This window comes from Mytilus trossulus, chromosome 5 (genome assembly GCF_036588685.1).
Source record: "Mytilus trossulus isolate FHL-02 chromosome 5, PNRI_Mtr1.1.1.hap1, whole genome shotgun sequence".
Classification (NCBI taxonomy): Eukaryota; Metazoa; Mollusca; class Bivalvia; order Mytilida; family Mytilidae; genus Mytilus; species Mytilus trossulus.
In genome coordinates this window covers 36,777,681-36,921,859 of record NC_086377.1, presented here as the reverse complement: position 1 = coordinate 36,921,859, position 144,179 = coordinate 36,777,681, and the positions used below count along the sequence as shown (strand labels likewise).

At 31.8% G+C, this 144,179-nt stretch overlaps 5 protein-coding genes across 16 annotated transcripts in view; all 5 read left to right on the top strand.

The window, feature by feature from the left end:
- The first annotated feature begins 6,870 nt into the window (after positions 1–6,870).
- LOC134719621 (GTPase IMAP family member 4-like) lies at positions 6,871–15,938 on the top strand. The gene is made up of 2 exons (XM_063582611.1): positions 6,871–6,925; positions 14,529–15,938. Exon 2 carries the CDS (start codon positions 14,535–14,537, stop codon positions 15,750–15,752), a length of 1,218 nt encoding a protein of 405 aa, XP_063438681.1. The 5' UTR covers positions 6,871–6,925; positions 14,529–14,534; the 3' UTR covers positions 15,753–15,938.
- A 6,988-nt stretch (positions 15,939–22,926) lies between these two features.
- On the top strand, positions 22,927–23,934 carry LOC134719620 (GTPase IMAP family member 4-like). The gene has a single exon (XM_063582610.1). The coding sequence runs from the start codon at positions 22,930–22,932 to the stop codon at positions 23,878–23,880; it is 951 nt and encodes a 316-aa protein (XP_063438680.1). The 5' UTR covers positions 22,927–22,929; the 3' UTR covers positions 23,881–23,934.
- Positions 23,935–27,590: 3,656 nt separating this feature from the next.
- On the top strand, positions 27,591–27,953 carry LOC134717901 (uncharacterized). Its single transcript, XM_063580399.1, has one exon. It carries the CDS (start codon positions 27,591–27,593, stop codon positions 27,951–27,953), a length of 363 nt encoding a protein of 120 aa, XP_063436469.1.
- A 14,619-nt stretch (positions 27,954–42,572) lies between these two features.
- LOC134718815 (neogenin-like) lies at positions 42,573–129,233 on the top strand. Of its 12 annotated transcripts, none has more exons than XM_063581556.1 (27): positions 42,573–42,603; positions 64,871–65,192; positions 67,490–67,682; positions 80,169–80,305; positions 81,641–81,925; positions 85,438–85,603; positions 86,528–86,670; positions 87,507–87,782; positions 90,315–90,501; positions 97,540–97,685; positions 100,785–100,942; positions 102,453–102,632; positions 102,953–103,208; positions 103,656–103,853; positions 105,179–105,274; positions 108,701–109,018; positions 109,448–109,753; positions 110,047–110,142; positions 110,961–111,150; positions 111,694–111,911; positions 112,477–112,593; positions 113,373–113,525; positions 114,606–114,632; positions 115,696–115,779; positions 117,943–118,164; positions 119,868–120,016; positions 124,007–129,233. In XM_063581556.1, the coding sequence occupies exons 2-27, from the start codon at positions 65,117–65,119 to the stop codon at positions 124,106–124,108; spliced, it is 4,479 nt and encodes a 1,492-aa protein (XP_063437626.1). In that variant the 5' UTR covers positions 42,573–42,603; positions 64,871–65,116; the 3' UTR covers positions 124,109–129,233. The 12 variants fall into 12 exon arrangements, with proteins under 12 accessions (XP_063437626.1, XP_063437625.1, XP_063437627.1 ...); XM_063581555.1 differs by having other exon boundaries at positions 42,574–42,603; positions 90,261–90,501; positions 113,376–113,525; XM_063581552.1 differs by having other exon boundaries at positions 42,575–42,603; positions 90,261–90,501.
- Positions 129,234–141,393: 12,160 nt separating this feature from the next.
- The window catches only part of LOC134718814 (toll-like receptor 6), an 8,713-nt gene continuing 5,927 nt past the window's right edge, over positions 141,394–144,179 (top strand). Inside the window, exon 1 of the mRNA XM_063581551.1 lies at positions 141,394–141,656. The gene's annotated coding sequence lies outside the window, so the exon portion shown is untranslated. The remainder of the gene's footprint in view (positions 141,657–144,179) is intronic.

Sequence of the window (144,179 nt, the reverse complement as noted above, 5' to 3'; positions counted from 1 at the left end):
CGGGTCTCACATGTGAAGCAGGATCTGCTTACCCTTCCGGGGAATCCGATATAATCCCCAGTTTTTGGTGGGGTTCGTGTTGCTTAGTCTTTAGTTGTGTCTTCTGTACTTTTTTTGTCTGTTAGTCTTTTATTTTTAGCTATAGCCTTGTCAGTTTCTTTTTAATATATGAGTTTGACTGTCCCTCTGGTATTCCTCGGCCCTTTTGTGTGACAGTATCATAAAATTCCATCATATTGACAAAAATGTCTGTATGAACGAAACGTAAATTATAATTGTTAAAAATGTCAATAATAGGGGTACAGTAGTCAACATTTTGTTATTGTCTTAATCTATCTAAAAACAAAAAACGTGTCAACATACATTAACCATGGCAAATTAACACAGTTACATGATGTATACGTACACAACCAGGTCATATATAAGATAGAGCAATATAGGCAAAGCATAAACATTACACAAAATGAAAGACGGGAATTGAGAAATTATAATCGAACAATAACACAATGACGGAATGTATAAGTACAGAGCCACGTCATATATAAGGAAAAATACAAAAAGTCATTTAGACAAAGCATAATAGCAAAAATGAAAGAAAAGAATGCACAAATTGCCATAGAACAATATTATAATAACAGATGTATTATTATTGAGCCACGTCAAATTAATAACACATAAAAACTGACTAAACAGTAAAAGTATAATGCATAAGATAAAAAAAGGAATACTATAACACCTTATAAAGATGATAAACATCTTACTAAGTTGTCAACAATATAAAAACAAGGAACAGTCAACAGAATTGTTTTGGTAATCGAAATATGTACATATTATATGATTTTTTTCCAGATAATATTAAAACGTTTGATTTTCAAAGCAAATTTAAGCCCTTCGGGGACCTACTTATTTAACGGGTTTTATCCAAACATTCAGGCACTAATGGACAATTAAGTATTTCATATAACAATGATATTATTCGCAGTGAATTTCCAACTGATGATGTAGGCATTAAATGAAGCTTGAGATAAACCCGTTTGTAAAAGCTTTATAGACAAACATAAGACATATTAATTTGTAAGAATTAATATAAAACCACAAAATAAAATTAAAAAAAAATGATTATAAAACAGACAGTATATCGGTTGAAGTTGCATTTTATTGGTGCCTGTACAACTGTATTAAAAAAATGTGTTTATTCTGGTCAGCAACAGTGCAATATCTGATTCTCATTATACGATGTATAAAGTAACTGGTTTTTATTGTAATTGTTCCTTATTTTGTACCCGTCTGAATTTTATGCGTGGATCATTTTCATAAATACCTTAGTTGAGTGTGTTTAATTTGACACCTTCATCACTTGCATCTTACATGTGTTATTTGAAAAATAAGAGAACACTATATGTGACCTGCCGAATTATACTTATCACCAGTTTTATACATAAGAAGCATCATTGGTGCTGAATGTGGACTTTATTCCTCTTACCCTTCAGGAGCTATTGACATCATACCCGGTTTTTGGTGGTGTAATGTCGCTCAGTTAAAATAAGAAACCTGAAGTTTGAAAAAGTTAAACGATAAGAGAAACTATGTATATCAGGATAACTGAGGAACTCACAAAAATCAGGAACACCAGAACATTCAAAGCTCGATAACTCCGTGTTTCTCAGTCTTTGAATTTCTATGTTGTGTTTTGTGTACTGTTGTTTGTTTAAACATTGCGTTGTCAGTTTAGATTCGACTGATAAGTTTGAATGTCCCTTTGATATCTTTCTTCTTTCTTTTTTTATGACGTTAATAGAGTGGCAGCGTTTTTTAATTTCGACTCTGTCTCCTGCTGTGGTACTAAAATCTTTCTTGAGCAATGACAGCATCACTCATAAACACAGTTGTTGCAAATATTTGTTTTGTCTATAATGAATTTGAAATGTTTTTGTTCTTTTGTTCTTTATACATCTTTAAACGATGCATGGTCATCTTGAGTATAATTTTAAGTTACAGTTGTATGCTCTGTTGGCATGTCCTTAACAAATTAGAGTTTTTTGTATATGACTTTTTTCACTCAAAGTAACAGGGTTGTTTTTCGAACCGCTTAAATTCTCAAATGTATTTATTGCAAATTTTCAATTAATTCCGCATTTTGTGGGAAATATTATAAATTTCGACTACTGTTCACATGTTTGTCTCATTATTTAAGATTGTTTAACATCATATCACATCACATCACATATACTCATATGTCTGATTGGAAAATTAATTACTTGTGCATGACGTTTCAGCGAATGTATCTATAGTTTCTAAATGAAAATATCATTTTATTAAGGATGCTTGCTGGTACAAAAAAATCAGCAAAAAAATAAACATTTGTTTTTTCCTTACAAATTTTATTTATAACAACATTAGTTATAAGTTTATATTATGGTACACAAATCACCAATACAAATCGATTTGGTTTGGCCACAGAAGACTTTAAAAACGTTTATATCATTGAAAAAGCTCCAAATTATCTTCCTTTGGTGCAAAAAGTATTTTTTTTACGTTTAAATTGAAATGTCTTTTTTAATTCTTCGGTTATGGCATGGTATTGGTTGCAAAATTTCTATATTTTTCTTATAAATGAAATTTTTTATATTTAATTGGTATATTCCTTCTTTTGAATGCAATATTTTTTCATTTGAATGGTATAGTTTTTTATTTAAATGCAATACTTTTTTATTTAAATGGTATAATTTTCCCTTCAAATAGTATATTTTTTCATTCAAATGGTATCATTTTCAATTAAATGGTATAATTTTTATTTAAATGCAATATTTTTTATTCAATTGGTAAAAAAAACCATTTGCATGCAATGTTTTATATTCAATTGGTAGTATAGTTTTGTTTTTTTTTATCTATATGCAATAATTGCATTATGGGAAATTCTTTGACGTCTTAAGGTCAAATTTGCAACAATGTTTGTGATTGGTCAATAATTGTTTGGATTTCTCCCTTTTCTTTCTAAGCATGGGTGACCAATAATTAAAAAACGCTTCAGAATATAGCCCCTATAACTTTATCTAGCGTGCTTGCGAGTTCTACACTGGCTCCTTGAATCCCAACTTGTATTTCTTTTGCAAAATTTTTGATGGTCACAACGTTCGGTTTTTTTAAGGCGTGTAGCTACGTTTACGTCAAAACGCCCTGGCATACATTGCATTTTCTTTTAAAAAATATTTCAATCTCATTATACAGTATTAAAAACCATCTGGTTAAAAGGACATCATGATCAGTCTTTTTAATCTTTCTTCAATAGCAGTTATTTCCAGAAAAAAATGGGGGGGGGGGGGGATTTTTCGATCAAATGGTACCGCATTATTTATTCGTTCATTTTTTGTCAGTCAAAATCTGAATTTGTTTGGATTTCTTCTTACTTTCCTTTTCAGCTGAGATTCGGTATGTGCTTTGAATTTAAGCCGAGCCTAAATTTATGACACGAAAAACAAGAAAAAGCTATATATATTTTGATATAAGCTTTACTGATGAATCTTGTGTGGAAGACACGCGCGTCTGGCGTACAAAATTATAGTCCTGGTATCTTTGATATCTATATATATACAGAGAGAGAGACCCTAGATTTCATCAGAGGCATTAATATTTAGGTTAAATCTGTGGTAAAAGATTTTTCTAATATCAATTATTTTGTCAAACCTTCATGAAATTTTACGAAAGTTGGACAGAAGCTTGTTATTCTCAAAAATGTATCCAGACCATAATGGTGAAAAGTAAAATCACAAAAATACTAAACTCAGAGGAAAATCAATTTGGAAAGTCCATAATCACATGGAAAAATTAAAAAAAAAACGCATAAAAAACGAATGGACAAGAACTGTCATATTCCTTACTTGGTACAGACATTTTCAAATGTAGAAAATGGTGGATAAAACCTGGTTCTATAGCGCTAACCCTCTCACTTAAATAACAGTCTCATCAAATTCCGCTACATTTGCATGATGCGTTAAATAAACAGTCACAATTAATAAAATAGTCAAAATATGGGTACATCAGTCATCATCGTATAACAATTTTAAAAGGAACAATATAACAGGACACAAAAACATCTACTATCTACGAACACATGGATTGATTTGAGTGTCTGACATTTTTAATTTCCCCGTATATTACTGTAATCGGAATTTCTGTTTGCGGTTAACAAGTAGATACAGTCTGTGATTGAAGTTTGTTACACTTTAATTTCTTTTTCAACCCTCCATCGAATTTTATGGAAATTTTGGCAGAAGCTTTTATGTGATTCATGTCTGAAGTAAAATTTTGAAAATATAGTTTTTTTCATTTTCAATTGACATACGGACTTATCTATAGCAGTTAACAGATGCTCTGTGATTATCATTTTTTACATGATAATTTTGAAAACCTTCAGATATTGTCATTAGACTTGGGTAGAAGTTAATATTCCAGATAAAAAAAAATCGAAAGAAAATGTTTAATTATTCAAAATCCTGTAATGGACTGATAAAAAGAATCCATTTTCGAGAAAGCGGTAATCTAGCGAGAACCACGGTTCCATGGCACCCTTAACGAACTGTCATAATGCACCTTAACATCAATCCAAATTAATCAAATCATATCTAAAACCATTGATCATTAGATTTCAAATCAACACAATACATACATTAAACATAAAAGATATAAAAAAAGTTATCTATAAGGTATGTTTAACGTACAATTGATTAGTTTTTAATGACACCTCCCCCTCGAACCCACTACTAGAAGATGATATAACCCTTGCCGAAGTTGGGGCGTACACTTAAAAATAGCCTAGCTAAGCCACTGTTATTTGTGTGTGTCTCGTTTCGATCTTTTGAGTTAATCTAATAGCAACTGATTGTACAGGTTGCTATTTTACTGTACTGTTATACCACTGTCCCAGATTCGGGATGGATTGAGTGCTCACAAACATGTTGTTGTACTGTTACATCGCTGTCTCAGATTAGGGAGAGGATTTGGGATCCCGCTAACATGTTTAACCCCGCCACATTCTGTATGTGTGTGCTTGTCACAAGTCAGGAGCCTGTATTTCAGTGGTTGCCGTTTGTTGCTTTGTTATACATATTTGTGTTCGTTTTTTTTTTTTTTGTACATTAATTCGGCCGTTAGTTTTCTCGATTGAATTGTTTTACATTTGTGATTTCGGGGTCTATTATAACTGACTATGCGATGTTTGCTTAGCTTACTTTCGAAGGCCGTACGGTGACTTATAGTTGTTGATTTCTGTGTCATTTGGTCTCTTGTGGAGAGTTGTCTCATTTGCAATCATACCACATTTTCGTTTCTTTATCAACCCTGTCATATTCTTAATTTAACTGCCCATGGTCAGGAGCCTGTAGTTTAGTGCTTGTCGTTGGTTCATGCCTCGACTCATATTTAATATTTTGTAAATTGTTTTGTTGTGTATAATTAGGCTGTTAGTTTTTTCGATTGAATTGTTTACATTTTTATGTCAGGCCTTTTATAAACGACTTTACAGTATCAGGTTTTTGTCTTACGATTTTCTATAGTTGCTTACATTGATTTCATATTTGAACTCCGGTGGATAGTTGCCTTATTTGCAATCACATTCCATCTCTTCGTTTTTATATTATATACTAGTACCTGACTTCTAAACTCGTGTTTTCATTAACAAGCATGAAATATTTGTCACTGGGTGTTAAAATTAGCAACATACAATCAAGCAATTTAAACTTGTGTTGAATAAGAGCCATTTTATAATTATTTAATTGTTCGGATAGGGGACAGAAGGATTTCAACTATGAATATGGTTGCCTGGTAAGAGCTTAAAAATAGGCAAGATTAGCGTCAGATTGAAATGAATAATAATGCCTTCCCTTCCCTTCACTTCCCCATCCTTCATTTATAAATATAAACCACGGAATAGCCCAATAGTGTTGAAAGTGGCGTTAAACACTAATCAATCAAAAACCCTGCACTAGAATATCAAATAATTGTCCCTTAACAGGTATTTTCCGTGTAGTTCCTACGTTTATCCAGCTAATCGTCCTACTGTCATACCATTAAAAACGTTTATAGAACAGCTCACATTCTAATATATCTGCATTCATCAATTTATTAATTTCATTTAGACTAAACGACGCCATGTTTGTTATGTACCTCTGCTGTCTTGATAACCTATAAACAATCTTTCAAATGCCGAAAAATAGAAATAGACTTCTTCTGGCTCACTTCCGAAGAACAAAAAAAAATCGCGACCCATTGATATGTTTTTAAAAACGCCTTGCCCCTACCTTTTTTTCAAAAAAAAAACATGCCGCGGGCATTATCAAATATATAAACAAAACATAGATAAGGGGAGGGACCAAACCTAAGATAACATTATACGATGGTAGGGTAAATAGTATAAATCTGTTGTAATTACAATTCTATAGGTTTGAAAAAAAGGCATTCAGACATTTCATTTATGATTATCCTATGTTTTCAATATTATTTGTATTTGTTAGTCCTCACAAACAGCTCATCTGCAACCCTTGTTTAAGTCCAAAAAAAAATTCTAATACATAATAAGTCAAATACATGTGTATATTTTAAATTGATCGTTTTTCTTTTAGATAAACACAAAATTTTAACAGATACCATATTCCCTATTCGAACACATTATACTAAACTTGATAGCGATTTTGAAATTACCAGTTGTAAGTTTTGACATTTGACAGTGATTTAAAAGTTCTATTTTCAGACCCAGTAATCGTCGGTTGCAATGCAGACTAAAATAACACGACGCAAATATCAATTATTCTTAATAAATAAGGCGATGATATTTTGTAATATTTAACACGCATGTCTTTTACCTGATATCAAAGTTAATTGCAGTTTAAAGTCTAATTTTGAGTCGGGAGGTAGGTTAACTGACAACAAGGTATGATCATATTTTCTAATGTAGATTTAGTGAAAGAAATACACCATACATTAATACAATGTTTTGCGCAACTAGTATTGTTGAAATTACTTCTTTATTTTATTATCTTATTGACTAGTAAATTCATTTTTTTACACGTCAATTTATGAACTGTTTTGTTGTTTGTTGACGATATTATAAAAATACGGGACTTTTATCAACAACATAAATATTTTTGTACCCGTATGAAGCAGTATTCATTCGAACGGGACAATTTCACTTTCTTCATTAAGGATTTCCATTTTCCCCGCAGTAAGATATCCTCTGTCCCACGATATGGTGTTTACATATCTCACTTGATAAGTTATGCTCGTGTATGTTCAGACTATACGGACTGTGCTCCTTACGCAGAATTTGCTCAAACAGAGTTATGAGGAGGAAAGAATTAAAATGTTTATCCGTAAATTTAAGGACATTACCACGAATTGGTTGATGTATCCAATGTGCATGTGTATAAACAAACTAAAGAAATTTTTATCATGTCTTAGGTTATGGTTTACCATTTTCTTCGTCTGATCATATAAGTCACGATTGTGACCTATCCTGAATATGACTGATTGTCTGAGTGTAAATGTGTATTGCTTTTAGAAGTGTCTCGCTATTTGTACATACAAAATTCAGGTATTGTATTATACTGTTTCAGTTTTAATTCTAGTTGAGTGTTGTTTTATGTCTCATCGTTTGTGGTTTTATTTATAATTCATTTTCTATTTGTATTTAAAAAAAAGATATTAATTACCTGGTTATTTTAACTGATTTTTATGTAAAAGTAAACTCTTTGCACAGAGTTTTATTGTTTTTAAATAGTTTGATTTAGAAGAAATCCCGACAGAATGTAAATAATAACACCATTACTAACATACAATTCTTTATTCATATTATCGTAATGATTAGAAAAACACATCAAATAACACATTTGCAAATTTATCCCTAATTTCATATTCTATTTTTAGAAATTTACATGTAACGTTGATAGATTTGGGTGACGCCCAGTGTTCTGTCGTAAATTATTTTTTAAGTGTCCATGTTAAAAGTGGTTAACATGTTGAAATGTACAATTTTATTTTTTATTTATGTGTTTCTCTGTCCTGAAAGTACTTGTATTTATTTGTATTGTACTCCAGTCCTTTATTCTGTCATTAAAGGGGAAGTTTTAACATTGGTTTAAAAACGTGATGTTTAGCTAACAATCAAACCATGTTCAACCCATCATTTATTTCTTAAATTGTCCCGTACTTAGTCAGGAATGTGACTTAATGTGGATTCACTTATTTTCGTGGATACTAATTTTCGTTAACTAAAAAAAGTTGGAACGTTCGTGGATATTTAATTTTCTGGTTTTTCTAAAGTCTGCATACTTACCTATAGAACATTTGCCATTCGTTGGAGATCTTATTTCGTGGTTCACATGTACCCACGAAATCCACGAAAATTGGTATCCAACGAATATTCATGAATACACAATAGTTCTTATCACATAATCTGTTTCTATGTATATTGATGGTTTTTTTTTTATAACAGTTCAATATCTTTTGGTCGGTTTTGTTTCTTTTTATAGTTGATATGTTTTCCTCGTTTGGTTTGTGATCCGGATTTCTTTAAGTTTAATTGACATATGACTATTGAATAGCGAAATACTACTTTTAGCTTTATTTATACGATTTGAATACATAATGCTTGGATTTTGTAAACAAATGGTTTGACTAATCCCTATCCCTGACAGTTAAAGTAAATCTAAATTCATACTTCACATTTGAAATATTAGGAAAAAAAAGAAAAAAATACAAATTTGAATTATAATTAGCACTGACACTACTCATTTTTTTGTGTTTAATGATATTAGAAAATTTAGAGGTAGACAACGGAGTTTGACAAACTATTTCCAAATGTAATACGATTAAATATATATTATATTGATAGTGATGTATTATCAAATATATCAACTTTAGTGTTATAAACCTGAAATTTTAACCTTTAAATCTAATTTATATTGTTTTGTCTCTGTTTTTTGAATAATAAATTAAAAACAATAATTATAAGATTAATATTGTTGACAAACTTATTACAAATATCACTGATAGTGTTTGACAATTATTTTTTTTTCAAAAACATAAAAACGACAAATCACTAGATTTTCTGCACACATTATGAGTTTTGACAGTCAGGTTCAAGTGATAGTTTGCTATTAAAAAAAAACAAAAGTGTAAGCTGAATTTACATATCCCATTGATACGTTATAATAAATCATAAATGTTGAAGCTGGGATTTTTAAACGTCTAGTTTAAAAAGTGAAATCAAGCTGGGACAAAATTTCTGCACTAGATAATCAGATTTAGTAGCAATACATGCATGCTAAAAACAGATTTTGGTGATCACGACTGGTAGGAAGAGGGACATGACGTGTCCTTTGTTCCCCTGGTAAATCCGTCACTGGGCATTGTCAATGAGACAACTTTTCACAAGAGACCCAATGACTTAGAAGTTAACCGTACGACCTTTAACAATAACACAATTGTAATACTTTCAAAACTAGATTTAAGCAGGGTCATCTTTCCTTTTATTTTTTTCATTTCCAATATTCTGTCAGAGAGAGACCGGGAAAAAGTTTTCTTTTAAATCGCGGTTAAGGAGATTTCTAACAATAAGTAACTTCCGGTGTTATTGAAAGCTTATTTTAAAGCTGAGATTGTGGGTTTTGTTAAGCAACAGATAAATACTTATGTATAAATGGTTATCTTGTTTTATGGATTCTAAAGCAGCTTTTGTGTATACTGAATGTGTGTTTCAAATGTCTAATTTACAATATTTCCGAAAATTATGGGAAACTTTTACCACGACATCAGATTCAGTGTTTTTTAAGAAACTCTTTTCTTAAAAACAATGAGTTAAACCACATCAAATTTATTGACGCACAGTTTTTGAGGGCTTAATTTTAAAGAAACCACTTTCAGTCTTGCCATTTTTAAGAAGACATTAATGGTAGATATCTTTTAATACTAGAAACTTTTTTCATAATCGTGTATTATTTTGGGCGGGAACTGAAAAAATTATAAATTTCCTCACTGAAAATTAAAAGGAAAAAAGAAAATCCCATAAATACTGAACTGCGAGGAAAATTCAATCTGAAAACATCAATGGTAAACATTGAAAGGTTGTTTAGTCTTTCTTCAAATAATAATGAACATACAAACGATTATTACAAAATGTTATTTAAATGGAAGTCAATTCTTCTTTCACGATTGAAAATTGTTTTAAACCGACACACTTGGTGTTCCATGACGACGGGAAGGAAAAACAAATTTGTGTTCACAAAAATGCAAAAGACTATTTCAACATATCCTTTACAAATATACATTCATAAAAATGAAATATGCTTAACAAACAAAAGTAAACTTTTTTATGAAATGCTAAAACTGTTAATTTACCGTCAATTTCTTAGTAGAAACGTAGGTCTTTAGATCTATCCTGTATGTTCAGTTGACTGTAGTAGTAGTACATATATACATTTGTTTTCATAGTCATTCAATTTTTAATGTATTATTGTAAGAAAACCTGTGATGATATATCCTTAAAATTGATGTTAGGTGTAAGTTCAACTAATAAAAGAACTGGTCTGTATATCGATGGAAGGAAGCAAAAACTGATCCTGTTTTTTTGTTCTTTTTTCTTTTGTAAGATTTTTTTTAAATTTATATTTCAAATGTCAAAGCCAGGTTTTTGTTTTTTCTAAATAGACCGTGAATAAAATGCAAAGCTCAAATGATTTTTACAGGTGTTAAAATATGAAAAATCTTTAAATTAACATTTCAGTCACGGATGTTGGATTTTATTTGTTCGATGGAGGAAAATAGCGAAACTTGTATTGATAATAATATAACCCCAATCTCTGAACATTAAGCATTGTATCCTACTATGCACAATTTAAGTGCAAGTAAATAAAAACATATTTGTGTCGGTGTGTTTTTGGCAACGGCTTACCGATAAATCTATTTAAATAGTCCTATTAATAAATCTTTGTAATGTGTTTGCTTGTATATTGAATATTGAAAGCTAATAAAAGTTCGATCAGAAAGGAGTTCAAACTCTTTTTCAATTTGATCAAATAGATATTTCTGCTTTTAATTATTTCAAATTTACATAAAACAACTTTGCTTTCGTTGTCTGTCTAAAACAAAATAGATTAAATGTTTTTGTTGCATAAATATACGACTATCTACTCTTTTTTACATCAACTGTATATGAATATAGAGGTGTGTCATCAGTGTCAATGACACAACTCTCAATCCAAGTCAAAATTTATAAAAGTAAACCATTATATGTCAAAGAAAAGTCTTCAGCACGGGGCTTTGGTCCACATTGAACACTTATTCATTAATGTTAAGGTTTATGTACCCTTCTGTAGCCATTTTTGTACGAATTTTTCAAACATCAATTGTATCAAAACTACAGATATAATGAATAATAGTGACAGGCCATTTTGAACATTTACTAGGGGAAAACTTGATGCTAAGCATTATTATTTACTGTTACATTGCATTTAATAGAAAAAGAGTACTTTGTGGCAAATAAATCAAGATTTATATAGAAAATCCACAGCCTTTAAAACAGAGATTTTTGTTATAAAATTTGAAACATAGATTACTCACTTGCTTTTCTGTGATGTGCTAGTGTTTATTTTTTGCAAAAAGTTCTAAACAACCTGTGAATTTCAAAATACTTCGTGCTGAGTCACTAAAGTCGACTGCACCATAAAAGTGTACTTGATTTCATCAATATTTTTATTTGTTCTAACCAATAACTACATTAATAAACTTGTTTTAAGTAAATCAATGCTAGCACTGCATGCAATAATCCTATATCTATCGGTCATCAAATTGCCAAATATGATAGAACAAGGATAAAGGCTGTGGATTTTCTATAAAATTTCCATATGTTTAGCATTGAAGCAGCACAAGAGTACATAATCCTTAATATAAGTGTCTTCTCCGCAGAAGGATGATTTTACTTTCTTGAAACCACATTGCAAAATACAAGTTTCAAAGTGATAATATCAAAACGATTGATGGTTCAAATATAAATATATTCGTCATTCATTTAAGAGATGTGAATCCACTATTCCGTTTTGGTATTACATACATATATAATAAGCATATGACTTAAAGTTCCCTTATATAAAGACTATATGATTTTAAATCTGTGAAAAATCAATTTATGAATGGTGATTAGATGTATCGTTGAACGTTTTAAAGTATGCATATATAAGAAACGCTAACCATTTATGTTAATAAAAAATACTATCTTTTTGTCCCGAAAGTACCACTGTTGACAGATGTCAATTTCTACTGCACCAGAAAAGGATAAAAGATTTTTGAAGTTATTGAATATAAAACCGCGATATTCTAATTAACTAATACTTTCGAAGTTTTTCGTGGAAACTATTTCTATTTGTTGTGTCATATATATGAAATTAAATGTTAAGACCAGACGTGAATCAATTAGAAACAAAATAGCCTTTATCCCTAGACTATTTGATCATGGAGCACCAACGTTGTTGTTTGATCTTACGTGGACTACTATGTATCGTACTTATTTTTTTTTCATTCAAGCGTTGTTCTCATTTCATAATTTTCTTGTATATTTATAGTGTTTTCGGTTAGGACACCATCTATTTCAAATTTAGTAAAATGTGCCAGATAGATAATGATATAAATAGCAAACAAAACCCCCAGAAATCACTTTAAAAATGTAATACAATACAATAGTTACAAGGGGTAAATTGCATTGCACACTTGAATAAGCTATCTCTGGTAGGCAAGAACTACAATTTCTTGCAAATTATATAAAAAGAACAAGCATGTCTTTTACTATATTGTACTAAAAAGCTCAAAATTCGACACAAATGATCAATAGATATAGGAAGATGTGGTATGATTGCCAATGAGACAACTCTCCATCCTTATAACAATTTATAAAAGTTAACCATTATAGGACAAGGAACGGACTTAAACACGGGGCCTTGGCTCACACCAAACAGCAAGCTATAAAGGGTCCCAAAATTTAATGAGGTAAAACAATTCAAACGTGAGCTCCAACGGTCTAATCTATATATGATCATGTCAATCAACAGTGGTCAAATTATTTGAATTTATTTTAACCATGATAATATTGTGCTTGTTAATTAAGTCAAGAACACCTTGTGTAGGTTATACATTATAAGCATATGTGTGGCAAATATTTTTTTTCTTAAATTGCAACCTGTTAATATCATTTAGCTCATCTCACATTACAAAACTCATGGTCACTGAACCATTCTTTGAATACTTTTTCCCATTGCAGAGTGTCATCACATTTAACAGACGATCAACACGACATTTGCACAAGTATCGCACTAACTACTTATTTTTGACGGGACACATCCTTTATTCAACCTTAACTAACCTTACTTATTAAAAGCAGTGCCGAGGTTGAATAAGAATTAAGTTGACATGTAGTTGACTACTTTTTTAACTTACTTTAATAGCAATTATGTTTTCTTAAACTTCTTGGTTTTACTGATACATATATTAATGCTTTGTTATTGTTAACTTGAAAAAAAATATCAAATGGTATTTGTGTAAAAGATGAATACTAGTAACCTAGTACAATCAAAATCCTGGTAAGTATGGCAAACAAAAATTTTGGAAATACTTACTTTTGGATTGTCAAACATTTGTTAGAAATACTCGACAAATTGCATAGTCCCTTCAAAGTATTGTACCCTAGCCATTGTTAGTCTTGTTAAAAAAAATACTGAACTGCAAGGAAAATTCAATCGGAAAACATCAATGGTAAACATTAAAAGGCTGTTTGGTCTTAATACAAATAATAATGTACATACAAACGATTATTACAAAATGTTATTTAAATGGAAGGCAATTCTTCTTTCACGATTGACAATTTTTTTACCAAAGGTACTAGTGTATAGGTACTGGAAATTATTTTAAACCGACACACGTGGTGTGTTAAACAATTTTTAGTTCATTTAAATGATTTAGGGGCATGCTGATCCACGCTTTCTGACGCCGAATTTATTTGCTGCGTTGATGACCCAAATACAGCTTTGGGCTTTTTTTCTGATAGGATTGCTGTCTATTTTTTAGTATGTTTTGTATTCTTGTCTATCAATTTGATCATGTGTTTTCACTATATGCCATTTTGTGCTTCTTTGTTTGCGTATGACGTTATTAAGATTATAACAAACTGTTGACTGCTGTATCACTAAGTTTTGACATTTTTACCCATTATGACTCTTTGATTTGTTCACGCATCGTTGTCAATATATATTGGAATTTTTCTACTGTCATGCACGTTAGAGGTTTAGCTAGCTATAAAACCAGATTTAGTCCACCAATTTTCTACATACGAAAATGTTTGTTCCAAGTCAGGAAGATTCGTTTCATGTGTTTCAGCATATGATTTTGCCATTTGATTAAGGACTTTCCGTTTGAATATTAGTTGGAGGTCAGTATGTTTGTGATTTTACATTTTATTCATTTCTTTTGATTAATTGTGAAATGTTTTGCAGGTCATTATGTCAGACTATCCTGAACCAAAAGACCTAAAGATCTTAATAACAGGGAAAACAGGATCAGGTAAAACTTCAGTGGCAAACAATCTGCTCAAAGAACGTGTTTTTAAGGCTTGTTGCCAGGCAACCTCAGTTACAAAAGAATGTCAACGAAAATCCAAAATGATGCAAGACACTTGGTTAACAGTTGTTGATACACCTGGATTCTTTGATACAAACAATGATATCGACATCGACGCTGCAATGGCAAAATGCATTGAATTATCTATTCCAGGGCCTCATGTCATCCTTAACGTTGTGTGCATAGGCCGCTTTACGGAAGAAGATTATGATGCCATTACATTTTTTACTAATAAATTTGGAAATAATGTAAACAAACACTGTCTCCTAGTGTTAACGCGATTTGACGATTACAAAAGAGACAATATCACGACGAATTTTGACTTTGAAAGCTTTATAAGCGGTTTACCGCATAAATTTCAATCCTTGTTAAGAAAAACCTTTGAGGACAGGTACATTCCCTTTGATAATACACTCTCTGGAAGTAGTTCCGATGATCAGGTCGCACAGCTTATGCAAAAGGTGGACAACATCATTGCTAATAATAACGGTAAATGTTATACAAATGAGGAATTCAAAAAAGCTGAAATTGCCATGAAAAAACAAATAGAAGATGAACGCAAGAAAAAGGAGTGCGAGAAAGATGAAGAGATAAAACGAATGTGTAGTATAGAAATAGAAAATATCAGAAAAGGCATTCAACAGGAACAAGACAAAATGTTGAAACAGATAGACATGAAACATCAACAGGAGTTGCGTAAACAAAGAGAACAAAATGAAAAAGAGATTAAAAATCTTACTGAAAAAATAGAACTTATAAAAAATGAAACGCAAAACGAAGTCGAAAGGAGCAAAACTTCTTCGTCAAATTCGGAAATCTTCAATGGGATTGTGACGATGGCAAAGTTCGCCAATAATGCATATTCAGTTTATGAAACATTTAGAAATAATAGCAAAAGAACATTTAACGAACATCACCCGTCCTCAGATTCGCCCAAATCTGCGCAAATAGATTTAAAATCAGAGAATCTGCCTTCTGCCACAAGCAGCATTGAAGCCGGATCTAGTTTACGACCTTCTCTAAATTTTGAACTTGCAAATCGCGGCTTTTTTCCACAGTGGACGATAAAGCTAGATAAAGAACAACATTATAATATTTGACTGAAGTGTGCTAAATAACATATGATAAAGTCTGTATTTATATTTGAGAAGTCAACTTATCGTCCGTTTTTTGTGAGTTCTATTAAAGTTTTAGAATAGTTTTACTATGTACATTATGTTCTAGGTTAACAATACTTATACTAATTTGTTGAATAAAGTTGATATCTTGAATTCTTAAAATACAAAATACCCGTTTCTTATTTCACTGTATAAGATTATCTTTTTTATTAAAAGACATATTACCAAGTAGTGGTTTATTTAAGTTATTTTAGTTAAGTAATGTATTTTTTCACCCGTAAGTAACAGTTATAAGAATCAAAATGCAACAATGTATGGTGATTTTTATGAGAAAAATAGAGATTTAAAATAATTTATAGTACGATTGATCTTTGCTATTAAAATTTAATTTCATGTTTTATTCCTCTTAGTTTACATGCACACTCTTCTGTTCTTTAGTCTGTCCTATAGAAATTTGTGTTTATAGCAATCTCGTTCTCTTTAATTATTTTTAAACATAAAACACAATCTCCGATGCTCAAAACATCCATTGCATACGCACGTTTGCAATCTGAACCCTCACCCGAAACACTTTCCTAGCATTTAAAAAAAAATGCACCTGCACAAACGGATGGACGGAGCAATAATGGTTTTTTCCTATTTTTCCCGGTTGGCCTGGAAAATAGACACGCCATTTCAAATAAGTCTCTACAAAGTATAGCATGATGAGTTAAAGTAAGACTTTACTTATTCACTCAGGTGTTTTAAAGGAAGAAATTTTGATAAATTTTCAATGTATTTTAATTTTAAGGCATCTCTATATACATGATACGGGTAATTGAAATTGATGAACGAAAACTTTATAAACTTTTCATTGTATACAATACTTTTATATAGTTTTTTTTTAAATTTGATAACACCCTTTTGAAATCACATGCCAACTTATGCAGATCGGTATAATTCTCAGCTCAATAGAGCCACACGTTATACCATCTTTTATACTTTAATACAACACTTACTGACAGACCTTACGACTTTCTAAAAAAGTAACAAACAAGTAAGTTTTTTTCAATATATTTCACCAGTCATCGACCAGTTAAGTAAACTTAATATTAAATATTCCTCTACTTATTTATCAATGGATTGTTAAGGCTTTAAAACTCAAACCATTTATATTTATCACTTACCAAAACTAGTCCTTACAACACAAAAGACAGCTTGTTAAAGCCGACTGATCCGTTCAAACACATTTATATTTTTGTTATCAAAACAATAATTTTATAATCTCCTGTCTAATTTAAAGGAGGTCCATCTCATATTTGATACACTATAGTGTAGGTGGCGGTCCTGTTTTAGTACGACAACGTTTTCATTGTAAAAAAAAGGTCCATGTACTGTAAAAAAAAATCACAGTTTTCATGGCCATTATATAAAAGGAATGTCCCTTCAAAGTCGAAATTTCCCCCAAAGTTTGAATATCCCTTCTGATAAAATATTCGTCATCATTTCACTTAGAAATAATGTTGATGTCATATATCAAGTGATACCGGTATATAGCAATGTGCTTTCCAAATATAGAAACCTATAATTCTTTGGTTTTTAGTGATTGCTGTCTGTTATTCGTTAATTGATTTTGAAAAGATAAGGCTGTTGGCTATTCGTTTGTTTGATAGAAGTTTTATATCTTGATTTTCACTTATGAAATGACAATGAGGGTCGGTTGAGAACAACACTTTGTTACAAAAGAGATGATTTCAACTTCCCAAATGTGAATTTTTTATTTTATGTCGCAGCAGCGATATCTTCTCAGTTGATACGATATTCTAAATCGTGCATTCCCCCTCATGTATGAAGTCGGCATCATAAGAATAAAGGAACGAGTCGGCAAGAGACTGGCACAAATTGGTTTCATGGCAATGCCGATAGTGTGTTGTAAAACACGACATTCAAACGTAACAAATATGTTGTCAAGCAAGAAATCAAGTATGGTGATAATGTGAGTTTTAGAGATTTGTTTGTTTGAATCAGAGTGATTTTTTACAAACTAGAATTTACCTCTCTTTCAGATAAGATACGTGCATCTACGTCGGCCATTCTTTTTTATGAAAAGCAATACCATCTCTTTCAATGTTCATCGGCGTTTAGTTTCAATTTGTCTTCAGAAATGTGATACTTGTGTTAATGGTAGAAAAGTTTTATCCTTGTATCTGAGATGAGTTTATATAGATTGCATATACTCACAAAAATACTGAAGGAAAAAAATCAAAACGGAAAGTCCAAATCATAAGCTAACACACCAAAAGACTGGATAATAACTTCATATTCCTGACTTGGTACAGACATTTTCTTATGTAGCTTATAGAGGATTAAACATGGGTTTAAAGCTAGCTAAACATCTCACTTGTATTACGGTTGCATCAAATTCCATTGTATTGACAACGATGTGCCAACAAAACAAACAAACACATCTTTTTGAGTATCCACGTCTGAATCACGCCACCTCTAGAATATACAGTTTCACAATAACTAGTCATTGATGGTAAAATAGCCTTTATCCTGATCATATTCTTATCTCTTGCGTTCGTACATTGCCTATGTAAATTTTAAAATTGTTTGTATGCACATTGAACGACAAATTTATGTGACGTATATAATTTTTCTGACGTCGGACACTCAAGTAGATCCATGTGTTCGTGGATAGGTTTTTGTGTCCTGTTAAATTGTTCCTTTTAAAAGTTTTGGATTCTCATAAATTCTATGTATAACTTTTGGACTAGTTCGATTTCTGTAATTTATTCTTATATACTTTTGATTTTTTAACCCTGTCTGCGCTCATTGCCTATGTAAAATTTAAAATTGTTTATAATCCAGGTACTTTTGATAACTATTGTATGCACATTGAACGACAAATTTATGTGACGTATATAATTTTTCTGACGTCAGACACTCAAATCAATCCATGTGTTCGTAGATAGTAGATGTTGTTGTGTCCTGTTAAATTGTTATACGATGATGTCTGATGTTCCCATATTTTGACTAATTTATTGATTGTGACTGTTTATTTAACGCATCATGTAAATGTAACGGAATTTGATGAGACTGTTATTAAAGTGAGAGGGTTAGCGCTATAGAACCAGGTTTAATCCACCATTTTCTACATTTGAAAATGCCTGTACCAAGTCAGGAATATGACAGTTCTTGTCCATTCGTTTTTGATGCGTTTTGTTTTTTGATTTTGCCATGTGATTATGGACTTTCCAAATTGATTTTCCTCTGAGTTCAGTATTTTTGTGATTTTACTTTTTTCTCTTACCCATATATATTTTCAATTAAACATAACAAGCATTTCATTTACATAAATATTTGTTTTCGTTCATTGTGTTGTACATAAATCTGGCCGTTAATTTTCTTGATTTAAATGTTTTTTCATTTGTCATTGCGGGGTCTTTTATAACTGACTATGTAGTAGAAGTTTTCCTTATTGTCGAAGGTAGTACAGCGACTTTTAATTGTTATCTTCTATGTCAGATATAATTATAAGTACATCTGAGTCAGTAACAACCCGACAACAGATGTATCCATCGGATCGCCATCAATGATGGTGATACATGGCTGTGTACATAATGTATATACAACTCGTCTAAACATCAACCCAACAATGTTAGATCTCAGCATGATAACATATTTGAATACAGGCATATATATTTTGGTGATGGTCGTACCTTTTACACATATATATATATTGTTTAGAACCAAAACTCTAAACCATATACTAGTATATGTATTCGACTAAAAAGTGTACAAAACAGTACCAATATCAAATAAGAAAACATTGAATATTAGGATAAGATATCCAATGAACACGTTTGAAACATTAATTTCTTTTGTACGAGAATTCGGATGCATTTATTGGAATAAGTACAAAACTAAGAACTAAGGGATGCTCCGTGGTTGTGTTAACTTTTACCATTTATAAATGCGTAGTTTTTAAAGTGTATCTTTGAAATAAAGTTTCGTCAAAGTATAGCATGCGAAGCAGAACTATATGTGATGCATTAACGTAATGACTTATCATATTGTATAGTATTCGTTCATGTGTTTAAAAGAAGAAAGAAATAAATCGATAAAGTTCGATTCATTTTAATTTCAATACATCTTTATTTATTTGATATGCGAGTAATTAAAATTGATAATCGAAATCTTTTCAAACTCTAAAGATTTTAATTTTTGAAACCGCCATTTAAAATTGCATGTCAGTTAATACAGGTACATTAATTCCCAGCTTAATAGAGCAAAAGGTAATACAAAATTTGATGCAAAATTAACTTAAACAAACTTACTGAACGTAACATTAATAAATAAATGAATAAGTCATTTTTTTTTATTTATGTATAGTTCACAAGCATCCAAACAGTAAAAATGAAAAATAAATTATTCTTAAATTTCAAAACAAAAACGTGTTAAGCAACTTCATTTGAAACAATAAATAGCTGGCATTGGTAATTCGGTCCTGTTCGTATTTATATATGAATATGTTTAGGCTTCTCGCATCTTATAATATAAAATATACTCAATTGATTTCTGTTGACTGACTAGACCTTACAAGTCATGAAAACAGACTAATTCTCATATTTCAAGTCTGTTTGAAATATTTGGAGAATTTGACTATTTAGTGCAACCCCTAACATATCAAATGACTATGCAAGTTGTATTAATCTGTACTATTTTTTAATATCTTCGTGGTTTTTATGAGCCAACAGTTGTCCTACTGAAATAAAAGGAGCACCTTTAACATTAAAAAATAATAGACAATTAGAACCCTAATAGTATATATTATTTGTTAGGAAAATGAACGTATGCTAAATAATAACAATGACAAAATTGATGTTAAATATCAATATAGCAAATATAAGTCAATTGAAATATTATCTATTCACATAGTCAGTGGTAAATCATATTATTCCACTATTTATACATATTGATAGTTTAATCATTATCTGATTTAGACTACCCATAATGCCATTGAACATATCTTCATATTCTATTCTGAGGATCATATTCCCCTCTGAAATGTCGGGATTACATCGTGTGGCATTAAGCGTTTTGAACTTCTTATTCTTCCTAAAATATCGATAGCAATAATCATTATCGTGTTCCAATTTATTTCAGACGATAAAACAAAAAGACTTATAAATAAATGTTGATTCGTACTGTTTAAAAATGGGTATGTCGTGTTTAGTTTAACTTATAAAAACAAGCGGATAAGAAAACAAAATAATGTTTACTGTATTGATAGTAAGCAAAGCATAGGCAGTGGAATATTACATTCATTTCCCTTTGCTTCGGGAGATATGAAGATTTGCTCAGCCAAGAAAAAACATATTTCCCGCGGGCAGAGCCCTTGTAATATGTGAATATTCTTCGGTGAACAAATCTTTATATCTCCCTCACGTACTGGAAATAAATGTATAATATTCCTTTTTCTAAAAGGAAACTATGTCAGAAAATCCCTGATAAACATTAAAGCAAAATTTGCATGTTCTACATTATACTCACCATTCATGTTTGCTAACATTTTTCTTTTTTTCTTAAATGTATGAAAGCTTATCACATTTATTAATCTTCTGAAAGTGCAGGTAAAGTTTTTCCTATCAAAATAATATCAATACTTGTAGTATCCCGTTATAATTATTGCTGCTTTTCTATTATCCTTTCAGGCTTTTAAATGTGTGTAGGTTTGTCATGTTTGTAATGGTTCTATATTATTGCTCTATAATCCATTGTTGACCTGACAAGCGAAATGAGTGTTATTGTCTTCCATTCTTGTTGGCAATATCTCAAATTCCATCTGAGGAATCCTGATGTTGAGTTAGCTTTTTTTCACTACATTAGAAATATGGGCAATTCAGTTTTAGTTATCTGCATTTGCAGGTCCAAGTATAGACTATGTTGTAGAATGTGTATGTTTCAACTGTAGCATGTTTGGCTCTTTTTATGCTTAGGAATTTGGGTTTTTTGTCGTCATAAATTCAAGTTTATAGTTACAAACATAAAATTTTTGTTGACAAGAATTATATTACAATGCACTACTTTTATTTTTCCTTTACTAGAATAAGAAATGTCAATATATTCAAAACATATTGTGATGATAATACTCGCAAATTAAATGTATATTCTATGATTAACTGTACGTCGTTACATATGTAAACTATGGCAGGAATACGAGTACTTCCTCGTTCATGTTTTTCACCCCCAGTCTTTGGTGGGGTTTGTATTGCTCAGTCATTAGTTTTCTATTTTATTTCTTGTTTACTACTATTTGTCTGTTTGTCTTTTTCAGTTTTAGCTATGGCGTTGTCTGTTCATTTCGATTTTTGAGTTTGACTGTCCCTCTGGTAACTTTCGCTCCTCTTTGTTTTTACTTACCTCGAAAATTACGAAAGATTTTTTTTTTATTCTTATTCATCATACTACATATCTATATATACTATACAATCGGTATACATATCATATACACAATATTTTGTAGATAGTCCATGCAACACTACACAAATGCATACTCTTACACATGACATCTTTATCACTTAGATTTTTTTATTTTTTTATTTTTTAAAGCTGTATATTAATCACGTTTGATGACTTTAACTCCGCCATTATATTGGTTGCTAGGTAACAGAATAAACAAGTTAGACCCAAAATGCAATAATTTTCAGAAGGTCTATGGTATAGAGTTACATCTTGACAAATTAAATAAAATTTGGGAGTTGGGCCCTTCTGGCTCCCAGACCTTTCTTATCTTTTACTTTAAAGGAAATTTAATAAAAACTATCTGATAAAAAAAACTATCACTCATATTTATATTTCTCTCAGTCACAACGGTTGTTATAGCATTTAAAACGTTGAAGTAGCCAATATATATAAGGATATTTCAAAGTTCAGCAAAGGTGTTACTTTGAGAAAAAGGATCGATTTTATACTATTTGACACTCCAGAACGTGCACTGCATTGCCTTCTAAAGAGAAAAAAATTATGAAAACTTCAAACATCCCTTTGACATATTTATCATTTTGCAAAATGTTACGAAAATGTTTGTTACCCCGATTTTGTTTTTTGTCCATGGATTTATGAGTTTTGAACAGCGGTATACTACTGTTGCCTTTATTTTCTTTTTCAGGTTATAATGAACTCTCTACGACTTGTTCTTATCGGGAAAACTGGGGCAGGAAAGAGCAAAACCGGTAACACCATACTAAACGGAGGAAGGCATTTTCCATCATCTTCTCAAGGATCATCGTTAACTAATGTTTGCAAACTTCGCGATGCTATCGTTTTTGGTAAACCAATTTCTATTGTTGATACACCCGGTTTGTTGGACACCTCCAAAGAAGAGATAGAAGTTCTGAAGGAAATAACACGATGTATTTACGTGTCTGCACCGGGTCCACACGCGATCATTCTGGTAGTAGTTGTTGGAAGATTTACTGCTGAAGATGTGTACACGGTTGAAAGGTTTGTCAAACACTTCGGCGAAAATCTTTTCAAGTACATTATAGTAGCTTTTACTCGATTCGATGATTATAAACGTGACATGGAAGACAGTGGTATAATCGAGTTCGACATCAAGACATACGTTTCAACACTTCCTGGTCCAGTTAAAGAATTTATTAATGACAAATGCTATGCCAGGGTTATTGGAATAGATAATACATTAAAGGGGACTGAATCCGAAAAGCAAGTGCAACAACTTCTCACTTTAGTTGATGATATCAAAAGAGAAAATAGCAATACGTTTTATACGAATGACGATTATAAAAAAGCTGAAAAACAGGTCAAAGACGACATGAGAATAGAAGAGGAGCGCCTTAAAATAATATTAGAGGCAGAGAAGGAAAGAATACAGAAAGAGATAGAACAAGCCGCTGATGAAAAAGCGAAAAAACAAATCCAAGACAAAATGGATGCATTTGAACGCGAAATGATAATCAAATTGCAAGAATCAAATATACGTAAGGAAGTTCAACAAAACACAGGTGAAGGGTTTATCAAGTTTTCTCAGATTTCTTCCCTTCTAACAAGTCTCGCCTCGATCGGCCTCAAAGGTGTCAAGTATTATTCGAAATATAACAAATGATATGCTTCTTTTTATACAATATTAGTTTATACAAGAAGAAAAAACATTTAATTTGTAACAAGTGATTTCTTGTATTGGAACATTAAATAAAAACATATTCAGTCTTTGAAACTGTTTATTCCATTAAAGTGTTCGTAAATGATGTTGTGTCATATTTATTGCACCATGCCTTTTCTTCCATTTCATGCTTGTATGGAACCCTATTTGAATAACAACATTTAAAAAAAGGAAAATATACTAAAGGGACATTCAGACCCATAAGTCGAGAATAAACTGATAACGTGATCGCGAATAGAAAAGGACCAAATCAAAAACCACAGTACGCAAAACAATACATACAAAAACTAAAGACAAAGCAGCACGGTCCCTACCAATATTCGGGGGTTCGCATACAATAAGAATTGTAAACGACAGAACAATACCACAATGACGACATGTTTAACGTTAATATGAATAAAGTCAAGTGGATAGGCCTGCATATTCTTTTAGAACACGCTGCCTTGATGATAACAATTCGGTGTTACTCATGTTGTTATAGAGCAAATGATTATTTAAATTTACTAAAGATTGTTTAGGAAAACATGGCTGGTTTCGAGAAACAAACATAAAATAAAAAAAGGAAAGGAAAACCCATGCCTGTTTCCAAAAACTATGGATAATAACACTTTTGGTTGTTTTATTCAATGGTCGTTTACAAAAAAAATCTATTGCTTTATCATAAAGTATCTGTAAAAATGTTAACATTTCTCTTAAATTTATTTGTTTGGGACATACACTCTTTGGGGTAATTAGTTGCATTTTATCTAGATTGAAGTATTTTTTTTATCGCATATGTTGTCATTTGAATTCGTGCAGCTTCAGCGGGTAGTAATATATACAATTTAATAGAATAGACTACCAAAGAAGTTCTGATAAATGTCATCATTTGGCCCATAAAATTGTAATAAACATAAACTGAAAGAAACGAATCAAAATAACGTTAATTTGATCGATAAACGAAACGGTTAATTTAACCTGGTCACTTATGTGCTGAAATGTCACAAATGATGTCACTATGATATCATTATCATGACGAGGTCTTTTACCTGCAATGACAATTTCATGCATTGTTCTTTGTAAAAGTATATTTCTGTGACAGTTCTTATCAAATACATATTTTACAATATCTATCATCTTTGACGTTTTACGCTTTCTATAAGAAATTGACTGTTAGTCCCCGAGGGTATCACCAGCCTAGCAGCCAGTACTCCGGTACTGGCATGAAAATACGGATTTTTTTGTGTTCTTAAATTTGCTGTTTCAAAATGATAAAAAAAAACTATTATAAAGTATTAAAGGAATGTATCTCCCTCCTGCAAAGCTCTGATTCCTTTCACGGATTTGTCTATACTTTTTGGAACTTGTAGATTATAGCTCTTCATCTTTTATATAAGCTTTGGATTTTACATATTTTGGCCACGAGCATTACTGAAGAGACATGTATTGTCGAAATGCGCATTAAAGCCTTAATGTCAATTTGTCAGATGGAAACCTTAATCATGAATATTATTATCAGAAAGACTTATGTCTTATTCACATCTTAAAAAGTTATAATGTTCATGATACACATTAATTTTCCAGTTGAAGGTGTCCAAAACGTGTCGCTATCATGCAACTTCTTTTACAACACTGGTCAATTTGCAAGGATTTCAGATATTGCATATGAGGATTAGATAAAACTAGACAGGAATATATGTAGAAAGTTCGAAATAAAGGATATTTGTTCAGTCAATTCTTATTTTAAATATCTTTCAGATTCGACTTTTTTACACTCCGTTTTTATATGTATATAATTGTATATTAGTATTCGTTCATTTGCTCTTCTAAAGCTACTTGCCACATTTCATCAAAAGGTGGCCAAATATTGCGATACACTATTTTCATATTACAGACTTTTGACTCCGGCGTTTATATTTATTTCGACAGGCTACCTTCTATAGGGAAAACGGTACTATTACATTTTCCCAGCATTAGGTTGGCCTTTTGTGTACCCAAGACAGGTGAAGGAAGTCAACTTAGGAGGGCTGTGATTGGATGTTAGGGTACAATATATTTTTTTATTTATCTATGAATAACTGCAGTGTGTAAATTTACAATATCAATTTTAAAACCTATTGAAATAGTTTCTAGAGAATTATTCGAAAAGGCTTCCAAAATTTCATAAATTTGGTGTAAAATGACGGTGGGCATGGATAACATAAACAAGCTCCGTTGGAAATTGGTCATCATACTATTTGGCTTCAATTTTTAAAATAGAGTAATAAAGTACTAACACCACACATAACTGCTTTGTCCAGGTTTTTATTGTAAAAACTAGTAAATTTAGAATATGTTAGTATTGTCGCCTATGGCAGAATGAATAGTACCGTTTTCCCTATATGATTGGGGGATTGATAAAACAGTTACCTTTCCATTAATTTCAAATCAATCAGTGGTAGAGGCAAACCTTTTTTATTCTTTAATATTACCACTTCTTATCAGAATTTACATTATCTTTGAAAGAAGGGCAAGAATGAGTACCCCGGCAATAATTTGTTTTAAGTGAAAGTGTTGTACTAGGAATAACACACCCACTCAACCATTTATGTTTAAAAATACATCTCAAAAGAGCAAACTGATTTAAAAAGTCAAGGAAACTATTTAGTAACTATTTAAGTCTTGTAATGAGTAGTACGTGTCTGTTCATGCTATAATTTATAGTAATTTTGTTTCTGGGCAGCCAGTTTATTCATAAATCATGTTCAGAACATTGTTTTGTGTCAATGTTCTTTTTTAAACAATTTATTATTGCAAGAAGTAAATAAAGAAAAGCTATCACATTGAAAGATCTTGTTTTTGGCTATAAAATATCTGATAAATATTACTTTTGCTTTAACTATCTTATTACTATTATTGAGTTTTCAATTTATAAATCCTACTATGTATCTGATCAGAAAATGAAAAGACTTGGTGCATTTTGCATATTTCTTAGAGAATTTACCAAAATTATGTATTATTCAAAAAAATTAGGAGAAGTTAAGTTCTTATTTAATGTTTAGAAACATTAATTAGATTGATGTTTTAAATTATATTTCATTCTCAAAAGAAGCTTGGGCTTGTTGAAGACAAATGTAACAAGCAACTAATGGAAATAAAGAATAAAGAAATTTTAAAAAGAAAACAATGTTCAGAATAAAATGTGTGTTACATATTTTTTCCATCATATTTTTATTAATTTTTACAGAACAATGAGTAAACATCTACAAGCCTCAATGTCGTCCCAGAAGCCTTTACGATTTGTACTAATTGGCAAGACAGGTGCCGGTAAGAGTAAAACCGGAAACGTTATTTTAAACGGTAATAAAATACATTTCCTATGCGCCAGTCAAGGTTCTTCTCTAACACAATTCTGTAAATCGTCTGACGCTATTGTATCTGAAAAATGGGTTACCATCGTTGATACGCCTGGACTTTTTGATACTAAGACAAATAACCAAGAAGTTTTAAATGAAATAACAAAATGTATATGGATGACAGCACCGGGTCCTCATGCATTTCTCTTTGTCGTACGTATAGTTCGGTTTACCGATGAGGATATGCGTACTCTGGAATTGTTTGTGAAGCATTTTGGCGAAAATATGTTTAAGTTTATGGTTGTCATCTTCACGCATTATGATGATTGGAAGCGCGATATGGAAAGTGGCCGTCCCGACATTAATGATTTTGTCAAAACGCTTTCATCCCAACTACAAATCATTATAAAAAACAAGTGTAAAGATAGGATAGTCGCATTTGATAATACACTAAAAGGGTCTGAATCGCAATCACAAGTGGCTGAGCTGATGTCTATTATCGATGACATGAATAAATCTAACATGAAAGATAGAAGTGAGTACTACTCAAATGACGAGTATAATAAGGCGATGGTTGTCATACAGAAAGAGGTGTTGATGGAGAAACATAATCTTGAACTGCAGCGTCTAACAGAGGAGGACAAAATTAAAAGGCAGATAGAAGAAGCAACCGATGAAAAAGTTGAAAAAACCTTTGGTTGAGAAACAAGATCAGTTTAGAATAAAGATGGAATTGCGATTGAACGAAACAAACATACAAAGAAACGTACAGAGGCAGCCAGTTAGAATAGTTGTTTTAAAAAACATACTAGAAATTGGCTCGGCCGGTCTTGGAATATTAGGTGATTTCGTACCTGGTCCAGCTGGACTCAGCTTGAAAATCGCTGGCACTGTTGCTGGTATTTTTTCCAACACTTTTAATGCAATATATAACTGACAATGAAAATTGTGTTTTTTTCGATAAAAAAAAAAGTGTGGATTTTGTACAAATGCAAAACAGCGATATCGAGAGTAGGTCATCAAATTCGAAACTAAAAATATGTTTATGTGGTTATGTCTTAGCAATTTTGGGCACTGTGACCGCTAGTCTCGGCCAGACCCATTTTGGTTGTTTGAAATAAATGAAATATTCTATTGTGCAATCATATATAATTATCTTTTCTGTTTTTTGTACAATTGAGTGAAGGGAACAAAATATACATCCGTTTTTTTTTCTGGCTCATCTCCATTTAATTTCTACATGAAGTAACCAAAAATACTAAAAAAAAAGTGCCATTTATTGTTCAATTAGTCTTTGGAGTGATCTTATTTGGATTTTTAAAAAATAAACTTGAGTGTTAATTTAGTCTAACAAATACTTAAACATAGCTATAAAACCTACAAAAAATACTAATGATGTCTTCAATTCACACGAAATGTAAAGGTCGAGTTACACATATTATATCTTGCTAAAACTGTGTGTGGTCGGATCGTCTAGCAGATACTGTTCAACTTAATATGGAACCCGTCTTATTATTTAATGACACGTCACGTTCTATACTGTAACAAATAATGATTGAGAATCTCCAAATCATTTTATTTTGAACAGAGGTAAATTGTTCGTATGTTTCGGAAAATGTACCCATATATATTAATTGGAAAATAAACTATTTGAATAACTTCTTTTATCATACAAAAGATTAAGTAAAATAGACGATACGATTTCATCTGAATTTTATTTTAATCCATTTTAGTATGATATGATGAATAAAGAGTAAGATTGACCAATTTCTTATTATTTTTAGTAGTTTTCTTACAAACAGTTTAAAAATTGTCTTATATTTCTACCAGAGGATCGACGGAAGCAGCTTTTTCGGGAAGGCGTCTGTATTGTTGTGTCATTGCGAGAAGGAGCCTTTATTTTCGCAGAAATTTTAGATTATCACATATCGGCACTCGCAAATTAATGATTAATAGTTCGGGATCCGGTTAAGAATATTTTAGTTTTAGGGAGTTTGGATGATACCCCTTCTTACCATCCCTTTTCATAGATTGATCAGAAATAATCAAAATTACATATGAAAGAAACACCATCTCGAGCGCATTTAGAAATATGTCGGTTATGCCTAAAGACAAATCTAGACTGAGAATGTAATGCACAAGTATATGTTGCAGGATTAAATGATTAAATAAAAGATTTTGTATTTTTTCCACGGTTTAAATTAAAAATATGAACTAGTTAAAAAAAAATCCGCTACAAACGCACCAATACAAATTCAATGTGATCTGATCAACAGTAAAGCAAATTTAGGTAAGGTTATTTAACATATGTTCCTTCATTAGTCTTTTTGTTTGGCTTACACACGATTTTTGTAATTGATCGATGACCTAACACTGTTATATACCGTAGTCTTTTCAATTATACAACACTGCTTAATCTAATATTAGAATGGAGGTTTTTGAGCTAGAAGTTAAAATCTACGTCATTATTGTAGGAAAAATCTGTCCGTCTCCAATAGTCCTCATCTTCGTACTTCATTTGTCTTCCAGTATTTAAATTTTATTCGAGCGTCACTGATGAGTCCATTGTAGATGAAAATAGTCGTCGTAGAAAATTTAAAGATTGACAATTCTGGTACTAGTAATTTTATTCAACAATGCTGATAGTACATTCTCCTTTACTTTCTATTTTATCGACTTCATTACTGGAAGGGTGATAATCTACTATTTTTAATTGTGAAGTAAGAATGATCACGGTCGTCTCCCTTTCATGACCTACGGAATTAGACTATTTACCGGATTTGTTATCACATAAGCAACACAACGGGTGCCACATGTGGAAAAGGATCTGATTACCCTTCCGGAGCACCTGATACCACCCCTAGTTTTTGTGGGGTTCAGTATGCTTATTCTTTAGTTTTCTATGTTGTGTCATGTGTACTATTGTTTTTGCTGTTTGTCTTTTTTCATTTTAAGCCATGACGTTATCAGTTTATTTTCGATTTATGAGTTTGACTGTCACTGACTCTGGTATCTTTTGTCCTTCTAGGCTTAATTATTTTCTTACGTTTCAACGATAATAGCATCTTAAATTAATCTAAATTCTCATAAAACAGAGAGTTGGATATGCTTTCTTTTTACTTGTAACTTTTCTCCAGTTAATCAGATTGAATAAATTCTTCCAAACTGCAACTAAAAAAGGCCCTACCGTATAGTAAAATAGTTATCTCTTTCTGATTAGAACATTTCAATATCGGGTGAAGGGGTGGAGGCGGGAAACTTCCCATATACAATGTGATATGATGTGTTGCAGAAATAGTCACATTTTCATGCAGCTTGCAAATATGAGAGTAGGTGAAGTAATAGAATTATGTGAGCAACACAATTTACAAAAGCCATGTTGAAAACTAAACAAACAATTATGTATTCCGTATCTTGTTTATTCAAACATGTCCATAACTGATTGTTTAGCTCACCTGGCCAAGAGGGCCAAGTGATCTTTTCTCATCACTTGGCGGCCGTCGTCCGTCTAGTTTTTAAAATGTGTCCGGTGACCCGGCTAACCAACAAAGATGGCCGCCATGGCTAAAAATAGAACATAGGGTACAATTTAGATTTTGGCTTATATCTCTGAAACAAAAGCATTTACAGCAAATCTGACATGGGGGTAAAATTGTTTATCAGGTCAAGATCTATCTGCATTGCAATTTTCAGATGAATCGGACACTTTAAGGAAATTTTTCCGTTTTGGGTTATTATCTTGAATATTATTATAGATAAACTGACAAGAATGGTCAGTTGACCCCTTAAGGAGTTATTGCGTTTATAGTCAATTATTCGTAAATGTTTGTTATCATGTACAAAAATCTTCTCCTATGAAACTACTATGACAAATTTAACCAAACTAGTCCACAATTATCATTAAGATATTTAGTTTTAAAAATGTGTCCGATGACCCTGCCTTCCAACAAAGATGGTTGACATGGCTAAAAATAGTACATAGGGTACAATGCAGTTTTTGGCTTATATCCCAGAAACCAAATCATTTAAAGCAAACCTGACGATGATAAATTTGTTCGTAAGGTCAATGTCTATCAGCCCTGAAATTTTCAGACAGGTTGCTGCCCTGGAATTTGTAATTTTTAGAAAATTTTGCAGCTTTTGGTTATTATCTTGAATATTATTATAGATAAAGATAAACTGTTACCAGAAATAATGTACAGCAAAGTAAGACCTACAAATAAGTCAACATGATCAAAATGGTCAATTAACCCTTTAAGGAGTCATTGCCCTTTATAGACAATTTTGAACAATTTTCATAAATTTTGTAAATTTTGTAAATTTTTATTCGTTTATGATATGCACAATGACATAGACCAAAGTGAGAGATACAGGCTCTTTAGAGCCTCTAGTTTTGTGTTTATATTGAATCTGATAGAATCTGCATTCCCCCGATTATTTTATTTTTCTGTTAACCACTTACTAATATCATAAGATATATTCTTCTCTTTTAAAAGTAGCATGTTGTTCTTCAAGTTACATGCTGACAAAATTCCTACATTTCATTTTTTCATAGGTGTAAAATGGTAAGAGTTGTCGCTCTTTACGTGTACATAAATATTGATGACTAAAATTTGCAAACGAAAATTTGTTTTGGTTACCTCGGTCACAATTTAGGTTATTGAAAGTCAAAACTTCTGATATGTTCAATATATTTGTTATCATAGACATATAATACAAGCCATGTTATCTATCTATCAATATTCAAAAAACATTCTGCATAACAAGTCACCCACTTACAAAAGCTTTATAACATCGCGAAGCGTCTAAATATATGTGGAATTAATAGTGCTGTACTTATAATGTCTTATTGGACCTCTTGTCTATGATATATTATATATGTAAAAAACGTTTTGAACAAGATAAACAGGCGAGATAGCGTACAGAGGGTAAATGGTGGATGACGAATAAACCCATTCCCAGTGTGTCTATCACAAGCCAGGAGCCACCAGTTCAGTGTTTGATGTGGATTCATGTGTCGTAGTAGTTTCTAATAAATTGTTTTGTAATAAATTAGGCTGTTGGTTTTCTAGTATGAATTATTTAACATTTTTCACGTCGAGGGCCTTTTCTTAGACGACTACTAGTATATAGTATTGGGATTTTCTCTCAATATTCAGCCTTCATTGCCACATGCGATTCAGCTTGATTGGAATATTTAATCAATCCATCGAAATATAACAGAATTAACTGTGGCGGGCCCAGAACTTTATGTAAAGGGATGGGGGACACTGACTGACCTAAAAGATGGGCGCTTTAGTCATGCTAAAGTGATTCCCTATATGATGTTCCATTTTTTTCCCTCAAACATCAAGATGGAAATGATAGTGGCAATTCAATTCACGTCTTTTATGATAAAGCTGGCTAGATTGTCCCTTTGGATATTACACCTGCTTCCCCTCGGCACACCTTTATTGAGTACAGATTTTCATATATTGTTAAAGCCAAAAGAGGGGCGGAAGATAAAGGCAACAGTAGTATACCGTTGTTCAAAACTCATAAATCCATGGACAAAAAACTAAATCGGGGTAACAAACTAAAACCGAAAGATACCAGAGGAACGATCAAACTCTTAAATCGAAAATATATTGGCGATGTATATCCATCTTTTATCTTTCGGTCAGTTCACTTGTCAAAGCTTGCTAGATTGTCTCATGGTATATCAAACCTGTTTACCCTCAGCATACATTTATTTAGTACATATTTTCAAATTTTGTTATAAAACCAAAGATATAACACTCAATAATGATAGTCATTTCACAACGGTAATTATCAAATAAACTAAAACTGCATCTTCGTAGCAGGTTTACAGAACGATGATTCACATCATTATCACTATCCTGAGATTGAAATTGAAATCAAAACTAATTTTATTCTGCTTACTGGAGTCGATCAGCCTGGAGATAACGCTATGATGAGAGAACGGCACGCGCATTAGCACGTTCGAGTAAAAGGTTATCAATATATTCGGCTCATTTGACACGCAGTATTACTTGATTATACGTTAGCTATGTCAACAATTCATCTCGTTAACTGTTTAATGAAATATAACCAATCAGACACACCATCTTAACGATATGTTTAGTAGACTTGATGTCTTTAAGCTTTAATTTGAATGCAATAAAGATACGTGCACGGGGGATGCATTGGGTATTGTGTTTTCCAACGGGGATTTGCAAATATTCTAATATAAAGATACGTGCATGCATGGGTGATGCATGGTGTTTTGCGTTTTTCAATATTCTAATCAATATTTTGAAACTGCAAGCAAGCAAGACTCGTATTATTATTTAGGATGCACACATTTAAGGACATGTGGTATTGTTGCCAATAAGTGGTGTAAGTAATTGTAGCAGCCGTAAGGCCTTCAACAATGAGTTAAACACATATACCGTATAGTCGATTTTGAAAGGCCCTGACATGAAAAATATCAAACAATTCAAACGAGAAAACTAACAGGCTTATGTATAAAAAAATTGGCGAAAAACAAATATGACGGACAAGAATCAACAACAACTACTGAACTTGACTCCCGACTTCAAGCATGCACATTTAGAATGCATCGAGGTTTAACATGTTTTATAGCGCCATCCCTCTCCAAACCTGGAACAGTGGTGTTGCAAAAGCGAACAACATAAAACTATATGCAATTCAGTAAAAGGGCTTTACTCATCCAATCGATACAAACAACCTAATACACAGATCAGGCGTGGGTATGGTATTAACATAAAACACAAACAAAGAATAAACATACATAATAGTACAAAATTATGTGTCACGTGTCGCATGTTCCTAGCCTGCATGCAGTGTCAAAATTAATTTTCTTTGAACAAAATGCAAAATTGTATTCTTTAACTTTTACAGTGATTACTGCTCTCGCTGTCGCACCTCTCTGATACAATCCATCTCTTGGCAATCATTTTCTTTCGTAAACTTATTTTGGAAATAACTATAATAGCGTATATTCCTTTCGCACTTGGTTGGTACTTATATATGTAAGGTTGTCCATCAGTTAATACAGCCGCGACGTTTTTTTGGTGAAATCTTTGATTCATAGTTTTACGTCATGCTGGCTAACAAATTGGACCTCGTTATTTTAGTAGTATAGATATTTCAGAAATAGCTGTTATATCTTATCTTCCTTGTGCAGAGTTTGATACTTATGTAAGTTTGTCCATCAGACAACTAAGCTCTGATGTTTTTGATGATTAGCATTCATATATACTTTATTTGTTTACCTTTACTAAGGTTATAGGAAATCGAACCATGTTTGATAACACTGATGTACGAGATGTCTACATCCCGTTCTGATACAGACACAATGCACTATAGGTTGAAAATTGGAAAACACTGGTATTCAATAATGTACTATATATATGGGTATAGTTGTTGTTTGAAAACGCCAACCCTATCTAAACCTTGGGACGGTTGTGCATATATATAAGAACAAACTATGCAATCCAGCATAAATTACTTACCTCATAAAATCGATACAAAGCAGAAATATTTTTTTTAACAAAATCACCCACCAGACGTGGTAGGGTATTGACAAAAGAAAACCACAAACAAAGAATAAGCATGTTAGTAGTTCAAAATTCCATGCACGTGCCGTATGTTCCTACCAGCATGCATTGTTGCAATTACTAATTCTTTTCATTAAATGCAAAATTATAAAATTATCTTTTACAATGATTACTACTCTCGCTGCTCTCTTATACATTCCTTGTTTAGTATAGTTGCATATTGTTGACGTGGTTCGTATACATGCATGTTTCTCGTTTTTTTCATGAAGATTAGACCGTTGGTTTTCCCGTTGAATGGTATCCTCCTACATTATTCGCGTGTTTCTGACCTATATGTTCTCCGAATCATTTTTATTGTAGTCTTGTCATGAACTAATGTTGTGATTTTAATGTTATATTTAACATTGCCATTAAAGCGGGGGGGGGGGGGGGGGGGGGGGGTTGGCTGTCCATAAAACCAAGTTCAACCCACCATTTTCTTAAAATGTCCTGTACCAAGTCAGGAACAAGCATGGCCATTGTTATATTAAAGTTCATTTCTGTGTGTGTTGAATTTAAGTGTTGTATTTCTGTTGTGCCGTAGTTCTCCTATATTTGATTTGTTTCCCACAGTTTTAGTTTGTAACCCGGATTCGTTTTTTCTCAATCGATTTATGAATTTCGGACAGCAGTATATACTACTGTTGCCTTTATTTTCACTAAGTCATTGTTGGGGCTGTTCGGTGTGACCCAAGGATCCGTGTTGAAGACCGTATACTTTGACATATAATGGTTCACTTTTATAAATTCTGACTTGGATGGAGAGCTGTCTCATTCTCATTGGCACTCAAACCACACCTTCTTCATATACTAACCTTATTACGGATATAACCATATCCTTTTGCACTTGGTTGATACTTATAAAAGCTTGTCCATCAGCCAACACGGCTTCAATGTTTTTGGTGGTACCCGCGACATCGTAGTCAGATTTAAAGTATCCATGTCCTAAACCATATATATATATAGTACGCCGCTAGATTAAAACTGACGTGGAAAGGTAACATATGGCCACTGAAAGCTCTTTTTTTTTGAGAGCCCAGGTGGTCGTGTGGTCTAGCGGGACGGCTCCACAAATTTGCGTATATATATACAACTCGTCTAAACATCAACCCAACAATGTTAGATATGTAAATTTCGCAAATTTGTGGTTCTTCCCTCGCCGGGATACGAACCCATGCTACTGTGATATCGTGACACCAAATCGCCTGCACTGCAGCCGTCCCGCTAGACCACACGACCACCTGGGCTCTACAATAATAGAGCTTTCGCTGGCCGTATGTTACCTTTCCTCGTCAGTTTTAATCTAGCGGCGTAGTACAGTACATGATAGTTAAGGCATGAAGATGTTATTGTTACAGATCAGCTAAGTTATCTATAGTAAAGGATCCTACAAATTAATGTAAGATACAGTCACAGAACATAATTATATTCATAAGTACGTCTGAGTCCGGCAGTGACAACTCTACAACAGATGTATCCATCTGTGTACATAATGTATATACAACTCGTCTAGAAACATCAACCCAACAATGTTAGATCTGTAAATTTGCTTTCGCAAATTTTTGGTTCTTCCCTCGCCGGGATTCGAACCCATGCTACTGTGATATCGTGACACCAAATCGGCAGCACTGCAGCCGTCCCGCTAGACCACACGACGTAGTTATATATACAGTTGAAATCTTTGATTCATCGTTTTACGTCATACTGGCTAACAAATTGGACCTCGTTATTTTAGTAGTATAGATATTTCAGAAATAGCTATTATATCTTATCTTCCTTGTGCAGAGGTTGATACTTACGTAAGCTTGTCCATCAGACAACTAAGCTCTGATGTTTTTGATGATTAGTATTTGCTTAATTTGTTTACTTTTACTAAAGGTTATAGGAAATCGAAACATGTTTGACAACACTGATGTACGAGATGTCTACATCCCCATCTTATACAGACAAAAATGCACTATAGGTTAAAAATTGGAAAATACTGTTATTCAATAATGTACTATATATGGGTAGTTGTTGTTTGAAAACGCCAACCCTTTCTAAAACTTAGGACGCAGTGGTGTAGCAGTACAACATCATGAAGAACAAACTACTAGTATATGAACCATGCAGTTAAAGGGGCTTAGCTCATCAAATCGATACAAAGCAGGAAAAAACATTTAACAAAAACACAGACCAGACGTGGCAGCTTATTAACACAAAAAAAAACGAAGAATAAGCATGTAAGAAATTCAAAATCTCATGTAACGTGTCGTATGTTCCTATACCTGCATGTAGTGTTGAAATTACTAATTATTTCCATGAAATGCAACTTTGTAACAATTATCTCTTACAATGATTACTGCTCTGGCTATCTCAGCTCTCTGATACATTCCATGTTCGGTATAGTTGTCGTTTATTGATGTGTTTCATAAGTGTTCCTCGTTTTTTATATAGATTAGACCGTTCGTTTGAATGGTTTTACACTAGTCATCTGTGGGGCCCTTTACCGCTTGCTGTTTAATGTGAGCCAAGGCTCCGTGGTGTTGAAATATTGTGCATTACATAAGGATATATATGGTGACATTGGTGGTTGTGTATCGTCCAGTAGAAAGTTAAATGCATATTTAGATTAACGAGAACATGATTGTGTGTGATATGAATATAAACCTGCTTTTCGCTAGACATAAATGCTGAATCGGAAACTAGCGTGCTAGTTTCAGTGACATAAATAAGGTACAATGTAACTGCATGTAATCTATACGAAGGACGACATCTCACTCTATTATGACTCGGATAAGTCGACTCCTAAATCCTTAGTCCTAAATGTGTGTGCTTTAATAGCAGAGAAATAGCAAATACCAGTTTTTTTTTAAAGTCTTTTGTCTGACACGGTTGTCTTCCGACTTTTTTCCGTAATAGTTGATAAAATATGTTTAAGTATGGCGTTCTTTTCACTGAACTAGTATATTTTTGTTTAGGAGCCAGCTAAAGGACGCCCCCGTGTGCGCGAATTTCTCGTTGATTGAGGACCTGTTGGTGACCTTCTGTTGTTGTTTTTTTCTATGGTCGGGTTTTTGTGTCTTTGATACATTCCCCATTTCCATTCTCAATTTTATTAATTTTACCCTTTTTATGGACTTCGGTCCCCTTTCATTTTTGTCTTGGAGTTTAAATACTTTTTTTATACGCCTTTATCTGTATCCTTTATTACCATCTTAGGACAAACAGAGGCTCGGGCAATAAATGTACAAGCTTTAAAAGAGATTGTCAGCCAATCAAAATATCGTAATTTCATTGATTTTTTTTCTATCTTTTCAAGTTTCTCAAAGATCACAAAAAAAATCACAAATTTATTCGTTATATTTTGCACCCATAATTCTCTTCTATAGGGGGCGGGACTTGTTTTTTTTTAAAACCCTATTCCACATTCTATTCATTCATTTGTTTGACCTTTATATTAACCCATTCAGACCCTCGTTAATATTATGAAGGAATTGTATACTTAAAGTCTTTTCACTATAGACCACTATAAATCATGAGACTAATCAAATCTTTGATATTATGGTATTTATACATTCATAAACAGAGAAGAATTGATCATATCAACACTCATACTCACAGATACTCACAGATCCTCTTCTGACTGTAGGATTCCTGAGGAATTCTCTTCTGTCAGCTCCTTGTCTAAACTTTTTTTACTTAGGTCTTGTCCGGTCGTGTGTATTTTTTCACTATAATTATATTTTTGTGTTTGATTTTCCCAGTAACGGTCTAATCTGGCTTCAAAACATGGTATTGTTGGTGCTGATACTACTTTTTCTGGTAGACTGTTCCAAATTTCTACTGCTCTTTGTGTAAATGTATATTTTCTTACATCTAGTCTAGATCTTGTTTTATACAATTTGAGATGGTGTCCTCGAGTGTTGGAGTCAGATCACGGTGATATAAAGTCTGATACATCATCATCATATTTTCCTGATAGTATTTTGTACATTTCTATCATGTCACCTCGAGATCTTCTGTAGGCTAATGTTGGAAGTTTGAGTTTTCTAAGTCGTTCTTCATATGTTAATGTTGATAGTCCAGGTATTTGTTTAGTTGCTCTTCTTTGGACATTTTCAATGGCTTCAATTTGTTTCTTCAAATGTGGACACCATACCTGGTTGGCATATTCAAGATGTGGTCGTACTAAAGCTGTGTATAATAATTTAAATTTATCATATACTTAGCATTAAGGGGACGACCATTTGATATTCTGGGGGGGGGGGGGGGGGGGGGCAGGAGGATTTTGAAAATAAATAACTCAGCCTTGATTATCACAAAAATAAATGGTTTGTTCTGTGGTTGTTTGAAAATAAATTACCTGACTTGCAATGTATTGAAAATAAATAACTCAGCAGGGTTATGGCTTATTGGGCCTTCAGCGGTTCCAAAACCCTTCAAAAAAAATTTTGCCTCGCTCCGCTCGGCTAAATATGTTTGAAAATACTTTTGAAAGAGGCTAGGAAAAAACATACTAAATTAACTTCAATACTATGTATGTATGCATTATGTGTATATTGCTTGGGAATATAAATGATTCATTTCGTTAGGAAAATTATTAAATACTTAATCTAATTATACCAATTGTCTTTTATAATATACTTATTACTATGTATTTTGTCCTGTCTCGCTATGTATTATCTTAAAATGTTTGTATATACTGTCCTCTTGTACACAAGTATGTGTCTGACTGAGGTTATGAATGACATCTTGAATCTTAATATTTCTGAAGGGGATAATGATCTACTAGTATTCTGATTAAATGGTACACAATAACTTGACTATACATGTATTAATGGTTTATCTTTTTTCTAAATGGTTATTTGGACGGAGAGTTGTCTCATTGGCACTCACACCACATCTTCCTATATCTAATTATTCAAAATTAACAAATATTTAAAAAAAAAATGGATGTTTTCGAATATCATAAATATAGTGGTAAAAAATGAATAATCAGTCCCTTGCTTTAATGAAAATGAAAAATCTTGCTTCAATAGTACAGAAAATGAATAAACTGTCCTCTCAGTTTACAAAAATAAATAACCGATCAAAAACAAATCCTCCTGCCCCCCCCCCCCCCCCCCCCAGAATATCAAATGGTCGTCCCCTAATATGATAGCTTTTGCATATGTGTAACGAACGGAAGTACACAAGCTATAATTTCCCACCCAGGCTGATAACCCATATCAGCCCGGTCTGATAACCCATATCAGGGGCGTCTCGTGCAAAAACCCATAACAGTGCTTCTCGTGCATGTTACTTCCGGTGTTTCCGGTATCGGTTGTTTATTTTCCCATTGTGACGTCAGATATTGATGACGACGTCAAAATTTACGGGAACTTTTGTGGGGATAGTTTAGACTAGTACTTGCTAACAAATACCATTGGCAATTATGAATCATTTAATAGTACAACAAACATGGAGTAATAATTATCATGAAACTCTTCCAAATATTCAATGTTTCAAAATGCCTCTTTAGGAAATGTTACCATACAATGTACATATATATGGAGGTAGTGATGCTGTTGGTTGACAATTATAGTATATTGGATTTATAACTTAACTTCTTTATAAAGTTTTTGACTGTTTTAGTTGTTGCATTTGTTTGGTTTTTTTTTTTTTGCCTTACATAAAACTATTGTCGGAAGTATATGATAAAGCGATTAATACATGGCCTTTTCCGTCTCGGGCTGATATGGGGGTCTCGGGATGATACCCAGGCTGATATGGAAAAGGCGATGTATTAATCTCTACCCAGATAGCAAACATGTGTTGGGCCCACGTTGGCATTCTGTTGGCAACATTGTTGGGCCAACGTTGGAAAACTATGTTGGGCCAACGTCATTTTGCTCATCGGCCCTTCATTGGCCCAACATTTTGGGTCTTTGTTGGGCCAACATCAGTATGCCAATAAAGTAACTATTTGCCAACTATCTGCCAACAATGTTAACTGTTTGCCAACAGTCTCCCAACGTAGTCTAGTTTTGAAATTATGTTGGTCCATTGTTGGTCGTACAACAGTTTGCCAACGTCCATTAACAGTGTCTTAAAAACTTTCCTTATTATTATTTATTAGTAATCAGTATATTCTGGTCTATCCTGTTATGTATGCAGATTAAATACAATCACCTGTGAATTGGAGAGGGAGATACTAATCCACTCGTACCAAATCGGCAGAAGTAAATTAATTTCAATATATGGAAGTGTTTAACGACCTTGACTGGCTTTTCAGCCCTCGCACGGTCGGCTCGGTGCCCGAAGGCGTTTGGTGAGCTTTAAATGATTTGATGCCATGGGTCAGGAACAAGTAGTGGAGGTCACAATATGGAGGCCGCCATCTTGGTTTTGGTGAGTAGATTTTGGTTTTTTACTATTTTGGTCTTTATTCTTCACAACGGCTGCTTTCAGGGCCAGTTTGGTCAGCTTGGCAGCCCGCTAGCCTCGATGATGGAGTACTGGTAGATGAATCGTGGACGTAGTTCTAAAGATGACAGGAAGCGTTATCAGGACCAAAGCCCTGAGGCAGTGAAATGTAGGTCGTATCACCCAACAGCCTAGGATACAGCCCTCGGACGTTAATCGGCATGACACTCCCCATAATATACAATGGTTTTGGAGGCATGTTAACGCGGGTACGCCAACTACTACGTCTCTCTGTACGGCATGGATTGGTTTCTGTCATCTTAGTAGTATGTCGTTGACCATCTAGCAATAAACCCTCATCGAAGATAGCGGGTAAAGGAGAGCTGACCCAGCACGTCCGTTCAGCTGTAAGGACTGAGACGTGACTGATGATGAATGGATTGTTATGATGGATTTATTAATTTCAATTTTTTCCAAATGAAACTATATTCCAATTTTATTTATTTTTTGGGGCTGGTTTTAAATATTTATTGTTTGCACAAAAAAATATTCAAACATTAAGATAAATACATTTAGATGACTACACAGATTTGAAAATATTAGATAAAGAGAATGAATAGCACATCTTTTTGTTTGCACTTTGGAATAATATTTTTTTTAAACTTAAAAATCTGTGGTATAAAACGGGGAGATAAGTACTTAATACGTTGGCATATTGTTGGCACAATGTTGGCTTATATTTCAATATTGACATGAAATATATCATAAGAATGAGCATTCAAATAAAGTTTGTTTAAAATTGGTTCAGTGGGTTCAGTCAGAAGATCTTACACTGAACCAATGGACGACATAAGTCGAATATCATTGGACCAACTACTTAAATAACAGTTGGTAAGAAAATGTTGGGCCAACATTTGGCCAACCATACAAAAATGACAGTTGGTGCCAAGTTGTTTGGCCAACGAGGGGCCAACAGTGTCAAAATAACTGTTGGCTGGGTTTTGTTGGGCCAACGTTGGTATCTTCTTGTCCTGCCAACGCCAACTGTTTACCAACTGTGCCAACTAATCACCAATGTTGGCCCAACAAAGTATTGTTATCTGGGTATGTATTCATATCCATGTATTCCAATAATTCCAATAATAATAATTATTTATAATTATGCATTTAAAATAAATAAAATCCAAATGATCGAAGGATTGCATAAAGTTGAATTGCAATAAATAACATAGAAGTGTTCTTTCTAAGTTTTTAAACAGGTGCGCGAAAAAGCGACATCTGTATATGCAAATTAGTTCCTTATATGGCAGACTTCACCTTTCACCCAATCGTTTCATTGTGAAAGAAACCAACATGGCGTACGGGTAAAGAAAGGCTTCTCATTGGAATTTTAACTGTTTTTAGTTCATTAAGAGTTGTAAATTGGAGTTTTATTGTGTATAAGAATCATATTTCATAACTTTATCGCAAAACAAACAAAGGATTTTTGCTACAAGTTTGGATACGCTGTGTGATTAGGTTAAACTTTTTGTTATTGTGTTGTCGAACTTCAGAAAGATATTTACAAAGGTTTGTTTTAAAATTTATATTATGAATTCTTAAAAAAAACACACTTAACTTTAAATTTAATAGAATAATGACAATTTCAAACGTGCCAGATAGAAAATAATAGTTACTATAAGGAGATGTCAAATTATAATTTGGAAAAGAAGTTTGAAAGTCTTGAAAAACTAATTTCAAACTTGATGACGGTAAGGTAGTGTTATAAATCACCCGTAAATTGCTACTTTAAAAGGCAAACAAATCATTTTATTTTAGTAGACATCCAGGTGTACAATGTTTAATAGTTGATAAAATGTGACAGCTAAAATCTCTCTAAAAAAGAGGTCCATGTGCATTTTGTAAGCGTGGGAAACCCAGGTGGGAAATACAGATTTATAAATACAGTAACTTGTCCTTTTCCTAGTCTAAATAATTATAACGTCTTGGAAAGCTATTTTAATTTTTGCTTTGCTTTGATGCTTTCCTGGGATGTAAGGCTTCAAAGATAAAAAAAAAATATCGCCCAAGTTATTATCTTGATACCCCCATATCATCTTGGGTATCATCCTGTCTACCTTATGTACAATGTACATGTAGGCCCAAGTGGAAGCAGGACAAATCGCCCTACTGTACACCAAATCGTCCCACTTGTGAAAAATTATGAATCCATGACAAATCACCCCACTGGCAAATGGTCCCACTTTTTCAACAACTCACTCCACTTTTAAAATAATCATCCACTCTTGTTTACCATGTTTACCAATGCAACTCACCACACTTTTGAAGAGCCTCTTTTTCAAGAGGGATCAAATCCCGCTGAAATAATTATAAGGTAAGCCAACTTGTCTCACTCATGAAAAATACATATAAACCACAATGAAAATAGATGCATATATCAGTCTGCACGCTGAACTGCTAAATCTACAGGCCCGCAGCTCAATTTTTGAATTTTTTTAGTTAGATTCTGTTGGCCTGTAGGTCTGATTTTTACAGGCCCGAGAGCTATTTTACCAGCCTGGGCTGCCACTCGGCGTGAAGACATATGTTCCTATCCCATTGAAGGCAGCCCAGGCTGGTAAAATAGCGGCATTCAACAGTGGCGTCACATCTGGCTAGTTTATTTCTTTTTGTTATACATGTACTAATGCCAAAACTTTCATTGTCCTCCTAAAATATTTGCCACTGTATGTTAAGTAACCTAACAATCAACCAATCAATGTAGTAGTCATTTCTAACATAAAATAGATTGAAGTACATGTACTATGTAATGCACGACAAAAACGAACCAGGGAACATTTTCTCCCACTGTTTTAAAGCAGCATCATGGGAATGAAAGTACGCAAGAAATTTCAAAGGCAAGTCCAGCGACTCTCCATTATTGGCCATGGCAATTTCATCAGTGAGACAATGAAATTTAAGAGTTACATAATTTATTATTTTAGGAGTAGTAACCATGATAAAATAGCTATACATGTACATTGTATATAGAGCAAGGATGATATAAGTTTTAGTTATTGATAAACTTTTGTTTAAAAAATGTTGATAAATGTGCTTTTCAATTCTGATGTACATTTAAAAAAAAAGAGTCAGACAGATCATCCAGAGTCCAGAATTCATGGACTTGTCTTAGTATAGAATTCTGAGTACATGTAAACAAAATGTATGTGAAGCATTATTTTCTTGATTTTAAATTATGTACATGTACATGTACAAATGTAGCATTAAGTTTTAAAGAACATGTTAAAACATGTATATACATCTATTCAAATAGCACCATACCACTACCATGCTGCTTCCTGTTTGAAGCTCTAGTTGTGTGTGCAAATTTAAATGTGAATCAGGCATTGCATTGATATGATAGTTATTATTCCAGACCCCCCTTACTGACAAGTCGAAGGGGACTTAAGGTTTACACTGTCTGTATGTCAGTCTGTTTTCAAATCAGTTTTCTGGACTTTCTCTATGCTTAAAGATATTGATTTGAAATTTGGTGTATTGTTTTTATCAGGACAAGTTACATCTTAAGTTCAATTTTTGATGAAATTATAACTCATTAAAATTACTAGTTTATATACATGTAGTACAATGTATATATATTGTATTTGTATACATGTATGTAATAACTTCAAATCTGAGCCTCTAAAATAAACACAAAATCCTCCCAAATGAGAACCTCTTATATTAGATCTGTTGAATGTAATTTAGTATACAAGAAAAACGTATTTAACATTCTCTCAAGAGACATGATTATTTTGTACTTCAATGCAAGCTAGTCTTATTGGAAAGAATGTCATTTTAACATGCCTTAATAGTAAGGAGATTTTACAGCGTAATTCCATGTTTGTGCAATATGAATAATTGATAGAAAATCAAGCTTTCATAAAAGACGATTTTGCAGTTGGTGCCTAAGAGACTAATCAAATTTGAATTGATTGAGTTTTATAAGAAGTACATCTTGTATTTCTCACATAAAGATTATTGTAAATAAAGTGGTACAAATATAGTTAAAAGTATAAGATGGTTTTATTGAAAGAAAACAGCAAAAGTTTAGTAACCAGTGGTGGGGCAGATAAAGTTTTTAACCTTAAATTAAAACAGTAACATGTTTTAGGAAGCCAGAGAGAAATATGAGCAATCATTGGAATCACTTCCATTTACTGTGTTTCCAAAAAATTGAAATTGGGGGAAAAAAAGATTTTAAAGTGAATTAGAATTGAATTTTATGCACCACATGCAGAATGAGCTTTGCCCATTGTTGAAGTTGTTCGGAAACCCACATGTTATATATATTGCAATTGGCCATCATCTGTCTGGCGAAGAGTTGTACTACATGTACCTGTACCTAATCTAGCTTGATTTATGCTTTGTGTTTCCATAACATTTGTAAATGTACTTAATGTGGCTGTTCACTGGTCATGCTGGTGTTTCATTGTTTAATGATATAAAGTAATGTAAATTCAGAAATTATTGCATGCATTTATTAATTCGATTTTTCCATATTGAACTAAAATGCAATATGAATTTTTACTGTTTGGAGAAAAATGCTGTTTAATTCATATAATATATCAAAATGCAAGATTGAATTACAGTGTTTCAAACTCTGTCGCATTTTTCACAACATTGATAAAAAACTCGCATTCAAATTTCTGAATTAAGGGTGCTGTGGACTGTAAGTTTGTAGACTGATTTGAAGATCTCTTTTAATTTTGAAAAATTGACCATTAAAGATTTTCTGGCTCGGAAAAAAATCTATAACCCCCTTTGAGTTAAATGGTTGCTCCTTTATCTGCATGTCAAATTCATTTGCAAAAGAACAACCGAACCTGAAGCTTTAAAAATTCCTGAAATTGACAACAGGAAGTAAAAATATGTTTAAAACCGGACCACAATCAATTTTCAAATAAATTGCACTTGATACTGGTCTACCTTTCCACAGACCAATAAATTATAGAATTATTGTATAATAAGTAGGGAGAAATGTCAATATTTAGAAATACAAGTCAATTGTCTTGTGTCAATATTTACATGATAAGGGATATAAAACCCATTGATCTTTAGATTGGGTTTATAGTGATTCCCTGCAAGTTTCTCCTATAGGGTGTTTATCATTACTGCAATTACACTAATTGGTTTATGGTAATGATCTGACTGTGTCAATCCAGGCATTAAATGTGATGTAATATATAGTTTGAGAGACCTTTAATTATTATTAGATTGAAGAAATAGATGGGGTGCTAGAAATTTAAGACTGTTTGGTGCCATAATACAAATAGATTAGGTGCTAGAAATTTAAGACTGTTCGGTGCTGTAATACTGATACACATGTTGTCTACCGGCATGAACTCTTTGTTCTTCAGTCTAGAATGTTTTATCAAGCCTGGTAAAATCAACTGTCATCTTAAAAATTCATTTCTTAAATTTGTATTAAATTATTAAGTTATTATTAATTTAGTTTAAAGGTGTTTTCAAAGACAGTTTCAGGTGAAAATTAAAGAAACAATAGCTAGGTATACGTAGCTAGCTGGATTGTAAGGTTTGAAATATTGTAAAGATTTCTTTTATTTTTACTATTGATGCAGAACTCTAGCTTTTAGATAGCTTGTTGCCATTCAGACTTTAAATGATATTCTGTCTGATCAATATTCTGTTGTTCTTTTCATTTTTTGTTGCAATTCTTACAGTACCTTTTGATCTTTATTCCATTTAGCACTTTGATCTTTTAAATGTTTTAATTAACAACATACAAGACAGTGCAATCAAACAGCTTATTGATAGAGATCAATGATGCAGATTTTGTGTCTATTTTCAGGATTTTTGGGCATATTGCAATTACCCTTGTCTGTTTTAGTAATTTACATGGAGTAATTATATTTATTGGGATGTTTTACAACTTAGTTCAGGTAGTACAACAGAAGTGAACCTGTTAATGTTTCAGATTGGTGTCTATACAAACAGGCTTGTGGTTAATACACGAGACTGCATTTGGCAGCGTATAGAGTTCAGTGAATTATCTCTGTGTGTATTACATTGTACATTTACAGGGCCTCCTAAAATGTATTAAATTGTACAATGACAGGGCCTCCTAAAATTCCTGTTGGTATAGTTCTCCATATCTCAGTGTATATATGTTTCTCTCCGTTAAATTGTCGTTTGATTAAACAGTATTACCAGAGGCAGAGTTAGAGGGAGTCCAGCATAATGCCATCCAATTCTATGTATCTGATAAACACACAGTGTATCTACATGTACATGTATATCAGTTTGAAATTTTGCAAATGAAAAAGGCAAGGGGTATTTTTTTCTGTTGATTCAAATTCACATTGTCACAGTTGTGTTACTCTTGTGTGCATTGTTATCTTTGAAATTTATTTTGTTAATTCTAATAAAACATATAAATGTACAAAATGTACATGTATAATGGTTTATGGAAAATGTTGAATTAAAAAGCCAAAAATAAGAATCCTTGAAGCAAATTATACCAGTGATGTATCCTGACATGAATTCACCATTCGAATTAGAATGTCAATTTCTTTAACAAATTTACATGTATCAATTACATGCAGTGATATGTTAGATGACTTAATGATTTTTGGTATGACTGGAATATAATATAAAAATGTCTTATCAAATACTAAGGTGAAACAAAGATGTTGTTCTGCATATTAAAGTAAGGTGTTGAGCCGAACAAGTTCAATATTAAAGAAATAGCTTATTTATTGGACCATTTACATGTAAATCTGTTCAATTAGTCAGTGAAAGAATGTTACAAAGTGTAAACAGATTATTAAATTTGTATATTACACATTTTATTGCCTGAAGGCATTTTCAGCTTAATTTCGAATTTGTTGGTCTTATAAAAAATTCATAATTGAATGACTAACCTTATGTGTTTTTGTGAGTCAGTGGTAACGTAATGCATTATGAAAAATATAAAAAGCAACCTATAAAAATTATTTTTCACTTATAAATGGGATCAGAAACATGAACAACCCATGTGGCATGCATCAATAGACGGGGTCAATTTGGCAGGTGATTTTTTTTTAATTTTCAAATTCCATTCGATTCTCTTTTGATAGATCTACATGTAGATAATTGTGGGCCTATATATATATACATTGTATATAGCTAGTTGTGTATACATCTTCTTTTTTTTTACATTAATGCCCTCATGGTAAAAATAATATTTCAAACTTTTCCAAAAGCAAGCCGGAAATAAAGAGTGGGGGCAGGACCTTTTTCAGGACGTCAGAATCAGGTGTTTTCAAGCTCAGGATTTTCAGATTGATATATCCTTATGGGATCTGAGAAGTCTATTTTGAATTTCTGATGTCATTGGTTTAAATTTCATGAATTTCTTTAAATTCGGGACATCAGGATTTTATGTTTTTAGGACCTGAAGATCCTTAAGAGGAGTATGATACATATACTGGTGTCCATGTATATGAATGCATAAAACATCAGAAAGCAAAATCTTGAAATATACATGACATAGCAGCAAATTAAATAAAGACTGATTGAAAATAACCCATTTAAAACATAAAATGAATCAGATAGATCCAAAATAACTAGAGGCCTTAATGACCTGATCATAGGGAATTAAACGTAAACATGTAAAATAGAAAATTAAATGCAAGTTTAAACAAAATCCAATAAAGGAGAAATTGTTACATTAATTCTGTGTAAACAATACACTAGAATGGCAATGACAGTTTTGGATTGATTATTTCAGAACTCTTTGTAATAAAATATATCTTCTCTGCAGGATGCTATATAATCTAGTTATAAAAGCGGTGGTTGTGGTTTATAAGTGTGCTGTTTTACCCTGAAGGTTTTGGACTAATTTTTGTAGGAGCGAGTCTTTTAAAAATTCTTTTACTGCAAAATAAAGGATTGATAAGTAATTATATGTAGACTGCATTCTGACATGTTTGTTAAGGATTTGTGGTTTTAAACTAAATTATGAAATTTTGTATTGGAAATGAAATTGTGTATATTAAATGTACTGAGATGGTGGAAGTTTTAAAGACTGGATTTGACCACAATTTTCTTGTTTTTAAGTAAAATTAACTTTTGTTATGCAGTGAAATTAAATTATCTATCATAATCTTCAAATGGCACACCTCTACTCCAAATTAATTTTAAACCTTATTAGATTTATAAAAATAATGAAAATTTGTCATCCAAATTCAATTATCATGTACACTTATACGATTATGAAAGTACATGTAAAATTAAATGGAAGAAAATTCATCCAGCTCAACATAAATGTGATGAAAAACAACTTAATTAGATAAAAGTAGAGTTATATAACTTATTTTTCAAAAGGAATACACATCCCCCGCTTATCTCCCCTTTCTGATCAGTTGTTTTATCATGGGGAGGAACACATCAAAGTAATAAAAGTCAAATTTATTTACTAATTATCAGTAAGTACTCTGAGTTCAAAGACCAGGATCGTTTAGAATACGCCAGGCTTTGTTTATCTTAGAAGTGTGCTGGTATTCATCTTCCACAAGTAGGTGATATTTACTTGGTCTGCTCCTCTGAAGTGGTGAGAATTTTATTTATTGCTATAAAAGCTGGCTTTCTTCAAAAATTGTTATGAATTCATTTACTGTTACACAAATATTCAGAATTATTTTGGAGGATTGCTTATTTGTGTTTTTGAACAACATACATGTTTGTGAGGATAATTAGTTTATCATAACTATCGTGATTTTTAAGTCTACTGCATACAACTTAAATGCTTTTCTAAAAATTATAACTACAAAATTGTAGCTTAAAATGTAAAATTTGACTTTTATTACAGTTTGTTGTGTTTTATATTTATTGAAAAATAACAAACTTTAAATCTTTTGAAGCTGTAATAAGATTTTAGTCTGGACTGTACATATTTGAGACAATTATACTAATAAATATTAAAGGGATAGTAGCTACGATTTTGACAAAATTATGAACAAGTTTTTAAGCTGCAAAAATCAAAGATATGTACTAAAAATAAGCAATGAGATCGCTAGAATGTTTTCATAAATTGCAGAAGTGTTAATAATTGATAATTCATATCGTGTTGCGTGCCTATTCATCTCATTAATTATGCATCGGGTTTACTTCCCGAACTTTGCCGACACAGCGAGTGAGCTAACCAAGATATAAATAGATATGAACACGTGCTTTTTGTTTTCTTACGTATTTGATAATTATACTTTATATTAAACATACATATTTGATGCCATTTATCAAATTATGTGAATAAAAGATATAACAAAAAACGGCATATTATTCCAACCCGAGATTCTCCAACAATGGCGATATTATACACTTGTTATTACATTTATATGACCAAACCATGCCCATAACTTTACACGTGTTTGTGTGTTGAATAGGGGCCCTCCATGAAGGATACACGTGAAGAGTAATACTAAATTGTAGCTGCTGATTTCCAATTTCTTCTGAGGTGGGAGATTCCTGCCCATAAATCTATTAACTTATTTTTGACAATAATGAACACGCTGCGATTTAAATTCATATGATCTGGAATTTTTAAGTAATGTAAACAAGTTACGCAAACCGTCGACTACTTCTGTTTGACTTACCCTGCGTCGCAGATGTTTTGAGTGATTTTAATTATCGATCTCATCGCAGTTTTTAATTTATATTTTACAATAATTTGTCTGCACCTCTTTTTTGTTTCTTTTCTCGAAGAAACTGTTAATTCACGTACCATTTCCGCGATAACATTCCCCCTGTTCGACAAGATTCCCTTCGAGGCACAATGTGCGATTGCGCATTGGGAACTGAAGAGTTCAAATCAACATAGGTCATATGAATAAGGGTTGGGCTTATCATCGAATTATTATCTATAGACAAGAAATAAATTTAGGTATTAAACGTTAAAAAGCTTCTAAATTATGAATGGAACGTAACCAGTTGTTGTTTTAATCATATTTATTAAACTTTTTGTACAAAATCCGGCAAATAGATTAAAAAGGTAATTTTGATGAAAATCGTAGCTACTATCCGTTTAATAGTCCCAGTACATATAGAGCTGCCTTCTGCAAAATTCGTAGTTTCAAAATACTTATATTTTTCCTAGTAACTTAGTTTGTACCAGAAAATGTCTAAACCCTTGACGTTTGATTATAATAATTCAACCCAGAAAATCATGTTCCTGAAAATATTGCATGATTGGCAATTATAACGACATACATTGTCTTCCTTTCATAATAAACAATTAGAAAATGCTCACAGATCAGCAGTAAAAAAAGATGATTAAAAAGCGAACCTCTACATAAAACTGTAAGCATAAGATATAAAAGTAATTTCTCAAAAGTTTTTCCAGGTGAGAATTTACCTGCCTGAACACCTGTGTTTTATTTGGTTCGTTGACATCTTTATTAAGGATGTATTATATATTTTATACAAATAAACAACCTTCTTACGAGGTAATTTATATAAACTTTCCAACATACAGGTCTATAACAAACCAATTAGATATTGTTTTCTAATCTTGAACTGTATACTTTCTAATCCTGAACTGTATACATGTACATGCATTTCAATCTGATGATGGCAGAAATAAATGTTTGGAGTTATCAAACGGGCCAAAGTTATAGCTTTCACTTTGCAACGGATATTAGCATTGATTTAAATACATTTGTAACTGTAATTGTGTTGACATTTTAAACTGAGTTTGTAGTTTTACATGTTGGAATTTGTATTTTGAATTGCTCAATGATTAAACAGATTGGGGTGCGTTTGTACATCAACAAAGACATCTGTCAGGGTTTTAAAGTAACACACTGTGGAGATTCGTTCAAACTCTCCTGATACAAATACTGAGACTTTGTCAGTATATGGTACATGTTAAAGCATTAATTTTATTACTCAGCAATTTTATTTTTTTTAACTGGCCATCAGAGTTGGGGTAATTGTAATTGTAATCGTTAATCAGTTGTAATTGATTACAATTCTTCAAGTAATCATTGTAATCATTAATCAGCCAAAAATCTGATTACATGTAATTTAATTTAATCAATTACTTTTCAAAATACCCTGTAATCCTGATTACTTTATGATTACATTCTGATTACAATGAAAAAAATCTTAAAACTGTGTTTATGGTCAATAAAGGAAACTTTTTGTTATTCTTATTCAATTTATATTGAACATGTTAAGATACTTTGGTTTACTTTATTTTTTATAAAACATGACAATTGGTTTGTATACTTCAGTAAACAATAAACTGTTACAGTATTGAAAAGTCATCAATAGCATAAGAAGAGACATATAATACAATTATATGTTTCTGGCCTTAGTAAAAGATATTGTACATATATTCACAATTTAAAGATGTACATATATATATATTTGATATCATAATAACTGTTATATTCAAGTAATACTTTTCATTAACCCTTAATTATAATCTTTTGTTAATGTTGTGATTTTTGTCATCTTTGAATTGACAGGTAGGAAACCAATTAAGGTTTGTTTTTATTGCAATTGCCAACTGAGTATAGCTGTAGGACAATATATATGGTAAAAGATAAATCAGACATGTGATCATTTATCCAATTAGCACAAAATTAATTAAAAGTTGGACAAATATCTTTTTTAAAATAAGCAAATTTTTTGCATGTATTTGGACTGGACATGTAAAATGCAATGATTTTTAGCACTTTTATTTTGTTTACAATTTGTTTAAACTGGTACAATTTTATCCATATTTAAACTCCCATAAACTGTACCTTGAAACAAATATAAATTAAAGTCTAGAATATGTCAGAAGACAAACAGCAAATGCTTTTTATAAAGCTATATTCAATTGAAGTCAAAATAATTCAGAGATTAATGATGATAAAGTGCAATGGGTTGTAACCAGTGACACAATGTTCATGTATGTATGTAGTGAACTTTTGAGGTTTATTAAATAGATGAAGTTTGAAGTTATCATTTTATAATATAGCAAACACAATACTTTCTAAAAAAGCTATAATTAATATATATTAAACGTTTATTCATTCACATCATGCAAAATGTGTTTTTTTTAATTCATTGTAATCAGATGTAATCATGATTACTTTGCCAATGTAATCATTAATTTAATCAGACACTTTCAGAAATGATGTAATCATTAATTTAATTTAATTGTACAAATGACAAAGTAATTGTAATTTAATCAATTACATTGAAAGTAATCAGACTCTGCTGGCCATACGGAATATATATAAAACCACCACATAAAAAATCTTGAAATAGTCTCAAATCATGAGAATGAATGAATCCTCAGTATAAAACACAAGTTTTCTTGAAATTTGTCTTGGTTCAAGAAAACTTGATCCAAACTTATGACTGACCACATATTTTATTTGCTTACGATTGGGGTTTCAAAAACCAAGCCATGACTCCTATTATTTAGACACAAAATGGAGAGGAAGGTGTGAAATTTTTTAGCTCTGACCACATTTTTTTAATTCCAAATTTATTTCTTTGAGACTATAGAAATTCTGTATTCTCAACAAAATGTAATGAAATGCATTGCTAGAGTTCTTTCTGTGTCTCTCCTTTCATGAAAATCAATTTCACATTTCCAAATGGCTATAGAAATAATTAAAACCAGTCACAATTCGAGAGCCGTACAATATAATATTCCAAATATCTTCTCTTCTTACTGGAGAAATTATTTAAACATCTTGTCAGTGTGGCAGAAATAAAAAGTGGAATTTTTATGTTTCTCAAAAAGAAAAATGGGAAATGCCACGTAAATGTCATTCTGTGTGAATTATTATTTTTTTATCGGTGGAACTGAATGATTTATTGTATATTGTAAACATAAGATCCTGACATTGAAATAATAAAAGAAAGGAGAAAGATACTGAAGGAAATTCAAAATAATGAGGGGAAAATAACTTGACAACTCTGGATCTCTAAATGGAAAAAGAAAAGACAAAAACCAAAAACTACAGTGTAATTTCTTCTGAGGCTTGGACAATATATTGACATGTAAAATGTAAGGGTTGGTTTGGGGTATATATGTAATTAGGATGAGAAAATTGGTAAAGAGAGTTTTTAACGACCTTGACTGTCTTTACAGCCTACGCATCGTTTGTAAAGTGTCTTCATCCATGATTGCTAACAAAGATTTGACATTGTTCTCTTCAAATTTCTATCTGACAATTGCAAAGATAAATGTACAGTAGCTTAGGATCCTTGCTAGGACAAGGTTGGCAAGGATCCTCCCCTTTACAAAATTTAAAAAAGACCCTGACTTAAATATTTACTATTGTACATGTTGCATTGTATGCAGGGCAGTAAATAATCCATACAAACCATTTGGTTTATCATTTATTCCATCCGAAAATGTGAAGAAACTAAAAAGATATTCAATCTGAGAATTAATAAGTTGAGTGATTGATTAATATATTGTGCGCCTTAAATTTACTGGAAAGGAGTAGGGGCGGGGCATTAAGGCCTAGTTTTGGCCCAAGAAAATAAAATGTTTGATAACCATTTCAAATTGGCACATACTGTTTAGAAATGCATAGGTTAAAGAAATATAAATAAAAAACATTAAGATTTTTATCTGATGACGTCACAATTACGTCATAATATGTACTGTTTCCACAAAAACGATGAAAAATACAGAATTTATGCAGTTTTCTATCTTTATTTCCATTGTAAAAACATCCTGCGCAGCCAAGAAACAACAAAATAATTTAACAGAAGCTTTATTATACCTATTGGCATAATCTCACCAAATATACAGTTGTTTCTTGGGTGCGCATATACTTTTTCAATCCAAAATATACTTAAAATTTGATGAAAAAACATGGAAAATCACGAAATTTTACAAATTATGCAAATTAAGTCATGATTTGTTTTCATGGTAACTTATTCGATGTCAAATTTGTTGTGTTTTTCCTGGTACCTTATACCTCAGCCAAGTTTTCAGTTATTTAAAAATATGTATGATAACTTTTAAATTTGCAGTAAATTTTGGGCCAAATAAGGGCCTTATTGCCCCTACTCCTTTGTACTTGATTAAGAATATATCCTAGAATTTAACCTTTTATGGGCTGTGAAAGTTATTTACTGGCAGTCTTTTCAACTTGATGTATGAATATGGATATCTTGTTATTTATCTTTGACTTTTTAGCCCTCACTATTAGAATTCCCTGGACAGCACTACTATTAACACTGTTCACAAGTGTGTGGTATAAAACTTACTTAGTTGTAAAAAAATGTGTTTAAGGTCAAAGAAAAAAGTTTTTATGATGAACACATGTTTGCAGGTTTATGGCAGTCCCTGAGAAATTTTTTTTTCCAAAGACCTAACAGGGGGTAGCCAGGGTGGTTTGGACACCCTCAGAGTCTTATTTAATTCCTTTAGAGGGGCCTATCGACTCCAGTCCCCAGAGATCTAACAAGTTGTGACAGACACCTGTCAATTGTTGAGGAACACCCCAAGAGAAAACGAAAACGGGATCGATCGGGATCCCAATGCAATCCCGGTGAAATTGTCGGGATAAGCCAGGATAAGCATCTGGAAGCGGGATAACATTCGGGATAAATATCTGAAACTGGGATCCCATTCGGGATAAATGTCTGAAGCCGGGATTCCAGTATAGATGAAACGGGATAAATATCAGACACTGGGATCCCAATAGGAACTGTTTAAAGCCGGGATCCCAATCGGGAAAATTTTCTGATGCTTGGATCCCAGTCTAGTTAAAACGGGAAATTGTATGAACCATAATTAATTTATGTTGTTGAAAATATGCAAGTGTTTTGTTTGTGTATCCATATGTCTCTAATATTAAACATCAAGAATAGGTTATTGGTGTTAAATAACAATGTGTAGGACACCAAAGCTGTCAGGTGAAGCCAATCACATTTAAGTGTCACATAATATCCAGTTTGACAGATATTTATAATTCAGAAAAATGCCGAGATTTTCGCGATATAATGACAAGTCGTCCGAGGAAATGTCAACGGGTGTTTTGCCAGACAAGCTTCGGCGTTTCTAATGTTCCCCAAGTTCTCATAAGTGCGTTTCTATTAGTTGTCGTCCGGTATCAATGATAAGATAATGACTGACGTCGTAAAACGTTGGTTTCTTAACTTATGTAAAAAGTTAAAAAAAAAAATGATGACCACGTGCTTTGTTTTCAATGGTACTGAACAGTTCGACCCAAGAAATTACTGTCCTAAATAATGGAGCCTCTATCTTATCCGCATGCACCAGATGCCGATTACTTAAGTATTCCTTTCTTATATTTAGTAAAAACTGGCCAGTAATTAATACTTTTATGCGATAACTTTAATTTATTTATAATACCGTTACGGAGACAGATCAACTTGGCCGATATAATTTGGGGCGAGATTGTCACGTCGACGTTTGTGTATTGGTAAAAACGTCATCAAAATTTGTTTACGCTGAATTATGGACATTGAGGACGAAGATGATGTTTTCAGATAAGTGCATTAATAATTTAATTAAACATGTGTATATGTGCATATAATGAATATAAATATAAATAATTGAGGAACTATGATTTGTATGGTTTTTATCTGAGCAAATCAACATCAGAAAGTCTTGAAAGCATAAACTGAAAATATATTCTGACTCGTACGTATTTATTTTTAACATATATACAATGAATAAACTTGTTAACTTGTCACATAACAGGCATAAATAGTAGGTATGTCAAAATTTAATTCAGTTGTGTTTATGTTTATTTGGTGAAAATAATAAGTCGCTATATATAGTTATTTATCGTCAGGGGATGAAAAAAGGGGGAAGGTAATTAATTTGAAAAAGATTAAAATAACCTTCCGAGACTTCATAATTATTTGGACTAGCTTCCAATCTACTGTATTCTATAAACATTAACATGCAATAATATTTCTATTGAATTTGTTGCTTCAAAACGTATTGAACAAATGATTCTTTGTGGATTTTTTTCATACTTTTAGGGGATATACTGATCTTTTTAAATGGAGCTGCCAACGAAACAGATTGCATGCAGATATTCCAGTTACCATAATTTACTCAGCAACTTTAGTTTGACGTACAGACAGCAAATTAATTAACAGAAAGGAAAACATGACATGTATCCTTTTGCATGAATAACCCAGGAATCCCAGTGGCAGTGCAAATTGAATTGGTGCATGTATACCGCTGGTATTTATTTTTCGGATCCCGCTTTTTTTTTCGGGAATCCCAGTATATTTCCACTGGGATTAACATCGGGATCCCGCTTCTTTAACGGGAATCCCGAAATTTTATCCCAGTACATTACATCGGGATCCCGCTTATTTAGCTGGAATCCCGAAATTTTATCCCAGTGGGATCCCAATTGAATTCCCACAATATCCCAGTGGGATCCCAGTATATTTCAACCGGGATTTACATCGGAAATCCTGGACTTTTGGCGGGATTCCCGAAATTTTATCCCGGTGGAATTAGGTGGGATCCCACTTGGAATCCCATCAAAATTACAGCTGGGATTCCAGTGGAATTCCAGATTTATTTTCTCTTGGGACTGCACATGTTAATCACCTCTTTTTGGTGTTTTTTGTTTTTGTCTTTGGGTTGTTTTCTTTTGACATTACTCCAAATTATCAGGAACAAACAAAATTCAGATCAGACTGAAACATACAGTACATTTGAGCTTTAAACCAATTTAAAATGTTTAGTCCAAACAAAAGTCTTTGTGAATGATAAAAATCTCTATCATTCATTAGACTTTTTGTATTAAGTTGGTCATTTAATAATCTTTATAAAAAAAATTAAAGAAAGTATGCCTATAATCTTACATAAGTTATTGAGATTTCTAATTTTCTTAAAACCTTATATTTAAGCTAGAATGGCTTTCATTTGAGATAGCAAGTCTCAGCTGAGCCAGTTTATCAAACATCAGGTTATCCTCAGTCTGAGTAATAATATTGTTATAAGAAAGGAATCTAGATATAGAGCTAATCATTTTTGTTTTTCTATGATTATGTAGACCTGAGCTGCTAATCTGATTATAAGTTAGGCAATATCAAATAAAGAAGCCATAAGATTGGTAATAGTTTTAGTCCCCAGAGATTTCTGGGAATGTGTTTGAGCCTGATTTATTAAAAAGTGTTGAAAATTATGTCTCATGATCATCTGTTGCTACAAAAATAATGTTTGTTCAACGTTTGCAGTGTTGAAATATAAAATTTGCTGATCTAGAATTTCAAAATTAGAAAACTGGTACCCATGAAAACAAAACAATCCATGCAGTATATGATAAAATGTACATGTACATGACCAGTCCTATTTATATTAGACATTTAACAAGAATTTAATGTTATTTAAATGAGATGTGCATATATTTCTATATTTAGAAGTGGTCATTGTGACATCTTGTGGGATTAAATAACCAGTCACTTAATTCATTATTCATGCAGACTAGTGGTGTTGTTGTTTCTGGACTAATCTTGTGATGACTAAGTGGTAATTGTTTAGTGACAGTGTATGTTGATTTCAATCTCATAGTTTATTTATCAATTATCTTTGGAATCTATTGACCATGGTACTGTATATCCTTTTATCATCTACAATCTTATTGACCAGGTAATTTATCCTTTTATCCCTTCATCTTTATTGGTCAGGGCAACATGTTTTATTGGTTAGGTTTTCTTTGAAGTTTGTTGTTTGTTTGTTTATTAGAATATCATAATTTGCTATCATTGTCTATTGTTTATTTGTTTGCTGGAATATCATATTTTACTAGCATTGTCTCTGATTTCTGTAGCTTGCATGTTGAAAATAGAAAATCTCTAACTTTTTGTTTAAGCTGAAGAGAGGAGAAATATATATTTTAACCGACTTGCAACATGTGTTAATAGTGTTATGCATTAAGCATTTGTCACCTGCAATTTTCCGCTATATATCATTTATATATTTTATATAGTTTATATTAATATCAAAGCAGCATGTTTTTTTTTCACTTAATTATTGTGACATAATTTCTATTTAGATTTTATTTGACTTCATACCAATTGAAGCAGAATTTTCACAGATTCTGCTTAATATTATTTCAACCAAATTGATTTTTATATTTTCACATCCTTAAAATTCGTTCAATTGTTAAAAAGGGCAAATTGTTTGATCCATATTTTACAGTATGCCCTAAAATCAAAAAAGATATCATGTAGTGATTATGAAATTCAACATGATACAGCTGTTGATTAGAGGGCTATATATATACAGCTAATTAGAAGGAGACCTGACAAGCCAAAAATAAATTCAAATAATTAAAAACAAGCACATGTTATTGTTATTGTGATGTCAATTTCATAAATTTATGACACTTATCATCTTGGGATTTAATTATCCTTTCTGTGGTTTTAAACTTTATCTGTGTATATGTCAGTCTTATCTTTGTAACTGGAGGATTACAAACTGAAAATACAAAGTGAGAATTAGTTAGATACTTAATTTATGGAGATTTCGTAAAAATGAAACATGTGTGATAATATTTTGAATAATTGTTGAATCATTTAAAAATGATATTGCAGTGAGTTTACATATACATTTATATTGGAAATAAGTTTATTGAGGATAGAACATTTGTAACTTTATTATTTGTATCATGTAGTTTTAAAATATTTATTGGATAAATCAAATACATATACATGTCCTTAAGGTAAGAAAATTAAAAAATAACATAAATTAAAGTGAATTATTAGCTATATATTTGTAGACGTCAGATGTTTTTGAAAATTGTTACTTTTAAGTTTCTTTGATGTCTGTATCGATCCACGTTGAAAAATTATGTTTAATGTACTTAAAAGACAAATGTATTTAATTTCTTTGAAAAGTAGTTTTTATTATTTTTTGCTTAAGGTTAGGTATTATGGACACTGAAAAAATTGACAAAACTCCTATGACATAACATTTACAAATTCTTGTACTGTTTTAAGAAAAATGTTGTACTGTTTTAAGAAAAAATTATGTCACAACATAGATAAATTCAGCCGTATAAGAAAAGCAAAATGAGAATGTTAAATTAATGTATGCCTTTTTGTGCTTCTTTGAATGTTACATTTGTTGTTTATGTAGAAATATTAAGATGATAACACAATATTGACTGTTGTACCCCTATTTTTGACATTTTTACTCTTTGAGTATGTTTGTTTTGTTCATGCATCGTTGACAATTTAATGGAATTTGATGCGACTGTCATATAAGCGAGAGGTTTAGCTAGCTATAAAACCAGGTTCAATCCACCATTTTCTACATTAGAAAATGCCTGTACCAAGTCAGGAATATGACAGTTGTTACCCATTCGTTTGATGTGTTTGGACTTTTGATTTTGCCTTTTGATTTTTGAATTTTCCTCGGAGTTCGGTATTTTTGTGTTTTTACTTTTTAATGGTAAAAAAAATCATTCAATATCTAATTGAGAAGAAAAGTTCAGGATTCAATTGGGGGAAAAGTGTATGAAAATAACACCTTAAATTATTTCGGGAGTTCTTTCTTGAGATAAGGAAGGTAACTTGGTCTTTTCACACAAATAGTAATAAATATTCTTAAATGCTGGTTTTCTTGAAGGTTGTATAGTTGTTAACTTTATATGTAAAGTTTTGAACTTGACTCAAGTTACTGTTTCATCAACAGTCATTTAGGTTAACTGGTGACCTTTAGAATTCTGTAATTTGGGCTCCTTGTAAGCTAAACTATCTTTTAATTTTCCACGATTCAAGAGTTATAAAATTTGTATATTATCTGGATTTTTACTTAGGAAAGCAATCATAACTAAAACCCAATGAAAAGCATTTTACAAGCTTTTGAGATAACAAAAAGTACAATTAAACACTGTTCTATAGAGGGGGTGTGAATGGGGGTTTACAGAATAGATAATAACAGACAAAAAAAATGAATAGAAGAGAAAAATGGGGTGCTAGAACACAATAGATAACTGCAAAATTGAGTAAAAATATACTGAATTACAAAAAAGAACGATGTCCAGAAATCAGTGGTCAAGTACTTACAGAATGGCCATTATTTTGAAAGCCAGAAAGGTATAGAATAATGAGTGAACAAAAGTTAAGAAATTAGAGATGATTCTTAGGACCCCCATCCCTACCCTCTTCTATAGAGTTTATTGTTAATGGATTGTCTGATAGCTAATTTGTAAAGAACCCATTCAAACTCAGATAAATGTGTAAAATTTGAATTCATTTAGGTACAGTCCTGTTGTAAAATTGTAAGAAAACTTGTTAACTGCTAATAAAAGTAAATAAGCGTGCAATTACATGGCTGATGGGGCTTGGAGTAGAGAATGTAATTAACAGGTATATCACAATCTCAGGTGTTATACAGGTGGTAATTAGGTTGTATGTCATTCGTAAGTAGGAGAAAGTTTGACGATTTTCTTAATTCTCAGACAAGTTCGGAATTAATGTAGAATGTTGATTCGTTACGGTTACATGGAGAAAAGCAACTGCAGGTTGGTCTGAACCTTGATAAGATGTTTAATTCTTGCAATATGGGCAGGTAAAGTCAGGTAATTTCTAGACTAAATATTTTGCCATTTATTAACCCAGATTCTATACAATAGACTGGGATTTTTTTGATATGGCCAAAAATATAAAAAAAAAAACACTTGTGTTTTATTGTTTGGTTTAGTCCTCTCAGATGGAAATATTAATCTGTATTCAGTCCTTCCAGTGCTTGACCATTGCACTTGCAAGTTGTCTGAATTTTTCAGTTAAGTACAGTTTATATATATATATAAACGAGTCTAAATTGAAAACTACGTTCAAACCTATGATTGCGTTGGATAAAAACCGCAATTTTTATATGTGTGCATGTCAAACAAATTTCGTTGTAGAAGGGTCTAAAAACAGCACAAACAACATTTTCCAAAAGACCAAAAAAGTGAAAAAGTATATTTAAACAAAACGCATTTGACTAACAGCTCGAACAACTGATGTTCTTTGACCCTGCTGACTGCCATTGGCGATTGCCAAATAAAATTGATCACAAGATGTAACAAAATGGATTTTAATATAAATTTAATACATCACAGAAAAATATATATATATAGTTGTTAATGGTTTGTGAGCATTTTTCTAAATCCTGGAGTCATTATTCTGAAGGTCAGCTACAAAGCATCAATGTTGTCCATATGTTAATGGTGAGGTGTATAAATTAGTTGCTGAAAAGTTATCAAAATTTTTGCTTGGTATGTAATTAGTGAGTACTATAGTGTCAGCGTGACACTGTAATCTTCAAAGAAAAGATTAGAAGTGGAAGAAAAGGCACTAAACAAGAAAAATGTAATTATCCCAGGGGGTGATGAATATTTTGCAATCTTTGCAAGGTCTAATTGGCTTCAGATGTTTGGCTAAGTGAAACTTTGTTGTGTAGGTGCATACTTGAAATAAAACTTACTATATAATTATGAAATTCAAATTTTGCTCTCATTTATTAAATGAAATAGCAGCAGTTTGTAATAGTTTAATGTACTGTTAAGTGCAACAGAATATGCGTTTTATAATAACAGTTGCAGATATGCTGTGTTTCAAAATACCATTGAAATCTATTATTAGATTTATTTCACACATCTGATCATGTTAGGCTTCTTTTTTTTTTTGCAGAATCGAGATACTCTAAATTAAAAAAATTCATTGAAAATCTATGATTGGATATATTTAGATCTGACACAGCATGTTAGCCAAGTATCTTAATTTTCCAATTGTATCGATATAGAATTTAAAAATCAAAATAAGACAGAATCACAATAGTGATGGACAAAGAAAAGTCTGTTAATATGTATAGAGTTGATATTCTTTTGTTGTATCTTTTCTGGCATTTATGATAAACGAGGACATCGAACAGGTCAGCAATCTTGAACTCAATCAATGAAGGATAAAAAATCTCTGCATTTATTTTCTCATTATTTCACCAAGTCTGTATTGTAAATGAATAGACCACCATTCACTAACAGTATATTGATGCAGAGGGTAGATATGATAAATGGATGTTCTGCAGTTCACTGATCTTGAACTTCATACAAGAGAAAGGGGAGACAACCTACCAATTATCTCCCCTTTATGGGATATTGATGAAATTTTAATGAGTAGAATTATGTTCCCTAGATGATGGATGAAGAAAATATTAATCAAAATAACCTAAGCTTATTTTTTCAAGATGTTCATGTTCTTAATTGCATGTGTATGATGAATTACAGGTATAAACATGCCATTTGTTATGGCTTAGATTCTATTGTTGTTTAAAATTGTCCTCAGTTTGACTGTGGAAGTTGGCAATACCATCAGTCTGCCCCAAAAACTTTTTCAACTACTAGTCCGAAGACCAATATATATATATTAAGACATTTTTCTTATTTGTCCAAACAATGTTTTGCAAAAAACTCACTAGTCCCAAAGCAATTTTACTAGTCTGGGGCATCTGACTAGTGGCTAACCGTGCAGACTGCACCATAGCAAACATTGAAAACATAACTAGATTGCAGTTTATTTTCAAGTAAACATATTAGACCATTGGTTTTCCTGTTTGAATGGTTTTACACTAGTCAATTTTGGGGCCCTATATAGCTTGCTGTTCGGTTTGAGTCAAGACTCTGTGTTGAAGACTGTACTTTGACCTGTAATGGTTTACTTTTACAAATTGTGACTTGGATGGAGAGTTGTCTCATTGGCACTCATACCACATTGTATATCTATTAAACTAACAAGGATAAAGATATTTTCATGCTCTTTTATAAATAGATATTTAGCTGAAGAATTGATTGTTATATAATTAAGACTAACATAATAAAATATGTAATTTTCTACAAAACATCTATTTTAATAGAAGTGACACCTTCTAACTGTGTGATTGAATGTCTAAACTTACAGGGAATTTCCCCCTCATTTTAACTAACATTTATCAAATCAATTAAGGATGTTGCAAAATGTATGAACATGGTAACCTTAGCTGGTAATATGTAAGCACAAACTTTGAATGGTATTGGAAATTTTAGTAACAAAATCTAGCTACGTTAGCTCAGTAAGATCATCATAATGAGTCTGTACTTCCTATAACAGTTTAAGTATAAAGTGGCTAATATCTTGTCATTTGATTATATTGGTAAGGAATGTACACTTGATATATGGTCTGTGAAACCTCGACTTATGCAAAAAAACATAAATAAAATTGTTAGTTAATTATTATACAGTTTTCAAAGTAAAGGAGCGTTATTAATTTAGTTTGAGTGATAGCTGCAGTTTTACCAAGGCCTGAAGGGGTTTATTAAAATGATAAAACTAAATTGGATAAGGCTTACATTTGATATCTGAAAAATCTTTTTTGGCCAGTGCAAGTTTTTGGAAATATTTTGACACATGCTGTATGTGTTTAGTAGCTGCATGTGTGAATTGTTTTGAAAATGGAATGTGAAAACAAAAACAAAATTTAGAAATAGTGTAACAAGCAATGTGAAACATTCAGACTCAATTGTAGACAGTTTCAAAAGTATATATATCTTTATTATATTGGCATGATTTGTAGGAGATCTCATAAATGTTTTACATTTTCTTTTTCAGCAAGAACATCAAAAGCATGTAATTAACACAGTCAACCAACAAGACCATTCAATATGGATTATAAAGTTTACCATGTGAAATATAAGATTGGATAAAAAGGATTCAAGTAACCATGTAGATTTATATATAAATATAGTTAATTAGTGTTTTTATTCAAATTGACAAAGGGAGATAATTAATTTGTGAGAGAAAGGGGAAATAACTCCTTAAAGGAAATAATTTTGGATTTATGTTTGTTTTTCTGTGATGCTCAAAATGAGAGAAACATTTTATGTGACGTTTTCACTGTTTGTGATTTTGGATGTTTTACAGCAGTTGTATGGTAAGTATTGCAGTATATATATATAATTAAATGTGAATGCTTTTTAATAATTTAATTATGAAAGAAAGAAAACAGTTTGAATGTTCAGTACCCTCACTCAAGGGTTTAAAAAAAATATTATTAGACAGACAATTGACAAATAAATTTATACATATAAAAAAGAAGATGTGGTATGATTGCCAATGAGACAACTCTCCACAAGAGACCAAAATGACACAGAAATTGAAAACAACTATTATGGGTCATCGTATGGCCTTCAACAAGCAGCAAAGCCCATACCGCATAGTCAGCTATAAAAGGCCCTGGAATGACAGTGTAAATCAATTCAAACGAGAAAACTAACAGCCTTTTATATAAAAAATGAACAAAAGACAAATATGTAACACATACACAAATGACAATCACTGAATTACAGGTTCTTGTTTTCCTACATAGAATGATAAACAAATTAACATAAGTTTATCATACATCAATTTATAAACTTTTACTTTTATAATGTATTTGTAAATGTTCAGTCATTGTTAAACTATATTTTATTGCCCCTGTGATTCATAAAACAAATGACATTTATACACTTTTAAAAATTCAAGGACAGTTCAGAAATTTGATATTTATTGTTTCTCTGGCAATCACAGAGTAAAAATTGAAATCTTGCATTCTATTATACCCTTTAAATTTGTACATAAATTTCACATTTGACATGTTTCATATACCAGCTTTGTCTAACACAATATACATTTGTATATCCACTACCATTATAAAAAAAAGAAGACTTGGTATGATTACCAATGAGACAACGACCTTCACAAGAGACCAAATGACACAGAAATGAACAATTATAGGTCACAATTATAGGTCACTGTACAGCCTTCGACAATGACCAAGACAACAATGTTTACCTGTATGTGAAGAGTCTGAGAGGCAGGTCTTCTTTGTGTAGATTCTGTAAAATATAAGCCATAAGCAGTCAATTTTTGAAAGTTAATGTTTCAGTCCATAGGCCTCTGGCACAGAAATGAGTTGATTTTTCAATAGATTGGAATCTTAGGACTGACAAATTTTCTTATTGTCAGTCCAAATGTGAAGTAAGACTCATAAATGTCAAGACAAATGTCAGTCTTTAATAAAATGTGCCACTCAACAATAACTAAACAAAAAATATATTCTGCCTCAGGCTACATGCAACGGATAAAAGACTATTGAAGATTCCACCCCTTGCTGATTGTCTTGTCAGAATTTATAAAGCATATAACACAGGTTGATGGGCTTCAAATAGAAAACTTGCCCGAACTAAATATTGGAAATTGGAAAGGATTAAAAAAAAATCCATCATTACTCATTGAAATTATCCAAAGCTTCTATAATTTTCTCTTCTAGAAGTTTGATAAACATGATAAACCAAAAACCACAACACTGAAATAACTGCTTATTTGTATTTTTTCAAGACAAAGATAAGTGCGAAATTCTTAAACAAAAATAAGAATAGATAAGTATGAACATAACATAAATTTTTAGACTGCTATTAAAACCCTGAATCAACATTATAGAACTCATCTTGTTGATAGAACATATTTTTGTATGTTTATATCGAAAAATCAGATCTTTGGCTTGACATATCTGATCGTGAATTCACTGGTAATTGGGAAAAACTGTATTTACATAGACAAATCTCTCCCTAAGGATTTTAAACTTTTTGAGCTACGTACATTTCCCCGTTGTGGAAACTGACTATCCTGGTTAATCAGAAACTTACACGATTATGAGCAATCAAAACATTGCCGATGAAATTTGTTTTTTCACAGAGGCATGACAGATTCCATATGTTTTCTTGTCTAATGTTCCAGAGAAATAGATTCGACTGAGGAGTTTGTGGGATGCTGAGATTGATGCAAATATTTGTTTCTGATGGCTATTTGCCTTGAAAAATAATTTTAAAAGTTCATCCATGTAAAATCAAAACAACTTGTTTTGTACATGGTTTGTACTTTCCATATGTTAATTCTTTTCGGTAAATATCACAGATATTGACAGCAATCTGACAACAACACAATATAACTAAAGATAGCTGCATTTAAATCAGAGGTCACAGTTTAGTCAATTGTTTAAAAAAATCTAATTATAAGTCCTCACACATGCACTCAATCAAAACAGTTGGATTGCCCCACTTAAATTTCAAGGTTGGCAACCTTTACCAACAGCCAATCCAAGTGCCTTTAAAAAGGACAGGCCATTTCATTTCTTTAAAAGTGTTTAATTATAATTATTTTAACATTAACATTGTATTTTAATATTTTCAGCTGTTGATGTGCCAAAATTTACGGATTTTTATTTCTCTGTGGAACCAACGAATGTGATAGCTATCAGGGACCAATCAGCACAGTTTGATTGTGCTGTCTTTGTAGGGGACTTAACTGCTAATGGGGAGATAACTCCTACAATAGAGTGGATTAAAGATGGCCAAAAATTAAATATACAAGATGATAATAGAAGGTTTGTACCACTTCCAAAATGATTAATTTGATACACATTGTTTTGCCTAAAAATCTTAAGACCACAAAAATCCCCCAAGATCAGTTGTCCTTTCTTATTCCTGAAACATTAAAATGAAAATCACACTGAAACGCAAAATACAAAATTTGATAAGCTAAATTGAAATTTTACTATCAATATTATTCAATATTTTTATGGCGATTGAAAAAAAAATCCTTCTTTTCTATCATGATAGATGGATAATTGAATTGGTTCACATTTTTTGTTAGAAATGATTAATATTCAGCGTAGCTTTAATTAGTTAACAGAATTGAACAATTTTAATGAATTGCATTAATATTTGTTGACAATATGGGCATTTGTTAGCATGCAATTTTGTCATTAAACTGATTAATTCCAATGACAAAATTTCCTTGCCTTAGATAAAAAAACATTTTGTGACAGAAGTTGAAATTGATTTAAGAGGCCGGCACAACAATCTTAGTTCATAGAGAATTGTAGGGGTTGTTATCTAATGGTTAAATAAATTATTACTCAAGAATAGACTTTATATGGAAAAAAGAAAGATTTATAGCTTAGATTTCTGTAATTACATGGGTATTTGTTTATTCAGTCAAATTGATTTCTTCTTTGTTTGCAATTACAAGAAATCATTTCTACAAAATGGGGATTTTATTCACAGAAAAGAAAGTTTTTGCAAAAATGTTAAATTTTTTTTGGTAATAAATATTTTAATGTTGCCATGCAATACCCATGTGAATGATGATCAGATTTCTATAATTTACTAAATCTGACATGTGCAAAACAAATTTTCTTGCAATTTTTGGTTTGAATGTAAATTTCATTCAGAAATTAAGCTGAGATGGAATCAAAATTCTAGTTCATCAAGTAAAGAAAGTAAAAAACCTATGGGAAAAAAATGAAATGTGAAATAACCCTAAATATTAAAGACAAAGTGAGGAAAGTATATGAACATGCAAAAGAATATGAACACATTTACGGACTACAGCTACATGTATGTCTCTCAATGCTTGTAGTTAGACCAACTCCACTTAATAATCAACTAGAGGCCATCTCACATTTAGTTTGAGAGTTTGTGCTCTAGATATAGGAAGATGTGGTGTGAGTGCCAATGAGACAACTCTCCATCCAAATAACAATTTAAAAACTAAACCATTATAGGTTAATGTACGGCCTTCAACATGGAGCCTTGGCTCACACCGAACAACAAGCTATAAAGGGCCCCAAAATTACTAGTGTAAAACCATTCAAACGGGAAAACCAACGGTCTAATCTATATAAACAAAACGAGAAACGAGAAACATGTATATATTACATAAACAAACAACAACTACTGTACATCAGATTCCTGACTTAGGACAGGTGCAAACATTTGCAGCGGTGCTCTACATGTATGTTGAAGGCATACCAATGAACTTGAGATGAAGAACAGCCCTTTACTGTTTGATACATGTGTTCAGTGATTTTGATTTAAAAAATTGATAAGCCATATTCTTTCTTTTCTGGGATAATGTATGAAATTAAATGCATTTTAATTTTAGTTTAATATTTATAGAGATACAATGTTCAAAGATTTTCAATTATAGATAATTAATGAAATGTAGATGATGAACATGTAAAATTAAGCAATATATTAATAATATTATTGAAAAAGATGTCAAGTTTACTAAAAATGAGAAGAAGAAAAAATCATTTAAATATGGAAAATTGTTTTCTGAATACCAAGTTTAGCTTGCAAATTTATTGAATATTATTAACTTAAAAAGGAATAATTAATAATACAACTTGTAAAATAGGCCATTAAATAAAGAAGATTTAGATAAAAATTATGTCAAGCCTACTGAAAGTGAGAAAAATTATTCATTTATAAAAAATGTTTTTAGAACAGCAATTAAGACTTGTTATTTTATTGAAAACCAATAAAAATGTTTATTTACCAGAGAGAAAAAAACAATAAATGATTGAAATAAAGATAGAACTGGGATTTATTATTTGTTTCTCTTTTTGTCAGCTTTCATTCTTTGTTTAAATGAAAAGGGACTTTGTAACGTTCTTAATATCTGTTTTCCTGTTATGAAATCATTATCAATATTAATAATGTTAGGTATTATGGTTGATTGCAAAAAATAGAAATGAGATTTTGTAAGGCACTAAAGAGTTAGTTGACAATCTTGATAAAAAGTGAATCATCTTAGTACATGACAAAAGAAGGGAAAAAAAATGATTGTAATGGGTTCGTAATTATTATAATTAAAAATGCCAATATGTCTGTCTCATGAATACATCTTGGCGCATATAGCTTTGAATAACTTTAAGGTACAAGTAAGGGGGGAAATGTGTTAAATTTTGTGTTGAAACTTTGAAATAAAATTTAAAAATATATTATAAGTCATTTAGAAGTAATGTATTTTTCTGATTATTTATTGGGAATAAGACAAAAAATCAATAGTCTTCAAAGATTTTACAATAAAAATTATTATTTTACCCTAAAAGGGCCCCTATTTGGCAACATTGATGATATTGGGTCATACTAGGCGATGTGTAACATGCAAAATGCAGAAAAGAATAATTATTTTATTTAATTGTCTACCAAACTTAATCTGGTGCTCTTGCATGATATGATCAGCAATGGAGTTTTTTTCGTCTTTTCAAATTAGTCTGTCTTTCAAATTCGTTCATCCAGCTTTGTGACGTATCGGTTCTTTTGAAACAGGATTTGAATGTGTTAAGAAGATTGACTTCTTCCAACACAAAGAGGATTCATATTTTTAGTTGATTTAACTTTTTAAATAAGATTGTATAATTTCACAGCTTTGCCTCCAGATATAATAGCATTGAGCTATTGTTTTATGATATTATAATAAAGTTATTTAGAATTTATCTGACGATTGTTGAAAGTAATTTAACAAAGTAATCTTAAAACTGATTTTAATAACGGTATATTGGAAAGTAAATCAAGAACATACTCTAATATTAATAAATATTGCTACAAAAGCCTTAGCCACTTTACAATTGTAAATCAAACTGGATTAAAAAATCAATTCTTATCTGTAGATCCAAACAGGAATCAAAAATAAGAAATTAATTTCTTTCTTTGTCTGAAGAGAAAAAAATCGTGGAATTCAGTGACGTGTAAAAATCGTCATTCGTCCATGATGTGTTTTAGTCTAGCAGATGGCAAAGGTCTCTCTTTAATACATTTGTCAAGTTTAAATAATTGGTTTTACAAGCATTATGGTTTATGTGATAGATTTGTCTTTTATTTTTATGGAAGTGCCTGTATAAATTTGGTAATATTGGCAGCCTGTTTGATAGTTTTTGTAATTTTTGGTCTTGTTGACAAAGGAGATATTACATTGCTTAAGAACTCATTAAGCTTAGACAGATGTGAGACTTAGAAGAAGAAGCTTAATTTCATTTTCATGACTTTTTCCAAGAAACTTTGTTCAGCAGAAATAAGAGGAAGTGTTGTCAATGAAGCTGTATTACAATATATTTAATTCTTTATTTCATTTTTATGACTTTTTCCAAGAATTTTTTGTCAAGCAGGATTAAAAGATATTGTCAATGAGACAGAATCCCCCGATCTACACAAAACATTTTATTGAGTTTTATAAGTCAGTCAGAGATCTCCCCTGTTTGGGCCCCTGTCTTACTAAATTAAAGACAACTTCAAGTGTGAACACTATGTATGAGTTTTGTTGCACAATAAAGCATCTTTATGCAGTAGTTAAGAGACAAATGCATCTTTAATCTGTTGAGTTAGTTTTGATATGTTTAGATTTATTGAAATGTGCTAAAGACATAACCATGCCTGTGCATCTGTTCTATGGATTGTTTGTGTTATATTGTTCTCTGATTTGTCATTCAGCTATAGACAACTAAGTTGATTGATTGTTTATTTCTTAATGCCTCTTTTGCACACAATGGCTATATTATGGAATTGTGAACTTGAAAAATAACATGAGTAACGCTTGGAAACCTAATTTGCCTGTTTGTTTGAGACATGGGCAGAAAGAAGTCTTCATAATAATATAAGTGCATATCATATTTTTTTTCATAAATAAGGTTCATGATTGTTTAAAAGTTGTCATGTTTGGGCCTTATCTTTTGTAGCTAGAACTATGCACAAATGTTGTTTGCCCATTGTTGAAGGTTGTAATGCAACTTAATGTGGCTAACATCTCCACCCTTAGAACTCTGGTGGATAGTTGACTGTAGTCCTATTGGCTATTATACATACATTTCCTTATTTGATATGATACTAAATAAGCCTTCCCAGGTATAAAGAATTGGTGCATCAGAGTACCTGATAAGATTTATCTTCAGCAGAAACACTTGTAAGCAAATAAAGGCAACAGTAGTATACTGCTGTTCAAAACTTGTAAATCTATGTACAAAAAACAAAATTGGGGTAACAAACTAAAACTGAGGGAAAGGCATTAAATATAAGAGGAGAACAACAACACAACATTAAAATGTAACACACCCAGAAATGGACTAAGCACCATACAAAACCTGACGAGAACAACAAATATAACATCAAAACCAAATACATGTATTTGGGATAGAAAAGTTTCGTGACACGTCTTATAGTAACAATTGAATGCTATGGATGAAGAATAAAAATGCCTGAATTATCTCTGAAAGAATTAGTTGTTTTGGAAAGATACAAAAGCAGAATTGTTCATAGACATTTGTTCATGTGCTTGTACATATTATGACATGTGGATAAAAGTGAAATGTAATCTTTATTTATGGTTGTGACAAGATGTCAGCCCTGAAGGTCAACTTGAATGACATCCACAAAAACTTTGAATAATTTCTAGATTTACACAGGGATTTAAAACTTCAAAATCTATTCACTTACAAGAAATTAATTTGATGTTTAAACATTTAATCGGAACACGAAAATTATTTGTAATCTTTTATGCTGAATGCTCTAGTTATTTAAATTGACAGTCAATTTTTTTTATCCAATATTTTTCAGATAAAAGCTAAAATGTATGTCGTTAATGGCCAATTATTAGATTCAATACATGTAAAATCCATTTTCTGATAAGTTTCATACATAAAATATATTACATTTTCAGTTGTAATAATTGAAAAAAGCCTCTAGGGGCTTTTATTTGTGGACTGTATGGAAATTTGTTTGAAATATCAGTCTTTTGTGTACATTTTCTTTGCTGAAATCTATTCACAGTCTCATCTCCATGCTAATTTTAATTAAAATAACAAATAATAAGAGTTGAGAAGAAGATAGAAATCCCTTGTCTATGACATAATTTTAAAGCCCTGTTTTTTCAACACAAAATGATCATCCATATATAATTCTAAAAATACATTCACATGGGAGAGAAAATTTAAATTATTTTGAATTACTGTTATTGGTTTAACAGCCAATAGCAATCTGCTGTCTATGGCAAAGTTTGAAAGCACTGTGTTTTTATCAAATTTATCACCCATAACACTAAAAATGTATTCACATGTGAGAGAAAATCGAAATTATTATAACTGTCATTGGTGCATTTGTTGATGAATTATTAAACTATTCAGGTGTATGAAAGATCTATAAATGATCCCAATTTCAATATTAAACTTTGATGTAAAAATGCACTGTGCCATTGTGTTAAATGCAAAATGTAGTCTCTTGGTGTGTTTGTCTGTTTGTCATCTGCATACCTGCCAACTTTTCAAAATGCCCATGGGGGTTTTGCATGCAAGATGGCTGTCATAGTCAAAAAAACAACTCCAAGGGGGCCTTCAAATACATTTTAATGTTGTTTTTTGGCTTCCTTATGCTTTTCTAAGCCTAGAGTCAGTGTAGAGTTAACTGTTTTATTTAAAGTTGTGGACAAAATTGCTCTTTCAAAATTTCAATTTGGGAGCCTCCATGGGGGAAATCCCCAGCAAATAGTGACAGTTGGCAGGTATGCATATGTAACGCTTGTGCAGCTCTGTTAGCCCAACAATTTTTGGAATAAACTGAATACATTATTGAGTTCTTTTAGTGTGGTGGGAGTGCCACATGAAACTCTTACCGGAAATACTACATACATTGTACAAACAATGCTATATAAATAAAAAATGCTGCTTTTCATTTTAACTAAACATAATTGAAGCCTGCCTCTGACATGGGGGTGTAGTATTTTCACACTGTGTTGTAGACTCATTCAGGTGGTCTTGTGCTGTTTTCTGTTCTTTGGTCATGTTGACACACTCCCTCAATATGTATGATTTCCGCTATATTTGCAACAATAAATAGAGTACATTGTAATAATTGCTGAATTTACAGTTTTCAACAAATATCATCATCCAGTAATATATAAAAAGAAGATGTGGTATGATTGCCAATGAGACAACTATCCACAAAAGATTAAAATGACACAAACATTAACAACTAAAGGTCACCGTGCGGCTTTCAACAATGAGCAAAGCCAATACCGCATAGTCAGCTATAAAAGGCCCTGATAAGACAATGTAAAACAATTCAAACGAGAAAACTAATGACCTGTTTATGTATTAAAAGAGGTCAATTAAGGTTTAAGATGGGGGGAAATAAACTGTTTTTTCCCAGTTACTACCAGACATTGTTGTTTGTAATAAATACTAATCTCTAACCCCAGAACCCCCTACAATACTAATCTCTAACCCCAGAACCCCCTACAAAGTTTGTTTATCAAATCTTTAATTGAATATAAGTTGTGTAATAAATAAATCATTATACTGATAAAGGTAATTACCATTTGATTATAATTTATGTGTTTAAAATTCACAGAGCTTATCATAAACTTTATCTTGGGTGGTAATTGACTTTAAAAGAGTTAAGAATGAAGGCGCATTTATTAGAAGGGGGAAACTGTCCTCCATACAGAGAGTAAAATATTTAAAAAGGGAAGCTCACATGACAATGCATTGTTTTTGTTGTAGTATTAATTTGAAGTTTTCTCTTTGAATTGTTTCAAATATTCATTAATCTTAGTCCTTTGGCTTACTTTATGGTATGACATTTCCCTCATTGTTGAAGGCCAGTTGTTGACCTCATTTGGTGAGATGGATTATAAATTATCTTTTGCTGCCCTGTAGAAAGTTAAAATAGTTAACAGAGGGAGCTAGTGTCGATGAATTGTTTTTTGTTGTACATGTATAAATTAGATCATGTTAATGTTTTCTCTTTTGAATTATTTCATGCTTGTTATCTCTGGACTTTTATAGCTTACAATATGGTGTGCATAATGCTCATTGTTTAAGGCCAAGTTGTAACCAGTATTGAAGGGGTTCACATCTTTGTCATTTGGTTTCATCGACAGTCGTTTCTATTTTAACTAGCTATATATATAGTAGAGAAGGGAGCTAAGACTCGGATAAATACTTCATTTCAGATTATTTTTGGAAAACAATTTGTTCGGGGTTTGGACAGTTATATCTTTGCTGTGTTCATGTAAGAAACATTTTGCTAGCCAAATGTCTACCACCAAAATTAAACATGTACACAAATTTAGAAATACAGTAGTTTGCTTAATTAGGCCTCTGTTTTTGGTTAACTGGATTTGAATGACCCCTGTTTGCATTTTCTTTCACAATAGAAAGCACTTTCCTAATGTGATGTTATGACAATAATAATGAGGTTACCCATGGGATTATTTTACCCATAAATCATCAGTATCATAATGGCTTCCTCATGACATATCCCATCATGCATGATAATGGCAATAAAATGTGAGGAAAGGTCGTAAAGGTCATCATTTTAACTCATAGTATAACTGTTCTGAAGTATTGGAAATGGATGTCAATACATCCTGATAAATTCTGGTCTGTTTTATGATGCAGAAAAAGATTGTGGGAAATTGTCTGAGGTTTTTAGGGTTTTCATATGATTCAATAACAAAGGAAAAAAATTTATATTAAATATACTGTGTATTGTATGTGTGACAAGATCATGCACAATTGTAGAAAATATATATTGGATTTGGTTTTCTAACTAAAAGTCTGATGTTCACCATAAAAAAATGTCTCAATTTGTAACAAAGTTAAATAACTGTTCAATTTAACTCTCTTGAATACTAGTGAATTATCTATGGTCTTGTTCTAATAACTGGATTTTTTAAATTCCCTTAGTTCATTATATTGATAGCTTGATATTCAACAGAAAAAGTTGTGTTAGCGTTTAAAAAGTTAGATACATTATGTATCAAGTCAATTTAACTCTCTTGAATATAGGTAGTGAATTGTTGAGTCTTGATTTATTTGCTGAAGAACTTGGTGTACTAACTGATATATAACATACAAAATTATGTTAACTTGTAATGGGTAATTTAACTCCTATAAATAAAAGAAAATTGTCTAGTCTTGTTCTATTGACTGAAATGTATCGAATTTGATTAACTAACTTATATAAATTAAAGCTTGATATTCAAAATACAATTTTAGTAAATTTTTAATAAAGTTAGATATTGGGTCAAATTAACTCTCTTAATTTAGTTGTGAAATATCTAGTTTTGTACTATCCAATTAATACACTTCTAACAACATCCTTTCTATATATTGAGATCCTTTCATTGACAAAATTACAGTTGACAAGATAAGTTGATGATTTTTGCAAAAGCCAATGTATTTTTGTAATTGAAATTATCTACTCCAGACAAAATCGACATCTGTCTACAGTGCACTGTTTAATCTTGTAAAAACATAGATGTTTGTGATCTTTATTCAATGGATGTCTGTCTCATTTAATGGTTTAATAGAGTGGTCTCTTGTCTTAATATCTTTTGATAAGGGTGTCAGAGTGTGTTTGAAAAGGCAACTGTTTGGCGGCAATAGTTCGGTGGAGGCCTTTGACAAGTTAAGCTTCTACTAGTCTTGAAATAAATACCAGTAGAATTATGTAGGCGTGGTGTTTTTACTGACTGTGGATGTTTCAATAAGTGCTGGTCTCTGCAACTGTTTAAAAGGGAACTAGCTTGGTGGGCCTTGATGAGTTCACAGTTTGAGGGCCTAGTGTTGAACTTAATTCCTGTAGAATGATATAGGTGTGGTGTTCAGTGTTAAGGTTGGTGTAGGTCTCCGCAAAATTTAAACTTGACAACATATTTTATTCCAGAAATGAATTTTTAACTAGATAAGAGGGTTGCGTTTAAAATTGTTATAGTTTGGTGGGCTGTTATGAGTTACGCTAGGCATGTTTATTTAAATACACGTAGAATAACACAGACAGGGTGGGGTTTTCAGTGTTTCAGTTGATGCGCCAGGTCTCTGCAAAATTTAAACTTGCCAACATATTTTATTCCAGAAATGAATTTTAACTAAATAAGAGGGTTGCGTTTTAAATTGTTATAGTTTGGTGGGCTGTTATGAGTTACGCTAGGCATGTTTATTTAAATACACGTAGAATAACACAGACAGGGTGGGGTTTTCAGTGTTTCAGTTGATGCGCCAGGTCTCTGCAAAATTTAAACTTGCCAACATATTTTATTCCAGAAATGAATTTTAACTAAACAAGAGGGTTGCGTTTAAAATTGTTATAGTTTGGTGGGCTATTATGAGTTACGCTAGGCATGTATAATTAAATACATGTAGAATAACACAGACAGGGTGGGGTTTTCAGTGTTTCAGTTGATGCGCCAGGTCTCTGCAAAATTTAAACTTGCACTAGATAATCATCTAGATTACATGTACATGTACAGGGTCCTTAATTATGCCATAAAATTAAGAACCAGAATTCACTGCTTGTAGAAATTGATAATAATCTGAATTCAAATAGATTAAAAAAAAATCCCAGTAATGAAATAGACATTAAATGAACTGTGTTTGGTTATTTACATTCTCTTAGATATATTTATACCTATATGTTTTCATCACTAAGACATGAAACTTGTTAAAAGATCCATTTACACCACAAATTAATCTTACCCTGTCAAAAAAATGATCAAAAAGGGGGAGGTTACAAAGATATAATTATATTCATTATGGAGTTTACGTTTTCTCTGATATTCTCTTAATTGCATGGAATTAATTGTTCCTGCCATTCAAACTTCACTTCATCTACAATCTTGTGGTTAAACATGCTTACAATGACAGCTGACATGCCTCTCCCTTGTCAAAAATATGGCAAAAATAATCGAAATTATTTGTCGAACCTTATGTTTTTTTTTATCCATATCTTCCATCTTGTGTAATAACAGGCTTTCGATGACAGCAGACCTGCATCATCGATGTAAAAATTACCGAAAAAATGCAATTTGATGAAATGATTACCGTAGCTATATTACTGTTAGACATGCAATATTGACGGAGGACATATTGGCTGAGGATTGATAGTATCTAATAATGTTGATGAGCTGTTGTATTTAAGAAGTCAAGCTGTTCCACCATATTAAGTATGCTTGATTCCACCTTATTACTTGAGAGGTTGAACATGTTTAAAAAAATAATTTAAGCAAATCTTGAATTTTGTATTTTTTGCTCTTTTTTTTTATATATACTTAATGATACAGTGTTTTAATACAGCGTTGTCAGAATTTGTTTGAAATAACAGTGAAGTTGTTAAGAAAGTTGTTGAAAAAGTAGAATAAGCTTTGTCAGAAAGAAATTATAATGTAGTTTGAAAATCAAAATTATTTTCCTTGCCAGCAAATGCAATACAGTGTTTACAATGTAGCTCAGAAATCCCATAATTTTATTGTGATCTAGCTTGCTCAAAAAGTAATAACCCTATGATTTTGATAGCGGCAGAATAAAAACATCTGATTATTGAATTTAAATTATGAAGTTATAATTAATTTTTCTACCAGTTAAACAGATTAAAGATTATCAGTAAATCTGATCATATCTACAAGTACATCTGAACTGGAACCTTTCTTATTGATGTTAAAAAACTTATGGTTACTTTATTAAAAGAGCAGAGAGTGCATTGTGTTCTCTCCAGAGAGAGGAAGCTGCTAATGTTTGGTTCAAAGATTCAAATGAGTGAACTTTGCTTTAGTTACAGAAGTTTTGTACTAGGAATGTCTACATAATGCGATTGGATATTTGGTTTTCAAAGCATCAATGCTTGACGTTAAGATTCTGGAATACTTTTGAACTTCAAATATCATATGCTGACTTGACCTAATTATTAATATTTATAAAATGCTTTGAAAGAATATTATATATGTTGACTCGACCTAATTATAAATATTTTCAAAGTGCTTTGACAAATTACATGAATTATAATGGATGTTGACTTGACCTAATTAAAAACATTTTCGACATGCTTTGAAGATTTTTGATAGTAGGTCAAACAATTCTACATGCCTTTTTTTAAATTTGCATTTTTACATTTTAAAAATGTATGTTATTATGTTTGTACTGGCTATAGATTTAGTTCTGAATAAAAAAAACAATTTTCATTTATGCAATTTAATTAAACCAATGAAACATGTTTGAATTATAATTATTTATGAGATTTTTCAGTGATAAATATTATTTTATGGCTGATATCATGTGAAAAATGAAACCCTTAGATAGATAAATTGTCTGGAAATATTTTTACTTCAGGAAACAGTTTCCTGGATAGTTGTCATTGTTGGGGAGATGAAATTATTTATTCTCTCCATAAACTTCCTGTATATGGATATATTGATTTCAAATCATCGGCTGGACATAAATATTCCGTGTTTTATGTTGCACTATAAAAAGCTTGACCACCTCAGTAACCATTGACATATTGGACGGAGGGTCTTTTTGGGGAATGCCAACCATTTTGCCCATCATAAAGCATCGCATTTTTATATTGCACATTTTGTATGAAAGTTATCAGTACAATGTATATATATGCAAGATAAATGTAAAAATGCATTTTCTTCAAATTGATATGAATGCAGATATCTCTGGTTTCTGGAGAAAAAAAGATTACTGTTTGAAATCGTATTTCCTGTTGTAACCTTTAATTTTCATCAGTGAGAAATTTATCTGAGAATTTTATCTCTGAATTGTAAAATATGGTTAATTGCTAAATCATTATTGTCCAGTCATAACTCATAATGTTTATACATGTATTAATGACTCATAACTATCAGAGTTCAAAAGTGTTTTAAAAGTGCTAGCAATTCTAGTAATTTATGTGTAGTAACAAATTTATTTTAAACAAAAGAGATTGAAATATTCTTGTAGCTTATAACTGTTACCCCGTTATATACAGACATTGAAATAGAAATGTGATTTGGTCACGTTAAAAAATATTTATGTAATTAAGGGTTCTTGGTGGCCTGCAGGCTTTCTGTTGGGTTTTTGACCTCAGTTTCTTCTGAACTTTCTAACCTTAAAACAATCCATTAGAGAAGTATAAAAAAACCAAATGTAGGTTACAATTTGTAAATACAACATTATTCTTCTCTTTGACATTTCAGGTAATCTAAGAGAATGGCTTACATACATGTAAAAATGTCTGAATGCTGATTATTAACTTGAGTTTTATTCTATTTTCAGGTTAATACAAAAGAATGGCTCATTACTTATTTCACCAGTTCATTCAGGGGGGACAGATATGGGGTTTTATCAGTGTAAAGCCACAGTGCCTGAGCTTGGAACGCTAGTTAGCAGAAAAGCCTATCTTCATATAGCTCGTAAGTATCAAATATTCTCTCTTTTTAGATATCAAATTTATCATTAGATGATAATGATGATGAATGTTGAATGGAGGCTTAAAGAAAAGCCTTTACTTATATCTCAATTGTATCACCAGCAGTCATTATGATTTGAAACAGGCCCATCATCCCAAACTTGTAAAATTTGAATCAATCATAAAATTGAGAATGAAAATGGGGAATGTGTCAAAAAGACAACAACCCAACCAATGAGCAGACAACAGCCGAAGGCCACCAACGGGTCTTCAATTCAGCAAGAAACTCCCACATCCAGAGGCGTCCTTCAGCTGGCCCCTTAACAAATATGTATACTAGTTCAGTGATAATGGACGTCATACTCAACTCCAAAACATGTTTGAATTTCAACTACAGGGCAATAGAGTCCAAACAAAATTGTCTCTTCTCAGAAAAATAAGTAGGCCTTGTTGCAGCATAAATGGAGGTGAAATGTCTTTAGGACAGAACTAAAAAGCAGATTTCAAAAACATGAATTACATTTGAATCATAAACTTCAAAGGTTTGTTTGTACTTTGTGATGTGAATGAAGCCGTTCTTCAAATATAATTGAGATCAAATAGAATAATCTTGACTTTAAACGTTTTAATGTACTTTTATGAAATGAAAAGAGAAGATAATCTTTTAGGAAGCTGATGAAAGAAATCCAGATGCATTGTGGGAAACAAAACAACAACTTGTTTCTCATGCACGGCTGTAATTAAAATAAATGCAAAATTGACATAAATGAGAAAACCATACTTTATGAGTTTAATTATTAAGGCCTGTAAATTTTTTGAATAATTTAATGTATAGCTGATTAATTTATAGTATGTAAATATGTTTTGCACATTAGTGATAAAAGCTAAATGTTTTGTTTTGTTCTTTTGTGTTTTGTACAAGGGCAAAGATCAAATATTAAATAAGAAGATGTGGTATGATTGCCAATGAGACAACTCTACACCAGATGATAAAGAAGTTAACAAAAATAGGTCACCATGCGGCCTTCAGCATTGACACAAGCTCACTAAAGAATATTTTCCTATAATTTCTAGCTTAGCCTTAATTGCCTTTTAACTGTAACCAATGACTGGAAATTAAAATGGAAATGGGGAAGGTGTAAAAAAAAACAAGAATCAAGCCAAAAATGGGGAATATGTCAAAGAAACAAGAACCTGCCAAAAAAGGGGAATGTGTCAAAAAGACAACAACTCCATTAAAGAGACAACAACCAGACCAAAAAACATTTCTGGTTTCTTGTAGTTGTTCTAGTGCATTAGTATTTACACTTCATTCATAAAAAAATCACTCTACTTTCAGATTTATCAAAAACATTTCGTACAGAACCACAAGATTTATCAGTTTACCTCTACGATGCCGCCATGTTTGGTTGTGTCATAGATGGCGTGCCAAAACCAAACATTTTCTGGTATAAAGACAGAATACCGCTGCAAGAGAAGAAAAATGTGCGAGTCCATCTGGACGGAGTGTTGGAAATATACCCTGTACAGTTTAATGACTTTGGTTCCTACCATTGTTTGGCTGAGAATGTTGATAAAAAGATGAGCAGTCGAATGGCAAAGTTAGAACAAAATGCCAATGTTGGTTAGTAGTTGAATTTCATTAATTTGAATTTTGACATGTACCGTAACACTTAAATAACAAGAACATAGAAAACAATATTTAAGGTATAAAACAAATGAGGCTAAGACAGCAACACTTTAACAACTAAAATAAGCTCCTCTTGCAAACTTGCATCAAATTGAAACCTAGAAATGAGAATGTGTCAGTGACAAGTTGACAACAACTCCATGAAAGAGCAAAAAAAATGTGAGGCCACCTATGGGTCTTACACACAGCCAGAAAATACGGACTAGAGGCCAGCTTTAAATGAAATGTGTTCATATATGTGACACTATTAAAACTTCTAAACATATAAATAAACCAGAATTAGAAAAACATACAAGACTAACAAAGGGCCACAGTCTCTTGAGTTTGGACTGGTACATAAATGTGGAGGTGTTAAAAATGTTTTGTTAGGTCTCAAATCGCTTTATTCGTGCAGTGCATTTTGGCTCTAACAGGGCAAAGTAGATGCATCAAGTAGCTATTTTGATATTTTAATCATTTAAAGAATGTAACATGCAGAATGAATTGAGTTTAATGAAACATGCACAGTGGATAAAAGGGGATATATGTACAGGATAAATATCAAACTAAAGCAGCATTATAAACTCATTAAGTAAATTGTAGAATAATTTTTACTACATCCTCCCCACTTTTAGATAATTAGTTTTGAGTGATCAGTCAGTGTGGGAGGGAAAGTGTTTGGAAATCGTTAGCAAATAACTTCCTCTTTAAGAATGGAGATTTGTTCAAGTTTCAAGGTTTAGAACAGTAAGAGCAAAATAACGTGAAATTGTGAGATTTAGGAGAAATTGTTTTTTTAGACAGAAAGTTGAAAATGTGAACAAGAAAAATACATTTGTAGGTAATCTTAAGGTCACCACTAAGACTATTTAAAGAAATGGGTTCATACCAAATGTCAATTTCTTAATTATTTTCATGGTATGAATGAAAATGACAGAATATCAGCAGTTAAAACACAATTAAATAAAATAGACAAAATCATGAAGAAATAATCATAAACCATGTATGAAGTTCATTTTGTAACACCCATTTTGATATGGAGTCAAAATCTATAAAATTTGGAATTTGTAATTTTATTTTCTTCTAGGCCACACTTAAAAAAATATTTTGGTTTGCCCAAACCCTACCCAAAGGTTGAGATAGTGGGTAGGTAGGTAGGCATTTTCGTTTCTTTTTTTTTCAAAAAAAGAAATTGAAGTATCAGATGTTTATTAGTCTTTATGCCTATTTGATTATAAAAAAAATTCTTCAAATCAGGACAATAAAAGAATTTGAGTAGGCAGCTTTTTTCTGGGAAGGTAGCATTTGGGCAAACAAACCTATTATTATTTATTATGACCCTATAGAAAATATTGTAAACACTGATAATTATGAACACTCTGTAAATTTGGTTATAATAAAGAAATATCAGTCTGGTAAATAACAGATTTTATTTTATGGGTTTAATGAACTTTTTGTGGTTTCCCATAAAACTTTTTTTGTTTTTTGTTTTGGTTTTGCACAGGTCTATCATAAGCCAATGACTTTACTTTTGTCAGACAACAACTGACTAAACAAGACTGACTTTGTCCTAACAAACGTGATTTTATGTTTTATGGTTGACCGATTTAAGATAACAACAATATTTATGTAACATCATGCTGAACATGTCACAATAGATATGATATAATGTATTAATTAAGTTAATACATGCATCTCTTCTTAAGTTTTGAGTTTTGAGTTTTGTAATATTGCTTTTCATGTTTACTTTGTTTTGTAAGAAGCTTACTAAGGCCAAACTATATATATTTGTTTCTTGCCTCCTGTCAGAAAAAAACAGGATGCATGGGTAGGTTTGCCTCGACTAAACATTATGAATCTTATACACAATGTTTATTACTACAATAATAAGATGATGTAGTATGATTGCAAATTAGACAACTATCCACCATAGTTCAATTGAAGTGGATGTAAGCCATTTTTGGCCACCAGACATATATAAAATAAAATGTTGGCCTTGTAAAAGATATGAATTTTGTCACTTGTCAAAAGTCTCTCTTCCATACATTGGCTATACTCCATTTGGAAATGTTAAAGTTAAAAAACATCCAATTTGTTTGAATAACAACAATGTAAAGCAAAAATAATGGTTCTGGTTCAGACAATATAATAGTTAAATTCTATTTCATATCTTATTTATGGCCGACAAGTCATGTCACAGTGACATGTAAATTGAAACGACATTAAATATGTCTTTTGATGTAGGTGGCAAATGGTAGGTAAATTTGAATAATTCATATTAATTTTCTTTAGTATTGATCGTAATGCATTGAACAGACACTTTTCTCTGTTTGTCGAAGAAAGCGAGAATAGTTTGAAATTTCTACACAGAAATTAAATGATTGATGTTTCTAGCCCTTCTGTGAAGTTATGTAATTCTTTTACAGAACTATACAATTTCACAACTTGGCTTTTGTTTGCTGGCTTCAAATATAAGTAAATTTTGCACATCAAAGATCTTATTTTCTCTGTTAAATGGCCACAATTTTTGAATACTTTTGTTGTATCTTTTTGAATCTTGTGTTTGCAATTGTTCACCATTATAGGTTAATTATTTTATTGTCTACAAAGAAATTAATTCAACTTTTTTTTTTCTATTACATGTAAACTAAATATTATAATTTGACTCTTTTGACATCTACAACAATGGGTGTTGTCAAAGCTGTGTCAATAATTTTTCATCAGAACGAATTGAGATGCATAAAATAGAAAAAAAGTCCTTTTATTATCGTCTTCATGGTTGATGAGATAAAAAAAAAATTAGATATAAAAACATTATCAACCTAATTTTGGTAGATGATAAAACAAAGTACTCTGGATTCATTCATATTCACTGAATACCAATTTTCGTGGGTTCAGGGAACACAAAAGTAAATGTTCAATAAATACTGTAAATTCAGGAATTATTGCGTGCACTTATTATTGCGATTTTGTCATTTTAAACTCAAATGCGATTTAAATCTTTGCGATATTCAGAAAAATCCTTTTTTATTCATATAGAATATTTCAAAATGTGAGTTTAAATTATTGCGATTATAACTCTGTCGCATTTTTTGCAATAATTTCTGAATTAACAGTATTAAATATTCATGTACATGCAAGTTTTCTGTAATCCACAACAAATAAGTACACACAAAATAAATGAATACACAGTAAGTCATTTCCCAAAATATTAATGTACGATACCCCTAATATATCTAGGCCCATAGTCAGGAATTCCCAAAGGGGGTTATTTGGACTCCTGAACTTGACTTTAATTAAGAGTCACAATTTGAACAGGATGTTGACTTTAACAGTGCTTATTTGGTTTCAAGGGGGGGGGGGGGGTTTGAACCCCCGGAACCCCCCTGGCTAAGGGTATGATATCATGCTAAACAACCCTAATTTTATTCAGTATTACTGTATAATATCTTTGTTATTTATTACAGAGGTGATACTGAATGGATTACCACCCAGTTTTGTATACACGCCTGAGAACACACATGCTGAGGCTGGATCAACTGTAACGTTGTTTTGTGGTGCTAATGGTCGGGACACACAACAGAAAGAACCATCAATAACATGGCTTAAAGACGGCAATGCCATAGACTTCAAGTAAGTTTATCATAGAACTCAAGTTAGTCTTTTTTTGGGTGACATTTATAACTTACTAAATATGGTTTTGCAATAAATTATTATTTTTCTTCATGGGAAAATGCCATATTGTGATTGGTTGATAAGAGGTAGATAAATTACTATAGCACCCTTCACTAAGACACTTGATCAATTGTACTTCTTATCAAATATGAAAGATTCTTCTGTTGAAATCTTTATATAGTTTATTACTTTGAATTTGAAATTTGATAGACAGTAATAACTGAACATTTCATATAATAAATTAAGTAAAACCTAGCTCAGAGGGTGATAAACCAGATTGCTACCCCTAAAAAAAAATGTCGTCAACATTCACTTCTCTCTGGCATGTATAGAGATTTAGCTGTCAGAAAACATTATAAATCTTGTTTTTTTAAACTAACATTTTAATTTCATAGGAATCACTAATTATAGATTTGTAGTACCGTAGTTTTATCATGAAGGAACTTTGCAGAGCTTTGAAAAGTTATTGAATGAAAATTTCCGTCCAAAAATTTACCATTTTACAATTTGGAAGCACTAATTATGTAGGATTTGTATCTTAATTAAGAAAATGAAATTATTCCTTTCATTAAAATTTTGGCATGTGTTTTTATGTACCACCTACAATAGTAGAGGGCCAGTTAGTTTTCTTATCTGTGCGTCCGTCTGCCCCGCTTCATGTTAAAAGTTTTTGGTTGAGAGTTTTTGATGAAATTAAAGTTCAATCAACTTAAAACTCAGTACACATGTTCCTTATGATATGATCTTTCTAATTCGAATGCCAAATAAGAGTTTTTATCCCAATTTGACGGTCCACTGAACATAGAAAATGATAGTGTGAGTTGGGCATCCATGTACTTAGGACACATTCTTGTTATTTTCACATTTATCGTTTTTTTGCAGACAAGCTCAGGGTAGATTAGAGATAGTAGGTAGAGGAAGTCTGAAGATCTACAGTGCTAATGAGGCTGATTCTGGTACTTACACGTGTAGAGCTGAAAATCTCCTCGACTCAGATGATTCGGATGCTAGGCTTATTGTGCTTGGTAGGTGTACAGATATGCAATTCTGTCATATTTTAAAACAAAAATGATCTGAAAAACAACATTAGGTGTTACATTAAAACATACATTGGACCCAAGGAATGCACTTCACATTTGCAGCTATTAGTGCCTGTTCGAATATTATCTTCTTCATGAATATGTTTGAAATGCTGCCACTTGATGTTAAGCAAAGAACAGTCATTTAGATTAGATTAACATTTACATGCTGTTAAAAGTCATGAAAATATGGAGGTTTGACTCTTTTGTCTGTTTTCGGTTCTTCAAAGGGTGATTCCGGTATGTTTAGAGGCAAATGAAGAATCTGCTATCAAATATTAAAAATTTAATAGTTAATACTTATCAATCTTTATGCCTCGTTCACACAGACATTTAATTCGAATTGAATTCGCTAATAGCGTTCACACACTCTTCTTTTTTAATTCGAATTGATTCGAATTAGACAATTCGCATTAGAAATACGTTTTTGTTAATACGAATTAAAAGTTAACGTCGTTTAGACAGTAAAGGGAAAATGACGCAAATTTCAATTCGAATTAAAATTGACGTTAGGCTGTAAAATATTTGGAATGCAAATTAAACTAATTTGAATTAGTTAATGTGAATCGAATTCGAATTACGTGTGAACTCAGCATAAGACTTTTACTAAAAACCACTTGCTCCAAAAAATTATGCAAAAAGTACAGGTTGCGTGTATATATTCAAAATAAATACTTGGAAAAATACTGAACACAAGTATTTTTTTATATTTTTGCCTCAACATATTTCCTTCAACTTGAATTATGATAAAGTAACAAAATGAATTGTTTTTTTCTTTACAGTACCTCCAAAATTCCATCAACAACCTTTGAACCGGATTGCACACAAGAATTCTGACATTGAATTTAAATGTGACATCATCGGGAGTCCCCAGCCTGAAGTGGTGTGGATGAAAGATGGACAGTTGTTAAAACCATCCGATTATTTCCATATCATTGAAAAGAAACATCTAAGGATACTTGGCTTGATGGAGAGTGATGCAGGGATGTATCAGTGTTTTGGGAATAACTCAGTTGGAAATGTACAGGCCAGTGTACAATTAATGGTTGTCAATCAGAGTGAGTAATCTCCCCTTTGTATATGAGGGTATTCAATTTGTGAGTTATCTCCCTTTGAAAAAGGTTCTTTTAATTGTGAAAAAAAAAAAATCTCTTTAATTTAATATATAATGTTATATGGTAAATTCAATTTAAAAAAAAATGTAACATATTTTCCGAGAAAATGATTAAAATAGATAATATAGTTAAGCCATTTCAGCTTTTGTAACTTTTTAATGAATTAAGTAAATGTATCATTTAAAAAAAAAAAAAAGTAATATTATAGGGTTACTCTTTGTGTTAAAACATGCCTTGAGAATGACAAGCCTTTTTTGAATCATTGAGGAATATGATTTGTAATATTTTAGTGTGTTATCATGTTACCTTTGATTTAAAATGATAGTTTGAAGTTTTAAATTTATTAAAACATTAACCTTCATGGAAATGCTATCTCTCTTGCAATTGGTTAATACTGTTTTGAATTTCAATGTAGACTTTTGTAAGTTTTAACTGAGTCCTAAGCTAGACATCATTATTGCTGCATCTGTGCATTTGAGAAATGACAATTGACCTTTTCAGACAGCTCTTGATAGAAGTAATCATTATTTACCACTTGCCAAAAAATTGTTTACTACTCATTGTTTTTACTTAAAAGATAATTATTGTTGTTTGTATTGTTAGAAATGTTAGTTCTACCCTTTCATCCTTTGCATGTTGTGTATTTTGTTACATCAGGTTTATTTTTAGTATCTTGGTGTTTTTCGCAACATGCACAGTCCATCTTTAATACTTATTTTAAAAAATTGATAATTCCAGAAAATTGGCGCAAGTTTTGTTCAATTGACATTGGTTTTATATATAGCCTTATTGGTCAATCAATTTTTCCCAAATTAAGTTAAGAGGGGGATAGGGGTTCAATGAAAAAACTATATGAATTAATTTTTTTATCCTACATTGAACTTTTGATGTTGTCCCTTTATAATATGTTTTTAGTTATTTTGCAATCCAAAACAATATACAATGTATGGTTATATACTTAATTTTGGCTAATAAAACCTGCAGTCTTATATTTACTCACTCAATTTAGGGATCTGTGATAATTTTGACCAAAAGGAATATTTAAATAATTAACTATTTGACAATTCAGTTGGTAATAGTCTTCACAGTTTTTATCATAGAAAATGTCTCAATCATTCCAGAGAGCTGTTAGTTAATGATTTATGTAGATCTAGTAGGAGAGAAAATCAACTAAAAATTCTTTAAATCTTGTGTATTTCAGATTTATCCACTTGCTTACATTTTATGTTTAAATAAGATGTTTTATAACCTTCTTTTGTTTACATATTCAAGTCTTTAAAGAATTTGTTTATTTAGTAAGTCAAGCTGAATGTTATTTTTAAAGCCTAACTTTAAAAAGTTATAAATCTTTGAATGAAATATGATTGAACAGGTCACTTTAGATTTATTGTTATAACTCAGATGTTTCCTAAGTATTTATAGCATACCAGCCCCGTTGATTATCTCTTGTTTATATATATTCAACATTTTTCACATTCATTTTGATTCTATTTTTCAAAACTGAGTTGAAATTTAGATTTTTAGCAAGCGTAGACAATATAAAAGGAAGCTGTGGTCTCCTGTAGAGACCAAATGACACAGAAATTAACAACTATAGGTCACCATACAACCTTTAACAATGAGCAAAGCCCATACTGCATACCAGCCATCTTTCCCCCTTTATAGTTGATATCTCCAATGAGAGATGCTGATCTGACCCTTATAAAACTCAATGATTTAGACTATATATTCTTAAAAAGACATTCAGACAAGTAAAAAATACTTTTAAACACATACGTGTTCATTCAAAACCATAGATGTACTAATTAAGTACCCCTATGACATGTAAAGGTATAAACTCTTGGTGTATATTTATTTAATTTATGGTGTGGTTTACTATTTATTATCTTCAGTTATTTTCTTTAGATTTTTTTAAAATCATTAATTGAATGTGTTTGAATTTTCCATCTAATTAGCCAGTGCTCAAACTAGCAAAGTTAAGAAAATATTTATTGATACTAGGTATATGCAATTTCAGAAAATAAAACTGATTTATTTGAATTGGTAAAATAAAGAGAGACATTTGAGAATATTTTTACAGTATTACTGTATTGTTTCGACCTGGTTGGGCAGCATAATATAAATGCTACATAATTTTGTTAACTATTGTCAAAGGAAGAGCAACTGTGTCCTATATTTTCAATAAACATTGCCGTTCAAATGTATACCAAATGTTCACAGATTCCGTTTCTCAAACTAAGAATGTACCTCAGAGTTAGTGGAAAACATGGTGAAATAACTTAGTTTAACAATTTTAGCACTTTATAGAAAAAGCAAGAAGAATTAAAATGGTTTGAGCACTGGGCATCTGTTATTGCATGTTGTTTTATTTTTTGTTTTGCTTATGTTGTTTTTCCTTCTTCTTTTCACCCCTCCCTTTAGATGTACCCCTACCTCCAACAACAACCCGAAACTACAGACTTCCCACTTATCTAGGTGGTAACATTGGTAACGAGATCAACCTACCAAGTGAACCAAAGGACCTCCAAGCTGTCATCGTCTCAAAAGATTTCGTCACACTGAAATGGAACGACCCAGAGAAGAGTGGTTTAGAGAAGACTGGTCCATTAAATGAAGGGAGTCTAGTATACTCTGTCTTCTGGAAGGATAAAGATTCTGAGAGGTGAGAAAATATTATTGTATAAGAGAAAAACATTTATTGTGAGTTCATTATTGTTTGTTAGATACCAATTTTTGGGGATTTCATGGGCATAGATGCCAACCATTACGATTTTTGCGTAGTTTTTCCGATTTTGCGATAAAAACTACGCTATTACGGTCAAAGTCGAATAGTTACGGATTACCAATCATCGCCGTTCAATTTTGTAAAACACGGATTTTTATCATTACTTTTCAGTCCTGGTCCGGTATTTAGAAAACGCCAATGTAATGCTTCCGGTTTCTCGGGAGTTATCAACCTATTGTTGAGTAACTAACTGACTTCCGAAGAGGCAAACTTGCATTTATGAAGTAGCTTTCCCCCTTTCTCTACTTCTCCTTGACAAAACAAAAATGTAGGAGTCGAGAACATCTGAACAATAAATGAATGGAATACATACTACAGACAACATGTTAAACGACAAATTTCGTGCACATCACTTTGCAACCACTTGTCAGTAATTTTTATTGGTAAATGCACGTTTATGAATGATTACTGAAAACTTTTCAAAAATACGGAAAATTTGATAGTTTGTAACTGATTGTGTCAAAAGGGGGTTGGCATCTATGCATGGGTGGGAGTTGAAAATATCTGAGTTAACAACTAATTAACATGTTCAACGAATTACACATTTTCCTCAGGGAGATACAAGGGGAGAGCCTGACTCCCTCCTTTTGTGGGAAAAATTTTGTTGATTATTTAAGGAATAACTTAAGCAGGCCCTACCTTAGGTCAGTCAGTAGGCCCTTTCAAAAAGTTCTGGATTTACCACTGTTCTATATGCTTGTAAACAAACTTTGGGAAAACAAAAACCAATTATCCACATAATTACACCTTATGTAAGAATCCTGGGTTTTGATTGGTTGTTAGCCAGTGTATTTTTCATCAAATTCACTGTTATCAAATGATTACGTTCATTTTTTAACGCCGCTGGGGTATTTGCCAAAAGGATATGCATTTTTTACCCTCTCTGCCGTGGTATTTGCAAAAAAAAACCTCTATCGGACTGGACGCTTGTAACGTCATGATCATCAATGCGTTTTTGAACATTAACATTCGGTGTAATTAAACAGATATACCATGTTCTTGAGGGGTATTTGCGAAAAATACCAGTCTTGAGTATGAATTTCCCTCGCCTTACGGCTTTTCAAATTTAACATTCTCTTTACTGGTATTTTTCGCAAATACCCCTCCTTAACATGATATATCTGTTTAATACTACAATTTTTCCTGAGTCTACATAAATTGGTATCCACATAAAAAAAATGAATTCACAAAGAAAGCACTAATTGAACATTTACATATCTACCAATAGCAAGAAAGAAAATGAGTTGCCATGTGCACTCAAATGGCAAGAAAGAAAATGAGTTGCCATGTGCACTCAAATGGCAAGAAAGAAAATGAGTTGCCATGTGCACTCAAATGGCAAGAAAATACTATCAAATATTTAAACATGTTAAATCCTAGACAATGTCTTATTTGTGAGACTAACAATTGCATTGAGAAAAATTTAGATAGAATTCTTTACACTAGAGTCAATTTACAAAGGATAAGAAATGGAGAAATCTTAGAAATCAATTTTGTCCTATTGTACAACAACAACAAAAGTTCTGTCTGACATTTTTAAAAGGCAGATTATAACAAAATCAAATAAATAAGGCTATTAAAGTGTAAAGTGACTGAATCTCAAGAGGTTTTCCTAAAAGTTTGATTGTCTGGAAATAATTTTTTCCTTTTTCATTTTTTAAAAGCTGTAAAATGTTTTCGCAGATAACAAATTATAAAATACTAAAGGGAATACAATACTCACAAACGTTACCATGAAACTTTTTCTTACAAAAATTATAAAAAAAAATTGATATGGATGTCTGCAGAAAATTAGATTTTCAAAATTTTGTTTTGTAGAAATTTGCCATTAAAATTATACTCTCAAATCATGTAGATCAACAAAACTGAACCCCAATGAAAAGTTCAATACTTTAACTTGTCAGAGATAATTAGCTGGTTAAATTTGAGCGAAGCTGTGTTGTCTTTAGTGTCAGTCACTGTCCATCATAGCAGAAAGAAAGTATTCAAAAATAAATAAAACTCAAATTTGAAACTTGTGACACCTGTGTTTTATGTTCAAATGTTGAAATGTGATAAAGACAAACAGAAAAATGCAGGAAAGAAACAGGCTTATGTCAAATATTTGTTTTTATTCATAGTTGTAGGAAATGGAAACTAAATATTAAAGTGTAAGACAACTGCTGTCAAAATGTCTAGATTGAAAATTTTGACATGTTAGATTATGGTGCATTTTGAATTTTATGCCCCCACTGCTGAGGGATTAAGTTTGAATATGGATAGCGTCATTCTCTAGTTATGTCTCTTTATAAAATAAAAAAATGCCAAATTGTTGTTTCACCATTTTAACTTTAGTTTTCCTCAACTATAGAATGTATATTACCATCAACTACAGATCAAATATGAATTTGTGTGGTGTCACTTACATGGTTTTAGAGTTAGTGTCCCCTGAAAGCATTCATTAACTCAAATTAAAAGTCTATATTTCTCTTTCATTGAAAACAATAAACTCCTCAGCTTACATTTAACTACTGTAAACCAACTTATTTTTGCGGATACTTTATTTCGCGTTTTTCTCTTTCTTGACCACTTCGCGGCTATTTAATTTTGCGAATTTCTGTTGTATTTGATAAGGAAAGATCAACATTTTACATATTCACGATGATTTATATTCGCGTTTTTTTTCTACTCGCTAAAGTCACAAAAATAAATCGCTCGCGAAAATAAGTTGGTTTACAGTATTTAGTAGCTATCTTACCTGTAGAAAATTGGTTAAGAAGAAGGGGAGTACAAAAACAGTAAGATAAAAACATGTGCAGAATAAAAGGCAGCAATAGTATACTGATGTTCAAAAATCATAAATCGATAGACTAAAACAAATCTGGGTCATTAACCAAAACCAAGAAGATAGATACAAAACACCACACATTAGACAAAAAAAAATCGAAACACTAATTTAATGCACCAAAATAAATAGGTTTGTATGTACTGTCAATTTCTTATCTTTGTTTTCTGTAAATAAATTAGAAACTGCTGCAAAGTGCATTTCATAAAAATTAATGGAATTGGGGAAAAAAAGCAGTTGTCAGAAATCTTGATATAACTTCCTGGTTGATTTATTTTTTTTGATAAGGAAGTAAATTGCCAAACATCACATGTCATAAAATTTGACAAGAATCATTTTTACAAAGAGATAGATATGTGCATATAGTGCAGTATATCTATTTATAACATTATTTTAGTGATAATTAAATAATGTATCTCTGAAAGTAACATGTACCTAATCAAATGATGAATATGTCACTTAGTAGAATCTGAAAGTAGCATGTATCTTATGAAATGATAAATATTTCATCAATATACATACCTATTACCATTCTTTTAGTGATAATTAAATAATGTATCTTTCAGGTACTAGAATCTGAAAGTAACATGTATCACTAATGATGTATATTTCACTTAGTAGAATCTGAAAGAATAAAATTATTTATCTTTCAGGTACTAGAAGCTAAAATTAACGTCTAAATGATGTATATTTCACCATGCAGAATCTGAAAGTAGCATGTATCTTATGAATTGATAAATATTTCATCAATATACATACCTATTAACATTCTTTTAGTGATAATTAAATAATGTATCTTTCAGGTACTAGAATCTGAAAGTAACATGTATCACTAATGATGTATATTTCACCGAGTACAATCTGAAAGTTACCATGTATTTATTAAAATGATGTATATTTACCTACTAGAACTTGAAAGTAGCATGTATCTTATGAAATGATAACTATTTCACCCACTACAATTGGAAAGAACTTTTCATAATATTTGACAAGAATTATCTTTACAAAGAGATAGATATGTGCAAATCAATTAACATTCTTTTAGTGATAATTAAATAATGTATCTTTCAGGTACTAGAATCTGAAAGTAACATGTATCTTACTATCGTATGATGTATATTTCACTGAGTAGAATCTGAAAGTAACATGCATCTTATGAAATGATAAATATTTCACTGACTAGAATTTCGAAGGAACATGTATTTAATGAATTGATGTACTGTAAACCAACTTATTTTCACGAGCGATTTATTTTCACGAGTAGGAAAATAACGCAAATATAAATTGTCGGGAATATGTCAATTATTGATCTTTCCTTAATAAACTTCATCAAGTTAATAAGATAATCGCGAAATTAAATAGCCGCGAAGTGGTCAAGAAAGGGTAAAACGGGAAATAAAGTATCCGCGAAAATAAGTTGGTTTACAGTATATTTACCTACTAGAATTTGGAAGAGACATGTATCTAATCAAATGATATATATTTTACCAACTAGAATTTGAAAGGTGAAAAATGATATATATCCCGGTAATTCACTGACTAGAATGTGAAAGGAACATGTATATAATCTAAATGATGTATATTTCACTAAGTAGAATCTGAAAGTAACATGCATCTTGTGAAATGATAAATATTTCAATGTCTAGAATTTGGAAGAAATATGTATTACTTTTTAGCAGTTTGACTATTGTTATCAGCATGTCAAAAGACTGATCATTTATTTTGGAAATTTTAACGATTATCTCCAGTCTTAATATATAGTCTGTCTGTTGTGGGATGTATTAGTTTGTCTTAAAATCTAATAAAAGTCTATAATATGGCTTAATAGATATTTTCTTGTGCCAGTAGGCTTGAAATTGATTAAGAAGAGCTATTTATGAAAATTTTAATCTTTTCTGTACCATTTTTCAGTCTGGTTGCTTTAATTTTTTTCCTAAAAAAACTTGTTTTTCAATTTACAGTAAACTTATTCTGTACGTCACTAATTTTTCAGTCTGGCTGTTTTGATTTTTTTCCTAAAAAAAAAACTTTTTTTTTTAATTTACAGTAAACTAAGTCTGTAAGTCACTAATGGGAAATTTTAGTTAGTTATGTGAAGGGGTAATACTTTAGAAAAGGTTTTAAATGATTACTTTTTAAAGAAAATTTGTAGATGTTTTTAGAATGCATGAATTTTAATGGAAGGAGATACAAGGTTATAGTCTACAAAGAGCGACACAGCATAGCAATTTACCCAAAGTAGACATCTTAAATTCTTATTTTTACAAACCAATCTATCCATCCATCTATCTTTGTAGTTCATTATTTTTGTCGGTTTAGTGCAACCATGAGTCTCAATTTTCAATGAAGTAAAACACAGTTGTGGCCTGTATACAAACATTTGCAAAACGTAAATGAAAATCTCTGAAAATTTACACTAATTTTTGGTCTTCAACACAGCAAGAAAATCAAATTGAGTGTATTTGTTATTGCTATTCCTTGACCACAGCCATAAGTCCAAAGTCTATTCAATGTGTTTGCAGGATTTGGTATAAAGGAAAATCTTTATTTTAACTATAAGTGCTAGGATTATAATTGAATCCTGAAACTGCTGCATTTTTTGCATCAATAAAAACATGGTAATAATTTCTGAATTTACAGTATTTAGAAGAACTTGGTAATTTCTGTTTTTGCCATCACTACCCCTAAAAAAAACTTAGAAGACACTTCACAAGCTTAAGTGCATCTTAGAGGTTACACTTTGGCTAATAATTGTCCTTTAACATACCCACTTTTACAAATTAGTTCATTGAATAAATTGCTGAACATTAAGCATTTCTGCCACTTTTTACTAAGCACTGTGTCATCATAAATATACTGATACAAATCAGTGTTGATAAGTCACTTCTGTGTTTTACAAGTGGGACTTTGTTGTTTTTCTATCAAGTAAATTTCAGATTAAGATGTAATTTAAAGTTTGAAAGTGTTGAGAGATTAGAGATTTTTTCATTGTTTGTATTCCTATTTTTTTGTGTTTTAGTGGTTTTATTAGTGGTATCTATCATTTTCATCTACTGTTTAAGAAAACATTACATTTATTTGCAATAAAATTCATGGCAGGGGAATATTGAAGCATTGTATCAAGTGGCAGGAGATTAAGAGAAAAAATTGAAAGATACATATCTTGTACAATAAAACCTGACCTTTAATGACCTCTGTAAATCAAAAACATAATTTATTGGAGGAAGATTGTAATTAACCCAGTCTTAGAAGTTTGAAGTAGTAACAGTTAGGGTTTTATATGCCAGGTGAGAGATTCTAGAATTACAAAAGTTCATAAATTTGGGAGAAATTGTTTAGATTTAAAATTATTTATGGGGATCTGTATGTGTTGAAATGTAACTTATTGCAGCTACCATGCTTACATTGTTTAATCAGTAAAGTACATTTTATTTGTATACAATGGAAGCAGTAGGTAGAGGTTTCTTTACTTTCAGTTTCATGGTTCTCTATCTTTACTTTTAGTTTCATGGTTTTCATACCTGCCAAGTTTTCAAAATGCCCATGGGGGTATTGCGTGCAAGATGGCTGCCATATTCCTAAAAAAACATCAAGGGGGCCAACAAATACAGTGTAATGTTGTTTTTTGGCTTCTCCATACTTTTATAAGCCGCAATTCATTGTAAAATTAATTGTTTTGTTAAAATTGTGAACATAATTGCTCTTCAAAAGTTTCAATTTGACAGCCTCCATGGAGGAAATCCCCCGCAAATAGTGACAGTTGGCAGGTATGGGTTCTGTTATCCTTTCTTTCAGTTTCATGGTTCTTTTATCTATCTTAAAACCTAGTCAAAATATCAAACTAGATACACTGGATGTAAAAATACTGTTGAAAGTTGATGATATGTGTCAAATATATAAAACCGCATAGCACATTTCAATTTCATATAATTGACAGAATCTTATAGATACCAGACTTAAATTGTTTACACCAGATTCAGGTTTTGCCTATTACAGACTCATAAGTAGTGATTGATTTTAAAAAGTTAAAATAGTTAAAAAGCCAAATAAAGTACAAAAAAAGTAAAAAATTGTATTCTTTGTCATTTTAGGGAGAGAGTGTTAAACACCACACTGAATGAAGCCAACATCCAACATCTGAAACCAGATACCAGTTACGAGTTCAGGATCAGGACCTATAACAACAATGGACCGAGTCCCAGTTTTGCTAGGCTCTCCATTACCACTGAAAGAGACAGTAAGTTTATAGAATCTTCGTGTAAATTATGGCTAGTGTCTTTAAAGAACTCTTGACTCGAAAATTCACCAATCATAAAGATTTATTTAATGTCTTGATTGTCAATGGCTGCATATAAAAAGATGTGGTATGAGTGCTAATGAGACAAATCTCCATCCAAGTCACAATTCGTAAACCTTGTCTTACACTATACAGCAAGCTATTTACGGCCCCTAAAATGACTAGTGTAAACCATTTAAACAGTCTGATCTATATAAAAAAACAAGAAACAAGAAATACTTATCAATCACATCAACAAACGACAACAACTTTTACCTTGTTCCTTACTTAGGACAGGAGGTCCATAGTACAATGTAGTAATAATTAGTTAAATAAATTGTCATGTTGCATAAAACACTGTAATGAAAGCTGTAAAGGGAGGGAGCATGTGCATTAACAAACTGGAAATAAAATTGCGATTTCACAAAAATAAAAAAATAGCTTACATGATCAATTTTACGAATTTGCATAGAATACAATAAATAATGATCTTTGAAACAATACCATTTGAATTATGAACTAAAAACATGTGGCACACAAATAACCTTTCACCGCCATTTCAATCTAATTTTTGCCAATGTTGGATAGTAATGTATAGTTTGATTCCATGATAAAAATGTAGAGTTCATTTCATCTGATAAAACAAATGATCTTCCTCGAGAGAGTCTGCAGCAGAATTTCAAATTCTATTATAGTTTTAAAGACACTACTGTGTATTCATTAATAATAAAAGCATGATATGTATATGATTTAAAAGCAAATTGTGATAGTAAATGGCTGTATATAGTAGTTCTTCAATCTCTATGGATATATCTGAAAATCTTATTCATTACAAAACTATGCACTACATAAAATTTATCAAAGTTACCAGACTTATAATTTTGTACACAAGAGAGGCAGACGCATGTGTTATTTAAGGAATGACTGTAATATTTTTTCTGGTCTATGAAGGAATAACATCAAAAATACGGTGCACACTGAATAACCCACTACAAGTGTGCACCACATTTTTATGTTATTTGGAATAGACAGAAAAAATATTACAGACATTTCTTATGATTTAATTCTAAATTCCAATTTAAACCGTAGTAAACTATGAAAATATGTCGATGAAGTCACATGTCAAAATTGTGTCTATGAGCTGATAAACAAAACAATGTCAGCCAAGCAGAAGACACTTTACATCCAAAATGAAATTATTCTAATATAGACTTATCGTGCAGTCACTCTCAAATATTAAAAGTTGAAAGGCCAAGTAAATACAAAGTTAAAGAGCATTGAGGAAAAGGTTAGAAGCTGAAGAAAACTACGAATTTGATGTTCATTGAGGACCAAGAACTGCAGAAGGTTTTGTTAAACACAGCTTGGAAATCTATTCCTGGACAAAGAATTATTTACTGAGTGCCAATGAAAACGCAACACTTTTGTTTTTCAAAAAAATCTTGTAATTTTTATTTTATTTATATTAGAACTTTGTATAGTTGGTTTAAAATGACTTTTAGGACAATTGACGACAACTTTACGGTTGAGTGTTTTTTGGAACAAATGCGAAGTAAGGGTTATTTTGAACGGACATAAACCGAGTTCACCGCTTTTCAACATACGCACCATTTTCACGATTTTGTCATTTAAAGCTTGGCTTATGTCATGAATTTTCCCACCCTTATTGTTAGGAAACTGCAATAAACATCTTGAGTAAATGCCAGGACTTTCTGACAACCAGCAACATGCAGTTTTGGGCATGACACAATGAAGCCTTTCACTGCATACAATTACGAGAAGACTGAAGTTGTAGCCTCTACAATAACCTAAATCATCCACAAATTCAACCAAAATGAATCATTTAATGATAAGCGACATCCCGGGGTACAAAAAGCAAGAAACGCTCAGCCTGACCGATACATTTGGTCTTAAACATATTCGATACTGACTCTGATGGGTGTACAAAGGTCACGAGAGTTCAATGGTGGCCACGGTAGATCCTTTGGAGCAATTTCAGTAAAGCATTATTTGCGCAGAAATTGTTTAAGAGCACCAAAGTCTTTCCTTAGTGACATCTAAACGACCGTAAGGCGTAAATATTGAATTCTGTAGACCAAAAATCATTCATTGTGTACCAAAAACCATCAGTGGTGGTTACATAGACATTTGACACCAACTTGGCCAAAAGTCATGTGTTTCACCCGATTTTGGTCCGATCGTGCAAATTTTGCATCAGATTGGACATGTTTTAGACGATGAAAAACACCACCAATATCATAAAGTCAACTTGAGTTTGATATGCGGGACAAGTGGAACAACATTCTTCGAGATCACATTAAACGTCCGGGATGATTAGTTTCACGGCGCTGTCGGGATTGCGCTGCACAACGGGGTTGTAACATGTTTTGTTAGGACTGTGAGTTGATGATTCGACATTGGATATTTCGTTTACCTATAGCGTCTGAAAGATGACAATGAAACATTTTTGTTTGATATCGATCTATCGTTAGAATTGTTAATTTTCAAGAGCAATTTATTTTGAAAGAATATCATTTCTTATATAAATTTTATTTTTGAAAAACCAAGTGTTGCGTTTTCATTGGCACTCAGTATATTATTTCTACATTTGAGTGATGATTTTACTATGAAAATTTTATCCTTTAATACATGAATTATTTGCCTACCATTTAAAGAGATCCCAGAAATGGTCTTGCCAAATTTTGATATCAGTAGAAAAATTAAATGGATTGCTTCTGAGTATAAAAGAAATTTCAGATAAGGTAGTAAGTTATATGTAAAAAAAATCTTGTTGAACTTTTTCAAAATTCTAAATTGCAGTATTAATTAGGCTTTGATGTGAATGTTCCCATTCTCCTTAAATTGATGGAAGTAAAACAATAGTTCCTGCCAGATTTATTGAAAAAAGGCCCATTTTATTCTAGTTTTCAATACTTTCAAGGATTTCATTATCATGCAAAAGATTTGGTTCGATTGACACAACTAAAGCTTGAAAATGAGCTTCCAAAATAAAAATATGTCCAAAGTCCAAAATGACAAAGCCAATTGTATTATTTTCAGTTGATGTACCTACACCTCCAACTAATGTCCGAGCGGAAGCAAAGAGTCCAGAGTCCATTCGTGTGTCGTGGGATGAACCAGTCCAACCCAAAGGAAAAATAACCAAATATAAACTGATGTATTATATGAAAGGAGATGCACAGGAACATAGAATTGAGGTAAGTCTCTGAGCTTCTTGTATTATATGAAAGGAGATGCACAGGAACATAGAATTGAGGTAGGTTTCTTAGCTTCTTGTATTTTTATGCCCTGGCTGTAACAGAGAGGGCATTAAGTTTTGCCCTTGTCCTTCTATACATCTGTCTGTACATTCTAAAGTTGTTTTTGTTCAACTTTAGTTTGCCTCAACCAATTTGGCTGGTGTTACTTTAATGGTTCTAGAGATATGCCCGTTTATAAATGGAAAATTGATGAATATTTTGTTTCCATTCTTTAACTTAAGTTTGCCTAAACCAAATATTTTGAAATTATACACAATTATTTGCTTCTAATCACTAAAAACAGATGATTTTAGTAAGAGTATGTAGGCTTTGACTTTTAGAACTTATTTTAATTTTCATGATCTGATGACTTTCAGGAAATATTTCCCAAACTGTACATATAAATATAATCTTTGTTTTTACAATTCCCTGTACAATGAATACCCATACGATACCTTGATGATGTTTTAATCTTTTGGTTTTTAAAAACTATCAGCTCTTTTGTTTTACAAATATTTTTCGCCTCAAGTTTCACTGAAGAGACATTAATTGTTTAGATGCACATCTGTTGCAGTAAAATTAGCACTGTTAATACTATTATGTTTGTATCGTACTATACCGTGAAATCCCATGAGTATTATTTTCTACTGTTACAGTGACACATTATGCAACTTTTATTTATTTTTGCTTGAAGTGTTTGTAACATGTATAAGTCAGTTGCACTAAGCTATTATCCATTAAAATTTAATGACGCATCTATTTTGTTCTATTGATCTTCATCATAAGATTTTATCAACTCCTTGGTGTGGGCTTTGCTCATTGTTGATGGCCGTACTGTGATCTATAGTTGTTAATGTTTGTGTCATTTTGGTCTTTTGTGGATAGTTGTCTCATTGGCAATCATACCACATCTTCTTTTTTATAAATTGAATTATTTTGTGTCTTAGAGGAATGGGGATATATAAGTAAAGAAAAAAAAATTAACACGTTCAGTCTTTTTATATACCGCAGTTTCACCTAGCTCCACTAATACTAGAATGATTGAAATGCTTGCATTTATGATGCAATAAAAAAAAATCAAAATGCAAGTTCTGATAATTGTGATATTTATACTGTTTTTAGAGAAATAAAAAAAATAAGTATCTGAATGGCATGTTGATACATTTGTATGTCCCACCAAGGGTCATGTTTTTTGGTCTGTTTGTCTGTTCATCTGTCCTGCTTCAGGTTAATGTTTTTGATAAAGTTGAAGTCTTAATCAACTTGAAACTTGGTACACATGTTCCCTATTATATGATCTTTCTAATTTTGATGCCAATTTAGAGTTTTAACAATTAAGTATAGAAAAAAAGAATAGAGAATAAAGGCCTAAAAAGACAAAAAAATACAAAAAAGAAGACCCCAATTGAGACCTTGGGATTTACTCTCAGTAAGAAACATACATACAGTATTTGTATTATCTTTACAGATTATAAAAACCAACCACATGCTACAGGGTCTGAAGACTTTTAAGGAGTACAGCATCAGTGTAGTAGCTTTTAATGAGAACGGCGAAGGTGGACGGTCAGATGAGATTGAGGCCAGAACATTATCTGACCGTCCCAGTGACATCCCACAGAATGTCACACTAGAGGCAGCTAGTGCCACGGTAAGTTAGGTTATATTTCTTGTTCTTCTTATATGTTAAGCCTTTTAAGATGTAGCAATTTTATAGATTGCAATAAAAAAAAGAATTACATCGAGATAATTAAAAAATAATACAATAGAAAAAAGATGTGAATATAAAAAAAATTCAAGTAAAAATTTATTGCAAATAATAAAATTAATATGAATTTTGGAATTTGAAACTCATCATTCATATTTTAAAATTAAATTTTATTTCAAATTACCACATTTTGAAAGTTAAGATTTAATAAATGTAACTGTCATTCATTAATCACCATAATAAATCTGTCTCCATGTATTTAGAGTTTAATATTGAGATGGGAGCCACCACCAGAAGAAACAAGAAATGGTCTCATCACAGGCTATAAGATCAGGTTCAAGAAAAAGACTGACATGAGAAGTCGGACTGTTACCACTGATGGAAATCGTCGTCTGTATGCTCTAGTCAATCTGGAGAAGAACACCCAGTACCAGGTTAAAATAGCTCCTATCAATGTCAATGGTACAGGACCCTATACAAATAAGCTGAGGGCTACAACGTTTAGAGATGATTTGGATGGTAAGATATTTATATATAAAAATAAATCCTGTTCTGAATTCTGAGAGAATTTCATTGACCTTTGAGCAAATTTCTGCTTTACTAAATAAATATTAGATTGGTCTCAGTAGTTACTACTGTTATCACTCGCCAGTCAACACTGAGGTTGTGAGTTCAAAGCCCACTCGTTTGGGTGCACTTGACTCTAATCTTGATTGACTAGGATAGTCAGTTTTCCTTTCGAATGTCATGGTTTTCTCCAGGCACTCCGGGTCTATTTACATGGTCGAGATCAAGCTAGAAATAGATATTAAAAAATTGCCTTCAACATGAAAGGACTAGAAGACAAATATCCTTCTAAAACAGGATGTGTTTACCATTAGATTTCATATCAAACTAGATTTGTCAATACTTTTCTGATATGAATTTTTTGGAAAATATTTTCATAAATGTAATACTTTTTTACAGAATCTGTGGTACCAACAACACCCAGAAAGTTACGAGTGACATCTTATGCCACGTCGATCAGAGTATCCTGGACAGCTCCAGAGCCAGAATCTAAGATCATGGTGAGAGGATACACACTGGGGTATGGTAAAGGAATAGCTGATGTTTACATGGAAGTCTTGGGACCTGATGTTAATGTATTCACTATAGAAAGTCTAGGTAATATTTTACTGTCATTAGTGTAGATAAACATATCATATTTGTCATAGAAATACTGTGGATTCATTTATTTTTGTGGGTACCAATTTTTCGTGGATTGAAGAAAACTTGCATTTTCGTGGATATATAAATTTGTGGTTTTGGGAAAGTTTGCATACAATCCTTTAGAAAAGGTGTATTTCATTGAACATTTAAATTCGTGGATCTCCTGTTCTCACGAAAGCAATGAAAATTGGTATCCAACGAATATTAATGAATCCACAGTAGAACAACAAATAATACGTGGTATGATTTCCAATGAGAGAGACGACTTTGCACCAGTTGATGATTGAAGTTTTCAATGACCTTGACTGGCTATACAGCCCTTGCACAGTCAGTTTCCACCAGAGACCAATTGACGTAGAACTAACAAAATATATTGGTCTACAAACTGACTTAAAAAATGAGCAAAACCAGTGCCACATAATAAGCTTTAAAAGGCTGCGAAAGGACAAATGTAAAACAATTAAAGACTAGAAAACTAATGGCAAAAGTTTTCTACAAAATGATAAACAGTATTACAACAAAGGAAACTTACAGGCTTCAGACTTGGCACAAGCACATACAGAATGTGGTGGGGTTTAACATGTTTGCTGGCACCTATCACTCTCCCTAAATATCAAACATTAAGCATTACTTTATAGAATTTAGTTATACCCAACAAACTTTCAGTTATTAGATAAAACAAAAGCTTTAACTTTGGGAAATTTCTTAGTCCTCTGAAAAAACCTTCTATTGATTAACCAGAATTTCTTTCTGAAATTTATAGGTTTTTTTTTGTGGTTTATTTCCACTTATTTGGTAGTACATATTTAATGGTACTGTCAATTCAGTATAATTGAAGATTTTATTAAAGTGAATAAGACAACTGGATATAGTATTGTAATAATACTAACTTGAATTCTGATATCTGATACATATATCGGTATGCAGTTTTTCCTCAAATGGCAATTATTAATCTTAGATTTTTCTCAATTCATGAAAAATCCCTTTGATAAATTTATGCACTTAAATATTTCTGATTTTAGACATGTTTTATTTTTTCAAAGCCATGAATTTAGCCTCATCCAAAGTTTGATATATTATCAGTTGTTAATATACACAATCTTTGCTTTATAATTAACCAGCACTGATCAGTAAATAAAGCAAATAAAGTTTTAATGAAAAATTTGTAAAATGTGATATAATGAAAGGAAGATTCATTACCTGCCCTGTAGAAAAGAAAAAGATAATTAGAAAATGAATTGAAAAATCAGTTACTAATTAAGTTTGTATTCTATTTTTAGAACCCAATGCTGAGTATGTAATTACAGTAAGAGCTTATAACAAGAAAGGAGATGGGCCCCCAAAATATCAGACGGCTAAAACCAGTGAAGCAGAAGGTATTACCTATGGATTCATTTATTAGCTCACCTGGCCCGAAGGGCCAAGTGAGCTTTTCTCATCACTTGGCGTCCGGCGTCCGTCGTCGTCGTCCGTCGTCGTCGTCGTCCTGCGTCCGGCGTTAACTTTTACAAAAATCTTCTCCTCTGAAACTACTGGGCCAAATTTAACCAAACTTGGCCACAATCATCATTGGGGTATCTAGTTTAAAAATTGTGTCCGGTGACCCCGCCAACTAACCAAGATGGCCGCCATGGCTATAAATAGAACATAGGGGTAAAATGCAGTTTTTGGCTTATAACTCAAAAACCAAAGCATTTAGGGCAAATCTGACATGGGGTAATAATGTTAATCAGGTTAAGATCTATCTGCCCTGAAATTTTCAGATGAATCTGACATTCCGTTGTTAGGTTGCTGCCCCTGAATTGGTAATTTTAAGGAAATTTTGTTGTTTTTGGTTATTATCTTGAATATTATTTCAGATAGAGATAAACTGTAAAAGCAATAATGTTTAGCAAAGTAAGATCTACAAATAAGTCAACATGACCAAAATGATCAGTTGACCACTTTAGGAGTTATTGCCCTTTATAGTCAATTTTTAACCATTTTTCGTAAATCTTAGTAATTTTTTAGAAAAATCTTCTCCTCTGAAACTGCTGGGCCAAATTATTTGAAACTTGGCCACAATCATCATTTGGGTATCTAGTTTAAAAATTGTGTCCGGTGACCCCGCCAACTAACCAAGATGACCGCCATGGCTATAAATAGAACATAGGGGTAAAATGCAGTTTTTGGCTTATAACTCAAAAACCAAAGCATTTAGAGCAAATCTGACATTGGGTAAAATTGTTAATCAGGTGAAGATCTATCTGCCCTGAAATTTTCAGATGAATTGGACAACCTGTTTTGGGGTTGCGGCCCCTGAATTGGTAATTTTAAGGAAATTTTGCTGTTTTTGGTTATTATATTGAATATTATTATAGATATAGGTAAACTGTAAACAGCAATAATGTTCAGCAAGGTCAGAGTTACAAATAAGTCAAGATGACCAAAATGGTCAGTTGACCTCTTTAGGAGTTATTGCCCTTTAAAGTCAATTTTTAACCATTTTTCGTAAATTTTATATATCTTTTACTAAAATCTTCTTCTCTGAAACTGCTGTGCCAAATTGGTCCAAACTTGGCCACAATCATCTTTGGGGTTTCTTGTTTAAAAAATGTGTCCGATGACCTGGCCATCAAACCAAGATGGCCGCCACGGCTAAAAATAGAACATAGGGGTAAAATGCAGTTTTTGGCTTATAACTCAAAAACCAAATAATTTAGAGAAAATCTGACATGAAGTAAAATTGTTAATCAGGTCAAGATCTATCTGCCCTGAAATTTTCAGATGAATTGGACAACCTGTTTTTAGGTTGCGGCCCCTGAATTGGTAATTTTAAGGAAATTTTGCTGTTTTATATTGAATATTATTATAGATATAGGTAAACTGTAAACAGCAATAATGTTCAGCAAAGTAAGATCTACAAATAAGTCAACATGAACGAAATGGTCAATTGACCCCTGTAGGAGTTATTGACCTTTGTAGTCAATTTTCAATCTGCTTCCTTTGTTTAATATTCACATAGACCAAGGTGAGCGACACAGGCTCTTTAGAGCCTCTAGTTTTACATGTAGCTGCCACTGTCAAATCAATGTTCATAGAGCAAGTGCACAAAGGAAGCCTGATCTTTTGCAAATTAAAAAAAATTTGTATATATAAAACCAGAAAATACTGTACTTAAGCAGTCAGTAGTTCACAAAAAAAATGTTGTTTAAAAAATCTTCAGAATCAATAACAAGATAATGTCAATCTGGGCAAAATGAGAGATATATATATGGCTAATATTTTTTGGCAATCTGTAATGCAAAATAAAATATCACATCAAAATAGTAATACTTTCACCATAGAACTTATAGCAATTTTAGACAATTCAACTTTTGACATACTATAATCACTCTTTTTAGCTCACGTGGCCCAAAGGGCCAGGTGAGCTTTTCCCATCACTTGGCGTCCGGCGTCGCGTCGTCCGTCGTCGTTAGCTTTTACAAAAATCTTCTCCTCTGAAACTACTGGGCCAAATTAAACCAAACTTAGCCACAATCATCATTGGGGTATCTAGTTTAAAAAATATGTGGCGTGACCCGGTCAACCAAGCAAGATGGCCGCCATGGCTAAAAATAGAACGTAGGGGTAAAATGCAGTTTTTAGCTTATAACTCAAAAACCAAAGCATTTAGAGCAAATCTGACAGGATTATAATTGTTTATCAGGTCAACATCTATCTGCCCTGAAATTTTCAGATAAATCGGACAACCCGTTGTTGGGTTGCTGCCCCTGAATTGGTAATTTTAAGGAAATTTTGCTGTTTTTGGTTATTATTTTGAATATTATTATAGATAAAGATAAACTGTAAACAGCAATAATGTTCAGCAAAGTAAGATTTACAAATAAGTCAACATGACTGAAATGGTCAATTGACCCCTTTAGGAGTTATTGCCCTTTATAGTCAATTTTTAACCATTTTTCGTAAATCTTAGTTATCTTTTACAAAAATCTTCTCCTCTGAAACTACTGGGCCAAATTAATCCAAACTTGGCAACAATCATTTTTGGGGTATCTAGTTTAAAAAATGTGTGGCTTGACCCGGTCAACCAACCAAGATGGCCACCACGGCTAAAAATAGAACATAGGGGTAAAATGCAGTTTTTGGCTTATAACTCAAAAACCAAAGCATTTAGAGCAAATCTGACAAGGGCTTAATTTGATTATTAGATCACTATCTATCATGTCTATCTGCCCTGTAATTTTCAGATGAATCTGACAACCCGTTGTTGGGTTGCTGCCCATGAATCGGTAATTTTAAGAAAATTTTGCTGTTTTTGGTTATTATCTTGAATATTATTATAGATAAAGATAAACTGAAACAGCAATAACATAATAAAGTAAGATTTACAAATAAGTCAACATCACCGAAATGGTCAATTGACCCCCTAAGGAGTTATTGCCCTTTGTAGTCAATTTTTAACAATTTTCATAAAATTTGTAAATTTTTATTAACATTTCCACTGATACTACTGGGCCAAGTTCATTATAGATAGAGATAATTGTAAGCAGCAAGACTGTTTAGTAAAGTAAGATTTACAAACACATCACCATCACCAAAACACAATTTTGTCATGAATCCATCTGCTTCCTTTGTTTAATATTTACATATACCAAGGTGAGCGACACAGGCTCTTTAGAGCCTCTAGGTTTTTTTTGCCATTAGATTTGTTTTCTTGTAAAATATCAAAACTTCTTGGGAATGTCTGTAATGTCCATTTTTGTCAGACTATTATGAAAATTTAATGATTATTAAGTAAACATTTCCATTCTCTGTTGTAGTTGTTGAGCATTTGACACCAATGATGCCACCTGTTGGATTAAAGACCATTGTTTTGTCATCCTCTACCGTGCTGTTAACATGGACAGACACATCACTTGGAAGTAGTCAGCGGAACACAGATAACAGATTCTATACTGTCCGATACACACCATTACAGGGCTCAGGTCGTCGTAATAGAGATGTCAACTCAACAGGACTGAACTGTCACATAGATAATTTAAAGCCTTACACAAAGTATGAGTTCAGTGTCAAGGTCATCAAAGGTCGAAGACAGAGTACCTGGAGTATGAGTGTTCTCAACACAACAGAGGAAGCTGGTAAGGAAACCTTTTGGATAATTTATATCTATAAGTGACCACAATGTTATGAGGTTCTAGATAGGGTTTACAGAATTAAAAAAAAAAGACTAATACTACAGAAAAATGGTTAAAAAAAATGAGTATAAAATAGGCAAAAAAAATTATTCATTCAATTGATGAAGGCTTATACTATAATTACTGACATACAAGTGAGAGGTTTAGCTAGTTATAAAACCAGGTTCAATCCACCATTTTCTATGTAAGAAAATGCCTGTGTCAAGTTAGGATATAATAGTTGTTACCCTGTCTTTTGATGTGTTTGAGTAATTAATTTTGCCACTTGATTAGGGACTTTTGGTATTGGATTTTCCTCACAGTATTTTTCTGATTTTACTTTTTACCAGCATTCTATTCCTCTGTAAACATAACTTTGTGTTTTATTTATAGGGCCAGGATCAGCTCCTCGAGACTTGACAACAATTAGCATTGAAAAGAACCCTAAGGCTGTGAGACTAAATTGGCAACCACCCATCACCCCTAATGGTCAGATTACAGGATACCTGATATTTTACACCACCGATCCTAACTTGGAGGATGTAGACTGGGTCGTAGAAGGTGTACTGCCAGGGGAAAGGTTGACCACGACCATCAAAGGTCTGACCCCTGACACAACATATTATTTCAAAATGCAGACTCGAAATAGTAAAGGATATGGACCTATCTCACCTACTGTTATTTATAAAACACCAAAATGTAAGTAACAATTTATTCTTAGCTCAACTCACAAAGACAGGAGTATAAAAATATTGATTAAATAATTAAATTGAATTTGTTTCAGAATTTTTTACAAGGAAACTAGATCAATGTCACAACTTTTATTATATATAAATTTGTAGTATTTTGACCTGTTTTAGAAAATATTAAAATCATAAGGCGGATCCAAACCTTTACATGGCATACTTTTAATTTTACTTCTCACAAAACAATTTCAAGTTCTTATATTTGCAATGGGTAAATTAAACATGGTGTATTCTCTACGTTTTCAGCTGATGGTACCGGTGGTGGAAAGATTAACCCAGAATACCCACCAGATTTTGAAAATAAGTTCAATACAGACAATTTTCCGCCAAAAGATTATTTTCGTAAGTTGACAATACTAGTGTATGTAATAATTTTTGTGGACTTGAAAGACCTCTTCCTTTAAGGGCTATTCCAGAAAAAAATGTAGGGGGGGTTGGAATGCACATTGTATTAATAATACATGGGTGATGGGTATCAGAGCAACTTTTCACACTATAATGCACAATAATTTTCTCAATTACAATTGTCTGGGTGGCGGGTGCTGACAAAAAACTGCCTTCCAACTACCCCCCGCCGCCGCCCCCCCCCTCCCCCCCCCCCCTAAAAGTGAATCCTATTCTTAAATTACTGCGCTGGTTGTAACAGATCTCTGAACACATTTTATAACATACGTCAATTAATTTTTGGAACAGTGAAAACTATTGTCATAAAAGGTCTTGGGGTCATTGCAGTTATCTTTTACACTTGACATTTTTATTAAGAGAAAAGATTTATACAGCTTGTCGGTGAAATTTTAAAAAGATGAAGAAAGTATTTAACTTACAACTTACAACTCCCATTAGCACCATGTGTCGAAGAAAGTATTTAGGAGGCAATAAAAAAAAAAAAAAAAAAAGGAAGTCAACACCAACGCCAAGCTTTTTGTATCCTTTTTGTAATATATACATTGTCAGTTTTTAAAAACATTCTAGCTTTAACAGTCTTAATTTTTAAACATTTCTCGCATTAACATTTTTAATTTTTTAACTTTTTTTTGTATTAACAGTCTGAATTTTAATAATTTCTAGCATTTAGTCTTTATTGTAAACATTTCTAGCATTAACAGTCTAAACTGAAAAAATATTTAGCATTAACAGTCAATATTAATCATAATTTGCAGCTCCTGTACAACCAGAAGGCCAGGAACCAAATAAAGCAGATGAAGGGAAGGATAAAGTAGGGGGACTGTCCACCAACATTATCATCATAATTATAGCTTCAGTGGTTGGAGCTGTGTTCTGTGTTGTGATCATTGTGGTTGCTATTGTTTTCTGTAGGAGGAGAGATTATGGAGAAAGAGGGAAAAGACCGTAAGTGTTCAATGGTATTGTTCTAGATGGTAATTGTGGTCAGACTCCATTTATTGGCCTCACCTGTATTTTTCAGAAGCACTCTGCAATGAAGCAAAAATATTTTGGCATTAAGCTACTAAGTTTTACAAAATTTTAGTTCCTTACTGTCTTGTCAACACTATTTGCTAACTGCAGTATACTATATAAGAAATTATTGCGTGCATTTATCACTGCGATTTCATCATAATAGACTAAAATCTGATTTGAAATTTGTGATATTGAGAAAAAATCCTGTTAAATCCATATAAAAGTGATTTTAAATTATTGCGATAATAACCCTGTCACATTTTTCGCAATAATAAAAAAACAGAGTAATAGAAAATATGATATTCTATTAATTTTTCACAACTTTCCTTGTATTAAAATTTTTGATTTGTTGATCTAATTTTATTGTATTAAAAGAAACTTGGCCTTTCTTGAAAATATAAAGATTATTTAAACCCACCACTTCTACATAAATCACACTACTATGATTTAATATATAATGTAATTTCATTAAAGGCCTCAAGGAACCCAGTCTCCCAGTAAAAAACCAGGACAAAAAGATTTAAAACCTCCAGATCTATGGATACACCATGATCCAATGGAATTAAAGAGTTTGAACAAACCTGACCGTAGTGACTCCATGTTGACAATGAGTACACTGAGACGGAATTCTCAGGATTCTAAATCCATTGACGATAATCTGCCACCATACAGACCTGATATAGACAAATCTAGTAAGTAATGTGTAATTGTTAAATTACTGAACAGATGCAAAGTTTATGTACTTCTAAAAATTTTAAAAGGTAAGATTGAAAATGTGTTATGATTGCCAATGTGAATACTCCCCATGAGAGACAAAACAACAGAGAAATTAACAACATTAGGTCACCATTTGGTCTTCAATAACGAACAAAGCTAATACTTCATAGTATTTTAGAGTATAACTTAACAATCAAGAGTTGAAAAAATTGAAAAAATTATGAGCAACCCAAAACAATTTTTTTTTTCATCAGTGTGTCTCTATTTTACAAATGTAAACTCTGTGGTCTGATTGATAATCACAAAAATACTGGTGTTATGACATCAAAATATAGATATAGGAAGATGTGTATGAGACAACTCTCCATCCAAGTCACAATTTGCAGAATTAAGCCATTATAGGTCAAAATACGGTCTTCAACATGGAGTCTTTTAGGTAGCAGAATTACATGTTTATTTTAGAACTGGTTAAGATCATATTTAACACTGATAATTGTATAAAAGGGAGATTTACAATTTGAGATTTATATTTTTTTTCAGATTCCGATGTATATTATTGCGGTGAAGACAGTTTCCCTCGTCGTTCACAAGGAATGATGAGATCTAAACCATCCAAGCTATCTATATCAGTGGACACACAAGGTCCACAGAGGGAACGTTAGTATTCAATTTTCATAAAAGAAAAGAGGGCACGAAATGTGACACTGCTGTTATTTGATTAAATAAATGAAAGAAGATGTGGTATAAGTATCAATGAGACAGCTCTCAATCCAAGTCACAATAAGAAAAATAAAGAACCATTGTAGGTTTTAGTAAGCTCTCTAGCATGGAGCCTTTGCTCACACCAAACAGAGAGTTATAAAGGGCTTCAAAAAATGACTCTGTAAAACCATTCAAATGGGAAAATCAAGGGTCTAATCTATAAGAAAAAAGAGAAACAAGAAAAACTTATGAACCACATCAACAAACAATCACCACTGAACAAATGGTTCCTGAATAAGAACAGGTGCAAACAAATGCTGCAGGTTTAAACATTTTAACAGGTGCCAACCTTCACCCTAACCTGAAGAAGTGGTGTAACATTGCAATAAAGAAAGAAATACTATAGAATATCAATAAAGACTGCCTACCGTCCAGTTAAAATTAGAGTATGTCTATATTATAAAAGGTATCTTTTATATTTCCCAACACAGACCTTGTTTTATGAGTTATCTATGTTTTAAATATCTAAGTTAAAGAAAAGGTGTAGACATATTGAATAGAGGTTTGACAAAATATTTTTGAAAAGTAGGAATTTAAGATCTTTAATAAGCCATTATTTAAGTGAACAATGAATAAATTTTTACATATATTTTATGATTATTTTGTACTGAGTTTATATATTTGAATTGTTTATAGATCATAGATAGCAAAAATAGTTTGAATTATGTTTTCAGCAGTTGCTATGGTAACAGCCCTCCCTAATGGTATGTCTCAGGACAACCAGTCTCAAGGTCATCCCAGACCAGGGTTCCCTAGGACCCAATACAATATGCAGTACAGTAGTACACCAAGAGTGAATGCTGGTGATATGCCACAGCCCTCTTCAAGTAAGTATAAAAAATCAGAAATACAGTAGTGTATAAAGAATCGGTATCATAAATCAGCTTCAGTGTAAGTAACACTCTAATGATCAGATTTCATTTGATCAGGTTGGCTTTCTAATTCTTATATAGGATCTTTGTAATAATGCATGTACATATGATTGTGGCTTTTGTAATTGAACAAAGAGAGGTAATTAGGTAAAGGTATTGACACACTGTCTTTTATAGGGAAACAAATACCAATGCTGTTGTTATACATTTAATTTATTTTATCATCAATTTAGCATCTTATGACTCGTTTTATATCATTTGCATGTATTTTGCAGATGACTGAGTATAATGGTTGTTTTGGATTTCATTAGAGCATGTGATCATGAATGAGAAAATTGCAACCAATCAGAATTTGCTTCAGTTTTGTTGTTCCATAACTTTTTTATGTTGGCTGTTTAGTAGTGTTAACAACATAGAAATCACTTTTTGTTAGACTTGTTGTATTATTGTCAAAATGTTTTGATAAATACATAAAATATGCATTTTGCAAGTTTGAATGTGTGTGAATAACTTTCTTGTAGTGTTTACAGTTTAAGATCAGATTGTGTACAAATTACTGTGAATTCAAGTTTGCTTGTTTGTTAAATGAACAATGGAATTATTAAAAGCTTTGTTAAGGATGTTTGCTGATCTAATGAATGACTTTCTGTAAGATTTAGGAATCCTGTGACTTTATCCAAGTAATGCCATTTATAATGAAGCCCCTTTATTCTAAATTCCATTTTTGGGAGTAAATCATGAAAAAAAGCTGATGACATTACAATCACATTACAAAATTATGTCTATGAGCTTATGGACAAATAACTTTCAGCTAATCTGAAGACTTGTTGATGTATATATCCAAAAATAGATTATATTTTGATAACTTATTTTAAAGAACTTAGAGTCAACCTAGCAAACAAGCAAAGTTAATTTCTGTGTACTTTTACATATTTTGAAAATTTAGCTGTAATTTGTTGCACAATTGAGTTTTGTATATGTTGTGTTTTCTGTAGACTAGTTTTAACAAAGTCATTTTATTTTATTTTTCAACAGTGCCCATTCTGAACACAGATTATCATTGTAAGTTATACTTCAGTAAATAGTAGGATGAGATATAATGGGAGGGCAATGGTGGAGGTATGATAGGGTGTCGCAAAATACTAGGGACAAACAGCTACTAGTTTCAACATGTTGAGAACATTTTATATGTTCAGCCTTTGAAAAAAATTGTGTTACCAGTTCTGAAAGAAGTTGTTATACAATGCCTCAAACAAGAGAACCTATCTTGAGATTGTATATTCAGAAATTATTGGGAGGTTTTTATAATTGGGAAAAATGTGACAGGGTTATAGTCGCAATAATTTAAACTCACATTTAGAAGTTTTTTATATGAATTGGAACAGGATTTTCCTCAATATCACAAAAATTGGAATCGCCATTTTAAAAGTCCAAAATGACAAATTAACAATAATTTCTGAATTTACAGTTTAAAGGTCACCCCTCATTATCAGACTTATCTTACAACCAGATAATTGATTTTGTATAACTTGTGTCCACTTCTTTATTTTAATGTTAGATTTATTGTGAACTTTATTTTTTCCCAAACATTGTTATTTAAGTGTTCGTTATTAGATATGTTAAGCATACTTTCAGTGATAATATAATCATTAACAATATAAATTTGCTATAATTATTCTAGTTAAGGTGGTACCTAACACCTGAACTAAAATTAACTTGGCTCGTTTAATTTTCTTAAAATTTTGACAAAGTATTTACTTTGAACTTTTGACAAAAATATAAAAATTTCAAAACAAATTGAACCAACCTTTAATCAGAAAAATTACACTGGTTATATAGCAGTTTGACAAAAACTTATTTTGATCATTGAGAAGCTTAATATTCCTTTTACAACACAACGTACTTAAAACGATTAGCTGACTTTACAGAGTTACCTCCCTGTAGTGTTAGGTACTACCTTAAGCATACTTTAGAAATTCAGTGATAATATAACAATTTACAATATAAATTTGCTAGATTTATTCTAGTTAAAGTTTGCTTTGCAAAACCTGCACGTTCTTGACCTTTGTTTGACCTTTACCTCCTAGCATGTTCTTGCATGTATCAATGTTGTGTATTTTGACAGATAAATTGTGTACCTTGGACGAAGATGACTTCAGCAGTGCAAATGACACCATGGAAGACTGCTATCCTGCTAGAGTTGGCTATGGCATGTATTTTGAAAATATTATGCAACAGTTACCAGTTCAAATATTTAAAACTTTGCATTTTGCTGAAAATTTTATAAGATGTGAATATTAGTGTGAATAAGTTTGCTAAATGCTCACAAAGGATTTAAATAATTAATGTTTTTGTTTTGCAAAGCATATTTAAAGCTTATCATTAAAGCTTGATTATTTCTTTCTGCAATTTGGCGAAGTTTAGTTAAAGCTTTTAGCACATTATATCATTTTAAGATCATACTTTTTATTAGTTTTTCCTAAAGTGAATAAGGTCCAGATTACATTTTAAATGTTGCATTTTTATTGCATGGTTGTTATGCATGTTTGCTGTCATAATTGAAGAGTTAAAGCTGAACAATTCTTTAGATTTTAGAAAAAAGGGTATATTTGAGTATGTAAAAATTCTATCTAATGTATTTCTTTTTATTCATCAAAAAATATTTTTTTTATGAACAGTATTTCTGTTTATTTATCAAAAATAGTTTTTTCATGAACAGTATTTCTGTTTATTCATCAAAAATAGTTTATTCATCAAAAATAGTTTTTACATGAACAGTATTTCTGTTTATTCATCAAAAATAGTTTTTCCATCAACATTCTATGCAAATTTGGGCACTTTTGCATGACTTGTACTTTTATATGGGGCTGCTTTATTATGAGTGAAACAAAACTTAAGGGCATACGATACAGTTACAGGGAAGGTAATGACGTTGCTAACGTAATTTGTTATTTTGGCGACGTCAAACTGTGACATATCGGGAAAAGATGCATTTTTGGACTGATTTTTATCATTTAAACTGATTTAATTTGAAAACAAGTTCATGGACCCCTATTTTTCGAAACGGCATTTGGTTTCATTTTGCAGGGAGATTATGTGACCCAAATTTTATAAAACTGGAAATAGAGGATTTTTTTTAATTGTGATAAACATGCAGTACAAAATTACGTTTTTTTCTCAACTCATGAACATTTGATAAATATGAGTTATTTCTGAATAAAGAATTGCATATTTTTTAAAGATATTTATAAAATACAGAAATTAACGATTATTTAACAAAAAACAATTTGTTTTTATCTTTTAGAACAAAAAAGTTATGTCTTTCTTTCGAAAAAGAAATTACGGCCACAAATCTGAATTTCGAGCAAATATACAAAATTTCGACCTCATTTTACTCAAAAAGTAGCACATGAAGGTATATTTTTTATTACATATTTGATTTAATCAGGTAAAAAATAGCCTATATGCAAATTTTCGTGAAGTTGTAAATACAGGATCAAAACTGTATCGTATGCCCTTAAGGAAGGGTTTTCTAGGTAGAAATGTTATAGATTACAAAAAAAATAAACATTGTATTATAACAAAGTCTTCTTTACACAGCAAATTGTGAACTTGTGCTTTCAAATATGACAGTAATTGGGTTTTGTTCATTTAGTTTCATATTGCATCCAAATCATATTCTGATTTGTTCATTCATAAACAATCATTCAAAAAGCTTGACGAATTCTTGTTGATCATATAAGGTTTTGAGAAAATTATGGAAGAGAGTAAAAAAGCTTGGTACAATTTTCAGATTTGTAACAATTGTCGAATCTCAATTCAATTTAAAATTTGAATAGTGTTAAGAAATTTGTGTCCTTTTTATACCCGTAACCCCACCCCCAATGAGGATGCTATACCATGTGAGATATTTTCACTTTTACTGCTCACAAACCTCTAGTTTGCAAAAAAGTCCAGACCTGGTAATTTGAACACCGTCAGGCCATGCGAAAATCTTTAAACTAGCATTTGAAGCTTTACCAGAAAGCAGGCTTCTTATAGGATTTTAAGGAAAGACTAATCAGTCCATTTAAAGTTACATATCTTCAGGAAACAAGGACGCATATTTAAAATTATGTTATTGAAGTCAGTCTAGAAGGAAACACTGTCATGTTTGCATTAAATACACATGTTACTTTCCTGAATATGCATGTACTATTTCTTGTAAAATTAGGTGTAGCTTGTCAAAAATCATGGCAAGCAGTCAAAAATTACTAATCAGTAATCACTATAAGAAAACTAAATGTCATCATATGATCAACAAGAATTTGTAAAAGAAAAATGAAAAAACATCCAAAAAAGAAGTCTATAAAAGTGAAATCCATGTTTTCAGCTCGTTCCACAGAAGCCCTGTCCATTACCGGACGTTCTCAACCCACGGCCATCGTTACTCCAGATAAACGGATAAACGATGGCCATAAAAGTCTACCTCGACATTGTGAGATCCATCACAAAAGTCTACCCAGAAATATGCATCCTATGAGAAGTTTCAGTGTGCCAACCCCACCCCCTCTTGGACATAAACATGGTGGCCTGACCCCCAAACATCAAATTGGTATGTATCTACCTATAGATGATAACCTTTAGGTGGTGATGGAATGTTTGAATTAATTTAACTGTGTTGAAAACAGACAAAACTGAATTAACTGTGTTGAAAACAGACAAAAATGAATTTAACTGTGATGAAAGCAGATCAAAATAAATTTGCTTGGCAGAATGTTGGAAAACAAACTTTTTTTTTTAATAACCAAATTTGAACATGGATTTCAGCACATGTGTGTTGTTTATTGTTATTTCCTATCATTTGAATTGTCCTATATGAAAATATTTATTTTTTTGTTGATAATGTTTTTCGATAGAATTATTTCCCTTTATTAGCATATTGGAGTCCTTTTTTTTTTTTTTTTTTTATCAACCCAAATACAACTCCATATAATAAAAGGATTAAATGAATAATTACTTCTTAAAAATGTAAAGTTGAAAATCTTATAAATTAAGTTTTAATTATCAAGTTTTTGTCTGTTTTCTATTATCTTATAAACCAAACACACCCAAAACACTATACAAAGACACCTTAAACTCCAGTTATTTATAGACTCATAGATATTTCATTCTATTTCATTTTTAGTTTGCTTCTGGCTTTTTCCTTTAGTTTTAGTTTATGTTCCTTTGTAGATAATAGTGATACTTTAACAAACAATTACAATATACCGTATAGCAGGTTATTTTCGCGGGGTGTAAATTTTCGCTTATTTTCGCGGATAGAACAAAATCGCCAAAATAAATTCCGCCAATTTAAAAGTGTACATGCAAAGGTAATGTTAAAAATGTTGAATCCGCCAAAATATTTTGTATACCTTATTCAATGAAAATCACGAAATTTTACACCCGCGAAAATAACCCGCTATACGGTACTGTGGATTTGTTATTATTCGTTAAATACAAATTTTCGTTGTGGGTACAGGTGAACCATGAATCTTAATCTTCAAGGAAATACAACTTTCTATCAGGTCGTATGCCGACTTTGGCAAAGAAATGAAACACATGAAAGGCAAGATTTCCACAATCAACGAAAATTGGTACCCACGAAAAATAAATAAATCCACAGTAGAATAGAATCTTTGAAGGAGGATTATAGTTTGAACTCTTTGTAGGTGTATCATAAAATTGTAGATTAAAAACGAAAGACCAAGGTTAAAAGGTTATTTTATGATTAATATCAAAGGTACCATAACAGGAGCATGAGAATTTAAGCTAAGAAATGTTCCAATTACACTTGTTTATTTATAAGCAATAGACCGAGAACAATGTGGATTTACAGCAAACTTTCAATACTGTAAATTCCAAAATTTTGCATACATTTAATATTAAAACTGTTCAACAATGGAAAAACATGTGGTTTGATCATTGTGATTTCAAAAAATATTTTTGTTCGAATGGACTTAGATATAATGATCAGAGTTTTATAGAAATACATAAATACTTATTTTATCACATATTTTTATACCGGTTTATTTATCAGCCATTTATCTTTCAGTTGTTGTAGGACAATTTTCAGATAAAACAGGAAATGTACTGCACAAAGTTCCTGCTTGGAAGGGAGACAAGCCAACGCAACCAACTCTAAAAATGATCAAAATAAAAACATGGATATTGAAGTCGTAAGATGTGAACATAATAGGTTAAGTTAGGGGGAAGAATGCAGAGTGTTATTTCAGAATTATGTCATTGTAATGAGTTGTATTTGTTTTTTTACAGTGAAACCTCAGCAGTCTCCTTATAAGAAGACTACACCTATATCTAGTGTACCAATTAAGCCTCGGACAATGACTGTCATCAGCACACCCCCACCTAAGGCTCCTGATATAATACTGAAAGCAGGGAAAGAACCAGAGGGAGAACTTCAGGTGAGTTCATTGAGCTTATTTGTTTGGGGGATGGGAGGGGGACCATGTGAGTGCATGAATAATTCACGATCATTATGAAAGGGGCAAGTCTGGAGCTATTTTTTTCTAAGCTGGACTGCACTTTTCCTTTCCTATCATGACTTTCTTGATAGAGTGTTGCTGCTCACAAGGAATCTATTAAACCAAAAGTTCAAAATGGTGAAGTTGAAATCATCCAGAGTTGGTTGACCGTTATGAAATAACTGTTTCACAAATGATATTAGAAATGTTCCTAACGTTGTAACTACAATCCCTTCCCTTTCATGAATATGACCTACCCAATTAGACTATTTACGGGATTTATTATCACTTAAGCAACACATCAGGTGCCACATGTGAAGCAGGATCTGCTTACCCTTTCAGAGCACCTGAGATCACCCCTAGTTTTTGGTGAGTTTCGTGTTGCTTATTCTTTAGTTTTCTATGATGTGTCATGGGTACCATTGTTTATCTGTTCGTCTTTTTCATTTTTAGCTCACCTGGCCCAAAGGGCCAAGTGAGCTTTTCTCATCACTTGGCGTCCGTCGTCGTCGTCGTCCTGCGTCCGGCGTTAACTTTTACAAAAATCTTCTCCTCTGAAACTACTGGGCCAAATTTTACCAAACTTGGCCACAATCATCATTGGGGTATCTAGTTCAAAAATTGTGTCCGGTGACCCCGCCAACCAACCAAGATGGCCGCCATGGCTAAAAAAAAAACATAGGGGTAAAATGCAGTTTTTGGCTTATAACTCAAAAACCAAAGCATTTAGAGCAAATCTGACGGGATAAAATTGTTTATCAGGTTAAGATCTATCTGCCCTGAAATTTTCAGATGAATCTGACATTCCGTTGTTAGGTTGCTGCCCCTGAATTGGTAATTTTAAGGAAATTTTGTTGTTTTTGGTTATTATCTTGAATATTATTTTAGATAGAGATAAACTGTAAACAGCAATAATGTTCAGCAGAGTAAAATCTACAAATAAGTCAACATGACCAAAATGGACAGTTGACCACTTTAGGAGTTATTGCCCATTATAGTCAATTTTTAACCATTTTTCGTAAATCTTAGTAATCTTTTAGAAAAATCTTCTCCTCTGAAACTACTCCGCCAAATTAATTGAAACTTGGCCACAATCATTATTGGGGTATCTAGTTCAAAAATTGTGTCCGGTGACCCCGCCAACCAACCAAGATGGCCGCCACGTCTAAAAATAGAACATAGGGGTAAATTGCAGTTTTTGGCTTATAACTCAAAAACCGAAGCATTAAGAGTAAATCTGACTCGAAGAAAATTGTTGATCAGGTGAAGATCTATCTGCCCTGGAATTTTCAGATGAATTGGATCATCGGTTGTTAGGTTGCTGCCCCTGAATTGGTAATTTTGAGGAAATATTGCTGGTTTTTTTGTTATTATCTTGAAAATTATTATAGATAGTGATAAACTGTAAACAGCAATAATGTACAGCAAAGTAAGAACTAAAAATAAGTCAACATGACCAAAATAGTCAATTGACCCCCTAAGGAGTTATTGCCCTTCATAGTAAATTTTTAATAATTTTCACAAAATTTGTAGATTTTCACTAACATTTTCCACAGAAACTACTGTTATAGATAGAGATAATTGTAAGCAGCAAAAATGTTTAGTAAAGTAAGATCTACAAACACTACCATCACCAAAACACAATTTTGTCATGAATCCATCTGTGTACAATGTTTAATATTAACATGGACCAAGGTGAGCGACACAGGCTCTTTAGAGCCTCTAGTTATATATGGCGTTGTCAGTTTATTTTCAATTTATGAGTTTGACTGTCCCTCTGCCTCTTGTATATTTGTTCCTCAATCATTTCATTGGCTACATGTACACACATGTTTTCTTCATATTTTGTACAGATTTGTACTTCAAAAAAGTTTCAGAAAATATAAACTAAGTTTTTTTGTGGCAATAACCTATCAACCATAGATTTAGCTTAAAAATCTTAAGAACTGTATATCTTGTTATTCTGATTCTGGTTTAATTAGAGTTTTGGGCTTTAGAATGGACTCTTATTTCTCTGCTACTGGGGTTCATTATTATTTATAGGAAAACAATTTTTAAGCGTACAGGAGAACCACAAATTTTGAAAGTTAAACAAATAATCAATATTCATTAGTGGGTATTAAAAAAGACCTGGTAACTATGAACAATGCTTAATGTTGATTTTTAGCTCACCTGGCCCGAAGGGCCAAGTGAGCTTTTCTCATCACTTTGCGTCCGGCGTCCGGCGTCGTCCGTCGTCGTCCGTCGTCGTCGTCCGTCGTTAACTTTTACAAAAATCTTCTCCTCTGAAACTACTGGGCCAAATTTAACCAAACTTGGCCACAATCATCATTGGGGTATATAGTTTAAAAATTGTGTCCGGTGACCCCGCCAACTAACCAAGATGGCCACCATGGCTATAAATAGAACATAGGGGTAAAATGCAGTTTTTGGCTTATAACTCAAAAACCAAAGCATTTAGGGCAAATCTGACATGGGGTAATATTGTTAATCAGGTGAAGATCTATCTGCCCCGAAATTTTCAGATGAATCTGACATTCTGTTGTTAGGTTGCTGCCCCTGAATTGGTAATTTTAAGGAAATTTTGTTGTTTTTGGTTATTATCTTGAATATTATTTCAGATAGAGATAAACTGTAAAAGGCAATAATGTTCAGCAAAGTAAGATCTACAAATAAGTCAACATGACCAAAATGATCAGTTGACCACTTTAGGAGTTATTGCCCTTTATAGTCAATTTTTAACCATTTTTCGTAAATCTTAGTAATCTTTTAGAAAAATCTTCTCCTCTGAAACTGCTGGGCCAAATTATTTGAAACTTGGCCACAATCATCATTGGGGTATCTAGTTTAAAAATTGTGTCCGGTGACCCGCCAACTAACCAAGATGACCGCCATGGCTATAAATAGAACATAGGGGTAAAATGCAGTTTTTGGCTTATAACTCAAAAACCAAAGCATTAAGAGCAAATCTGACATGGGTAAAATTGTTAATCAGGTGAAGATCTATCTGCCCTCAAATTTTCAGATGAATTGGACAACCTGTTTTGGGGTTACGGCCCCTGAATTGGTAATTTGAAGGAAATTTTGCTGTTTTTGGTTATTATATTGAATATTATTATAGATATAGGTAAACTGTAAACAGCAATAATGTTCAGCAAGGTCAGATTTACAAATAAGTCAACATGACCAAAATGGTCAGTTGACCTCTTTAGGAGTTATTGCCCTTTAAAGTCAATTTTTAACCATTTTTTCGTAAATTTTATATATCTTTTACTTAAATCTTCTTCTCTGAAACTGCTGTGCCAAATTGATCCAAACTTGGCCACAATCATCTTTGGGGTTTCTTGTTTAAAAAATGTGTGGCGTGACCTGGCCATCAAACCAAGATGGCCGCCACGGCTAAAAATAGAACATAGGGGTAAAATGCAGTTTTTGGCTTATAACTCAAAAACCAAATAATTTAGAGAAAATCTGACATGAAGTAAAATTGTTAATCAGGTCAAGATCTATCTGCCCTGAAATTTTCAGATGAATTGGACAACCTGTTTTTTGGGTTGCAGCCCCTGAATTGGTAATTTTAAGGAAATTTTGCTGTTTTTGGTTATTATATTGAATATTATTATAGATATAGGTAAACTGTAAACAGCAATAATGTTCAGCAAAGTAAGATCTACAAATAAGTCAACATGAACGAAATGGTCAATTGACCCCTGTAGGAGTTATTGACCTTTGTAGTCAATTTTCAATCTGCTTCCTTTGTTTAATATTCACATAGACCAAGGTGAGCGACACAGGCTCTTTAGAGCCTCTAGTTTTTCTGCTTGTACATTTTACTTTTCACTTGTATGATGAGCTGGATCTTTGACACACAAACCACATCTTTTTATATCTATATATTGTAACATTTTGTTTTCTGCTTTTTCTCCACAGCAGAAGTCAGCCAGTACTGAAGAATTAACAGCAGAAATGGAGAACTTAGATTGTTTAATGAAAGACTTAAATGCTATTACACAACAAGACTTCCAGTGCTAACAGTTAGAAAATTAGTCATATAGATTTGTGATAACACATCATTTATGCATACATTTTCATCAACCATCTTATCTGACAGCCAGTGAGAATTTGTACATTTTCATAGCCGTTTAGAAGAAAAATTCCAGTGTTAAGTACATTAATAATTTACTGGTATGTGAAAAATCTGGAAAAGCATTTTCTTGATAATTGAATTCTTGGTTGCCGTGACCAGGAAATCAAGTAAAATTAGTACATTGGTGACACTACTATAAATCAAGAGAAACGGCTGTTGAATTTAATTTCTAATTTGATGTTACAAGTAAATTGATACATAAGTGACAATACTATGAATCAATCAAAACTGCTTGTTGAATTTGAACTTAGATGTGACAAGAAATACAGAGAAAATTCATACATGAGTTACAATTGCCAAGGACTCTATTATGAAGCTTGGTGAATGGTTTGTTGAAGTTGAATTCTAGATCGATATGACAAGAAATAGAGTAGATTCAAACACAAGCTTCAATTGTCAAGGAATCTACTATGAAGCCTGGCAAATGGTTTGTTGAAGTTGAACTCTAACATGATGTGACGAAAAGTAGAGTAAATTCTTAAATGAGTGTGTTACGCTTGTCCAGGACCAAACTATGAAGCCAAAGCTATTAAGGTGCTAGTGACGTAGGCATACTATTATCATCAACAACACCACACACAAATCAATTATTTAAATCACCAAATCCATCAATGCAAGAAGTTGAACAAAATTCTATTGACCGAACAAGACAATTTGGAAGAATGAAAATCTAAAACATACACAGAAATTGCTTGTTTCAATAGAAATTTAGCTTATGTATCATTCTGTATTCATATGAGAAGCAGAACAAAGTTCTATTGACTTAACGAGCAAATTTTAAAAAGTGAAAATCTCAAACATAGGCTAGATTTATTACTATGTAAATCGTGTTATTTTTCACAGTTTTATAGATATGAGTGATTTTACAATTCTTATTAAACTTTTATGGTTTTGAATAGCTTTGGATTAAATTTAAGTTGCAACATATAATTTTAATATCTACAAAAAATCAGGAAAGTATTCTATCATACTTAATGATCAAAGAAGTATTACAAGGAGATTGTACTTAGAATATTATATTTTTCATAAATGCTGTCTTTTGCAAATGGATAATGTATATATTACATGTACCTGTACATGTACCACAAAATTTGAAACAAATAATTAGGTTAGTGAGTTTGGTTTTTAATCGATTTGTTTTGAAAAATCAGCTTTATTGTCAGGAAAAAAAATTAAGACTACATTTACATATACACTTTTATTACAAATATCATACAAAGTTTTACCCTGGAATTTTACAAATGCCCTGGGAACCTTTGTATTCATTAGACATGCAGTCATGTTTTAATTAATGGTTGTGTTTTTTTACCAGTTAAATTGGGGTTTTTTCATAACAGGTTTATTTACATATTTTTAGACAGTTTCAATTTAAATTTTTCAATTATTCAAACAAATTATTTCTCTTGCCTTGAAGTAAATGTTTTGTGTTAAATTTAAGATCGATACGTTGAACAAATTTGAATATTTTTTTCGATTTTTGTACAATGAAAAGTATGTAGTTCAAAATTCATGTTTAAAATCAAATCAAAAATTGTAAGTGTGGAAAGATTTCATAAAAAGTGTATTGTACAAGAACGATTGAAAATTTATGTATTGGTCAATATGTGTGTGAAGGGTGTGTTTTAGATATCAGAATGCATAAGTATTTTCATTACATATTGAGACGGCCCCTTTTATTAAAATGTCATATTTAGATTTTCAGTCATTTACAATTAGAGTAGTGTTATAAAAAATGAATAATTTTAATTCATATTTGAATGTTGTAAGATGTCAGTAGTGTTAAAATTTGTCATAGTTATATTTATTAATATTTTTTTTAATTTGATGTAAATTTTATTTTGATTGATAATAATTTTATGCCAAAATAATTCTAAGACTTTCTCATTTTAAGGATGATTGAATAATATGCCATTCTATAAGGAAGGTTAATGCCAAAAGTATTAATTGGATCAAAATTTGATAGTAGAACTTGAAAGACACTTTATCACAGCTTACATGCAAATTTAATGCCAAAAAAATAGATAATAATAATGTTTGGTAAATCTTTTAAATCATGTGATATGAAAAGAGAAAATTGTCAATGCAGATATTTATCAAATGGTCACTTCTATATTATACACAGTTCAAAATAAACATATTTTTAATGTTTATATCTTAAATATTTACTGAATTTGAAATGAACAAATCTTAGAATTATTTTGTTGTGACTATTATTATACATATTAATTGGTAGAGGCAGCATTCTTTGTGTTGTGCTGACTTAAGGAGATTGTACTTATGAAATTAAGATATAATATGAATACTTAGTTTTAATGTTTTGTATGTCAAAATCTTCTATGCAGTGTAGGGATGGCTTACACTTAATATCTAGGTGGTTTTAAACAACCTTGACTGGCTGTTAAATCCTCTCATATTTGGCTGCACTTAGTATAGGCAATTCTTAGATGACCCAAGTTGATTCTTTTATTATTTTTTAAAAGGGAGGCATTTCACAATGTAAACGAACTGGTTTCCCAAATATGTGCAATTGTAATATTTAGTAACTTGTGAACAAATTGTTTAAATGTCATGAATTTTAACTGCTTATTACGATAATGGAATATATTTGGTTAAAAAACAATGCATCTTTGAAAAAATTGTCAAATGTAACATGCTTCTTTATTGGGACTGCATCAGCAACCCAAGTTTTCTGAACCAAATATATATTTCCTTACCATTATAAACAATTAGTTGTTACTTCCCTTTTCAAAAAATATAATTCCAGATTATCATTGGTAAAAAGATATTGATTTATTAATTCATAGATCTGCACTTAAAGTTTATTAAAACACAGATCTGAACTTAAAGTGAGATTATTATATTTTTTATTTTTGTAGATTTAATGAATTTGTGTAGGGGATTGTGTTTGCCGTTTTATTTGTTTTTCTTGTTATATTTTGTTTTAAATCATTTACCATCAGTAAAAACCAGATTCAGTACTACACCAAAATTATATCTGAGGTATTTCAAGGAAATATTTTCTCAATGATTCATCAAACAAACACAAAATTCATTTCATGAATTTAAAATTTGACATTGGAATAAAATAGTACCTTAACCAAAAATTTGTACCATTGAATTTAAAAGTATTTTTTCATGGCTGGAATGTTTAAACGTACTTCTATCTTTAGACTTTGATGTATTAGTATAAACAATAATTTACAAACATTGAAAAAAAAAAAACAATTTTGTTTCATCTATTAATTAAAAACCAGTTGTACAACTAGTGTTAACTGGTTTAAAATATTATTACTAATGTAAGGAATTTAACCTGAGGTTGAAATTCTAACCTTGTTAAGATTAGATGAACATCAGTGCCATGTTGTTTTTCAGGTTTAATATGTATAGTGTTAAATAACCAACAATCAATCAATCAATCATTATTTCAGCATCACCAAAACCATTTGGTTTTTGTCATTAATAACAGAATTTGAAATAGTGTGCCATAATTCATTTATCAGACATCTACCTGTTCAGGTATAACAATGTTAGTGTATAGGGTCATAGGTCATTTGCTTTTATCATTACATTTAACAAATTCAGACAGTATTTTTTTTTAGTACATGTAAACTTTAAGGAAAAATAAAATTACATCTGAATTAAAGGGATAAATAAACTTTTCAATTCGAATAAAATTAAATTTCATTAAAATAGAAAATACAAAAGTTATTTTGTAAAAGGTACATTTTAAATATTTGTTTACTTATAAGGATATTTTATAAAACTTTTTTATTTTGGTATTTGTAAATTGAAATCAAAATGTAATTAATATAGAATTATTTTGATACCATTTAGGCTTAAGTACTGATTGTAAACTTTTATAACTTTGTAAAATTTCTGTAGAAATGAGATTAAATTCAATTTTAAAAATGATAAGTTACATTAAATTTCATGAAGATCAATTATCTAAAATATTTCAGCAAAAAAATGAAAATTATCTCCCCTTGTAAAATATTTCAGCAAAAAAATGAAAATTATCTCCCCTTAATATATTAATTACTTATCTTATAGAATACAGGTATATGTTTTGTGATATGCTTAGTTTTACATTGCTGCTTTATAGATAGGTTGTGACGTTACTATTTTTAGGGCATACATGTTTTAGAAGCACTTATCTTTAATGGCAATTTTATTTTGTTTCTTTATCCATTTTATCAAAGTACTTTTTTTTATAAACATTTATAATGAGTTAGTGAATCGATCATTATTTTCAATATCTATTTTGGTAATGGATGTGAACTCTCAGATGTTTAGTCTGAAAGAAGGGGCTTGCATGAATGTTGTGTAATAGTCATTTGCTCTGAATTTTAATTTGTATTTTTGGCTATTTAGAAAAAATTACCTTTCAGAAGAAATTGCCCATGTACATGTTTATTGGATAATTAATTTTAATTATTTATTATCATTCAGAAAATTTATCTTGACTTATAGGTTTTTTTTTTGTTCATTTATAAACCATTTTAGTATTGGAAATAAATGATAAGTAGATCAACATGTATGAAACTCTCTTTATCTTATAAATTATACAAAGCATGCATGGAAAATTGACAGCCATTCGAACCAAATTCTGTGGTAAAATCATTTGACCTAAAAATTATATTAAAAAAATGTCTCAGAGTTGCCAATTTTGGTACAATACTGAAAACTATTTTACAATTTATAGTAATTAGACTAATATATTTTTTGGTCTGAGAAACTAAAACAGCAGTTTCATTACATGCACATTTTAAATAGACAATACATGTACTTCAAATGTGAATGAGCGGTTATCATCCATGAACTTTCACCTCTGTGTCATTATAATATCATATATGCAACCATAGTAAGTAAAAACATTGTGTATAAACTCCATCATCAATCTTCATTTGTAAATATCATGTGATCAAATGCTGGTGTGTCAGTTATGGATGAAATGTGACATTTTTGAGAATAATTTATACACTGACTTAAAATAAAATCTTTTTCTAAGTAGTTAGACTTTGTTTCATTGATAATAAAGGGTTAAAACCATTCCTTGGAGGCATAAAACTTTGCTCAAGTGCTCGCAGCACAAAAATCATGCTTGAAACATGAAATCCAGCAATAAGATTGGTTGATTATTGAGTCGTGAGTACAAAAATCGTGCTCGAAAGTTTTATGACTGTGAGAACTGGTGATTGCATGATTACATCCAGTGGGTTAAATCTTGGTTCAATCCCAAGCTAAATCAAAATGAAGACTTAAAAGTTGGTATTTGCTACTTCTTCACTGAGCATGTTGAATTTAGGAGTAAGACTGGTAATAGAATAATCTGTTCAGGTAGTAAGCCAAGTTTCCTGTTGACCTGAAGAGTTTTGAGTCTAGCAAAAATAAGGTGATATGTCATGATGTGTAATTCTGCTTCTGAATGTCAGCTTGGTACCTCATCTCTCTATTTTAAAGTGACAGTCTATGTTGAACAGACATCCAATATTATCCTCATTGATTAATATGTAAACTTATTTTCATCAAAACTTATTTTTCATTGATATTTCCTAAACTGTAGCACATATATCATTACGCACAAAAACCATACAATGCATTTTTAGCTCACCTGGCCCAAAAGGCCAAGTGAGGTTTTCCCATCACTAGGCGTCTGGCTTCTTCGTCTGGCAGCGTCCAGCGTCTTTAACTTTTACAAAAATCTTCTCCTCTGAAACTACTGGGCCAAATTAAACCAAACTTGGCCACAATCATCATTGGGGTATCTTGTTTAAAAATGTGTCTGGTAACCCGGCCAACCAACCAAGATGGCCACCATGGCTAAAAATAGAACATAGGGGTAAAATGCAGTTTTTGGCTTATAACTCAAAAACCAAAGCATTTACAGCAAATCTGACATGGGGTATAATTGTTAATTAGGTCAAGATTTATCTGCATTAAAATTTTCAGATGAATTGTACAACCTGTTGTTGGGTTGCTGCCCCTGAATTGGTAATTTTAAGGAAATTTTTCTGTTTTTGGTTATTATCTTGAATATTATTAGCTCACCTGTCCCGAAGGGACAAGTGAGCTTATGCCATCACTTGGCGTCCGTCGTCGTCCGTCGTCTGTCGTCCGTCGTCCGTCGTTGTCTGTCGTTGTCTGTCGTCGTAAACTATTTCAAGAATCTTCTCCTCTGAAACTACTGGGCCAAATACTTTCAAACTTTAACTGAATGTTCCTTAGGGTATCTAATTTATAAATTGTATCCGAAGTTTTGATCTATCAACAAACATGGTCGCCATTGCTAAAAATAGAACATAGGGGTAAAATGCAGTTTTTGGGTTATAACTCAAAAACCAAAGCATTTAGAGCAAATCTGACATGGAGTAATATTGTTTATCAGGTCAAGATCTATCTGCCCTGATATTTTCAGATGAATCAGACAACCCGTTGTTGGGTTGCTGCCCCTGAATTGGTAATTTTAAGGAAATTTTGCTGTTTTTGGTCATTATCTTGAATATTATTATAGATAGAGATAAACTGTAAACGGGAATAATGTTCAGCAAAGTAAGATTTACAAATAAGTCAACATGACGGAAATGGTCAGTTGACCCCTTTAGGAGTTATTGCCCTTTATAGTCAATTTTTAACCATTTTTCGTAAATCTTAGTCATCTTTTACAAAATCTTCTCCTCTGAAACTACTGGGCAAAATACTTCCAAACTTTAACTGAATGTTCCTTAGGGTATCTAGTTTGTAAATTGTATCCGAAGTTATGATCTATCAACAAACATGGTCGCCATTGCTAAAAATAGAACATAGGGGTCAAATGCAGTTTTTGGCTTATAACTCAAAAACCAAAGCATTTAGAGCAAATTTGACCTGGGGTTATATTGTTTATCAGGTCAAGATTTATCTGCCCTGAAATTTTCAGATGCATCAGACAACCTGTTGTAGGGTTGCTGCCCCTGAATTGATAATTTTAAGGAAATTTTGCTGTTTTTGGTTATTATCTTGAATATTATTATAGATAGAGATAAATTGTAAACAGCAATAATGTTCAGCAAAGTCAGATTTACAAATAAGTCAACATGACAGAAATGGTCAGTTGACCCCTTTAGGAGTTATTGCCCTTTATAGTCAATTTTTAACCATTTTTCGTAAATCTTAGAAATCTTTTACAAAATTCTCCTCCTATGAAACTACTGGGCCAAATACTTCCAAACTTTAACTGAATGTTCCTTAGGGTATCTAGTTTGTAAATTGTATCCGAAGTTATGATCTATCAACAAACATGGTCGCCATTGCTAAAAATTGAACATAGGGATCAAATGCAGTGTTGGGCTTATAACTCAAAAACCAAAGCATTTAGAGCAAATCTGACATTGAGTAATATTGTTTATCAGGTCAAGATCTATCTGCCCTGATATTTTCAGATGAATCAGACAACCCGTTGTTGGGTTGCTGCCCCTGAATTGGTAATTTTAAGGAAATTTTGCTGTTTTTGGTCATTATCTTGAATATTATTATAGATAGAGATAAACTGTAAACGGGAATAATGTTCAGTAAAGTAAGATTTACAAATAAGTCAACATGACGGAAATGGTCAGTTGACCCCTTTTGGAGTTATTGCCCTTTATAGTCAATTTTTAACCATTTTTCGTAAATCTTAGTCATCTTTTACAAAAATCTTCTCCTCTGAAACTACTGGGCAAAATACTTCCAAACTTTAACTGAATGTTCCTTAGGGTATCTAGTTTGTAAATTGTATCCGAAGTTATGATCTATCAACAAACATGGTCGCCATTGCTAAAAATAGAACATAGGGGTCAAATGCAGTTTTTGGCTTATAACTCAAAAACCAAAGCATTAAGAGCAAATTTGACATGGAGTTATATTGTTTATCAGGTCAAGATCTATCTGCCCTGAAATTTTCAGATGCATCAGACAACCTGTTGTAGGGTTGCTGCCCCTGAATTGATAATTTTAAGGAAATTTTGCTGTTTTTGGTTATTATCTTGAATATTATTATAGATAGAGATAAACTGTAAACAGCAATAATGTTCAGCAAAGTCAGATTTACAAATAAGTCAACATGACAGAAATGGTCAGTTGACCCCTTTAGGAGTTATTGCCCTTTATAGTCAATTTTTAACCATTTTTCGTAAATCTTAGAAATCTTTTACAAAATTCTTCTCCTATGAAACTACTGGGCCAAATACTTCCAAACTTTAACTGAATGTTCCTTAGGGTATCTAGTTTGTAAATTGTATCCGAAGTTATGATCTATCAACAAACATGGTCGCCATTGCTAAAAATAGAACATAGGGATCAAATGCAGTGTTGGGCTTATAACTCAAAAACCAAAGCATTTAGAGCAAATCTGACATGGAGTTATATTGTTTATCAGGTCAAGATTTATCTGCCCTGAAATTTTCAGATGCATCAGACAACCTGTTGTAGGGTTGCTGCCCCTGAATTGATAATTTTAAGGAAATTTTGCTGTTTTTGGTTATTATCTTGAATATTATTATAGATAGAGATAAATTGTAAACAGCAATAATGTTCAGCAAAGTCAGATTTACAAATAAGTCAACATGACAGAAATGGTCAGTTGACCCCTTTAGGAGTTATTGCCCTTTATAGTCAATTTTTAACCATTTTTCGTAAATCTTAGAAATCTTTTACAAAATTCTCCTCCTATGAAACTACTGGGCCAAATACTTCCAAACTTTAACTGAATGTTCCTTAGGGTATCTAGTTTGTAAATTGTATCCGAAGTTATGATCTATCAACAAACATGGTCGCCATTGCTAAAAATTGAACATAGGGATCAAATGCAGTGTTGGGCTTATAACTCAAAAACCAAAGCATTTAGAGCAAATCTGACATGGAGTAATATTGTTTTTCAGGTCAAGATCTATCTGCCCTGATATTTTCAGATGAATCAGACAACCCGTTGTTGGGTTGCTGCCCCTGAATTGGTAATTTTAAGGAAATTTTGCTGTTTTTGGTCATTATCTTGAATATTATTATAGATAGAGATAAACTGTAAACGGGAATAATGTTCAGCAAAGTAAGATTTACAAATAAGTCAACATGACGGAAATGGTCAGTTGACCCCTTTTGGAGTTATTGCCCTTTATAGTCAATTTTTAACCATTTTTCGTAAATCTTAGTCATCTTTTACAAAAATCTTCTCCTCTGAAACTACTGGGCAAAATACTTCCAAACTTTAACTGAATGTTCCTTAGGGTATCTAGTTTGTAAATTGTATCTGAAGTTATGATCTATCAACAAACATGGTCGCCATTGCTAAAAATAGAACATAGGGGTCAAATGCAGTTTTTGGCTTATAACTCAAAAACCAAAGCATTTAGAGCAAATTTGACCTGGGGTTATATTGTTTATCAGGTCAAGATCTATCTGCCCTGAAATTTTCAGATGCATCAGACAACCTGTTGTAGGGTTGCTGCCCCTGAATTGATAATTTTAAGGAAATTTTGCTGTTTTTGGTTATTATCTTGAATATTATTATAGATAGAGATAAACTGTAAACAGCAATAATGTTCAGCAAAGTCAGATTTACAAATAAGTCAACATGACAGAAATGGTCAGTTGACCCCTTTAGGAGTTATTGCCCTTTATAGTCAATTTTTAACCATTTTTCGTAAATCTTAGAAATCTTTTACAAAATTCTTCTCCTATGAAACTACTGGGCCAAATACTTCCAAACTTTAACTGAATGTTCCTTAGGGTATCTAGTTTGTAAATTGTATCCGAAGTTATGATCTATCAACAAACATGGTCGCCATTGCTAAAAATAGAACATAGGGATCAAATGCAGTGTTGGGCTTATAACTCAAAAACCAAAGCATTTAGAGCAAATCTGACATTGGGTTATATTGTTTATCAGGTCAAGATCTATCTGCCCTGAAATTTTCAGATGAATCAGACAACCTGTTGTTGGGTTGCTGCCCCTGATTTTTGGATTTTGAAGAAAATTGACGATCCAAAAAACATTTAAATAAATTGATAAGCCAAAATAATCATTGATGAGAGATTAAACCAAAAGAATTAAGGTGAGCGATTCAGGCTCTTGAGAGCCTCTTGTTATAGATAGAGATAAATTGTAAACAGCAATAATGTTCAGCAAAGAAAGATTTACAAATAAGTCAACATGACCAAAATGGTCAGTTGACCCCTTTAGGAGTTATTGCCCCTTATAGTAAATTTTTAACCATTTTTCGTAAATCTTAGTCTTTAACAAAAATCTTCTTCTCTGTAACTATTGGGCCAAATTAATCTAAACTTGGCCATAATAATCTTTGGGGTATCTTGTTTAAAAAATGTGTCTGTTGACCTGGCCATCCAACTAAGATGGCGGCCACGGCTAAAAATAGAACATAGGGGTAAAATGCAGTTTTTGGCTTATAACTCAAAAACCAAAGTATTTATAGAAAATCTGACAGTAGAAAAATTGTTTATCAGGTCAAGATCCATCTGCCCTGAAATTTTCAGATAAATCGGACAACCAAATGTTGGGTTACTGCACTTGAATTGGTAATTTTAAGGAAATTTTGCTGTTTTTGGTTATTATCTTGAATATTATTATAGATTGAGATAAACTGTAAATAGTAAGATTTACAAATAAGTCAACATGACCTAAATGGTCAATTGACCCCCTAAGGAGTTATTGTCCTTTACAGTCAATTTTCAACAATTTCCCACTGAAACTACTGGGCCAAGTTCATTATAGATAGAGATTATTGTAAGCAGCAAGAATGTTCAGTAAAGTAAGATGTACAAACACATCACCATCATCAAAACACAATTTTGTGATGAATCCATCTGCGTCCTTTGCTTAATATTCACATAGACCAAGGTGAGCGACACTTATTCTATTCAATTAAAAAGTGTTTTAGTTCAATAATTTCATCTAGATATCTTTTCCTCTCGATATAATGTTTTTTATTAGTCCCCTACCATTTAAGGCAGAAGGGACTTTAGCTTTACACCCTGTCTGTCTGTCCGTCAGTCAGTCCCTCAAACTGTCCAGCAAATACACTGTTTTGCTACTCCTACTGTAGTCTAGGGGTCATAAAGTTTTACCCTTCTCTGTCCATCCATCCATGTGTGCAAATGTCCCTTCAATTGTTTCAGTTCAATATCTTTAGTTCAAATGTTTAAAATCACAAAATACAGATCAAGTGAATTTTGGTGGCATCACTTTTACCGTTCTAGTAGAGTTATGCTCCTTTAAAATTGTAAATATTGCTGAATTTTTATACGACCGCAAATTTTGAAAAAAATTTCGTCGTATATTGCTATCACGTTGGCGTCGTCGTCTGCGTCGTCGTCGTCCGAATACTTTTAGTTTTCGCACTCTAACTTTAGTAAAAGTGAATAGAATTCTATGAAATTTTAACACAAGGTTTATGATCATAAAAGGAAGCTTGGTATTGATTTTGGGAGTTTTGGTCCCAACATTTTAGGAATTAGGGGCCAAAAAGGGCCCAAATAAGCATTTTCTTGGTTTTCGCACTATAACTTTAGTTTAAGTTAATAGAAATCTATGAAATTTAAACACAATGTTTATGACCACAAAAGGAAGATTGGTATTGATTTTGGGAGTTTAGGTCCCAACAGTTTAGGAATTAGGGGCCAAAAAGGGACCCAAATAAGCATTTTTCTTGGTTTTCGCACCATAACGTTAGTATAAGTAAATAGAAATCTATGAAATTTAAACACAAGGTTTATGACCATAAAAGGAAGGTTGGTATTGATTTTGGGAGTTTTGGTCCCAACAGTTTAGGAATTAGGGGCCCAAAGGGTCCAAAATTAAACTTTGTTTGATTTCATCAAAATTGAATAATTGGGGTTCTTTGATATGCCGAATCTAACTGTGTATGTTGATTCTTAACTTTTGGTCATGTTTTCAAATTGGTCTACATTAAGGTCCAAAGGGTCAAAAATTAAACTTAGTTTGATTTTGACAAAAAATGAATCGGTTGGGTTCTTTGATATGTTGAATCTAAAAATGTACTTAGATTCTTGATTATTGGCCCAGTTTTCAAGTTGGTCCAAATCTGGGTCCAAAATTAAACTTTATTTGATTTCATCAAAAATTGAATAAATGGAGTTCTTTGATATGCCAAATCTAACTGTGTATGTAGATTCTTCATTTTTGGTCCCGTTTTCAAATTGGCCTACATTAAGGTCCAAAGGGTCCAAAATTAAACTAAGTTTGATTTTAACAAAAATTAAATTATTGGGCCTCTTTGATATGCTGAATCTAAACATGTACTTAGATTTTTGATTATGGGCCCAAATCAGGATCTAAAATTATTATATTAAGTATTGTGCAATAGCAAGTCTTTTCAATTGCACAGTATTGTGCAATGGCAAGAAATATCTAATTTCACAATATTGTGAAATAGCAATTTTGTTTTTAATTAGAGTTATCTTTCTTTGTCCAGAATAGTAAGCAAGAAATATCTTATTGCAAGATTTTTTTTTTAATTGGAGTTATCTTTCTTTGTCCAGAATCAACTTAAATCTTTGTTATATACAATATACAATGTATATTCACGTTTTACTACCAACTGATAAATTTAAATAATCTTTACCATTCAGTGATAACAAGCAGTTTTTTTACATCTTAATATTTTATGATGTATTTAAATGAGTAGTTATTGTTGCAAACTCCATTAGAATATTTTAATTGAGATTAGTTTTGGAATAAGGGAAAGGGGGATGTGATTAAAAAATTGGGTTCAATTTTTCTCATTTGAAATTTCATAAATAAAAAGAAAATGTCTTCAAACATTTTTTTTGAGAGGATTAATATTCAACAGCATAGTTAATTGCTCTAAGAGAAAACAAAAAAAATAAGTTCATTAGAACACATTCATTCTGTGTCAGAAACCTATGCTGTGTCAACTATTTAATCACAATCCAAATTTAGAGCTGAATCCAGCTTGAATGTTGTGTCCATACTTGCCCCAACCGTTCAGGGTTCAACCTCTGCGGTCGTATAAAGCTACGCCCTGCGGAGCATCTGGTTCGTTTCTGGTCTCTAAACTGAGGTTTGTCTCAAAAAAATGTTATGAAACTTACACACAATGCTTATTACCTCATAATACAAATCAAGTACAAATTTGGGTAGCTTCACTAATACAGTTCTTGAGTTGTGTCCCTTTCAGGTTAAATTTTTTGGTCAAGGTAGTTTTTGACGAAATTGAAGTCCAATCAAGTTAGTACACATGTTCACTATGATATGAATTTACTAACTGTAATGCTAACTTAGTGTTTTATCCTAATTGTTTTATCCTTATTTAAAGGTCAATTTAACATAGAAAATGATAGTGCATGCTTCAGGTTAAAGTTATTGGTGGAGGTAGTCATTGAGGAAGTTGAATTCCAATCAAGTTGAAACTAGTGTACATGTTCCTTATTGATATGGTCCTTCTAATTTTAATTTCAAACTAGAGTTTTGACCCCTTATTTTACGGTCAGCTGAACATAGAAAATGAAAGTGCGAGTGAGGCATCCGTGTCTTGTTTTATATAGATTAGATCAGGAACATACATATTGATGTTAGTTTTTATGTTCCCAGATTAGACCGTGGGTTTGGGTTATTTTACAGTGGTCATTTTAGGGCACTTTATATTTTGTTGTTCCATGTAAGCAAAGGCTAATCCTATGAATTAAAAGGTGGTACTTTTGACCAACAATTGTTAACTTTTTTTACATTGTGACTTGGATGGAGATAGAGATGTCCCATTGGCAATCTTCTTATTTATTCTTTATATGTATATGTTTACTACTTTAAACTGGCTATATTCTATCACGGTGCAAGCATGGCTTGATCATTAGAAACCAGTTGGAACTCAACTGTCCTGTTTCACCTGATGGTTAATGAAAGTTTTTAATTTATTATAGGATGGTGCTGTCTCACAACCAACATGTCGATTATTGATTTGTATAAAAGTAGTTTACGAATTAACGAAAACAAATTCCGTTAATAATGTTGTCAAATAGTTGATTTAGCCCGTTTGAACTAGTTTGGTCACACATGTTTTTGGTGGTTAAAACTTACATATATGATTCATTATAAATGTACACAACATTCAATTGACATGTTGATGATTTTTTGTTGTTTGTGTGCATGAAATATCTACCACAAGTTGAACTATCAATAACTGTATGAGAAAACGTTTGGAACGACAACAAATGGAAGTTCTTAACGACCTTGACTGGCTATACAGCCCTCGCACGGTCACACAATATTTATTAAGTGTTCTAGAAAAAAATATATGAAAAAGGGGGTAAAAGAAGAGGGACCAAAGATACCAAAGGGACAGTAAAACTAAATCTAAAACAAACTGACAACGCCATGGGTAACATGCTAATGGAGCTTTCTTTGTAAGTTACCACGATAAAGACCAGGGTTGTGTTCAATATCGTAGCAGCTATCAATATCTATGTAACAACTAGTCTATAGCTAGCCTACACGTTCAATAGTAACGATCTACGTAACACTACGTAGCCGCTACGATATTGAACGCAACCCTGGTAAAGTTTGTCGGTATATCGTTTATTGTCGTCCTGAATACAGATGTGATATTTGCCGCTTGTAGTTACTTTGTTCGACAACAATACATCAATATTCCAAGGATGTGTTTCCGTATAAAAAATTGCAATCATCATTCCGGAATGTGCATGATAGTTAGATACTAGTAATTAACGGATTTTGATTTGAAGCAAAAACTAAGTCGACGAAAATACTGATAGATATAAGAAGATGAGGAATGAATGCCAATAGGACAACTCTCCCTCTAAGTCAGATCACAATTTGAAAAGAAAAAACATTATCATAATAGGTCCAGCTATAGTCTTCAACACGGAGCCTTGGCTCACACCGAACAGTACTTAAGCTATAAAGGTCCCAAAAATATGACTAGTGTAAAACATTTCAAAAGGGGAAAACCAACGGTCTAATCTATATGAAAAATGAGAAACACTTATGAACTACATCAACAAACGACATGCAACTACTGAACATCAGATTCCTGACGTAGGACTTGTTCAAACAATGCAGCGTGTTTATACGTGGTACTAACCTTCACCCTTACCAGGAACAATAACTAGTGTTAGATCACAACACAGAAAGAACGACACAAGAAAATAACAATTAAAATTGATTAACTCAATCAAAACAACATAAACACACGAATATAGTCCCTATTGTAAACAGTGTATAACTTGCATGTTTTATTTAATACACTTTCCCAATTTATTTCTTGATATTAAATGCATGAAATATTAAGTAGGGGGATGTAAGTTACGTGTAAAAAAGAATTGGGTGCTGAATCTTTATGTTAAGTAGTGATTTGGTCCAGTTCTAAAAGGTCAAATTTTATCAGGGGTGAAGCTGTCAAACTTAATTTTACCCCCACCCCTTAATACAGAATTGTTCATATTTTGAGTTAGAGCTGTATCAGTTTCTATAATTTTGATATTATTTGTCTCACTGGTAGTAAACTACACTGTAAAAAATCTTTTTGAGAAAGAGCAGACCTGTGCGATTTTTTTAATTTAATTTATTGCCTAAAAGAAATGCGCTACGAAATAACTGTGTTCTCGGGCCACATACACTGAACGAATACATTTGATCTTTGTATAATATTTGCATGTCTCAGAAGTGATAAAAAACATTAGAAGATGTGGTTGGGGTGCTAATGAGACAACTCTCCATCCTAGTCACAATTTGTAAAAATGAAAACCATTATAGGTCAAAGTACGACTTTCAACATGGAGCCCTGGCTTATACTGAACAACAAGCTATAAAGGGCCTAGTGTAAAACCATTCAAACATGATTTGCACTGAAATTCATTCATAATAATAATATTATAATATCAATCTTAAATTGAGAACCAAGTTTAACATGAATGATCAGTCAACGTCAACAAACTTTTTAACACAAATTGTTTAATTGTATATCGTATACATAAATAAGTAGACAGTTCGAAAGTCACAATTAAATGAGAACTAGGACAAAAGGGACAGGTCTTAAAGTTACACTTTTAATTAAAAATTAGTTTTCCCAATTTTTGAATAAATATAAGCGAACATATTTATTCTGGAAGATACATAAGGCCATTATAATGGTCTACAGATTTAGAGAAAATTGTGCCAAATAATAGGCTAAAAAATAAAGAATATTGACAAAAAACACTTAAGGCTAAAAAAATAAAGTGTAGGCAATAATGAGGTGCGAAAATATAAAGAATAGAGAATATAAAGCACAAAGTGCAAATCTATTAAGAATAGAGCAAAATTACCCCCCATCCACCCCTTAAAAAAAATCCATGCAGACACTCATAGATCAATATATTTTAAGAAATTATTTTTTATTATTATCGCGGTAATACAGATTATATTTTTTTTATCTCACAAAGTAAATATTTCGTGGCAACACGAAGCCATTCTAGAGACAATCCGCTTTATCGTGATTGATTCGTTTTGACGGTGATCAAACTATTATTGTTGTAGAAGAAAGGTTTGGTTACGTAGTTATTTAGCATTATATCTATGTTAGTTCGAGGGATATAGGAATTAATATAAACAAAACTGAGACAATTATAATCTCAGAACGAAATAGTGTAGCTTTTTTTAACCAAAGAAAAAAATATCTTAAAACTTGAATTGTGACTTTTTTGTCCTTTGACTTTCTGTTCTACATTCGTAAAGAGATTGTTCTTCAGTTTTTATATTTATTTTGGAAAACTAATCTAAATGCTCGTTTGCTAATAAAAGAAATCGCATCACTTGCCAAAGAAAAATATCTTAAAATTTTAATTATGACTTTTTTGTCCTTTGACTTTCTGTTAAAGAAATTGTTATTGCTTATATTTATTTTGGAACCTAATCATAATGCACGTTTGCTAATAAAATAAAATCGCATCACTCTCAAGTTACATATGGTCTACCCTTGAGACAAGCAAGTTACCCATCTTGAAGAACATGACGTAATTTTACGCATGTCAAAATTTTACGACCCTAATTTCCATTGTAATAAATCTATCAATTTTATTATTTTAATTGTTTACCAATTTCAAATTATCTTGTCTTAATTTAGACTTATACAGCTTAAATACACTTATCATGTACTTGTAGCTCTTATACATATACATATTACCGTTGTCAATCATATATATAGTGTACGTGTATTATATAAAACTATAGCCGCGGGTAATAAAGACCGTATGCCATTGACAAATTTCTCCTCAGAGTTCCTCAACAAATTTGACAAATGTCCAAGCCTTTGGCTGTGTTTACATATTCCTTCCGACAAGTAAATTTTCAAAAGAGGAACAGCAAAAATAATCTTCTTGGAGTAATGATGGGACCTGTTTAAATTATTTAGCGCATTTGAATATCTTAAGGTAAGTTTTTTACACTTCTATACATAATATTGAAATTAAACAGACATAGTATTACGTTTGATGCACATGGACTATGTGCAATAAGTTGGGAAAGCAACATTTAAAAAACATAAAGAGGCTGACAACTTAAAGAAACTTTAACAAAAAACTTGTCAAAGGTAGGATTTTATTTTTTGTACTTTTTATTCAATTCAATACATGTATACACATACAAAGACATGTGATTGAAAGGTTTGGGGAAAACATCTTTTATTTACATGTTGGTATTGCACTTCAATATCTTCTAGGAATTTCTTGTATTTAAAGGTCGGTAATCTGTTTACTTTTGCCAGTCTGTAGTGTTATTAGTCTACTACTAGTGTATTCTAATGTTCAACCATGTTGTTGCACTGTCCTGTTTATAAAGGGGAACCAGGTGCTCTACAGGGCACAGCTTTATACGACCCCAGTGGTCGAACCATGAACAGTTTGGGCACATTTGGTCACAATATTCAAGCTTGATACTGTCTGAATTTGGAGTGTGATCAAAATTAATTCATGACATAATATAGGTTTTTGTCACAAAATTAATGTGGTCAAAGATTAAACAAATCTATATTGCACAATACTGTTCAATTGAAGGTTTCGTCTTGAAACTTTTCAAAATTCGAATTTATAAAAATTTTGAAAAAAAGGAATCCCTTAAAAAACGGTATACACCCCCCCCCCCCCCCCCCTAATTTTTGAAACACCCTTTGGAGCAATAACCCTTAAACTCAATCCCATGCTTTCCTTTGTAGTATTGAACCTTGTAGCACAATTTAAGAGATATCCTTTCACTTAAACACAAGTTATTGCCATGATTGTTTGAACACTAGAAACATGCTTCTTTTCAGTGGCCCATTTTTGGCACCTAATTCCTTCATATTTTGCGTCATTAACCCAAACCTTAATCCCAGCCTCCCCTTTGTTATATGGTACATTGTGGTACAAATTCAGAGAGATCCACTCAATAACACACAAGTTATTGTCTGGAAACTAGAAAATGCTTGTTTTGGCCCCTTTTTGGCCCTTGATTCCTACACTGTAGGCCCTTAAACTGCTAAAATGAACCCAACCCTTCTACTTGTGGTTTTTAACATTGCGGTATAATTGCAGAGGAATTGAAATCCTTGTAAACAAGATATTATCCTGAAACTAGATAAAATGCTTGTTTTGGGCCCCTACATGTAACCTTCCTTTTGAGGTATTGAACCTTCTGAAAAAAAATCATTAAATTTTATTATCCGTAAACCAATGTGTCTTCGGACGACGAAGACGACGACGACATCATACCATTATACGATCCCAAAATAACCGTTTGGGGTCGTATAAAAAGGGGGGAGAGTATTGCAGATAAGCACTCTCAAAGATGCTTAACATCATTTTCAAGATCAAGGCTTACAGTCCAGTGGTTGTCGTTATTAACTGAAATCCGTTCTTTTGGTTGTATTATGATTTTAAAATGGTTTCTAAAGAAAAAAAAACATAGAATACCACGTGCTGATAATTTTTACTAATAAATCTAAGGGCAATTTGTTTTGAACGTCATATCAGCTAGATGCACTGCGTTTATTACACTGCACATCATCTTACTAAACATATCTTAATCTATACAATAAAACAGAAAAATACTATTTTCACTGCGCTTATGACAGGTTAACTCTGAAATAGTACAGAAATTGTATTACAGATTTGAAAAGGGTAGCAACACATGTCCTGTATTATCACTACCAGTTGCAGATACGCCTGGGGGTTCAAGTTACGGTTATGAACCCCCTTTTTTTAAAGATCAATGCATGTGAATTGGGACATATAGTTTGACCCCCCTCCTTTATCCTGGATTGGATACCCCTTTTAAAAATGCCTGGATCTGCCCAAAAAAAAACGTGACCATGTTGCCTACTAGTGTACCTGTATTTGCTCCAAGTTTGTTACTCTTATTAGATATGGAAATGGGACATATATTCTTTAACGATAAAGTTAATTGATTGCTAGTTACATAACATCCAGTGGCCAATATGTCATGCATGCTCAAAGCGATTGGACGACTTAAGGGCAAGGATGTAAAGTATTGTTCAAAATAAGGAGATTTGGTATGATTGCCAGTGAGATTACTACTGTCAAAAAACAAAAACTTATTTTCTAAAAGAAAAAATGAAACGTGGAATGAACTATCCACCAAATGGATAGGACGCCGATTTAATAATTACAGCCGGTACACTGTGCGGCTTTCAACCATGAACAAGACTCCTAAAAACAAGCAATAATAAGGGTCAGACATGACAAATGTGGCATAAATGAGGCCTTGGTTTTCTTTTAGGGCTTTTTGTTTAATTGCTTGTTAACTTATACGATATGGGTTTGCTCATTGTTGAAGGCAGTACGGTAACTTTTTGTCTCTCTGGTGAAAAGTTGTCTCATTGCCAATCATACAACATCATCTTACTTTTATGTCAATATTTAAAGTTTATTTCCTATTTGAATTTTAGTTTAAAATTGATA

Coding starts and splice junctions, on each gene's coding strand:
- LOC134719621 (XM_063582611.1), top strand. CDS start 14,535: ATGTCAGACTATCCTGAACCAAAAGACCTAAAGATCTTAATAACAGGG.
- LOC134717901 (XM_063580399.1), top strand. CDS start 27,591: ATGGAAAGTGGCCGTCCCGACATTAATGATTTTGTCAAAACGCTTTCA.
- LOC134719620 (XM_063582610.1), top strand. CDS start 22,930: ATGAACTCTCTACGACTTGTTCTTATCGGGAAAACTGGGGCAGGAAAG.
- LOC134718815 (XM_063581552.1), top strand. CDS start 65,117: ATGCTCAAAATGAGAGAAACATTTTATGTGACGTTTTCACTGTTTGTG. Junction 65,193..67,489: donor TGTTTTACAGCAGTTGTATG/GTAAGTATTGCA, acceptor TAATATTTTCAG/CTGTTGATGTGCCAAAATTT. Junction 113,526..114,605: donor TATGCCACAGCCCTCTTCAA/GTAAGTATAAAA, acceptor ATTTTTCAACAG/TGCCCATTCTGAACACAGAT.